The following is a 144,179-nucleotide window of genomic DNA, read 5'->3' as shown; positions in this document are numbered from 1 at the left end:
GTGAATGAGAGATCAAGAGGAAATCTACCCTTTCCCTCCAAAGAGAGATGAGAGTTTCACTACGGATTTCCCTTCAAAAAAAATTCACGCATTGCATTGGAAGAGGGGGGGAAGTTCACTAGATTTAACCTGCCAAGAAGAAGATAGAATTTTATATGAAATGATAATGATAAGTTAATCCCCTCTTCTACTTGAAATGGAAAGGAATTGATTGAATTGTGTATAAAGACTAAGTGCAAAAGTGACAAAGAATTGAATATAACTTGAGATCAAAGCATGGGATGAAGTTGTGCACCTAGATCTGGTAGTAATATGTCGAGACGAAGCCACCCTGCGAATTTGAGGAAAAGTTTCCTAGAATGTGGTAGGAATGTACATGGTCCTCCAAAAAATCCACGAAACGAAAAGCATTTTTCTACCTCTGCAAATGGAGTCCAAATTTGAAAGTACAATTGTGCACCTACAACCTACACATAGAAAAGAGAGGAAAAGGGGTTGGGATTGGGGGTTTGTCTTCAAGTCAAACCCTAGTTTTGGAATTAACCAAGTAATAAAAGAAAGTACTTGCAAATAAATTTAACTAAAAGATTGTAATGTAAATCACCTCAAGGGAGGTTGTAGATAGAATGTAGGTATATTTTCTTATGTGGAATTGAATGTTGGAATGAATCTCCTCTTCAATGGTTAAATCCTTGACTTGAATGCAACACCTAGCCTTGAAGAGAGACTTGAGAATGCTCAATGCTGGAAAAGAATGCTTGAATACTCTTGAATACTTGAATGTGTGATCTCATGTATATGTCTTATTGCTTAACCCACTTATACAAATGAGAGGGAAAATGCAACTTTTATACTTGTCAATTAGGATTAATGAAACTGATTTTCGTCACAAGCCAACATCGGGGAAGTTTTCCCGCTCATTGCACAACCTTCTATACAAACTTAGGAAGGGTCCTACCCCAAAATAGGGCAAGGATAGGGGTGCCATGTCCCTATCCAGAGAGGACAGGGGTGCCACTCTTCTTTAGGGCATAGTGCAGACAGGGTGGTGCAGAGGGCAAGGGAGAAGCAATTTTCAGGGGTTGAGCAGTCTCCGGCCTCCAATCAAGCTAGGGGATTCGATTTCACATGCGTGAGGACCCTAATGCGGTCAAAAATTGCTAGGGTCACAATTTTATGACACCACATTTAGCCCCCACTTTAGCGGGAGTATGAGCATACACCAATACTATTGGTAAAGTACACGGAAACAAGATTGAAAGACTTTTACCACATCAAGAAGACAAGATGCACCAAGCCCCCAGTGGACTTAGGATCTTATGACTTCGATTGAAAAAGTACAAGGGAGGATCGAGAAGGGGAGAACCATGACTGCAAGTAGCAAAGTTTCCCTCACTATGAGTCACGAATGCAAGGATACCAAAGATTACAAAGCAACAAAGTTCACTAAGTAATTCTAAGTATCAAGAAGGAAAATATGAGTAGAGTGTATGCCCCCATGTTAAACCAATCATGCATGCCTTATCGGGAGTGATTGCTTTAAGGTAGGATACACCTAAGAGAGAGATAAGAGAGGGAGCACGTTATCATAAGGATTTAGCCCCCAATCGAGGAATAAACCCAAGGATAATGAACACAAAACATGAGGTAGTTTCACTTTCCTCGAGGTCAGTATGTTGTATGATAACCTATGTATATCATATATGTATGTGCATATAATAATCGTCATTCCCCAAAGAAGGACACTAGCTTGGAAGAAAGGGAAGAGAGGATGTCTTTTGAGTCAACATGAAAGAGACCAAGAAAAGATCTTGATGCTTTGTATCATCCCCAAGTAGACATTAAGGGGATAATAGAAGAATAGGGATACACATAGAAGAATAGTCACAAAAGAGAAAGGAAGGAGAGAGATAGAGAGAGAGAGAGAAGATCTACAGTGCTAATATTTCTAATCTAGCATGACATCCACCTCCTGATCTTGCTAATCACTATTTCAGGAAGAAGAGCAACACGTCAAAGGAGAGACATCAACCACAGTAGATGGAGCTATCACAAGATCAAAACAAGGACTATGCTCATGTTGTAACTCACTTTGTTCGGCTCTAGGAGCTAGGATTAGGATTTATGAAAATTCAGTTGACAAATGCTTGTTCACATCAACATATTCATACTCACTATCAGAAGCATTAGGAGTTTTATTTCCATCATGAATAAAATTTTTACCCATTTCTTCATCAAAGTTTAGAGAAAGAGGAGCAAGAACACAAATATGAGTAAAACCATCACATGTTTTGTGCAACTTATGATTTGGAGATATAGGTTGAACATCTTACGTAGGAGAAAAGAGAATCATGTCAACTATTGGAGTTCTAGGAGATTGAGTATTTTGAGGGACAACTGCACAAGATCTAACATGACGTCTTTGTTGGTGCTCTATCACACAACGATTATGTCGAGTCTTAGTGGAAGTTTGAGAAGGAGGAGTAACATTTGAAAAAGTATGAATGTTTCTCTCCTTGATAGTTGAAGGTTTAGGTTGAGGTATTTTAGGTTGAACAAGAGGATAAGCAGGCCTCTTCTCTTGATAAGAGGAAGGAGGTGGAACTATGCCATACAAAGGAGGAATATTAGGTGTAGGAAGGAGACCATGTCCATCATGAGGAGGAGGTACAGGTCTAACCTTAGGAATAATATTGTTGTTCTTCTTAGGAGAAGGTATAGTCACATCCATAGGAATAGGTTGAATATCTTCTTTAAGAGGGAGATTAATTCTATCCATGAGGGGAAGAACTTTATATTCAAGTATGATAGGAATGTCAAGTGTTGGGGATCTAGGTTTACTTAAGGATAAGATCATATCTTTCTTCCATTTTTTATAAGATTAAAAAAGAGCATCACTCCTTGATGAAAGAGATCGAAATTGTTTGGGCCAAAATAAATCAATAGGAACACTAGGGCTTCTTTTGGATGGACGAAATAAGCTATGGTTCATGGTTATGATTTCTCCATTGTGATGAAATTTCAGACACTTGTGGATTGGAGAAGCAATAGCCTTTGTTGTTCTCAATTTCTGATTACTTTGTTTTCTCTATAAGATTTTTAAGCCTTGGTCACATATGGAGAGAACAATAAGAATAGAAACACAAGACAACAATTGACAAGGTTTACAAAGAAACCTCCTACACTTGAAGCTTCAACAGAGCTTAGGCAAGTATACCTTTTGTGATTACTCTCTCACAACTTTACTTGATGACTTACAGAAAACCAGTGCATATTTCTACAAACCTTATCACCTTAAATGCAACTAAACATAAATGAATAATTCATCTTCGTTATAATTGATCACCTAGAAGGTCATAAAATTTATCAAGCTATACCAGTGCCTTATTCGGGCTTTAGAGTCATTTAGAATTGAATAGAAGGTTGATAGTAGAAATTCATATACACATCATCACCTCGATTTATTAGATCTATATATGCCTGACATATATAAACTATCGACCCATGCTAAACCCAGTCATCAAATTCATGCAAAGTTACTGATTATCAACGAAAAGGAATTAAGTATATTTAATTTCCCTCCTTGAGGGGAAAACCTAAGACATTCTCGTAATTTGACTTACAAACCATTTGACTAAACAATCCTATATCATTAAATCCAAATGATAACCAATCACACAGACACGAAGACAACATAAATCCGGACTCAAAATGTTTTGATCAGTATATTAATATTATCCCATCAAAGTTCTACAAAAAACACAGAATGGTTCTCCGGAATGCAAAGTGAAAGCCTGAATACATTTTGCCAGAGCCTTTTTACAAGATTCTTGTGATCATTTTCTAAGTAGTCCTGGTATCCATTTATAGAGAGATGGTTGCAACAAGCTTCGGACTTCCCTAAAAAATATTCTTGTTCTAACCATAATTCCCCCAAAAAAAAGGTTACATTTCTTACAAATGAAAATAGGAGAAAAATTGATTAGTTAACCCGTTGGAGAAAGGCCAACTGACTTCTCAATATTCATAGGTTAAGCACCAGGTGTCTTCAATTCTTCAAAAGTCTAATTACCCAAAAATAATTTGTTATAAGAGCTAACCGCTTCTAGTTGCCTGAGGGTTGTCACATGTTGTGGCGTCGGTTTATTCTTCTTGGGCCTCTGTTTCTTTCATCACATATTTATTTTCCCATTCCTTGAACGTATCATCATTAGGCCAGGAGAAGCTGACAATTTTATTTTTCATCTTATTTAAACCTTTTCACTTCTTTAACTATTTGACTTCCTTTTCCAAAAAACCAAAGTGTGATTTTATCTTTTCAATATCCTCAATGGTTTGATTGAACAAGGAGGTATCATTTGTATTTACGATGCCATTTATTCTTTGTGACAACTTATGGCCTAACTCACCAAGCCATACATCTTTATCTTTCAATTTATCATTGTTAACAAAACCTCCAGGGAACAATTCAAACTTTTGATCTGCATATTCTTTTCTATATAGGTTTGCCTTTATTTCGATATTAACTCTTTCCTCTGCTAACCTGGACATACCTTTTACCAACTCATGAGTAGCTTTGATAGTGGCATCAACACCTGCCTCCTCCTAGGATAAGTATATGAGCTCTAAATCAGCCTCCCTAGCAATCCAATCCAAAATTGGCTCCAAAATAGCCTTATCCTCTTTCAAAGAATTCAAAATCTTCAAAATTCTTTTCATATAATATACACAATTGATGCCCCAACTATATCAACAAACTTCAAAATTGTACCCCTAATCTTCTCCTCATACTTATGTGCAAAAATTGTTTGGGCTTGCTTTAATCTCTCCATCTCATTTTGGATGTTTTCAGCTGATTGAAAACCAAGAGTCACAGGAGAAGGAGGGAATTCAATTATTGGGCTGGTAGGAGGGGGTCTGGCAGGAGAAGAGGCAATCATCAGATTGGAAGACTCACCCTTTTGATGTTGTCCTCCCAACTGATTCTTCAATTTTTCAATGGTTTTGTCCTTACGAGCTATCTCAAGCTTGGCTTTGTTGTAGGCTTTTAGGACTACCTCTAACTTTACTTGGAGATCAGCTTTCTCCTTGGCTTCTCTCTCAGCCACTGCCATACTAAACTTAGTATATTCTAGAGTTGTGTTGGCAGCTTCTACCACCCCTATATCCTTAACTCTTTTTACAATCATACCTCTTGAATAGCCAGATCTTGAGGAGTCTTTCATCTTTTTGCTTTCTTCCCTCTTTAGTGACCAAATAACAAGGGCTGCATGGTCAAACTATAATTTATCCCTTCCAAAGGCTTGGTTTCTTTTCTAATTGCATCAAAAATTAAGGCATCAACTATGTCCCATTCAAGAAGAATCAAAACTCCAGCATCTACAATCAATTTCCTCCCTTGCTCAGGGGTAATTGCCTCAAATTCTCTTAACATTTCTTGCTTTACTTATGCTTCAATAGCAAATGCATCTTTGCGGGGTTGTTCAACTTTCCCCTTTTCACACCTTTCTTTGAATTGCCCAATATGTTTTCTCCAAACAAACTGTAAAAATGCTCCCGTTTTAATAAAACTATTATCTTCCAAGAATTCATCACTAACCTACTTAATGACAGGGTCCAGTTCTCTGCCTGCAAACTCTTCAACAGTCAGGTCCACTTTGGCACCTGCTGGCTCTTCTGGCATTCCTTCTTGTAGTTCTCTGTATGTGCATGCTATCTCTCCAAGGCTTCCTAATTGCAACAATTGTTTATCTACTACATGCTCATCTCCTATGAGTAATGGAGATTGAGAAGGAGAATACAAGGACTCACTTGATTGTGTTTCTTTTCCTAACCTTTGCCTTTTTGGGGCGGCTTGTAATTTAGTATTACCCTATATTGGCCTTTTTACTTTTGAGGTGGAGGGCTCATCTTTCCTGGGCATCACTACATTATACCCTAACCTTTTATACATCACATACTCACCCGGGGGAACCACCTCGGCAAAAACAGGCTTAGCTAAAACAAGTTTAGCTTTCTCAGGGTCTACTTTTATTACAACATCCTTCTTCTCATTTAAGGCTTGCATTTCATCCTCAAAGTAGACCACCAAAAACTTAATCTTCTCTTCAAAAGGGTAAAAATTGGCCAAGGGATCATAGTTCTTGTCAAAATGTTGGACAAAATCAAGGGTCTTCTTGAATGCCAACCATTTTTCTTTTCTTACTTCTTGATCATCCAGGTTGAATTCATTCCTTATTATGTCTTTAGGAAAGTGAAATTGATGAACTCTACCTCCACACCTAACCTTCTTCCTAAACATGTTGTTAAAGAAGTCCTCTGGATCAGCAAACCTACCAACTATAGTTGATAATCTGTATGGCTGAAGAAAATTATCAAAATGTAACCAGCCACCCTTCATGACCACAAACTGATGTGCCCCAGTGATTGTTGGGAAAATTGTCCCCCTTCCTTTGTTTGTTAACTCTTCTTCTTGTAGGCCTCCAATTTGCCTCAAAATATCAGCAATGCCTATCTTCAAAGGGACCTGGTAAGGGAGTAGATATGGGATTCCCCTAAAACCATATACTCTGAAAATGGTAGAAACAGGGTAAAAGATTATGTCGCCCCAGTTGTGCACAATCTTAATATTCTCAGCAAACTCCTTGGGTCTAATGAATTCAAGGAGGGCCTTAGGAATCCTAGGGTTCTCTTGGAATAAAAGGATTTTGAGCCTAGATGCAAAGCATCTATCAAATTTCAAGTAACTTGCATCCTCTCTATCCCAGGACAAATTTGTACTCCATAACTGAATAGGCATATCTTCTCCATCCTTTTCCCTTAATAGGTCCATGTCGTTTGCAAAATATTCAGCACCTTTAAACAAGAACATGTGCATCAACAGGGAGTATCAACCAAAAGGTCTATCTACCTTAGTATTATTTATCCCAATTAGGCCTTCATGAATGGTATTTGTAAGGTAGCGTGCAAAATCATAGGTCACTACTAGAGATGGGTTCAAAATTTGTGCCATCATAAGCATATAATGGGTTGGCATGGCACTCTCTGCATCTTCCCCAAGAATTTGACATAAAGACCAGTATATACCCTTAGCCCTTGAAGTAAAGAAATTCTAAGGGAAAGGCTCCATTGTGCTAGGGCCTACCAATGTTAATCCTTCTATCTTTGCAAAGAATTCTTTCAATGGACCACTCCTAAGGTGATCCCTCTGTGCATCATAAACCTTCTTAATCATCTCAAAATCAATGGGCTCCAAATAGTTTGAGACATCACTCAGCCAGAACACTTTTTTTGAATTTGTCATCATTGATTTCAATTAAGGGCCCCCCATTTACATTTCTCACAGTCTAAGTGATAGGGTCATAATTTTTGGCAATTTGGGTTAATAGATCAACGTCCATGAATACTCCAGAGACTACAAGTTTTCCAACATCTAACTCCCATATACTATTTATAGGAGCAGGTGAATTTCGTTGACCAAATCCTACTCTGAACAAACCCAAACCTATCATACCTATCTGGGCATCTCTCAGCCAATACCCCTTTATCGTACAAACCATCACCAATCCTCAAGCAGGGAGATTTTAGCACGAGCTCTTTTATCTTGGCTGCACTATTGGTAGATTGAGCCAGTTGTTCTAAAAAGTCATCACAGATAGCTCTTTCTTGATAATCTACTTTTCCCTTGAATTCCCTTCGTGGTGCCATCTTAAAACTATCCTTACTCCAATTACTATTCAAATAACCTCTTTTGAATTTCAAGCACCAAATAACACCACACAAACAGGAATGCCACACAAACAAGAGTTGCAAAACACAGTCGCAAAAAGACTTACTTGTTGCCTGAGAAATCACAAACCTCGCACCTGTTCTTTGCAAATCTCCCTGAATGCCCTTTTGCAATTTTAAACTCCAAAAAATGGTTTATGTAGGGAATATAACGATAATTGAGCATTGATTACTATCAATAAAGTTGCACACTTTTGCAATTAATCCTCTTGAAATTTCAAATTTTGGCTCCAATGGACTAAGAAGACTTCTTCTAAGTAATTCTCTTTTAGTCATTGATCTGCAAAGATTAAAGTTCAAACAACTTTCAATCATGATCTAGCGAATATCGTCAGATCATGCAGAACTAGCTCACTCGTTAACCATATTAGCTTTCAAAGTGGGCCCATCAGCTAATCACTCATCCGCTCTTTGTCCCTGATCCACAAAGGTTAAAGTTTGAGCACCTCCTCATTCAGGTACAGCGACAGTCGTCGATCTTCCTCTGACTTGCTATCTTTTTAACACACCTGGGCTACCCACTTCCGGTCGGACCCACCATTTAGTTGCTAATCTGCAATGAATAAAAGTCAAGCATCTCTCAGCTATGGTTCAACGACAACCGTTGGATCATAAGTCAACCGCTTGATCTTTAGGGTCATGTGTTACTTAACGGCCACCACTTCAACCATCTACACTAATTGTCTACCTTAACCGCTTGCATTAACCTGCTGCTAGTTGTTTGTCATTGGGTCGCAAAGAATAAACATCATGCAACTTCCCATTGCGGTATAGCGACAGTCGTTGATCTAAAGAAACTTATCTGGTCTTTAAGAACCCAATAGATACAAAGGAAAAGACTTAGGACTTTAGGAAATGACAAAATATTTCAAATTTAATTAAAACCCACCCAAGCCTAGACTTAAAATGGCCCCTTTTCAATGATGCAGCGACCCTTCCACTTAAGTGGAAAGAGAAACAAGTAGAAATAAAAAGACTTGGAGATGATACAAGACAATGTTATATCCTTTGAATGGTTTTGAAAATGTAAAACCCTAAACCCTTAGAAACTATAAACTCGCAGACAAAGATCAAATTTTCTGAATCCTGATCGACTTTTAAGGATAAAAGGCAAGACTTCCAACACATTTAAAACATTGATAACAGCAGCTCTGACTGGGGATGGTTGGATGTGAGACCAACACAAGAACTTAGCACAACTCTGGAACGCGGACCAAAATAAAACCCTAAAATAAAGCAAACCTAATATATACAACTCCTACAACTACTGTGCATGGACTGAAACAAGTCAAGAGAAGTAATACTTCAGGAATTGTCCATGCACTAGAAATTCTTGTACTTCACCATTCATTCTTTGCAAAAAAAATGAATCCTTTCCATTAACATCAAAATTATCCACAGTGATTCAAATTTCTTGTGCTTACCCTTGTCCTGTCCTTTAGCATTCCACTGAAGAACCATATCACCAACTTGGAACTTCCTGGTTGTAGTTCTTTTATCAAAAATATATTTTGATTGCAATTGGATTTTCAGGTTTCTTCTATTTTCCATAGTTCTCATTTCCTCCAATTCTACCATCTGAACCATTATATCCTCCGTAGGTTCCTGATAATTCCAACTCTTCAGCCTGCAAGAACTTATATATAGGAAGAAAAAAATTTACTAGTACTCTAGTCTGTATTCCATATACCAATTCAAATAGAGATATATCAAAGGCTTTCTTTACAGTAATTCTATCTGCCCATAAAGCCAACTTAAGCTTTTGATCCCAGGATCTTTTGTTTTGTTCAAGAATCTTCTTGATGATGTTCAGGAGACTTTTATTACTAGATTTTGCTTGGCTATTGCCTTGTGGGTGATATGGTGAGGATTATGACATAGCAATTCCATAACTAGCACAAAATTATGTGAATTCCTCTGACCTAAAGCACATAGCATTATCCATTATCAATTTCACAGGCACACCAAATCGTGTTATTACATTATCCACTAAAAATTCAATGACAATTTTACTAGTTGCTCATTTAGTAGGTATAGCCTCAATCCACTTTGTGAAGTAATATGTAGCTACCATGATCCATTTGTGACCTCTACCTAATTTTTCTACTATTTCACCAATAAAACCAATGCCCCATTGAACAAAAGGGACTTCAATTGTAACAGGGTTAAGTGGTAAAGCTCCTTCATACTTCAATTTAGAAGAATTTTTTTGGCAAGGATCACATTTCTTAACATATTTATGGGTATCCTTGAACAAAGTGGGCTAATAATATCCTGCCCTCATTATCTTACCAGTTGTTGTCTTTGCTGAATAGTGACCTCCACACACTCCATTATGCATCTTTGTCAACATTCTTTTAGCCTGGGAATCATCTAAGCACATCAGTAATGCCCCATCTTTGTTTCACCAATATAAGTCCCCTTGAATAAGAACATATTTGTGGGACTTCAACTTCAGTGTCCTCTTCTGATTGTGAGTCATTCCTTCTGGACAAGTTGCATCTTTTAAAAATCCACTACTTCTGAATACCATGGTTGCATTTCAATACTAGTTACCATGACCTTCTCAGTTTCAACATTATTGATATCAATAGTGACAAGATTTGATTCAATCATTAATTTAGCAAGGCCTAATCCTCTTACCAATTTTGTGATCTTGATCTCAAGGTCAAACTCTTGTATCCTATTTATCCACCTGCACCTTTTACCAGTAACCTCAGACTGAGATAAAATATCCTTGACAGTTGTATGTAGAACATAAGCAGTTATTCTTGCATTTACAAGATAAGGCCTAAATGCTTTAACAACCTTGACTAAAGCATATGCCTGCTTTTCCATAATTTCGTACTTTAAGTCAGCAGCTTGTAAGGATTTACTATAGAAGGCAATTGGATGCTCATACCCTTCATCATCCTTTTGAAGTAGAACTGCTACTACTGTATGGTGAGAAGCAAAATAAAATAATGAGAAGGGCTTACTATACTCAAGAGATTTCAACACCGGTGCTTCCTGAATAGCCTTCTTAATCTTGTCAAAAGCCTGTGCAGCTTCCTCATCCCAAGAAAACTTAGCATCCTTTTTAAGTAACTTGACAATAGGCTTAACAATCTTAGCGAAGTTAGCTATAAACCTCGTAACAAAATTCACCTTACCCAAAAAAGATTGAATTCCTTTAACACTCTTTGGTTGCAGCACGTTATTAATAGCTTCAATTCTTTCAGGGTCCATTCTAACCCCTTCCTTGGAAACAATATGCACTAACAATTTTCCTTCAGTCACAGCAAAGTGGCATTTTTTTGGATTTAAAGATACACCAAACTCCAAGGCCTTGCAAAATATTTTTTCCAAATGACCACAGTGGTCATCTGCCTTCTTTGAGAAACATGTCAGATCATCTTGGTAAACAACCATTATGATGTTAATAAATTCTTTGAAGGCTACATCCATAGCCCTCTGAAAAGTTGCCCCAACATTCTTCGGACTAAATGGAATTCTTACGTAAACATAAGTTTTCCAAGGGGTAGTAAAAGTAGTCTTAAACTGCTCAGACTCTTTTATTAATACCTGATTGTAACCAGAGAATCCATCCATCATTGACAGTAAATCACAACCAATTACCCTTTGTAACATAGCTTCCATGTTTGGGGATGAGTAATTGTCTTTGAGGCAACATTCAAGTTCCCAAAATCCACACAAAGCCTAATGTCCCCATTCTTCTTTCTGATAGGGACTAAATTGGACACCCATGAAGAATACCTTATAGGCTTTATAATCCCCCCTTCTCTTAACTTAGTCAATTCTTGCTGCATTTTGGTTTCTAAGAGGGGGTTAATAGGTCTTTGCTTTTGTCTAAAAGGCTTAGCATCAGGATATAGAGGTATTTCATGCTGAAATAAGTCTTGTCTATACACCTTCAAGTCCTCATAGGACCAAGCAAAAACATGTTTATACTTTCTTAACAAATTAATGGGGTTAGTCTTGATATGGGGAGACAAGTTATTCCTAATATACACCAACTCAGGGGATGATTTTGACCCTAACTTTACCTCTTCCACTTCTTCCAATTTAGTGGATGACTTTTGGTGCAAATGACTATCACTATAATTGAATATACCCTCTAGTTCTACCAATCCTTTGGGTATCTCATTTGTTTCTAACTGAACCATGTTATTTCCAAAAACTGTTTCTCTGCTATCTACTACTTCTACCAATGCATTACAAACAATTTTATGTCCTTCATACTCACCAATGCATTGTACAAACCTAAGTATATCATCATCATATTCAAACACCTGCCAATTATACACATTATCTGGGATAGCAGGTCTAGCTTTAACCTCAACTATTGACACATCAGTCAATGTTACATCATCATTTTTTAGTGCAACATTAGCTAGGAAATCTGCCATAATGTTTTTTGATATCTCAATCCAATCAATTGAAAATGCATTAAAATGTTCAATCACATCCCAAACATCATGCTTATACCTTTTTAATCGGTCGTTATTGGATGCATATCTTGATCTTATCTGAGATACTACTAGTTTTGAATCTCCAAAAACTTTCAATAATTGAATTTTATGCTTTTTAACGACTTCTAACCCCAACAATAAGGCCTCATATTTAGTTATATTATTTGTAACCCAGTAGAAAAGAGTATTTGAAAGTAATACCTGATGGAGAAACAAAAAGTACCCCTGCCCCAAATCCTTCTTTGGAACAAGCTCCATCAAAGTACATATACCACAAGCCTTCCTATTGAGATTCTAATTCATTAACAATGGGATCTATTTTCTTTAGTTGAGGCTGGATTGGTTCTACTCTAAAATTATCAAAGTCCACATCAATCATGCAATTAAGCATGTTAGGATCTACTTTCTCAATGACCCTTGGGGCATGTGGTTCTCTATATAACTTAGCCCGATTCCCATTCACTGGGATAGTTGTATATGAAAAGTCTAATTGAACATTTCCCCCAACTGATGCAGCCTATTGTCTAGACAAAAGCATTCCATAATGAGGTTTGGTATCAGCTACTATAACATCCATCTTGTAGGTGGCTTTAGGGAATGTTGTTATTTCCACTTCTATATCTTTCATTGTACCCACAACAGGTACTTCTCTATTGTCCATAGCATAGCACTTCTCATACAAAGTATTCATTGACATTCCCAATTCCTTCATGACCCCATATGGCATCACATTTGCAGCAGCTCCAAAATCTATCACACAATTTTTTATTAGCCTATTATTGACTAATAAGGTTACATAGAAAGGATCAACTTGGGAAGGTTCTTGAGTAATTGTAGTTCCCACAAAAATTTCTTGAATTTGTTGCTCTTGATCCTTTTTATCCTTCTCAGTACTTTTAGGTAAGGATGCATCGTTGTCTAATATACTAGAAAATAAAGAAAAAGCGGCTTCTCTATGCTCTTTTATTTTTAACAATTCCATTAGTGGTACTGTAACTTTCATTTGAGTTAAAGCCTGAGTCATATCAAATGTAGAACTAAAACTTGACTCGGTATGGGCTTTAACCTTTTCTATCTTTTGTTGACTTGTCTTTTTATCAGCAGCAGTCCCTAGTGAATTGCCAGTCATGCTATTTTCTTCATTTTTCCCCAAAGCTTTGGATTGATCCCCTTTTGCATGGTCATTTTGAGCAGGAGTATTACTGCTAGCCATCTTCTTCTGAGACACTTCTTTCATAAACATAGAACCAGGCTCACCCTAATCTTCATCCTTCTTGTTACTTCTTAGATTGTAATTATGTTTTCCCTTAGCTATGGCAGCTTTGGTGAGGTTCTTGACTTCTTCCTCACTAGTCCTTATGAGATGAACTTATTCATCCTCAATTGTCACCACATTCAAAGTGGGATGCCAATCAATTGTTAATTGCTCGTGATAATTTTCACTATTTCTCAATGCATCATACCCACTTGCTTCATCTTGTGAAGATTCATCATCACTTTTAATAATGGTTTCAAACATATTAACTACAGGTTTATCCTCACCCTAATATCTCAGTTCACCTTCACTCCCCATAGATGCATTTAAAGCTTGGGCCACAACACATTGGTAAGGGGAATGTGGTCCATCACTTGTAGTACACCAGGGAGTGTTCTCCATATTATGCACATTTCCACCCTTCAAAGGATCAAGAGTCATGATTTTGTGTGTTTCTTGGCTTATCTTGCAAGGGTTTTCCATCCTTCCAAGTGGTGTTATATGGCATGTCATGTAATCTAGTAGACCTATCTTACCAATTGTAATGAGGTTTATCATTCTTACTCACCTTAGCAGTAAGGTCTTTCACAACAATCATTAATGTCTCAATCTTATCCTCTTCTTTAGAGGTTTTATTTAGTTGAGGCTTTTGCTCTTGCCACAATCTACCATCAGTCCTCCTTCCCACTTTGCCTAATGCTTTCCTATTACTTTCCACATTTATGGAAATTCTAAAAGCATCACTTAAACTATGCGGGTTTTTGTCTCTAAGGATATAAGCCATTTTTGGGTCAAAGGCATTATAATAAGTAGTTAGACATAAATTTTCATCTAACCTCATTACTTGAAAAAGTCTATGCATCTCCTTTTGAAACCTTGCATTAAAATTTGTGATGGCCTCATTATCAGACTTCCTGATGTTGTTAAATTCATTGAGCATGAAGCTCACATTTGTCTTGTCTCCATATTGTTCTTGAAAGCAATTTTTGAACTCTTCCCAAGAATTGATGCTATTTATAGGCAACCCTCTATACCAATCCCTGGCATCATCCACTAAAGACTCCACAAATAGTTTCATAATCACATCCTCACTAGCAATCTTATAGTCATTGATCATGTCACTGAAATATTTCAAGTGTTCCTTTGCACTTATGGCATTGTTTCCAGCAAATTTCTAGAGCTTGTCTCTCATTTTAATAGGGACATGGTTTGGGTAACCTGGGATTCCATCAAAGAAAAGTTGTCTATATAATTCCATATTGATGGGTCTTCTTTGGAACTGGTCACCAGCAGAATTATTACTAATGTTCATTCTCAAATTAGGACCACCAACTCGAGGGACTTGGCTATAATGATTAACAGGCTACACAAGAGGGATTTGGTTTGCTAGGACCATATTAACAAAAAAAACAGAGTTGTTTTGACTAACAGAGGGATGTTGGGTTAGAGGTGGAATAGTATTCATAGGCATGGTTGATTGAGTTCTTACCATAGGATGTGAAGCATACTGAGGTATAGGATTACTCTGATCTGTTGAAGGGAAGATTATGGGAGGAGCTTTTAGGTAGTAGATTTTTCTTCTAACTTCAACATTAGTTGCTTCTAACTCAGCCTTTTCCAACTCCCTCTGCAGATTCTCTTTCTCTTTCTGCATTCTCTCTATCTCTACTTCATCTAAAAATAGTCCATGATGTAAAGTTTCACTTCTTGATACTACCTCTGCAGTTTTGGATCCAGACCCAAACTCCACAACCTTTTGTTTCCCTTTGTTAGTAATGGTTTTGGTAGGTTGTGGGTCACTTTGAACCTCCCTACTAGTTTTCATAAAAACTTTGGGTGCAAGACTAACTTTAGCAGTCAAATTTTCTCTGATGACAGGACCCTCTTCTTTGCTTTTAGGTTCTTCTTGGGTGAATAGCTCAAGATCAGCAATCTGTCTCAATAACCTATCTCTCTCTCAATGAGTTTGGCCTTAATCTCATTCTCTTTGTTCATTTCCTTTTGTGTTCTTAAGGAGATTAGTTGATGAACTCTTTTATTAAGAACCTCAATTTATTGGGAGACTTCATCTGGATCTGGGAAAATTTCTTCTGAGTCTGATACGTGGAATTGATCAATATCAATCAAACTAACATTTCCATCTATAGTTCGTGGTACAGAATCCATCCTAATATTGGAGCTACTTATATCTTTTCCAGAAATATCAGTATGAGACACTCTTTGATGAAAAGTTTGGACATCCTCACTATTGCCAAATAGGCCCGTATGAAAACCCAAAATATCTTTCTTAGATTCAGGAGAAGAAGTATTAGAATTTGCACATATGGGTCTTTCAGAGGAATTACCTGTGTGGTTGACTTTCTGTATCCATGCAGCATTAACTGGTTAATGCGTAACTATTATTCTTTGGCCTTTCTGAGTAAGTTCGGGAAATCCTTCTTGTAATCTCTCGTGAGGATTCTTCCTCATGTAGGACCTTGTGTTTATTCCTCTCTACATTGTATGTGCTTCCTTATAATGACTTGTGGTTTGTTAAGAGCACTGGTTGTTTTTTATTATCAAAGTTGCCACCCAATTGGGAATTTAAAAAATTATTAAACTCGATAGATCAATCATAGGAGACAACAGAATGAGAATGCTATTTTCAGAGAGAGAATTGAAAAAAAAAACACAGGGATAGAGCAACCTATTACAAGGACGTAGGTAAACGCAAATTCGGACAAATTTCGGGCAATACAAGCACTAATTTGCAGCATAAACTTATACTATGACTCTCCCCAATAGAGTCACCATTTTGTTGGCAGATTTTTATGTTGGATACAAAACCACAGCAACCAGTACTCCTGCAGCCAACCCTCAAGAGAAGCCAACTCCAATTAAAAGATAAATTGGTTGGACTAGACCAACTAACATAGGATCCTATTGATCCTCCTGCACTTCAGGTTCCGCTAGACCTAGGAGGGGACACCCTTTGATGCATAAAATACAACCAGTTATAAACATATGGAAGCATCAACAATAAGCAGAGAAATCTCATTCCACAAGCTCAAAAAGTTAGAAAATACTACAGGTTGGCTAGATTTGTACAAGCAATAGATGAATAAGAGCTTGAAATGAGTAGGACACAACCCCCAAACATGAAGGGAAATAGATTTCTTTAAATTTATATGACTCTAAAAACATCCTTGAATTCTTCAAAGATTAGTGCCTTGTTCATTGGGTACGGAGTCACACACAGAACTGCACATGCAAATCTCGGCTGCAAATCTGCTTTCATTATAAAATATTCTTGCATCAATACCTTATACCAATTCATTACTCAACTCAATCACAAAATCATCAAATCTTGAATATATATTCCATTATTTATGATTGATTATAGAATTTAAACTCTTCACTAAAGAATGCCTACAAACAATCACAACAATCTCTTTGAGATGACAAATTCCAGCCTCCTTGAGGATTTAATTTATAACAAAGAAATACATATTTAGAGACAGTTTTGTGTGAAATCTACTCATGCCTTACACAAGTAAAACCTACAACTAGGAACAATCTGCAATACTGAAATGCAACTCTATACCCTGAAAAGACCCCTAAATTTTTACAAACTTGGAAGAGAAATCCAGAGCTGGAAAACACATAATTATGGAGCCTTGCTTACAAAAATTCTAGAACCCTTACAAATGAGAAGAACTGAGAATATGAAGTAGAGGGAAAAGATCAAATGTGCATCGCAAATTACGAAGTGTCCTCTATCCCCAACTGAAAAAATTATTTGCATTATGCCCATGGAAATTGCTCTCAAACTATCTAACATGTGTTAAAACTGATTGCAAAAATGAACTTCTCATTTTGAGAGCTTTCCAACGACATACAACACTTGCATATCTGGGTAAAAAACAACCCCTCAACCATTAATCTCTCTCTGCGCAACAGTCATTTAATTTTTTGAATTTTCGCACTATAGTTGGAACTATACATTTAACTTTGATTTTTCCCTTCTGTGTCCTACCACGTGTCTTTTTTTGGTTCACTCGCAGATCCATCTGGGCATCACCTGACCTGCCACCTGTCCGCCACCTCAACACCACCGGACCTTGGCTCTTCTTTGTCGCTAAGTCACAATGGGTAACTGGTGAGCAATTTCCCATCACAGATCGATGACCACCATTGGATCATCTTCAACCTGCTCGACCTTTAATCTCCATTTTGTTCCAAATTTGGGTGCCTCGAGATGCATGCACATGCGTGGGGTCCACTGGGCATTGAACCTTCTCTTCGTACCTACCAAAAGCCTTCAAGCTCTTGACACTATAGATACATTTGTTTGTTGGTGTAAATAATTATTCATCATGGATATTATTACACTTTACTTAAGTTTACTTAGGTACATGGATTTCATAGTAGTTTGGGTATGAGACACTTGGGTGTTTGTGCCACATTGGGATAGTGTGTGTAGGAGTCCACCTTTTATGGTGTTATCTTGTTGTTACACTCCACATTCAGTGGGTGATCCACCTCATGTGGAATATTATATTGTTTCTCCTACCTACCCATACCTATTTCCTACCTACCCTTGTTTCTTATTGAGCCACATGTCATGTTTGTGAGCTCACATATCCATATAGCCTTGCCTATATAAGCATGCTCATATTCATTGTATGCAACAAACGATTGATGATCCAGTTGATCAATATTTTGCATCTTGATAGAATACAGCTTATTTATATCATATATTTTGTCTCTCTTATTTTTCCTTTCCATTGCCTCTTGATCTTGGCAAAATCTCACATGGTATCAGAGCCATTAGAGTGTCATCAGTTTGCTAATTGAGAGAAATTTGATGTTATTTGGGGTTGTGTATTTTAGAGTTTTCTATTGCAGGTTATTATTGAAGCTTGATGGGTCAAATCTAAGGTTACCATTGGATTAAGGAGGTCCAATAAAGTCATTTTTGCCTTTTGTTTCATCCAAATCAGACTTCGGAGGCCAAGTCTAGAGGCATTTGAAGTTTGACGTTGCGGTAGAAATTTTCCAGAAATTATAATTTTGCAGACAATTTTCAAATAGTGATATCTCACTCATCCGAACTCCTTTTTTCGAGCAATTTTTTTTGTTTTGGGGTAGAATTTTGTGATCTGTGCAGTGGTGTAGAATTTTTTTGATTTTTAGATACAGGTTTTTTGAAAATCATGAAATCCCAATTTTTATAACTTTGGAGGCTTCGTTTGGGCTCATATGGACTCCTTTTCAGGTGGCGTTTTTTTTGAAAGTGCATATTTTTTCATCTACTTTCATAATCTACCATCTGTTTGCAATGATTTTAAGTAGAAATTGTACTTTCAGTATTTGGCCATTTTTGGCATATTTGGTACTTGTATTTTGCTTTGATCTCAGTTTAGATCACTAGCAGTATTTGTTGAAGTCTCTTAGATCTCATTTTGAGAAGTTGTAAGTTGAAATCAAAAGTCCACTTTGTCTTGTTTTGCAAGTGGCCCATTATATACGCACTAAGTATAAAGTGCCAAAATCACCATTTTGGGGGGATTCCTTGATTGAGTATTTTGGGGGGGTGTCTTGTGTGATTGTGCCTCTCTCTATCTTGTGTTTTTTCATTTTGGTGCTATGGGTTCTCCTAAATTTCCACTTTTAACTCCTCATAATTATGCATCATGGAAAATTAAGGCATGGAGTAAACTAATGGAAAAATGACTCATTCATTTTGTAAATGAAACTATTATAGCACCACCTGATCCTAAGGCTGATCCTAATGCTCAAATTGAATGGCTTACTAAGAATGCTATGGCTCTTGGAAAGTATGTATCAAATGACCTCATTTTTCACATTGATAAGTGTACAACAATTAAAGAGGCTTGGGATATTTTTAAGAAATTGTATGATCAAGTTGATAAGATTAAGGGCTACAAGCTTGATAGTGAACTCACAACTTTGGATCCCAAGGATTTTGATACAATCCAAGATTATGTCACAAAAGCAACTGAGCTAAGAGAAAAGATAAAGGATTGTGGAATTGACAAAAAGGATGCTCAATTGGTTTATAACTTGTTGGACAAGCTTCCTTCAGAGTATGCAGCCTTTGTATCTAGCTTTCACACCCATAGGTTAGCTCAAGGTTCCTCATACACTTCTCCCTCATTTGATTCATTCACGGAGATGTTGATACTTGAGCAATCTAAGTTGACCATGATGGGGATTCTCAAATCTTCAAAGTCACAAGCTTTGGTGGCTAACAAAGGGAATCAAAGTAATCAAGGAAAAGGAAAGAATCAAAAGCAACCTAAGTCTAAACCACAACAAGATGGAGCACAATCTTCCTCTCCACAACAAGGTGATTCATCATTCTCACCTAAGAGTAAATCATATAAGGACAATCTTTTTTGTGGATATTGCAAGAAATCGGGACATGATGAACATCATTGTTATAAGAAAGATATTGATGAGTTGAAGAATCTTCTTGAGAAGAATAGAATCAACCTACCTTCTAGAATGTCTACATCGACTTCTTCTTCCAAGGATAAAGGAAAGGATCACTCTTTTAGGATAGATAAAGGAAAGGGACAAGCTCTTTGTGTTGCTACAAGTCATGATTCAGGGATATGGCTTCTAGATTCAGGGGCTTCTCATCATATGACATCTTCATAGTCTATGTTTTCTACATTTGAGTCTTGCCACATGCCGCAAATTTTGATGGGCAATCATACATACATGGATGTGATTGGGAAAGGATCTATTGCCAGTGGGGATAACTCCTTCAATGATGTGTTGTGTGTACCCCACTTGACAAATAATCTTCTTTCCATCTATCAAATCACACATGTAGCAACTAGGAAAACTGTGGAGTTCACACCTGATTCAGTTATCATTAGAGACTTGGAGAGTGGAGCTATCATTGCGACTGGGGTGGTTGATCATGCATCTCGATTGTACTCTTTTTCAGATTTTGGTCCTATTAATAAGGTTGGTTCTTCCTATGTTGATGATTCAGATTTTGAGGAGAACTTTGGGCATTTGAACTTGGGGATTCTCACATGTGAACCTGTTCTTGAGCCTTACATTTCATCTCCTTCTATTGATATCACACCACCTATTGCACCTGATGATGTAGCTAGTGTGCCAGTTTTGCCTTCTTGTGATTCAGTGCAGCAGGATATTTCATGTCTTCCAGTTTTAGTTGATTGGGATGCCTACTTGACAGACATTGCAGGTTTGTTTGTGGACTCCTACATTGCATATTTCGGAGATACCATTGATGACATTCATCTTCTCTTTGATGAAGATGACCCTTCTTTGATTGTTGTGAGGGATCAGTCTGACCCTCTTGTGCATTCTCTACATGATCAATCTTTAGAGGTTGACATGATTGTGGATACTTTTGTACAACACTTGGAGGAGGTCTCTTTATCTTTTGAGGAGACATGTGAGTCTTTGGATATTGTTCTACATTCATCCCCACTAGACCTTAGAGTGCCTTTTTCAGTAGTGTGACACAGTTTACCACCTTTCAAGGAGGTACCTTTTAGCATCGACATGGGGACACTTGAGCAGTTTTCAGAGATTCCTTTCATCATGAGTATTTTTTCTCCATCTTCCTTTCATGGTTGGGGAGACTTTTTGGATCCACCTTTGGTTTTGTTTCTTCCTATGGGGAGGAATGTTGCTTGATGTTCATGGAGCAGTTTCTTCATTCATCTTTGAGCTTCTATCATTCGTGCAAATTCCACATTGAGGGGGGGCTTCCTAGTCTCTCTTGTTCTTCTCTCATATGGGGGGACTTTTTCCTCACATGGGGTTTTATTCTTCACATACTTCTATGAGAGTTCTTTGTATCTAGTTTTCATCTCTCTTTTGGGGGAGGGTTTTTTCCCATTGGGTTTTTCTCTCTTTCCCCACTTTGTGAGAGATTTCTTTGCATTGGTTTTCATGCATTTACATTTGTACATGGGTACCTAACATGGCCTCGTAGTCGGGACCCATCTTGCATTGCTTAGTTGCATTGTAGACTTAAGTGCATTCCCCTAATTTGGACTTAAGGGGGGGTGTTGGTGTAAATAATTATTCATCATGGATATTATTACACTTTACTTAAGTTTACTTAGGTACATGGATTTCATAGTAGTTTGGGTATGAGACACTTGGGTGTTTGTGCCACATTGGGATAGTGTGTGTAGGAGAATTTCCACCTTTTATGGTGTTATCTTGTTGTTACACTCCACATTCAGTGGGTGATCCACCTCATGTGGAATATTATATTGTTTCTCCTACCTACCCATACCTATTTCCTTCCTACCCTTGTTTCTTATTGAGCTACATGTCATGTTTGTGAGCTCACATATCCATATAGCCTTTCCTATATAAGCATGCTCATATTCATTGTATGCAACAAACGATTGATGATCCAATTGATCAATATTTTGCATCTTGATAGAATATAGTTTATTTCTATCATATATTTTGTCTCTCTTATTTGTGCTTTCCATTGCCTCTTGATCTTGGCAAAATCTCACAGTGTTCTTGTACTTAAATACAAAATATTTCCTCCCCACAACCAATGTGGGATAAAGGCCTTATGTCTGGCAATTGACTTTGCATGAAAATTTCTTCAGCCTTTTCAACACCACAAGCCCACACAGAGAGGGTTTGGCATTTTCACATGCCACTTGCATTAGCTTGGAAGTTTATAAAGTCTTTTCAACACCACGCGTGGAGGATGTTGGCAATACACCTGCCCATCACATTTGCCTGAAGTTTATAATGCCCTTTACCCATACCACAGCTCACTGCAGGGAGGACTAGCAAAGGTCATGGAGTTTGGTTTCACCTGCCAATTGCATTTGTTTGAAACTTTCTTAAATCCTTTTCAACACCACATATAAGAATTTGGTTTAACGCCTACCAATGCATTTGCTTAGAAGTTACTAAAGCCTTTTCAACATACCACACAGGGGATGATAAAGGTCATTGGATTTGGTGTTAAACCTAGAAATTCATTTGCTTGGAAGTTTCTATGGCGTTACCCAACTGCCACGCAGGGAGAACGTTGGCTTTAAGCCTGCCAATGCATTTGCTGAAAGTTTTCTTTTTAACTTTGTCCATACCACGCCACGGTAGATAGGACTTGATAAAAGCCATGAAACTAGTTTTACGCCTGCCATTTGCATTGGTTTGAAGTTTTATTGGCCTCTTCACCACATTCTAACTCCACGCAGCCCCACCTTTAATTCCACACAGGGAGGATTCTTTACACATGCCAATTGAATTTTGAAAACTTTTTTAATGGCCATGCCTTCAATCTGTAAAAGGCGTTCTTTGATTGAGCTTGCCAAACTGACACAATCATCCACGCATCATTGTATTTCTCTGGAGTTCTAGTTAAATGTACTCCTTTATACTTAAATCATATAAACATGATTCAAAAGACATAGTGAAGCTACAAGACATGTTGGGCCCCAAAGTGGGCCCGGCTAAAAAAAAAAATATTTTCATTCCACTGACCCTTGAAAAACTTTCAAGCATCTTGAACATGCCTTTGGAGTTGATTTGCACCATTATCCAATCATTAAACTGAGTTTTGCAACTCACTGGCAATTATGCCCAAAAAACATAAATAACCCTCAAAAAGCATTTCAAAAACTAATCAAAACACCTTTATGTACCTCACCCACTAGAAGACATACTATCTGATATACTGGCATTCATTATGCAAAGCCACTCCTTGTGACGAATCTTAGGTGAATAAATATTAATGGTCAAAGATGACCATATGTCAATTTCTGAACTTGCACACAAAGAAACTGAAGAAATTGCTTTCAAACTCGGCTTTGCAAATAGGTCAAATGGATTGACTAGGGCTCCAAAATGTAGATGGAAGTTGTCTTATATGTCCATAACACAAGGCAACAAGAATTTATCCATGACACTCAACTGGGACAAATATTTTAATGCTCGAAATTGACCATTTAACCTTTCTGAAAAGAACACAACTTGCAGATTTTCAAAATTTGCAAAAGAAATGGCTTTAGAAAACTGATCAAACGGATTGGCTATGACTTGAAACTGGAAACATAGCTTGTCTTTCATACTAGTAGTACCCTAGAATAAATATTCTAACATGACATTCATCTAAGAATCTTTTACACATATGCAAAGTGGGGATCTGACTAGCTATTAAAACAGGGGCTTATGCAAATAACACAAACTGCAAATAGATTGGGCTTAGAAAACTAAGCAAATGAATTCATAGGGACTTGAAATTTGGCATGGAGGCACACTTATATGTATACAATTCAATGCACTTTTAATTTAAACATGACAATCTACTTGTCATGAAATGCAAAGCCTCAAAGTAGGCCACTTAATAAAATCTGAATTTGTGCATAGAACAACTTTCAGTCCACCCCTTGAAATGGGTACTTGACAAACTGATCTAAACTAAAATCTGAAAGTTTTAGAACATCGTATAGGAAAAATGAAAGGTGTACAATAAGATTCCAAGGCTTTACCTCTTGATAATCAACTGGCTCTATTTTACCCTTCTTCAAACTAGGCCTTTCAAGCTGAGATTTTAAGTGCTATTTTGAAAGTGCAAGAGCAAAATTTTGAAATGGGCCTCTAAAATTCACTCAAATTTATGAGTCCCAATAGTCTTCATGGAAGATAGCCAAGGATAGTCCAACTTCACATGGAATTTCTTGGAAGAGGGTATGATAACAAAGTCAACATCAATGGATTTAGTATGAACTTCAATAGGAAGGGTGAGAGAGCCAATGGTAGGACAAGAGAATCCATCAAATAACTTCACAACCACATTAAAAGAATCATATATTTGTTTATGCAATCATAAAGTGAAAAGATACTCCTCAGTGATGATAATAACCATGCAAGAGGGATCAATAAGGGCACCACGGCAAGGTATATCCTTAACCTTCATAACTATGTATAAAGGGCCATCACGTGGTCCAATGGTCTCACTAGGGTAAAATGTAATACAAGGATCATTAGGTGTATCTTGTTTTTCTACCATATTTACCAATTTCGGAGCCATAGAGGTGAACTCCTTAGAAGAGAAAGAAGTAGGCACAATCTCAATAACGTTAGAGGTATGAGAAGGCAAGGGATCAGTGAAAATCTTAAGATTTTGATTAGGAGGAGCTACTAATTTATTCTCTCTATCATTCACACCTACTATAGATATAGTATTATTATCAATCAAATCTTGAATCTTATTTTTCAATGTGAAACATTTCTCGGTATCATGACCAGGCTGACGATGAAATTGACCAAATGAATTGTTATCAAAATAAGGGGATGCGAGTTTAGAACGATCAACTTGTTTTATAGGAGGAAGTTTGATAGCATTTCTTTGCAAAAACTGAGACATAATACTATGTAAACATTCATTCAAAGGAGTAAATTGTCTTTCTCTTTGAAAAAATTTAGAAATAGGAGGCACACCTGTTGTAGCATTCACATTGTGGTTGTTGATTGTATCATTGAACTTGATGAAGCTTTTTGTTGGTTTGAACTTCGCAAACGGTTGTTGAACACTCTCCCCCTTATCACTCAGAGCCATAGGAGTGGATTGCTCCATTTGACTCATAGCCAGTTGATAATTGTGGATTGTTGCGCACAACTGCGGAAAGGAAGTAAACTCAAACAAAAGAAGTTTTTCCTTGATATCATTTTGCAAATTAGAAATGAAAATTCTTTGAATATCATTATCTGATACAGGAAAAGAAATTTGAGCACACAAATGCTTATATCTACCAATGAAATCAGTCACTTTTTCTTTAACACCTTGTTTACAATGTATTAAATTAGTCAAAGTGATTTTAGGACCAATGTTGTTTTGAAATTGTTGGATGAAAGCATTTGCTAGTTGTTGAAAAGAAGTGATAGAATAAGAAGGCAAAGATAAATACCATTGTGAAGCCTTATCTCTTAGTGTTCTTGTAAACAATTTTGCAAGCAATCTATGATCATAAGCAAAATCAGTACGCAAGGTTTGAAATGTTTTGACATGCGTAAGAGGATCACCTTTTACATTATAGAGTTATAATTGAGGGATCTCAACATGTTTAGGTGGCACAGCTTTAACAATATCAAGAGAAAGTGGGCTCGCAACCACTAATCTTGGATTAACTCATAGAAGCAATTTGTTGTTGTAAGGAAGACACTGCTTGAGCAAGATTGTTAATTGTCGCTTCGGTAGAAGAATTGATGTTAGATATAGTTGATAGAGAAGGTGGTGTGATGTTATTGAAAGAAGGCATGGACTGAGAATAAGGTGGTGGGACATTATGATAAGTAGGCATAGGTGATGATTGTGTAGGAAAAGGGATACTTAAAGGAGAAACAAATTTGTTGAAGGAATTGCCCCCTTGTGTCACATTGATTGTTTGAGGGATAACAAGAATACTTATGGAAGACATAGGTAAAGATAGAGGATTAAATGAAGAAGAGGGATTGCCCCTATGAATAATTATTGTAGGGATGACATTTTGAGTTGAATTAGCCATGATGTTGGAGGTAAAAGTAGGAATACTAGTCATAAGAGTAGTCAAAGGAATTGAAGGATTGACTTGTGTTGAAGGTTGTGAATAACCTAGGGTTTCGGCACAACTCTTGATAGGCATGACATTAGAATCAATAATATGTGCAATGCCATGCAATATATCAATTACATTCTTATCACTTTGAATCATGTGTTGAAGACCTTCAATTAATGGAAGAGCTTCACTATTAGGGTATTATTGGGACATCCATTATTGAAAGTTATCAAATTGATTGTCCAATGTGGAAAGTTAATCTATAGAGACATTAGTTAAAGCTTCTTCTTCATCATAGGATTCATCAATGGGGTGAATAGGCACATGATTAGGATGGGAAGAATTAGCATGATCATCATTAAAGAAGCCACCCAAGGAAGGCCTTAAATATAATGCTTTGTCTAACGGGGATAGTGTAGGGAGGACTAATAGTAGTGAAACTCGCGCACTAGAGGAAAAAATCGAATTTTGAATTTTGGAAAAAAGCTTACAAAATTGATTAATGCAAAATTTAAGAAAATACTTATTAAACAATTTGAACTTTGTTGGAAGAAGAGGATGACATAATTTCCAAAAATGAAAGGAAATTGGAATTTTAAAATTAGGACCAAGGGAATACCACTTAATTTTAAAATCAGAAGCTTTAAAATCAGGGCAGATAATAATTAACCTCTTAATTTTAATAAATTTTCTTGAAATTTGAAATGTTGAATTTTGGAGGTATTTTCGATTCTAGAGGGATTAAAAATCGATAAAATCAACCAATCTTCTGGATTTAGGCTATTAAATACAGTCATAACAATCTCCTGAAATTTTTGGGGAAAAAGATGAGGACCGTGGCGAGAATGCACATGCTCCGACCAACTTTTTTTGAAATTTTTCAGGGACGAATATTACGATGATTTCAAAGCTAACCCCAACAAATTGGCGAATTTTACGATTTCTAGATGGGCGAAATTAAGGTTCAAATGTAAAAATAGGACCCTATTAGGGTTTTGAAGAAAAAGATGAATTGAATTGCAAATTTGAAAAATGTCAAACCTAATGGATAGGGACACCTTAAAAAATGTTTAGAAATTTGAATTGGAATGAAATTGATTGAAATTTGCATAAAATCCAATTAAATTTGAAAATTAGGGTTTTATGACCTAACCACTTAATTTTGGAATTTGAATTTTGGGGAAAAGGAGGGAAAATGAAAATTTGAATTGTAGGAATGAAAACAAGTTTGAGAACAATCAGAAATCTGAAAAATTAAATGGAAATCCAATTTTTGCACAAGTTCAAGATGATTTTTGAAAATTAGGGTTTTAACAAGTAACTGCTTAATTTTATAAATTAGATTTGCAAATTGAACAAGACAATGAGGAAATTGAATTTGACAAAAAAAACAATCTTCAGATCTAAGATAACCACAAGCAATTTTTACAAATCAAAAGTTCAATTTTAATTTTAAAAACTAGGGTTTTTAATGATTTAATCACTAAGTTTGCATAAATTTGAAACTTGCAAATGAAAAATATGCAATTTTGTTCAAAGGAAAGCATGCAAGACGTCAGATTCACCAAAATGAAATGGTGGGTGAAAAAAGTGTGAATGAGAGGTCAAGAGGAAAGTTACCCTTTCCCTCCAAAGAGAGATGAGAGTTTCACTACGGATTTCCCTTCAAACACTTTTCACACATTACATTGGAAGAGAGGGGAAAAATTCACTAGATTCAACCTCCCAAGAAGAAGATAGAATTCTAAATGAAATGAGAATGATAAGTTAATCCCCTCTTCTACTTGAAATAGAAAGGAATTGATTGAATTATGTATAGAGACTAAGTGCAAAAGTGAAAAAGAACTGACTATAACTTGAGATCGAAGTGCGGGATGAAGTTGTGCACCTACATCTGGCAGTAATATGTTGAGACGAAGCCGCCTTGCGAATTTGAGGAAAATTTGCCTGAAATGTGGCGGGAATGTACACGGTCCTCCAAACAATCTGTGAAACGAAAAGGGTTTTTCCGCCTCTACAAATGGAGTCCAAATCTGAAAGTACAGTTGCGCAACTACAACCTACACATAGAAAAGAGAGGAAAAGGGGTTTGGATTGGGGGTTTGCCTTCAGTTCAAACCCCTGTTTTAGAATTAACCAAGTAATGAAATAAAGTACTTGCAATTAACCAAGTTGCCATTAGTTTTATGCTCAAAGTTATTCTATATACTCTAGTCGGTTATCTCTACCGAGATATTTAGTCAGTATGCATAGTCCAGTCGGTTATTGAAGAAAGTAGTCTCAGAACGTAGTATACATTGAGCTGTCTATCGAGTATCATTTCATGTCTACCGAGCAGCAAAGATGACACACCGAGTTGATATACACTGAGTGAAATGTGTTACCAGATTCATTGAACCTGGACATACATATGAAAACGTGTTACAAGATCGAGGAACATCTAATCGTTATCACATTGGAAATTCAACTTAAAGATTGTGTATGATTTTGAGGTCATCTAACCAATGAAATATTTTGCATGGGTATTCATTCTATAAAACATGTTTGTAAGATCGAAGCAATGAATGGATCACCAACATAAGAGATCTATTTATACAACATGAGTTAAGAATTAAAAAGGTGTGTGCATGAGTGTAAAAAGATTGTTACAAAGACACAGAGGTCACTGAGAAGGATTTCAGAGAACAGTCAAAGAACAAAGTAAACAGAAGGGTTTACCGAGTTAATATATGGGTTACCAAGGTATGTTATAAGCAAGGTAATCTATCTCAGCACATAGAATCTGCTATAACATTTTAGATGTAAAGTTGCAGATATTTGTAATGATTTATTGTAATATTTTGAAATTGTAAGAGAAACCTTTAACAGGGTAAAAGACTCTAATCAAGTCTATAAATTGTAAAGCCTCTAACCAGGTGCAGCAATTAGTTTAAGTGTTGTAAAATCCTTTAGCAAGGTAGATCTAACAGATCTTGTTACTCCTAACAGGGTAAGCTATCAGAAATAGCTAAACATGTAGCTCTAACCGAGCACTCTTTATTATTGCAGTAGTGAAGTTGTGGGTGCCATCCCCACCGCAGTTTTTCTCTCTAACCAAGAGTTTCTGCGTAACCAAAATATATGTGTTATGGAGTGAATCATGTATGATTGTTATCTATTTGTTTTAACTTTATATTATGTTACTACACTATTTGGTTTATGCATAACAGTAAAGTTATTGTTGAATAAAAGTTTGGAAGTACTGATTCACCCCTCCCCTCTCAGTACATTAGCTTTCCATATTGGGCCTAACATAACATTGTGCAGATCAGGTTCCAAGCAAGATTGCAGGTTCTACAAAGATTTGATAATATCTTCCAAACTATTGAGAATTTTTTCATGATTTTTTTATTGTAGGTTAATGATCATCTCACGGCTCTACAATAAAACAATCAGCCATAGATCGTCATATTTGAGTGAGATATGTTAGTTTTAATATTTTCATAAATCTTTGATTTTAGAAGAAAATATATGAATTTCTATGAGATTTTTTTACAGAAGGTTAAGGATCCTAATACACACCTACACTAAAAAATTAGGATTTGTACAATCTATTTTGACCGAGATATAATCATTTTAATGTTTTTAACAAATTTTGAATTCTAGGCACAAATCAGAGAGTTTTTATAAAATTCTTACATTTCTAGAAAGCTCTTGAAATTTCATAAGGGGTATCTTATTTACACTTTTGATTTTGATGTCAACTAATTAATGTAAATCTAGATCTTTAAAAATCTCCGTTTTTCCATAAGTCTACTCTCCAGGGTGCAAATTTATGTCTTTTTCTAAAATTCTTACATTTTTGGAAAGCTCTCAAAAATTTATCAAGGGTATCTTCTTTGTAATTTTATTTTGGGGTTAAAAATAAATAAAATTAATGTTGTCATTTTAATTTCTGCTACTAATTGTTCATTTGCAGTGTGTGGCGAAATTATAGAGAAGGCTTGATCATCCCAGACTATTTTGAGATTACTAATAATTTTATTGCATGATCCTTTAGGGTTAACTCGATTTTGGATTTTGGGTTTAAAATTGACATGCATGATCTCACACTTCATCTTGGTGCTTAAAATAAATCTTGGGATTAAAATTGACATGCATGATCTCACACTTCATCTTCGTGCTTAAAATAAATCTTGGATTAAAATTGGCATGCATGATCTCACACTTCACTTTGGTGTTTAAAATAGGCGTGCACGTGTGTATCTCACACCCTAGTTTGGGCTTTAAAATTGACACGAATCTATCTTATGAATAGAATAAATCACGCATTGCGATATTTAAGGGAAAAATAACTTTTTTGTGTCTTGGGTGGACCTATTGTTGCATTAAGTACCTTTCCACCTGCCTTCGGGGTCTTGGGAGAGAGGGAAAGGTGATAACAACACCCACTTTTCTTTTTAGTAGTGAGGGTTATCTTTGACTGGGGCTTTCATCGCCCCACAAAGTACTTCAAATTGGGATGCATTGGGGATATCATCTCTCCTAGAATACTCTCAAGCGGGTTTTTCGAGCTGCTATATAAATATATTGGTCAGGCGGATAGAGTGTTGAGTGAATTCGACGTATGTGGGGGCCTTCCCTACACCAATAAGCTTAACTAAAGCCTTAAGTGGCTTGCTCTGAGGATATGTCGTTAGATCGAGACCCCTTGAATCTTACAATAAGAACCAACTTAGTAGCCCAAATCCCACATTCATTGATTATGGGTGTGCGGATCATGCCCCATAGATACCCTTCATGTACCTTGCATTATGAGACAAAAATCCATCGATGATAAGATCTTCGGATCTTCAAGGTAAGAGAGACTGGCATGCCCGAGAAGTGTGTGTCATGGAGTCAAGCCAGTGCTTCCAAACTCTCTAGTTGTTCATCTTGTTTCGGTATTTTATTGTAAAGGCCTCTTTGAATGTTTTCCACTATCCAACCTAAGATTGTCTTATGTGTTTTTATGTATATAATTGTGCTAGACCAGTATTGAGTCAGTATTTGGGCTATTTTAGGCCCTACCTTGCGTATCTCTGAATTCTCAGAGTTTGTCAGAACACAGTTAATCCAACTATACTTATCTTCAGACAGTGTTCTCAAAATTGAAAAACAAACTTGTCCTACAAACAAAGTTATTTGAAACAAAGTCTACCTTGAAACATTCGACAATCCAATTAAGTCCAAAAGTTTGCATACATGTGACCATAGGTGTTCTTAGAGTCCTTAGTCCTTGCATAGTCCTCATTTTCATTGTCATCATAGTACTCATTTACGTCCTTAGGATTTGCATAAGTCCTTGCATCGTCCTCATTATTGTCCTCATTTACATCCCTATTCTTTGCATAAGTCTTTACATAGTCCTCATTATCGTCCTCATTATAGTACTCATTTATGTCCTTACTTTGCATAAGTCTTTGCATAGTCCTCATTATCATCCTCATTATAGTACTCATTTACATTCTTACTTTGCATAAGTTCTTGCATCATCCTCATTATAGTCCTCATTTACGTCCTTACTTTGCATAAGTCCTCGCATAGTCCTCATTATCGTCCTCATTATAGTCCTCATTTACATCCTTACTTTTCATTAGTCCTTGCATAGTCCTCATTATCATCCTCATTATAGAGTCCTCATATACGTCCTCATAATCTTCGCATAAAGTCCTTGTACAACTGTCATAATATTTGCATATAATCCTAATACAGTCATCATAATCTTTGCATAAGTCCTTGCATAGTCATCATAATCCTAGTTTTAGTCCTTGCATAGTCTTCATCCTCATAAGACATAGGGTCAAATCATTATCTCCATTTTGCAATATCTTCAAAATTAGGTTGTTCCCTAATCCAAGTCCAAGGTTGCATTGTCATTCTTTAGAATATCATCTTGTCATTCCTTAATCTAATTTGTCAAAAAAAAATAAAAAACATAGGTTGCATTTGTCCATTTTAAAAATAGGGTTGCACTTTCATCCTTTAGTTGCATTGCATTTCATCCCTAAACTTCAAAAATATGAAAAAATGGCATATAGTGCAATGGTTAAAACAAGCTCTCAAACTTCTAGGAGACAACATTACCCTTATCAAGCTTCCAACTGTCATGGGACCATGCCATTGCAGGCATACAATCAATCATCTCAATCCAACATATACATATCCCAAAACTTGCATCCAACTTATCAGGAACAAACAAATGGCATATGTATTTCTCCACCACTTGAAGAGAAACTAGCTCAAGAAATAGAGATCTTGGAATAAAAGGTTAAAAAACGTGAAGAGACTAGATCCCAGATGTTTAAACTATTTCAAAAATTTGAGAGTCCTAATACAAACTTAGAGCTAGTTTATGTGCGAGCTCTTATTATGCAATCAGGCATACCAACTATTCTCACACAAATAAACATGAGAAACCAATATCATCAACAAACACATCCAACAATGCAAGTCCAACAACCAATAAAACAATTTACACAACTCTCAGCACCACAAATTGTGCAAACAATTCAACCACTACCAAGGTCACACACAATCACATAGTCCATTTTTCCTTTAGTCACATTACATGTCTGCAAATATCCTCCTATGTCTTCAAATACACCACCAAGGGTGTCCCAAATGAATGCAAGTATATTTACAAACATGTCACCCTTTGTACATCAATTGAACAAGGTCGATGTGTCACCTATCATGCAACAAGGTCATCTGCCCATGTCTACCAACGACTCTTCCCATCAAGACTTTGCACCTCAAGTAGCCTCCATATCTTCCACCATATTCTCATACCCTGAAGTCACACAAGATCATTCCACACCAAATTTATTCAATAATGCAACCTCCCAAGGGCTATCCATAATAAAAATCCAGTCTAATCCAAGTCATGATGCTAGTCCTTTCCATGCTTAAGAAATTCAAGATCCAACGCCATCATATATTCCATTTCCAAGAAAATCCACTTCAAATAATCTCATTCAAAATCCTTTCTCATCAGGCCAATGTGTGAAACATTTCAAAAATATCCCATGCATATCCAAACTCCTTCCCCATGTCAAGAGGATGATCCAAAATTAGAAGAAATGAATCATGAAATAAATCAAGATCAAGAACAATTCCTTCCTACCCAATTTTTGATCAAGATCCCACCAACGAAGAATCTTATGACGATCCCCTCGCTCTTTTCTATTCCATTCATAATGATACCCTTTTGTCTCAAAAACAAAGTGTCCTTTCAAATCTCATCCAACATCCACCTCCTAAGCAAGATCAGGACATCCCTTCCATCCTTCCTAATAATCCCTTTCCAAGTCAAGATCAAAGTATTCCTTCACCTTCATGTCATAAGCAAGATCCCATTATTTCTCCAAATCTTGATCAAGATCCCTCCATCCCTTCATCTTCATGTCATAATCCTCTATGTTCCTCACAAGATCCCCTCTCAAATGAACTTACCATTTCTCCTCGTCCCCCTCATGATCACAATCCCTCTACACAAGTTTTTCATGAACTCCTTATCAAAGAAATCACCAATCCTGATCATACTGCAAAGAACAATTTATCAATGATTTTTTGTGTGCTATTTTCACATGCCAATGTGGTCACAACTTCGAAACCAAAATCTATTTGCCTCATACACCCACGCTTGATATAATGGGGGCAAGAGGATCTACCACAATTGGATTGCTTTGAAAATGACAAGGCTATAGCTAAATTCATGGGTTCCAGAGATGGATTTCCCTATGATGATCCACAAAATCCAAAAACTAAGGAAATCAACATTGGATATGTCAAACATGTACACTTAGTTGAGTCCTTATATCCTATTGGAAAATACATCTTTATCCGACTCTTCAAACAAAGACCAATGAATTACCTACACAAAACTCTTTGACCCTATGAACAACATGCACCTTAAACGATACTATATCTAAGGGTTGGGTTAGTTTAGGTTTTTCTTTCCACATTGCATCTCATTTTATTCAAAGCATTGCATCACATATAGTTTATTTTTCAAATGTATCGCATTTGCAAAAAAATTGCATTGGCATATATCAACATCAATAAAACAAGCCAATTGTCCAAGTTTATCATTTGTTTTCATTCAAGAGAAACAAGGGTTGTCTCCTTTCTTAGATATTCGAACATGAAGTCTTGGAGGTCCTAAGGTCATTCATTTTCAACATTACCCTGTGACAATGCTTTACTTATGTTTGGGTAGTGATTTCACTATTTGAGACTTGTTAACCCAAAATCTATCATTTTCTATATCTCAAACACATTAATAAAATCTCTAATTCATTTGAGACACCTAGTTGATCATATGACTAGTGAAAAACCTAAAATTTTACTTCAACGCCATTGTAATTGTCACACCCATGTGGGTTTCATTACTTACAAGTCAAGGCAAGAAAATCAAGGCAAAAGAGTAATGATATATAACTGAAATATCATGCATACAAGTGCAATAAAAGCTTGACTATGGGAACATGTGAGTAACTCCATTAGGGCTATGGACGCCTGCTGGCAATGGAGCAATATTCGAGAAATTACAGTCTATAACCTCGTCGGAGCTCTAAAAGCTTGCTGGAAGCGAGGCTCTATTCGGGATGCTTTTGAAGTTAGGATAATCCACGTAGCTAGTCATATAGGATGCTAAGGATCTTTAGTGAACACAAGAGCAGGAATTAACTCATTTGCACACACATGGGAAAAAGAAGATCAAAGTTTCAAGAAAGAATGGGGAAGTTTTCCACGTCTCCATTTTTAAATCCTAGTCACTAAGTGTGTTGATTTGGATGTTCCAAGGGATCTTAAGGATTGATTGACCGCTTATCTATGAAATGTTTTGAACCTCTACTTCAATTGGTGTATTGCAAAATGCTAAAAAAAACACAGTCATCCATGTCAAAATGGGAAGTGCATCTTCATCATGCATATTGCATTAACATAGGTCATGTCAAAAATTCATTGTCTCCACATGCATTCTGCAGATCATCATGTCATATAGGTCTACATACTGGAGGCATAGCTGAAAAAATCATGAAAATCATATAAAGTCCTGAAAAAAAATCAAAAACATTGAAAAAACAAAAAAATTCAAAAACATTGAAAAGCACAAAAATCCTAAAAATCATACAAAGTCTTGAATTTTTTTTTACCAAAAATAGTGAAAAACATAAAAATCCAAAAACATTCAAATAAGATCCTGAAAAAATCAACAAAAGCATTCAAATATCAGTCCACAAAATCCAAAAACAATAAAAAATCAATAAATAAATAAAAATTACAATAAAATGTCTTGCAAGAATCAAACACCTGAGTAGATATCTAGCAAATGCTTCACACGAAGTTAATAAACGATACAACTATCTAGTCAAACCTGCAATCAATTGATCAAACTATCTTATCAATCGTATCAATATCCATATCAAGTGATAATTATCTTGTATTAAACAGAGATGGATACACTCAAAATCAGACAAATCAGTATTAAACAGGGTCCGCAACTTTCTGAGATCAGACATTATCAACTATCACATCAAACAATCAAAATGAAGAAACAGATCAGTATGGCTGCTGAATTTTGTCCTAGTTAGTCTTTATCTTTTATCATTTGGCTACAGGTCATGTTTCTATGCTACTCAAGGATGTCCACAAGTGACTAGAGGAGCTAGGATGGTCATGATCTTTTTCTTTGTTTGTTGTTTGTGGTGTGGACCAATGAATTTCTGGGGCAATAGTTCTAGTGGGTGTATGTGATTGGTACATTCATTTGGCAAATATCCTATGCAAAATTCAAGGATAGTTGTGCTTTTGACTATCGCACATACCTCAACCCCTGGCATTTTTCCCAGAATGGAGGATTCACTCCTTGTCTGCTACGTGTTTGTTTATGCAATGAGATATCTTTACATCTTGGTTCCTTATACCCTGATGTGCAAAGCTCTATTGTTACATAATAATGCTCAATGATGAATGTATATTGTGCTATGAATAAAGGCGCAAAAGTTCGTGAAAACCATCATCTTCATTTTCAATCTATCATCTCATATCAATCATCCTCAATTGCTTTTAATTCTCATATTTCATTCTATTTCATTCTAAGGTTCATTCTCTCATATTCTATCTCAATATCATCTTCACATCACCTATCTCTATCTCTAATCAACTAACTATTCTTCTATCTCACATTCTTCTTCATTTGAAAGATCATTCATACCTTTAATGCATAAACAATCTCTTGAGGTGGCATTACACCCTAAGTATCGTCGGGGCATACTGGGGCATAAATTTTTTCATTTTCTTTGAAACAACGTCGTTCCGACATTATCTCAAAAAGGTGCAAATGTAGACACCTAAAAATGTCTCATTGATCATGTACTAATTATTCGTCCAATTGATTAAGTAATTATTTAATTCTTTAATTAAGTTAATTAGTCTTATTCTTCTAATTTCATATTTCTTCTTCATCTCACTAATTATTCCAATTTGAATTCTATCATCATTTAAACATTTAAATCATTTTCTAATGTTAATTAAATATTTATTATTTAATTAATTATGATTATTAATCCTTCAATTTAAATAATCTTTATTATTTAAATAAATTCATTTTTAATTTCTATCTCTATTCAATTAATCATTCAAACTTTTTTGAAATATTAATTAAATATTATTTATTTAATTAATTATGATTTTAATCTTTTAATTTAAATAATCTTTATTATTTAATTAAATTCAATTTCTAAATAATTAAATAGTTTCTTTAAATTATTTAATTAACTAATTAATTCTTCTAATTCCAATTCCAAATTCACAAATTCTAATTTCATTTCATATTCTTGAAATTTCATTTAATTGCATATTCTTCTAATTTCATTAATCCTTCTAATTTCATTAATTCTCCAAATTCAAATTTAAATTCATTAATTCTTCTAATTTCGTCTAATTTCAAATACATGTGCATGATTTTAAACATTAAGTTGAAAATCAAAGTCAAGTTCTAAATATATTCAAATAACAAATTGAATTTAAAATAAATTCAATATTTGAATTAAATCGCATGCAAAGATTAAATTGAAAATCAAATTCAAAGTGCAAGCACATGCTAAATTAATTAATTCAATTAGTTAATTAATTAAATCATTATCTTTTCAATCTCTATTTCTATCTTCTACTTTGCTTTTTTCCAAAAATCTTTTAATCAGTTAACTATTCAATCTATTTTAATTAATCATTTCAATTAATTGATTAATTGCATCATTCTTTAATTCTCCTTCAATCATTCTTTTTCATGTTTCAATCAAATTTGTTCTCAATCAGTTAACTCAATTATCTATTCAATTTATTTTATTCCACCTACAAATCAGTAGTTCAACTATCAATCAACATGTGAGCTCACATGAGTTCCACCTCTTGATCATATTGTTCCACCTCTCAATCAATCCTCTCCAAAAATCTATAAATTCAGCATTCAATCTCCATTTTCAAAAGAATCACGAACTTCGAATCTTTGTATCATTTGCAGGTTACTAGCGTAATATATGACAACCATTATACCACGAAGAAGAGAAGAACAATGGAAGCCATATGTGATCATGGGATAGGGAGTCTTAATTGATATTTTACATCCTTATTGCTTTGAATGTGTTATTCTATTGTTGTTGTTTGAATTCTTTAGCTAGAATAGGATTTCATGATTTCCCTTTATTTCTAATTGAATAATAATGAATTTTGAGTAAGACGGGTTTCAATCTCATAATTAGATGAACTAGAAGAAGATTTTGAAGAATTTTTAGAAGCGGCGACAAAATTGTTACTAGGTTTTTAGCATCCTAAATTTGCACCCCTTTGCAATTTTGAATGCATTTGGGTCTTCACCTTAGTGTTTTCACCCCTTGTCCTATTCGAAGACCTGATTATGCTCACACCCCTCATAAATGCCACAAACCTTGATTTTCCACTCATTATGCACCTTGATCCTAACCCAAAATAGGGTAGGACCAGGGCATGGCACCTTGGTCCTCACTAGGACCATCGTGTCGTGTGCCATAGTCCTCCCTAAATTGGTCCCCCTTTAAACCCATTTTGCAATCCAAAATGAGCGGGATTCCCCTCTTTGTGTCGGCTCGTGTTGGAAAATTAATCAGTTTTCCCGATGGGAGGGTATATCGGTGCAGGAGCACCTTGTCAATAGTCATGTCATGATTAATTCATAAGGTTTTGATTCTATGATTGTCTTTAATTTAAGGTCATTTGGATGTAATTCAAGGCATGATGAGTCATTTTGTAAGGCAAAGTCACTCATTTGTAACATGTTGCTCAAGTTGAGTATTTGAGTTCTAATTGGGTCTAGGAGGTCAAATTATGCAAATATGCCCATGGAAGGGTAAAGAGGATGTAAAAGGGATGTAATTCAATTGTAACTGTCAAAAAAAAGGATTTTAAAGACTATAAATAGGCTTGTTTGGTCAAATTTGAGTATGGTGACAAGGTTGGAGGAAGGCATTGTAAGTGGAGTAACTTTATACCTCTGCCTGTCACCCAATCTACGAGTTGAAGGCGACAGTCATGGTGTTTGGCACCAATTTGAATGTAATTTCTCATGGATGGATGAAATGGTGTGCAAGGGAGGAAGTCTACACCATGAAGATCAAATATTTGTAATGGTTTTGGAAGAAGTAATGGAGATGTACTCTGTTTTGTGTAACCTTTAACTGTTATTTTGTTGACAGTCACATGGATTCCCTGTTTTAATGGATGTTTACATGTTTTATTGGATTGAATGGAGTATTAAACCTATTTTGAATGATATTATATTGAATTAACTTTTTTTTGAATGCAATCAAAGCATTGGTCATGGATTATAATGGAAGTTTGAATGGCTTTTCTCAAAATTGTCTTAAAACCCCGTTCATAGGATTGCAGGAAAGGGTTTGTTAATATGTCATAATGTAATTATTCAAAAATTGTAATATTCTGGATTTTACTAGTACTTTGACATGGTTTTGGTTTCAGATCGAATGGTTTTGTATTTTGGGAGAAATTTGATGCCCTGGGCAAACTGGGCATGCAAATTTCTTGTTTTTTTTGTAACAGTCAAAACGGTCTCAGTGCAGAGACCATAACTTTTAATTTAATTGTTGGATCTTAATTATTTTTGGATATGTTGTTTAAAACCTAGTTATCTGCATTCTTATTGAAGCGGTTGGCCAAATGATATCTGAAATGGAAATTATGAGAAACAGAGTGCAGTACTGTCAAAATTCTCATCATTATGACAATCATATGAAAAGGAACTCTTGATTTGTCTTGGATGGATTAGGTGCAAGTTGATATTGAGTAGGTTGGTTAAGATTTGGAGTTTAATCTTGTTAGATGCCTCCAACTCATTGAGTTGATTCTTGTTTTGGGTCATTGAGCACCCTAGAATTATAACTCCTTGGTTGATTTGGGGTTCTTGGTTGGTTTTCCACGATGCTCTGCATCAAATATAAAAGTGGATTTATCCTCTCATTTGAACATAACATGAAATCAAGTACACATGAGATCAAACAATCAAGTATTCAAGAGCAATTGAGTATTAATCAGTCTTCCCTCAAGTTTAGGAGCAGCAATAAAGTCAAGATTCAAGCATTAAAGAAGACTTTATTCATCTTATTTTGTTGAAGACTTCATAAACCCTAATTCCATGTGGAGACAAGCAAAACTTCACAAGGAGGTATCATCATTCAATTTTCAGTCATAATTCAACATCTCCCTCAGAAGGAGAATCTTTTATTATAGTCATTTTAATTTCATATATTTCAATTTCATGGTTAATTCTAAAACAAGGGTTTGACAACCCCCTTTCCTTTTTTCCCTTCTTTCTATGTGCAAGAAACAGGTATGGAGTTGCAATCTTCAGAATAAGCATTATTTGCAGAGATGAATCAACCCTTTTCAACATGCAAAAAATTAGGAGGACCAGGGTGCCCACTACCACGGTCCCAACATTTTTGAATCTTTTTCGAGGATCAGATCCGAATCTGCATATACTTCTCAAATCCAAGTGCATGCGAAAATCTTGCGTCTGTAGCTCACTATTTTCTCAGTTTTACCATTTTTTTAGCACTTTATCTTATTTCAGCATTTCAACTGACAAAAGAGGAAATCAAAATTAATTCAATCCATTTAGTTTTCAATCCTTATCTGGTTTATGATTGAATCTAGTGGATTCCCTTCCTCTTTTGAATGTAAAGGTCCCTAAGTGAAGAATTAAGTGGTTTTCTCCCTATAACGGTGGAAACCCTAAATTTTTCCACCTTACATTTTGGTGTACCATTTCAAACACATAATAGGTCCTAACTAAGGAACACACATGTACTTACATGAAGGATGATTCTATGCAAGAAATAACATCAAATTATGAAAGATGCAACTCAACAAAGGAAAAGGCAATATTTGGAAAAAGATAGAGAATTGAAATATTATTCTTGCCCCTCAAGCATGGCGAGAAGGGAACCAAAGAGAGATAATTTATAAAAGAAACACTCTAAAATAAGGAAAAGATCCTTGTCAGGGATACATTTTCATACAAGAGGGATGAGATACTCAACAGGGATATGCACGTCCACAATATAGAAGGGTTCATTATAAAATATACAAATCAACAAATAGAAAGGATTTTATGAATGATTATAGACTTCCAACACTAATGAAGGGGTCACAATTAAGGATATGCACTTATAAGGCAAGGATAAAGTCCTCATTAAGGATACTTGTTCTAATAAGAGGGAGGGATCCTTGTGGATGCAAAACAATGGTTATCACACACAGCTAGGTACTCAAGCTAGAGACACAAGTTTCTATTGAGCAGCTATCTAAATTCCATTCTTCTGACTCATTTATCTATCAATCCGATGATGTGTAACTTGAAATGGGACTGAAAAGTATATGCACTAAAAATATCCAAGAACAAGTCTATCCTACTTTTAGGAAATTGAAAATGATTAAAAAAATGTTTACAGAAAAGAAAATTGCTTGGGATCACAACTTTAAAGATAGTAGTAATTTCTCCTAAAAAATTCCAATTATTTAACTTGTACAAAAATAACTATTTTGCCCCGTCATGGCTGCAAGAACAGTCACGGAGTTAAAGATTGTGGTTGCAGGAACAGACAACGAGCAAGAAAATGAAACAAAATTAAGTAACTTGAAGAATAAAGTGCATAAAAAGCAACCATACAAAATCCTCACCAAGTGGGCCCCCTTGGATGAGTCTCCTTAGATGAGAACTACAACAGAAATTAACTGATTAAGCCCACAACCATATCAGAATGCTATATTGGCTTAGAAAATAGATACTTTCTTTATTCAGAAATTAACTAGACAGCATAACATTACTCAATACAATATCAAGAACTAACTAACACAGGAATGCATAAAGGATTTATAACATTCATCCCTAACAACAAATCCCATTACGTTCGCTCCACTTCCCACTATCTAGATGGAAGCTTTATTTAAAACTCATAAAATATAGGAAAGCTACAATAATTAGGACTCTTTTCCTTCTTTTAAAATTTGTATATTTTCTCTATATCCTCTCTAACATCCTTCATGACAACTAACAGTCTTTATTAACAGATCAGGATTAGTGGTGCAGGAGCACCTAGTTTTGCTTATAATCTCCATTTTTGGTATTTTTCATGCTTAAGTGTCTTGTTAGTTTTGAAATGTTGTCATAGTTTGTGGTTAGTCATTTCATAAGTGTTTTATCTAATTTTGTGCTTGAGAGATCAAGTTTTGCTTCTTAGGGCTTGAATTGTCAATTTTGTGCTTCTAGGCTAAATAATGCTAAAAAGTGGAAAATTGCCTTATAGGCCTAGAAATGCTTTGGAAAGCATTGAAACATGTTTAGAAAGTGTTTTTAGTCATTCCTAGATTATTTTCGAAGGTTGGTTGAGTTAGGTTGCTCAAATTGCTACTTGGAGCAACAATGTTGTCATTTTTGCTTGTAAAAGTTGTCATTTTGGACACTTTTTGTAAAAAGAAGACAAAAATTCCTTATGTCCGCATAGGCCTTGATAACTACCTCCAAATTATATTTATATGCCTCCCTCTTCTTGGTATAGGGTTGGCTTTTATACTTTCCATCAAAGTCAATTCAAGAGCAAGCAATTTTCTGTCTTTTCTCATGTTTTGAGCTCCATTTGTATAGCAGTCCGTACTGGGGGCTTATTATTTCCATATTGTACCTTTTGGATAGTGATTTTGGTGTATATTCAATGCACTTTATGTCATTTCTTTGCAGGTTGAGCATTTGGAAGTTGGTTTTGTAAAATTGTTTTCATTTTTCTCCTTGACTGCCCTGTCAAGGGTTTTGGACTCCAAAATGCATCAACTTGTCTAAATCTAGGTTTGGGCTCCCATGGATGGACTTAGACAAGTTTTATTTCTCATTTATAGTGTAAATAATTCATGTTTTGGCCAGGGTTGTGCAAAGGAAGTGCTTTTGAGTTCATGCTAGGCAAGTTGGAGATGGACTTGGCTAGTAAATTTGAACAAAGACTCAAACAAGTTTGTGCTCAAAGGTCAATTGAGTGAAAAAACTTAAGGCAGAGGTTTACACTAGTCACCTTGGGGTTTTGGATGTATTTGGAGCTCCAAATAGTATTTATTTTACCTTGAAATTGAGTCAAGTTGTAGATGGCAGCGAGTACCCTGTTTTGGGGAATTTAATGTCTTTTGCATCCAAAGTTGATTATGAACGTGCCCATGATTGGGGATATTGTGAAAAGTGCTAACAATGTTTCTTGGAGGTTTTTACATGCTTTGGTGAAGTCTTCCATGAAGTTATAACCTTCAAAGTGCAGAAAAACAATGAATTTGACAGTGACAGTGCATTTAACAGTCATTTTATTGTTGTATGGCAACTGTCTGATGTAAGGTCATGCAGGGAAGAGTTGGAGTATTGTTTTAAATGATGTGGTAGAGGTTCTACAATAATTTAGAAGCTTGGTTTGTGGTGTAAGAGTGAGTTCCTATGTTGCTTGAGCAAAACCCTCTCAAAACCCTCCTTTCTTGCCTAAAAATGTGGACAGTCATTAAACCACCTTATCAGGAGTCAAAATCATAAAAATCCTTGAGCTTGGACCTTTTTTACACCTTCCAAGTCAGGTTTCAAGGTTTTCATGGCCATCGTTTCCCTATGCAAGCAAAATACACCCAATTAGGCCTCCACGGGCTGGTAGCCTTTCAGCCCTGTTTTGACAAAAAGGTGAACCCGATTACTTCAAGGGAGTTAGAAACTTCCAAACTTGTGTAAAACAGTTGAAAGACACTCAAGGAGCCTAATTCAATCAAAATTAACCATTTAGATTCCATTTTGAAATATGGACCTATGGTGGAGGGTTTGAGCAACATTGAGGAAGCAAGCTAGAACAAGGGAGCATAACACATAATGGGGTGGTCGTTTGAGAAGAGGTGTGGGTGTTGTTTATTGATATTAAAACACTAATTAAACACAAAGAAATCATACCCTTTGGGTCCATTTCATTGATTAACCTAATTTAAACTTATCGAGCAACTTCTCACTCAATCTCCCTATCAATCAGTCTACAGAGTCCTTAATGAGCAAGGACAGTAATGACCAAATCTGCAATAGATTGTTGAACTCTTCTTGCCTTGATGTCCATTGTTTGTCCACATTACCCTATTGCTATAAATTATACCATGTTCCTTCATAAATATTCTTCCATGCAACTGCCACACCAAGGTTAGAGAAAGCATTCTATCCACACATCATGACCATTCATTTTGGACACATTCACTAGTCACACATAAAAATAGTAAATACTTATAATTGCATTTATAAAGTTCATGGTTTTGTCAGAATAAAGGTTTCAACTATAGGTAATAAGACTTATCAAAACAAGCATGTAAAGTCAGTTAAATTATGTTCATGAAATCCATCAGCAAATATAAAAACCCTTAAAGATGGAAAACTATCTATAAAAGAAACATAAAACTATGACTCATCACACCCCCTAACTGAATGTTTTGTTAGTCCACCAGCACATGTTCCCTCGACAGAGGTCTTTTGATTTTCTTTCCAGGTCAACAGCTTGAAGTCAACAATATAAGTCTCCCCTCGTGTCTTCACAATAGGGATCCAATAGAACCCCTGGTCCTTTCTGAGATTCTCCAATCTGTCTCATTCATGTTCCACATCATAATACTGTAATTCCTCCCAGTGAGGAATAGGCCACCATAACATAAGTGGTTGAAAGATCAAGGGAATCCATTTTTCTTATTATGTCCGCCCCAAGTGTATATAGGTGGTTGCTCGCCTGAGTGTTGCATGATAGTTTCTTAGAGAATGTGGCTCTACTCTCTTTAGGTCCTCAGGTAACCCATTCCATCTTCGAGCCAGATGTCCATCCACTGTTCCTGCAGATGTTCCTACCATTTGTTCATATTTAGTGTGAACTTCTTCTCTTAGTGATAGAATCCTTCTTTTGACCCCTAGATTGGAAGTAAGTTAGTTCCATCTATAATAGATTTCATCTAGGTCCCCTACTTCAGCCCTCTATGGTAATGGAATAATTTGTTTCATATTCATATATTCTCTATCCTGTTCACCCCTAACATTCTCATTCTGAATATAGGACATAAATGCCCTAAGATGAACATCTCTAATAGAAAGGAATGGATTCCACTAAGGAGTGTATGGAATAGCATAATTGTGAAGATAGAATTCACAAAGTAAGTTCTTTTTCTAAGGAGGATAGGTATTATAGGTATTGACAAACTCATCGGGAGTCATTAATGATGAATTTAGTCCAGACAACTCCCTACCTATCTTGTAAGAAAGATGTAATTCCTTCAAATAAAGAGAATATACTCTTGGAGGAGGCCTACATTCTGTTACCCGAGGTAGAAGAGTAGCTAAGTTATCTATCCTATCCTCCAGCTTGTTTATTTCTACATCTTTCTCCTGCAGTTTTCTTTCTAAGACCTCTTTTTCTCTTTTCCATTATTCCTCCTTATTTTCTAATAATTGGAATAATTCAAGAGAAATTGATTCCCAAGAAAAATAAGGTGGAATGTGCACACTTACCATAACCTTTGTTTTTTGTTCTTCTTGATACACTTTCTCAGCTGCCTCAACTAGATTTGCTAACACAGATTCAATAGTTCTTTCATTATCAGGCTTGTCCTGATTGGCTTGCTGAGGTCTAGAAGTATTGTCATCAATTTTTAGATTGATTTCTCCAAAATTTACCAACACTTCCTCTTCTTCTTCTGCATCTTTTTGTTCTTCTTTTGTTTCTTTTTGTTATTCCTCTGTATTAGTCTGAACCATGTTTTGAATTACATGCTCTATTTCATTCAATGTTTCTCCTCCCAAATCTTCACCTTCTCATGTATCCTTATTCACCTATTCTTTTGAGAACTCTTCTAAATGAGATATTTCATATTCCTGCTCTTGTTCTTCACTAGAAGAAGAGGATTGAGGCTGTTTCTTAGGAGAGTATTTTCGAGGAGGTTATTCCTCATCAGAATCTGAGCTTGGAATTTCAATTCTTTCCCCTATAGTTATTGTTCCTTTAAATTTATTTTTCAGCCTATGACTAGTTCTTGTAGACTTCTCTCCTACATATTGTCTCTCCATTTCTTTCCTTTTCCAGCTAGATGAACCATCTTTTGCTGTAGGGTCTTCCATTTTCTGAGTTTTTGTAGAGATTTTAGGTTCCTTTCCTTTTTTCTTTTTAGGAGATTTTTCCTTTTTCTTCTTTTGAATCCTAGTTCCCTAAACTGTTTTTTCATTCTTCTTACTCTTGGATGAGGGTTTCTGCTCTTTAGGAGTTTTCTGAGCAACTTTTGGAGTGGCGTCTTCATCCTCACTAGAAGAATTTTCACTGTGAATTTCAGTAGGTCTAGAGGATGAAGCTCATGCAACTTTTCCAAAGTTGGGAATTTGCTTAGTGTATGGGTTCCACTTATGGCCAGAAAATCCACCCACTATATCCCAGGGTTTATTTCTACTAGGGCTTGCTCAACCAACAACTAAATTAAGTAATGGTGGGACACAGAGTGAAGGTTGCCTTTTTGTACTTGAGCTGCCATATGCTTAAGTATATTATAAAGAAAATTCAGAACATTCATCTGCCTACCATGCCTTAAATGACATAACAATTTGAAATAAACAATTCAATTGATAGTCTTCCCTCACAAATAATGTACTTAATAATATAGGTTACCCTATGCACCCAAAGAGGTGGAAGAGACAACCTGTTAGTTCCTTGCTCAGTGACCTCCAAGGGAGTGTCACCATGCTTTGTAAATTGTGCTCTAGCATACCTGGTATCTTTACTTTCTGAAAATGGTTCACCGTCCCTAGGCAAACTAGAAAATTCAGCAATATGCTCCTCTATAACAAGAATCCTCAATCCCTTCACCACAACCATATCATTCTTCAAAGATTGTGCAAATTTGAGGGCTACATCATCGTCATAAGTGTGTAATTTAAGGAAATAATCTAACTACCCACATCCTTTATACAGAGGTTCACAATCTTGATCATTTAATATCAAACTGTGGTTTGTAGGCTCTCTTTTAATAGGAGAACCTCCCATTACTATAGTTGTTATCATCTTCAAGAAAATATCTTCTGTGTAACCTGAAATATGAAGCTTTCTGCTTTCAGACAACAAGAGGAAACATTGTGTACTAGACAAGCTTTCAAACAGCACAGGGTTTTGCACAGACTCGTCTTAAAAGAAAAAAGTTTAAAATTTTGCTAAATTAGGAATAAACTGGACTTTAACGATGGTGAGTAAAAACTAACCCATTCCTTTGACCTAAGTTAACATGCTTATTCAAATTTGTACATACCTAATAAAGGCAATATCTTATCTCGAAATATGTTCCCCCCCTCAACTGAAGGTAGATGCAGTGTTCACACATGCATAAGGGTAGGAAATAGGAATGCAATCATAATTAATTAAAATTGAATGAAATGACTAAAAATGTGAACAAAAATATTTAATCATGAGAGTGAAAATATACTTACGTGCATTGTAATGTGATTGTGGCGCATTGTGATGGTTTTTGGCATGTACGATGGAAGAGAAAATTGTTTTTGAAATGTTCAAACAATAATTATGGTGGCGGAAGTGAAATGAAAGACAAGAAAGCGGAATGATATGGAGATGACGTGGAATGAAATGGAGAAAGAAACTCGAGGTAGACATGGAGTTTTTATTATGATTTGTGACAATTGGCATTAAGTAGATGGTGGACTTGGAGGATCACCTTTAGTGGCTGCAAGAAGAGTCGAGAGTTGTTGAAATTGTTTAAGAAACTCATCCTCGGTGCTTGGTTTGTGATACAAGCAGAGTATATGGCCATTGACAAGCAGTTTGAACCTTGCATTGTTAATAGTTGCCAGCTTGATTGCACCATTATCAAACACTTGTTCAATTTCATAAGGACCTAGCCACCATGTTTGTAATTTCCCCAGATTATCCTTAAACCTGGAATCATACAATAAAGGCTAGTCCCCAACATGAAAAGTTTTAGATTTGATATATTTGTCATGCCACTTCATGCATTGTTGTTGGACTAAAAGTGTATTATGCAATGTTTATTTCCTCAATTCATCCAACTGGTTGAGATGCAGTATTCTTTCTTGTTGTGACTCTGACAAATGCATACCCAATTCTGTTATTGTACACAGAGTTTTATGCTCAAATTCAATGGGCATTATAACATGTTTACAATAAACCAGCTCAAAGGGTGTAAACCCTGTTGTTATTTTCCAGGATGTCTGGTAGGCCTAAACTGCTTCTGGAAGGTGATTTGCCCAATCTCTCTTATGTAGTTCAACTATTATTGTGAGGATGGCCTCAATTTATCTGTCAGTCACTTCAGCTTGACCATTGGCCTAAGGATAATGTGGTGTAGACTTTTTATGTCTGATATTATACTCCTCTATCATAGCAACGATCAGGTTAGATGTGAATTGTGCACCTTGATCTATGACAAGTTCTCTAGGTACTCCATATATGGTAAATATATCCTCATACAGGAACACTGCAACATTATTGTCTTTGGCATGTTTCATTGCTTTGACTTCAACCCATTTGGTTAGGTAGTCGGTACAGACTAGGATGTAGGATTTTCCATTAGATGGAGGATCAATTGGACCGATGAAGTCCATACCCCATTTATCAATTGGGGTAACAACTACCTATGGATGCAGAGGCATCTCATCTGACTTTGTTGGATGTCCCATCCTCTGGCATCCATCACATTTCCTAGTATAGTTAGTTGCATCCTTATGTAGGGTAGGCCAATAATACCTTGTGTTAAGTATCTTGATTGTTGTTCTTTTGGCTGTAAAATGACCGCCACAAGGTTCATCATGGCATGCATGGAGGATGTCAAATGTTTCGTCCTCTCTAATACATCTTCTCATGACATTGTTTGGTCCAGTAGAGAACAAACATCCATTTACCCATGTGTATGGAAAGCTCTTTTCAATCAAAATTATCTTATCCTTTGGGGAGAAGAAGTTGGGCACCTTAATCGTAACTAAATAATTAGCCATGTCTATATACCATGGTATGTGCACTGTGATAGAAAACAAATGCTCATCCAGAAAAGAGTCATCTATTATAGGCTCATCAGGCTGGTGTGTAAGTCTGGATAAGGAATCAACAACAACATTTGCCTTTCCTGACTTATCAATTATGGTAATATTAAACTCTTGCATCAAGAGGAACCATCTTGCTAGCCTTCCTGAAACAACCGGTTTGTTCATAAGGTATCTTATTGCTGTATGATCAGTATAAACAAAGATTTGGTATCCTGTAATGTAATGTCTAAACTTATTGAGAGCATATATGGCTACGAACATCTCCTTTTCTATTATAGTGTAATTGAGTTCAACTCCCTACAGATTTTTGTTGATGAAATAGACTGCAATTTCTATGGCTCCTTTTTTAGCAAGAAATGCTCCTACTACATGGTCAAATGCATCAGAGCATATATAGAAAGGCAAGTTCCATTTAGGTCCTTGTAGGACTGGTGCTTGTGTGAGTAATGTTTTGTCACACAATGGTATCCATTCAAAGTTGACATCTTTTAACAAAATTCCATACAAAGGGCTTGTAATAGTACTAATTTTTTTCATAAATCTCTTATAGTAACCAGCATGCCCTAAGAAACTACGTATATCTTTTTGCTTGGTAGGGACTAGAAGAGTTTGGATTACCTCAATTTGAGCAGGGTCCACTTGAATTCCTTTGGCTAAAATGTAATGTCCCAAGACTACTCCTTGCACCATAAGAAAGCATTTCTCACTATTGATGGATAGATTATGATCTTGGCATCTATATAGTACCTTAGATATATTATCAAGTGCTTCTTGAAATTCATCACCATATGTGGTGAAATCATACATATAAATCTCCATAAAATTGTGCGAGATGTCTGCAAAAATACTTAGAACTACTCTTTGAAATGTTGCTAGAGCATTACGTAACCTAAATGGGAGGATAAAGTAAGCATAGGTTCCCCAGGGACAAGTGAAATTTGTCTTGTCCTAGTCCTTCGATGCAATTTGAATCTGATTATAAGCACTAAACCCATCAAGAAATGAGAAATATTTCTTACCTGCGAGAGAGTCGAGTACCTAATCAATGAAAGGTAGTGGAAAGTGATCCTTTTTGTTAGATTTATTCAATTCTCTATAATCTACACATATTATCCATTTTCCATTCTTTTTATGAACAATTACCAATGGTGAGACCCATTTACTATCTAAAATGGGGTAGATGAATCCGGCATCCAATAGCTTTTGTAATTCTATCTTGATAATTTCTCTAAGGGTTGGATTAACTCTTCTTTGAGGTTGTCTGATTGGTTTAGTGTTCTCTTGAATGTAAATTCTATGCGTACATAGCTTAGGATCTAAGCCTACCATATCAGTGTAGTCCCAAGCAAATGCATATTTCTTTTCCTGCAACAATTCTTTCAATGACTGCTCCTGTTGTGTTGAGAGTTGATTGTTGATAATGAGTTGCCTTCCAGTTACCACTCAAATTTGTTTGGTCATTTCTCTCATTTAAGCTTCATTCACACTAGGTAGCTTGACTTCATGAGGTAACAAGGTGTGAAGAAATGTTGGAGTAAGCAAATCAGATGTTTGTAATAGCTGCTATAAAGAGCATTTAGAATTACTAGCAGAATCTTTTGTTGGAGCTCCTTGTGTACATGTATTGTTAAACACTTGTATCAAGAGTTGATCTTCATCATAGAGGTGGAGAAGAGGGCCTCTATCAAGCATCATAAGTTTTACCATAGACTTGACATCTTCTTCAGATTCATCTCCCAAATCAGGCTAGATGAATTTTTCTGATTCTTCTTGAGGTTAAGCAGGTGGGAAGAGTGTAAAATTTTTTGTACTATCTCCATTTGAAATAGTCATATTCCCAGATCTACAACCAATATAAGCATCTACAATAGCCAACTAGGGCCTTCCCAAGATAACTAGATATCCTCCTAAAGTATTCTTAGGAGATAGAATCATAAAATCAGTAGGATACTCCCAAGACTCAAGAGTTACTACAATGTCTTCTATCATACCATCTAGTTTAATTTTAGAGCTATCAGATAGTTGGAGGACTGTATGAGTAGGTCTTATATGGGCCAAATTTAGATTTTGCATAATCTCCTTGGTCATTACATTAATAGCAGCTCCTAGGTCTATGAGAGAATTTTGAATCATGACTCCATTTATCATAATTGCAACAACTGGGCTACTAAGGTTTGAGTATTTAGGCATGATCACTTTTACCAGCATAATGTCAGCTAGTTTACCCATGACATGAACTATTGTAGGGTCCTTTTTCTTTCATCCAGGTTTCTCTAAACAAGCTTCCCTAATAGATTTTCTATATATAGGTTATCCTTAATAGCCTCGAAAAGAGGATTTTTTATGGAGAGTTGCTTGAGTTTATCCAAGAAATCAAATGTTGGCTTAGGAACAGATTGTGGTTGAGCCAATCTTTGAGGGAATGGAGAGTCTAGATCTTTAGGTTCATTAGGTGACAAGGCTGGGGTAGGTTCAACTATTTCTTCCTCCTCATTGGTTAACTCTATGATTACTAGAGTAGCTAGTCATTGCAAAGTTTTTCCTGACCTTAGATGAACATCACTGATATTAACTGAGTAGGCAGGATATTGGTTAAACTCTATTGAATACATAGGTTGTTGTGGTTTATTGTTAGGATTAGGTGCAGGTTGTGTAGGAAGTTGAGTAGGTCTTGGTGGAACATTTGCAGGTGGCATAATAGCTAGTTGGGTGGTGGATTAACCTGATTAGGCCATTGTTGTCCTCTCTAAGGCTGTTGTTGGGGCTAGCTGGATTATTGAGCCTGCCAGTTTGCTTGAGGTGGCTGTCAATTTCCTTGAGGTGGATGTCATTGATCTTGAGGTCCAGACCAAGAATTAGATTGGTAGTTCCATTGCGAGTTCCCATAATTGCCAATATTAGGAGGATATTGGTTTTGCCATGGATTATTAGATGCATATGAATATGGACCATTAAAAGATAAAGGATCGGGTGGCATACCTTGTCTTGGAACCCATGGCTTTCTTTGTGCCACAAATAAAATTTATCCTTCATCATCCTCAGTTTGATGAAAGTCTGGTTGATACATTTTGTTGTCAATACTGGCCAATTTTTTACATCTACACTCTTTTTTCTTTTGTCTGCAATACGGACGAAATTCAGACAACATTGCTTCTGCAGCTTCCTGTTTCTATTTGGCTTGAAGAGTGTCAATTTGTGTGGCCATATTGTTGATGATATCTTGCTGAAAATCTTTGAGAAAATTGGTCAAATCCATTCTTGAGACCCCAGAGTTAGGTTTGCTTCCTGATGATATGTACTTGGATCCTCTAGGTTTCCTTAATGCAGCTCTCAAATAATTCTGGCAGAGTAGTTGTATGTCACTCCATGTAGCTTGAGTAATATCACCTCCAACCATGAGGTTAAGAGAATCTATACACTCTTCATTAACTCCCCTTAAGCAAACCAATTTTTGTGAATCTTTACTCAACTAATTATGTTGGGATTTCTTCAAACTAAAGAGGAATCTTCCTACATGATCTTGTAGGGACTCTTCATCTTTTTGTTGCATCCCGCAAATGTCATTTCCCCTCATATCACTTCCCCTACAATAATCCTTGTATTTCCCATGAATTTTTCTTTCATATTGTTTGAGTCAGTGACAAAGTCTTCTCCTAAAGTGATGGACCAACAAAGAGCAAAATCCTTCAAGGTGGATGGAAACAACTCGAGGGGGTGTCCATCTGTAGTGTAATCACATCTTCTTCATATGACATCAAATTCAAAAAGAAAGGTGTCTAGATCTTCTGTAACAAGGCCATAAAAGTGAGGAAGAGCAAATGGAGGGATGTTTTTCAGATTAGCATTGGCTCCTTGTGGAGGAATGAGAAACTTGAAGGTTAGATCAAGAGGTGGGGGTGGATTATTTCCACCACCGCCCCTACCAGACATATTGCCTCGGTAAATGACTAATGCAGCAGTTGGATTTTCTTTAGGTGGTGGTTCTAGTGGAGGAATGAAGTTATCTAGGCTGTTATTATATAGGTCCATAAAGAGTTGTACAAAATGGTCAAGCTCTAGCTTAGTAGTATTTTTAGGTGGATATTCATCAGAGTAATTCAAATTAGGAAGGAATCTCCCGAGGGGATCTCTTCTTCTTCTATGCATACAAATTTTGAAAGGATAACATTTGTATTGCATCAATAACATAAATAAATTATACTATACCGAGGATTCAATTCTGCTAATATACTATTTTGACAAATGAAATCCTACTGTTCCCATAAATTCTCAGTTTGTCGCCATCCTCGACAATGATGCCAAAAATGTGGATGCAAAACAATGGTTATCACACACAGCTAGTTACCCAAGATAGAGACACGAGTTTCCATTGAGCAACTATCCAAATTCCATTCTTCTGACTCATTTATCTATCAACCTGAGGACGTGTAACTTGAAATGAGACTGCAAAGTATATGCACTAAGAATATCCAGGCACAACTCTATCCTAATTTTAGGCAATTGAAAGTGATTAAACAACCGTTTAAAAAAATGGAAATTTCTTGGAATCGCAACTTTAAAGATAGTATTAATTTCTGCTAACAAAATTCCAATTCTTCAACTTGTACAAAAATAACTATTTTGCCCCATTGTGGTTGCAGGAACAGTCATAGAGTTATAGACTATGGTTGCAAGAGCAGACAACGGGCAAGCGAATGAAACAAAATTAAGTAACTTGAAGAATAAAGTGCATAAAAGACAACCATACAAAATCCTCACCAAGTGGCCCCCCTTGGATGAGTCTCCTGAGATGAGAACTACAACAAAAATTAACTGATTAAGCCCACAACCATATCAGAACGCTATATTGACTTAGAAAATAGATACTTTCTTTATTCAGAAATCCACTAGACAACATAACATTACTCAATACAAGATCAAGAACTAAGTAACACAAGAATGTGTAAAGGATTTATAACATTCATCCCTAACAACAAATCTCATAACATTCACTCCACTTCCCACTATCTAGGTGGAAGCTTTATTTAAAACTCATAAAATCTAGGAAAACTAAGATAATCAGGACTCTTGTCCTTCTTTGAACGTTTGTAGATTTTCCCTATACCCTCTCTAACATCCTTCATGACAACTAACAGTCTTTATTAATGGATCGGGATTAGTCTATAGACTCCTTAACGAGTAGGGACAGTACTGACCAAGTCCACAACAGATCTTTGAACTCTTCTTGCCTTGTTGTCCATCCTTTGTCCACGTCACCCTATTGCTATAAATGAGACCATGTTCTTTCATAAAGATTATTCCATGCAACTGCGACACAAAGGTTAGAACAAGCATTCTATCCACACATCATAACCATTCATTTTGAACACATTCACTAGTCGCGCATAAAAACAGATACTTATAATTGCATTTATAAAGTTCATGGTTCTATCAGAATAAAGGTTTCAACTATAGGTAATAAAACTTACCAAAACAAGCATATAGGGTCAGTTAAAGTATGTTCGTGAAGTCCATCAGCAAATATAAAAACCCTTAAAGATGGCAAATTCTCTATAAAAGAAACATAAAACTATGACTCATCAATCCTCAACAAGGATATACACCTCCACAACCAATGAGAGATCCTTATAGAAGATACTACTTTACAAAGGGAAAGTTTAATCTTAAGAAGGAGAGATGTTTGGAAATCATTCTTTCCCCCCAACATAGAGACAAGAGAAGAGACAAAATAAGATATTATGTCACTACCAAAGTATGATTGCACATGAAATTGTACCACCGTGAATGACAATGAGCCCCCAATAGGTAAGCTACTAATGTCACATAGTGAGGAGCAACATAATAGCCACTAATGTTATTTAAATATATGATATATTTGTTGGCAATTGGCACTCATTTGGTTGGTTTCACTATGTTGTCATTGATGGCAACATGGTATCTTGTTTCGCCTTCATGTTTTGGTTCACTTGTGTACCGGCAGGCACTTCACAGACACTACATCGGCACCGGCACCAACACGATAGAAGGATTTCTTTGGTTACTGGCAATGCAAGCCGACATGGTTTAGAATAAGGTTATTGGTATTGGAGGCCAACATCTCTTAGATCCGACATTGGCAATTGTTTTTGATATTCATGTATTTATGTTATCTAGCCGACATGTATATTGATATTGTAATTATCTTTGTAAGCCAACATAAGGCATGGTAAATTGTATAAGGTATATAGGTCAGTTGGATTAGATCATTTTTTATATATGATATGATGTGATATGATGTGAATATGTATTAGGAATGAAATAATGAAGGAGATGCGAAATATATCTAAGAGATCATGTATGTGAGGATATTTGTGTAAAGGGGTATTCTGGTAAAGGGTTTAGGGTTTCAAACCAGAACAGACAAAGCTTAACCAGAACTATATTCAGGCATAGGAGATGCTATCTTTTGCAGTCCAACACTTCTCCAGATTATAGTCTTGATTTATATGTAGTCAGTGAAGCTCCTTTTGTGATTGAGCGGTGTGCTCTAGGCTATAAACCTTCCTACAAGTACAGGCCCCTATATTTTATAATATCTCTTCATATGGCCAATGGATTGAATTGTGGATCACAAATCCCACCGTGGTTTTTCCTCTTTGAGTTTTTCCACGTAGAATTTTGTATGTTATGGTTTTCATTTATGTGATTGGCTTATTGGTTGCTTTACATCTTTCAATTCTGTATGTACCAGTATACCGGTTTGTGTATGCATGTTTTAATAAGGCTAAAATTGATAGTTCTGGTATAACACTGATTCACCCCCCCCCCCCCCCCTCTCAGTGTTATTGGATTCCAACAAGATTGGATGAAGAAGTTGAAAACATGTTAAATGTCCTACAATCAATGGAATTAAAACTATACCTAAGATGATAAGCATTGAAATGTCTTGATCAGTAAAGTAAAATAGTCTCTGGGAGAAGAATGGGCCTCCAAGTCATGTTCCTCTCACACACAAACTTCCTCATGCATAAAAGATAACTTAGAAGAGGAACGAGTATAATTCATTAGGGCCTCATTTCTATAAGGGAGGGTATTGGAATGAATAGAAGGTAAAGCATCATAAATAGGATTGTCAATCCTATTAACATCTTGGAGAGCTTCATAAAGGGGTTTGTTAATAATCACAATTTTCTTATGAGTGGGATGAGTGTTGAGAGATGTGGAGGATGATCTAATTGGGATGAAGTCATAAAGGGCTTCATTTAGCATATCACAATCATCACTACCAAATATGACATTCACATTGAGAGATGGTTTTTTATATGCTTTGGTGGGATTTGAAGGATTATATCCAAGTCAAAATGAGGTTTCACATATGTTATTTTCTAAAGGAAATCTAATCCCTTGTTCACTTGCGCTACAAACATTGCCATTATAGAAGATTTTGAAGAATTTTTAGAAGCAACCACAAAATTGTTACTGTTTTTAGCATCCTAAATTTTCACCCCTTTAAAATTGTGACCGCATTTGGGTCTTCACCTTAGTGTTTTCTCCCCTTGGCTTGTTTGAAGACCTTATTATGCTCATACCCCTCATAAATGCCACAAACCTTGATTTTCCACTCATTATGCACCTTGATCCTAACCCAAAATAGGGTAGGACTAGGGCGTGGCACCCTGGTCCTCACTAGCACCATGGTGCCATGTCATGGTCCTCCCTCAATTGGGCCCCCTTTAAACCCATTTTTACAATCCAAAAATAAGAGAGATTCATCTCTCTGTGTTGGCTCATGTTAGAAAATTAATCAGTTTTCCCAATGGGGGGGTATATAAAAGAGGATTTCCCCTCTCATTTGAACATAACATGAAATCAAGCAAACATGAGATAAAGCAATAAAGCATTCAAGAGCAATTGAGCATTAATCAGTCTTCCCTCAAGTCTAGGAGTAGCAATAAAGTCAAGATTCAAGAATTGAAGAAGACTCTATTCATCCTATTTTGTTGAAGACTTCATAAACCCCAATTCCATGTGGAGACAAGCAAAACTTCACAAGGAGGTATCATCATTCAATTTTCAGTCATAATTCAACATCTCCCTCAAAAGGAGAATCTTTTGTTATAGTCATTTTAATTACATTTATTCCAATTTCATGGTTAATTCTAAAACAAGGGTTTTACCTAAGGCAAGCCCCTATTCCCAAATTTTTTCCCCTTCTTTCTATGTGCAAGAAACAAGTACAGAGCTGCGATCTTCAGAATAAGCATTATTTGTAGAGATGAATCAACCCTTTTCGACATGCAAAAAAGTAGGAGGACTAGGGTACCCACCACCACGATACCGACATTTTTGGAGCTTTTTCAAGGATCAAATCCGAATATGCATATACTTCTCAAATCTAGGTGCATGCAAAAATCTCACGTATGTAGCTCACTATTTTCTCAAATTTACCTTCATTTTTTTAGCACTTTATATTATTTTAGCATTTCAACTCATAAAAGAGGAAATCAAAATTAATTCAATCCATTTAATTTTCAATCCTTATCTGATTTGTGATTGAATCTCATGATTTCCATTCCTCTTTTGAATGTAATGGTCCCTAAGTGAAGAATTTAGTGGTTTTCTCCCTATAACAGTGGAAACCCTAAATTTTTGTACCTTACATTTTGGTGAACCCAACTCCTTACACCCTTATTTCTTATTTATGTTCTCAAATTTGATTGTTTATGCAATTTAAAATTCAAGTTTTCTCTTTTGAAGTTTGATTTCCTTGCAAAATTTAAAAACATTAGGGGTTAATTTCACTAAAACCCTAATTTTTAATTTCAAAATTGAGCTTGTGAATTGCATAATCTGGATTAATTATTTCAGATCTGAGTGTTTTTCAATTTCAAAAATCCAAATTTTCACTTGCAAGTCAAATTTCACATTTAAATTTTAAAATTAAGTGGTTAATTGCAAAAACCCTAATTTAAAAAAAAATTAAATGTCTTGTGGACAATTTCAAATCTAAATTTTAAAATTAAGTGGTTAATTAAAAGAGCCCAAATTTTTAGATTTAAATTGATTATTCAATTCCCAAATTTCAACATCACATTTTAAATTTAAAGTTTAAAATTAAGAGGTTCTTTTTATGAGGCCCTAATTTTAAATTTAAATTTCCTTTAGATCATTTAAAATTTAAAATTTTAAAATTAAGAGATTATTTTTAGCACTAATTTTAAATTTAAATTTCTATCTCCTAGTGGGTAATTTTAAATTTAAGTTAAAAGGTTATTTTAGTAAAACCCTAATTTAAATTTCAATTTCCTAGGGGGTTTCATGGTTTTTCACAATTATTCTCTATCTTTTCAATCAATTTGCTTATTTAATTGAATAGTCATTTTTTCTAAAAGTTTTGCATTATTCAATTATTTTGCAAATTTCAAATTTTCAAATCTCAATTTCCAATTTCAAATTTCCCTCCCTTAGTGCATGAGTTTTACTACTATTCTAGTCCAACCTATAATATCCCCGTGAGAAGATTTTGTAGAGTTAAGGCTTCCCAAGGTTTAATTACCGATGAGATGGAGCCTAATTTGAATGACTTATTTCATGAGGATGTTGGTGGTTCTTCCAATCCTACAAATGTCCCCATTTATCCTCATTCTTTTCATAATTCTCATGATGTGGAGGAATCACTAACTAGGGTTTTCGTTGACCATTTGGAGAAGATTGAAAATCTTCAACAATACCCGAAAAGTGAAGCTCTTCAATTGATTGGAGGATTGAAAAGAATGGTTCAAAGTGATAAACTTGGCGTTGATGTCTTGTGTGGTATTGCTCATATTTTTTATACTAATATTATGCCTATGAAAAGTCATGTTGAAGTTCTTGGTTACACACAACCTCCTAGTCAAGTTAATCACTCAATTCCCTTGACTAACCCTATGGCTAGTGTTCCCACTTTTACCTCCAACATCATGGCCACCTCTACACAAAACATCATACCTACAAGTGTTATTCAAGGAGGAAAATCCTCTAATCATAATTCTTTTGTCCCATCTCAAGTGAGTCTTCCACTTATTACCCAATCATCTCCAATACCTACCTACAATAGTGTCTCACCTCCTTATAACAATATCCCTCCTTATTCTCAAGCTCCTACATTCAACAATGCTACTCCTCCTTCATTCAACAATGTTACTCCTTCTCAATCTAACATGTCTAATTTCAATCCTTCTACCGAAGCTACCGTCAATAGTCTAGCCCAAATAGTGTCTTCCTTGCAGCAAGAAGTCGCTTCTATGAATCAATATAAGTATAATGTGCCCACATTTGATGTAGCGAGCCCATTATCCAATGACATTGTCTGAGTTATCCCTCCTAAACATATGGAAGTCCCTCAATTGGAGCTTTATAATGGAAAAGGTGACCCTTTAACTCATGTTAAAACATTTTAAACTTTGTCTGGTGACTTTGCTCATGACCAAAGATTGTTGGCTAAATTGTCTGCTAGAACACTAAGGGATACAACTTTTCAATGGTATTGTTCTTTGCCTCCTTATTCTATTACTTATTTTCAACCACTAGCTAATGCTTTCATTCAAAAATTTCATAATAATATTGGTCCTAAAATTACTTTGACTAATTTGATGCATTGTAAGCAAGGTGTTAAAGAAAAAGTGACTGATTTTATTGGTAGAAAGCATTTGTATTCTCAAATTTCTTTTCATGTGCCTGATCAAGATATTCAAAGAATTTTCATTTCTAATTTGTAAAAATATATTAGGGATAAACTTCTCTTTTTTGAGTTTATTTCTTTTACGCAATACTTCACAATTATCAGCTTACCGTGAGTCAATTGGAACAATCCTCTTCAATGGCTTCGAATGATAAAAGTGAAAGTGGTCAACAAACTTTTGTGAAGTTTAAACCAAATAAGGGATTCATCAAACTCAATGACAACAACAACATTCAAGTGGCAACCATAACAGGTGTGCCTCCTTTGTCCAAATACTTTAGAAAAGAATTCACTCCTCTCAATGAATCTTTGTATAGTATTACATCATAATTGTTACAAAGGAACGTGTTGAAACTTCCCCCTATCAAACCAATTGATACAACTAAGCCCATGCCACCTTATTACGATGCCAAAGCCTTTTTCCAATACCGTCGTTAACCCGATCATGACACTAAAAAATGTTATTCCTTGAGGAGTAAGATTCAAGACACAACAATACCATATCGGTGGCTGGTGTGAATGATAAAGGAAATAAATCAGTAGCTCCTCCTAATCAAAATCTTCAAATCTTCATTGATCCTTTACCTTCCCATTCCTCTAATGTGATTGAGTATGACCATCTTGCCTTTTCTCCCAATAATATTGGCCTTGAGTCTAACAATGTGGTGAACCTTATAGATCAAACTGAACCTCCTAAAGACATGCATTACATTTTATCCTAGAGAGACTATTGAAACACTTGACGGACCACTTTACATCGCTGTGAAAATCAAAGGCATACCCTCTCGAGGGCTGCTCATCGATCCAACTTGTATGGTTAATGTGATAACTAAAGAATCTATTTATACTTTGTAATTGCATCATGTGACATATGATAAAACTGATGTGATAGTTTATTTTTAATGGCTTATCTTGTCCTACTATTGGTTCTATCACACTTTCTATTGATGTTGGTACTAAATTCTTAGATGTTGTCTTTGCTATAATTCCTACATCTGATCAATTTTGTGTGAAGTTGGGACACCCTTGGCTCTCTTCCATGAAAGCGATCACTTCTATTGTTCATAAGTGCTTGAAATTTCCTCATGATGATAAAATCATAACTGTTAATCATAACATATATCAACCTACGGTGAGGCATGGAGATATTTGTCTTGATTATTTTTGGTCCAAACAATTCCAACCTTTTCAACCTAGAAGTGATGCTCTCTTTAAATCATACCAAAAATGAAAAAATGAGATGATTTATCCTTGAGTAAACCTAGAAATCCCACACCGATTCTTCCTCCTGTTGATCATATGCCTCTTCTTATGGATAAGACTATCCTTCCTCCTAAGGATAGAGATATTCTTTCTCCTAAGGAGGAATCTATTACTTCTCCTAAGGATGAGTCCATTCTTCCTCCCAAGGATAGAAAGGATTTCCCCCCTAAGTGTCAATCTATTCCTCCTTCTAAGGATATACATATTATTCCTCCTAAGGATAGACATATTCCTCCTCCTCATGATGGACCTAGTCTCATTCCTACACTTCCTATTCCTCCTCTATATGGTGTGGTTTTGCCTCCTACATCTTACAAAGGGAAGTGACTGGAATCTCCTATTGTTCAACCTAAAAGACCTTCTCCTATGCATCCATCCTTCAAAGAAAAAAATAAGCTTATACCCGAAGAACCTAAACTTTCGCAACCTTTGGCTAAAACTAAATGAAACCATTGTGCAAGAGAACACCAATGGATACATCATGCTAGAGCTCGTGAACTTTCTTCCCAAACCATTTCTTCTCCAAAGACACCAACTGTTGACATAATTTCATTTGTTCAACCTTCTCCTAACCAAGATGTTAAACCTAAATCTCCAAGATGCAAAATTCTTAAGACAAATGATGGTTCAAGTTCTATTTCTATTAGAACTCCTATTTTTGTTAATCTTGATGAAGAAATAGGTGAGAATTATGTTAATGATGAAAATATGAATATGTTGATGTTGACAATGGTTTATCTAAACAATTTTCAAAAGCATTAATCCTAGCTCATAGTAACAGACAAAGTGACTCATCATTAGAGCATGGTCCTTGTTTGGAACTTGTGGTAGCTCCATCTACTGTGCTCAATGTCGCTCCTCTTGTGTGTTGTCCACCTTCCCTAAATAATGATGAGCAAGATCAGAGGTAGATGACGTGTTTGATTAGCTTCATTAGCATCATAGATTCTCTCTCTCTCTCCTCTCTTTCTTGTTTGTGACCTTCTATTTCTTTCTCCATTCTTCTATGTGTTGTCCCTAGTGTTGTCTACTTTAGGACAATACAAAGCATTGAGATCTCTTTTGGTCTCTCCCATGTTGACTCAAAAGACACATGTGCCCTTCTTCCATGGTAGTTTCCTTTCTTTGGGTGATGAGGATGATTCTATGCATATATATACACATGATATACATTGATTATCATAAAAATTATACTGACTTCAGAGCTAGGTGAAACTACCTTGTGTTTTGTGTTTTGTGATCATTATCCTTTGATCTGTCCTCTCTTGGGGGCTTATTATTGTGATAGCGTGCTTGTCTTTTTGGGTGTATCCTACCTTAAAGCAATTGCTTTTGATAAGGCATACACAATCGCTTCAACATGGGGGCATAAACTCTGCTCTATGATTCTCTCTCTTGCATATCTTTATACTTAAGTTACTTAGCAAACTTTGTCCTTTGCTTTGTAATTTTTGGTATTTTTCTTTTCATGACTCATGGTAAGAGAACCTTACTGGTTGGTAGTCATGGTTCTCTCTTTCTCTTTCTCTCATGATATCCCTTTTATCATATTATCAAAGATTAAAGTCCATTAGGGGCTTGGTGTATCTTGCCTCAATGACTCGATGAAAGTTTTTCAATGTGAACCCTTTGGACTTTACCGAGAGTATTATTGACTTCATACTCCCGCTAAAGTGGGGGCTAAATGTGGCATCCTAAAGTTGCACCCCTTTGCAATTTTGACCGCATTTGGGTCTTCACCTTAGTGTTTACGCCCCTTGGCTTGTTCAAAGACCTGATAATGCTCGTGCACCCATCATAAATGCTACAAACCTTGATTTTCCACTCATTATGCACCTTGATCCTAACCCAAAATAGGGTAGGACCAGGGTGTGGTACCCTGGTCCTCTCCTCCCTAATTTGGCCCCCCTTTAAACCCATTTTTGCAATCCAAAAATGAGTGGGATTCTCCTCTCCATGGCGGCTCATGTCGGAAAATTAATCAGTTTTCCCAACGAGCAGGTATATAAAGAGGATTTCCCCTCTCATTTGAACATAACATGAAATCAAACACACATGAGATCAAGCAATCAAGCATTCAAGAGCAATTGAGCCTTAACCAGTCTTCCCTCGAGTTTAGGAGTAGTAATAAAGTCAAGATATAAGCATTGAAGAAGACATTATTCATCCTATTTTGTTGAAGACTTCATAAACCCTAATTCCATGTGGAGACAAGCAAAAATTCACAAGGAGGTACCATCATTCAATTTTCAGTCATAATTTAGCATCTACCTCAAAAGGAGAATCTTTTATTGTAGTCATTTCAATTACATTTATTCCAATTTCATGGTTAATTCCAAAACAAGGATTCAACCTAAGGCAAGCCCCTATTCCCAATCTTTTTTCCCTTCTTTCTATGTGCATGAAATAGGTACGAAGCTGCGATCTTCAAAATAAGCATTATTTGCAGAGATGAATCAACCCTTTTTCAGTGTGCGAAAAAGTAGGACAAGGGTGCCCACCACTACGGTCCCAACATTTTTGGAGCTTTTTTGAGGATCATATATGAATCTGCATATACTTCTTAGATCAAGGTGCATGCGAAAATCCCGCGTATGTAGCTCACTATTTTCTTAGTTTTACCTTCATTTTTTTTAGCACTTTATCTTATTTCAACATTTTGACTCACAAAAGAGGAAATCAAAATTAGTTCAATCCATTTAGTATTCTTTCCTTATCTGATTTTTGATTGAATCTAGTGGATTCCCTTCCTATTTTGAATGTAATGGTCCCTAAGTGAAGAATTTAGTGGTTTTCTCCCTCTAACGGTGGAAACCCTAAATTTTTCCATCTTACAGAGTTGTTCAGACAAAGCTGATTTCTTCTTAGGTTCCACCATATCATCATCCTTTTTAGTCATAGTCTCCATTGGGGGGACATTATATTCTCTTATAAAGGTAGGTGTAAAATATAAGGTCCCCTAATAAGAGTACCTTTTCAGACGAGGAAGTATCTTCAGGAGGAGATGGTGTTTCATCTGGAGTAAGAATTAGAAGAATGTGAAGAAGATTTAGAATCAAATGAAGTTTTCAAACAAGCTTGTAAATCAGTATCAGTGTGCAAAGTATGCATCTTATTGTTATAAAGGAATTTTACTTGATGATGAAGAGTAGAAGGGATGACTTGCATACTATGGATCCAAGGTCGTCCTAATAAAATATTGTAAGTAAGACTATCGGGCATGACATGGATGGGTGTAGCTAAAATAATAGGTCCTACCCTAATAGGAAAGATTATAGTACATAAGGATGCTCTAGAAACATTGTCAAAGCCACACATAGAAAGAGATTCAGGTTGAATAAGAGAAGTGTCCACATTAATCTTGTGCAACAAATCAATGCTACAAACATTAAGGCCAAATCCATTTTCTAGAGGATCATATTGATTTTGAATCTCCTTAGGAGGTAACTCATCTCGAGAGAACACAATTTCAGCTTTAGGTGCCTTCATATAATCAATCAAAGAAGTCATATTATTAGGTGTTACTATAGGTGGAATATCTAAGTTATTTAAAACATCTTGTAACATTCCATGATAGGTGGGTGACGTTTGAATCAACTCCCAAATAGATATCTTGGCAGGAGTAGCTCAAAGTTGTTCAATAAGATCATATTCCTTTCTAAGATGTTGAGAAAGTCAAGGTCTTGAAGGAAGCATTGGTTGAGAAATAGGAAGATAATTTTAGATAATTGGAGGAGGATTAGATTGCCTATTGTTTCTTGTGTTATATGTGTGAGCAACCACATAGTAACTTTCTTGAGTGATTTGTTTGGCATATTCATAAGGACTTTTCATGGCATAATCTCCCTTCGTAGTAATGACTGGTTTATTGAAAGTGAAAAAAGTATCATGATTGTAACCACCTTTAACCACAATAACCGTTTTATTATGAGGTTGATATGTTTGAGGAGCACTACCACCCCAGACAACAATCATAGGCTTGTTGGGAGTTTCATAACCATTCACATTTATCATATTGATCAAAGATGGTTTGGGAATATTCAAGGAAGATCTAGTAGAGATCAAATCATCAAGTGCTTCATAAAGAGGATTATCAACCTTAAACACTTCTTCCTTAATAGGATTGTCTTCGGATTGAATGAAAGGGAAATCCTTATAGAGGGGGTTATTAGTGATATTGAACCCTTGTAGCCCACAAGCATTCTCTTGTTCCAAATTATCCTTACAAGGAAGGTACATTTTAGGAGAAAGATCAACATCATTCCTATGAGGGGGATTTTTGAAAGAATTATTGATAGTCTCTTCTTGCACCAAAATGTCATCATGGATAGGATCATATTTTGGGAGTGAGACAAGAACTAGTCATTAATGCTTCGTCATTTCTAGTGTAATCATCCTCTAAGGTAATCTTATGAGTAAGACAATCTTTAGGAGAGGAACAAACATCACTCATTAAGGGTTCATCTCTAAAGGGAAGGTTATTGATATTGCAAGAAGGTATAGTGTCACTAGGAAAGATAGCCACCATGTCATCCTCTAGCACCAAATGATCTGCATGGGGGAGGTACACTCTAGGAAAAGGATCAACATCACTATTCAAAGATTCATCCTTGAGAGGGAGATCTTTGAAATAAATATTAATAGTCTCTTTTTGAACTAGGATGTCCTCATAAGTATGGCCAATTTTGGGAGGAACAAATAAATTATTTATTATTATTTCTTCTTTAGAAGGGAGAGCATTAATAAAGGTGTCATTGAAATCATCCTCTTGCCACACAATTTCCTTGGTAGGATCTTTACGAGAAGGGTGAAGGGTCATAAGAAGATCTTCTGCCTTCATCGGGTACCCATAGCTACACAGAAGAGGAAAGAATGGATGTTGTGGATAAGGGTTTGCCTTACATCAAACCCCTGGTTTGGAATTAACCCTAATTGAAATAGAAATTGAACTTGAATCGAACTAGAAAAGCTTTCCTTTTGAGGGAAAGGCTAGATCTGAAATTGAAATGCTTGAATGTAGATGATAATAACTTCAATAAGTGATGCAATGTTCTTAGGATAAGTCCTCCACATGTTGATGCAATAACATGAAATTATAATCGTAACATAATATGAAGATGCCTCGATGTAGTTTGTTGTTCCTTGAATCAGTTATTCTCTTGAGCAAGAAGAATTGCTCTTTAATTGGATGATAATATTTGCATAAGATAAGATCATCTTAGATTGTTTAAATTAATTGAGAGGGATGCCTTATATAGGGATTTCATATGTAAAATCACTATTAGGCCGACTTAGATTTGATATATCTTCACATGGAGCAGGATTTTTGTTGGCCTTGTGTTGTCATTGATGTCAACCGGTATGCAAGTCGATGTTACTGGTATGCAGATTGTTGGTGTGTTGATGTTAACTGGTAAGTATGTCAACTGGTAAGTAAGCAAGCAAAATCGATAAGTGCAGTATGTCAACTGGTAAGTAAGAAAGCAAAACCGATAAGTGCAGTCCAGGATAGCATGTCTTAACCGTTAGAACATAGAAGTGCACGATATGAAGGTTAACCGGTTAGTGTATAATGGTAGCATGTTCGGTCAGTGACTAAGTTTGAATCGACACAATCAAGTGAGCTAGATGTTGACAGAGATGTCATGTGGACTCCAGATGGCGAACATGCAGTGGTAGGTGAATGGTGCATCAGGGAGGTAGTTGTTGACTAGGTCGGTATCAAATGAAGACTGTGGAAATCACAGATCGATTGCAGAGGATTGCAACTCAAAGCAGATCGAGAGGTAGAGATTTTATTCTTTGATATTATGATCAAAGTAGGACATCTGATCGTCTTGTTGATCTAGAGAAAGAAACAACCAAATCATTTATTGTGATCGACAAAATCAAGACCAATGCACAGGGTCCAGTTTGCTAAATATATTAGACATTTATAGGAAGAATAAAAAAGGACAAAGCTTTTTATTGAACTATTGCAGGTTGTTGATTCAAGAAGATGAGATCCGATTTGATATGGATCGTGGTTGGTGAAGAAAACCCTAGGCACGTAAAGTTTGAGTTTTTGTTTTGGCGGGAAAGCATGTATATAAATATGCAGATCAAAGACTTAAGTAAATAAAAGAGAGTATGTCAAATGAGTGATGAGAAAGTGTGATTTTGTTAGGTGAGAGTTGATCAGTCTGAGTGTTGATAGAAAAAATATTGAATTGACTGAGTGTTAGAAGAAGAACCGGTAAGAAGGGTTTAATTGACAAGACTTAAGGTAATCGGTAAATTGTTACAAAACATAACAGTCTATTAAACCAATAGAGACTGAACCGATAAGGTAGCAGTAGAGAGTGAAGGAGAGTAGAGTGACTTTCAGAGAAGATCCGACAAGGTAGAAACTGAGTTGTAGAGGATCCAAACAGAAATAACAGAGGAGTAGTAGAGAAGAAGCAGTGTGACATAAAAGAGTTCAATCGGTAGAGAGAATTGGTTGTAGTGGTTACAAAACTCATTTGTAACAAGGTGTTTATCATTGTATTAGTTTTATATCTCATTGTATTTCACTAAGTGGGTGCTCGGTGCATGGGTTGGCTCCTTGAGTTGGTGCTCCTTTGGGTAGGTGCCCATAAATTGCTAGGGGTTGGTGCTCCTTGGGTTGGTGCCCTAAACATTGTAAAACTATTATTTCATTGTGAGGTTGGATTGGAGCAGTAGATCTCCAACATTTCTCACCGAGGTTTTTCCCACATTGTGTTTTCCTAATATATCCAGTGTTATGTGATGTACTCGTGTGTGGTTTCTTGTTAGTGCTTTCATTATCCTACCAGTTGCACACACTATTTGAAATTTTTTATAATCACTGATTCACCCCCCTCTCAGTGATATCTTGTATTCTACAATTGATATCAGAGTGTTAGGTTCCCTATTTTTCAAATCTTTCTCTAGCTTGGGTAGATTTTGGTTTAAGAACATAATGGCAAGGAATGAATCCTCCTCCTCCAAAGATCCCATGTTTGATGGTACCAACTATGCCTTCTAGAGCAAAATAATGGAAAATTATATGTCCTCCCTTGGATTTGATGTTTGGATGTCTGTAAAGAATGGGTATACTATCCCTAATGCTCCTCCTACAGATTCAGATGCTAAGAAGGAGTATGAAAACAATGCCAAGGCCAAACATGTCATTCTCAGTGGATTGTTTGATAATAAGTTTGTTAAGGTAATGCATTGCTCATCCGCCAAGGAAACCTGGGATAAGTTGAAGAGATTGTGTTGAAGGAGATGCCAAGGTCGAGGAGGCTAAACTGCAAACACTAAGAGGTCAACTTGAAGGCTTGAAGATGAAACGGTGAACACTATTAGAGGACTTAGAGAGGATATATCTAATGAAGTTATTGTCAAAAAGGTACTTAGATCCCTCAATTCTAAGTATGACACAAAGGTCTCTGCAATAGAAGAAGCCAAGGATCTGAAAACCTTTTCAATGGATGAGTTATTTGGGTCCCTAACTGCTTATGAGATGAGAACAACCGGTGAAAGAACTTCAAAGAAAGAGGTTGCTTTCAACTCCATCAAAAAGGGTAAGGAAGAAATTACTCATGGAGAATCTAGTGAAGACTCGGATATAGTGGTAGCAAACTTCGTAAGGAAGCTTAAAAGAGGATCTAGTAAGTACAAAGGAAAATTACCTTTCAAATGTTTTAACTGTGGTAAAATAGGACACATTGCCTTGAAATTTCCCTATGGTGAGAATGCTGGAGAGGAGCAACAAAGCACCAGTTGACCTTCGGGTAAGGATAAAAAGAAGAAAGCCTATCAACAAGAAAGAAGAAGCTACTGGAAGTAGAACAACCTATATACTTTTGAAGATGATTCCACAGATGAAGAAAGTGGCTCAAAAGATGACTGTTGTGAGGATGAAAGAGAAACTAATCCCTTTAAGGCATTAGATGAACTGGTTGATGAAGCTAATGAAGACGAAGACATTGAAGATGAAGTGGACTTGGAAGGTGAACTCACAAGTGCTCTTGAGGAGCTAAAAAAAATAAGAAGGGAACTCAAGAAGGTTAAGTATGTTGTTGCAAAAGAACAAGATAGTTTAGAGAAATCTTCGGAGGAGTCCAAGAAAACTATTTCTAATCTAAAACTCCAGTTGGAAGAAGCTAAGAGGATAGGTGAAGTTACATCCTCTGATTTGATAAAGAAGGAGAAGGAGCATCAGAATGTGGAAGAAGAAATTGTAAGGCTTAGAAAGGAGATTAAGAAGAGCAAGAATGAATTGAAGATGAGAAGCAAATATGAGAGCAACATTGAAGCCTTAGACAAGATGTTGCGTAATTAGAACCACTCAAAAGATACCAAAGGTATAGGTTTTGAAGAAGGACAAAGTTACAACAGTAAAGACACATCAGGAAAGGAGATATAGTTTACTTCTTTAAGTGAAAGTAAAGAAAAACAAACCTTTACTATCAGCAAAGCTACTGAGAAAAAGACCTATGTTGAAGCCACAAGAAATCAACTTGTGAACTGGAATGCTCAAACCTTGAACCGGAAGGTTGACTCATTGTACCGGAATGCAAATCCTAAAGGCAAGCCCAAGGTTGATAATGAAGGGTTCACTAGAGTCAATGACGTGAGAGGAAGACACCCGGTGAGACAAAGGTTAGCCGGTCCAAAGAGACAAGACTGGTATGTACCCAAATTCCATGGTTATTATTACCGGTGTAATAATTTTGGTCATAGAATTGCTGATTTTAGTTTGATGCGTAAGTCCCCTACTAGTTTTGAAAGTAGAAATTTGTTTGCTGCACTCTAGGAGATGAATGCTACTTGTTATCAATGTAATGGTTTTGGTCATAGGAGTTATGATTGTAGGAGAAGTCTATCAATTTCCCACAATAAATTCTCAAGTTCATATTTCAATGTCAATGTGAAATGCTATTATTGTCAAAATGTTGACCACATTGCAAGCTTAGGACATCTAAGCAAAAGAAGGTAGTACCGGATCAGAGACCGAAAGCAAAATCAGAACAGAAAATTGCAGCAGACAAGAAGAAGGAAGCCAACCCGGTTTGGGTTGAAAAGGATAAGAATAAGGATGAGTCAAGTCTGATTGTCCAGACTGCCCTGCATGTAGAAAGAAGAAATTTATGGGTAGTTGATAGTGGTTGTTCCAATCACATGAACAAAGACAAAAAGAAATTCATCAAGCTTGAAGATTGGAATGGAGGTTCGGTGAGGTTTGGAGACAACTCTTCCATCAAGATAAAAGGAAAAGGAACCATGAACATAGATGAAAAATTGAAGGCTCATGATGTATACTATGTGGAAGGACTAAAACATAATTTGCTAAGTGTGAGTCAGATGTGTGATAAAGGATACAAATTCACATTTGACTCTACCGATTGTCAGATAAGGAAGGAAAGTATCAGACAAATTGTTGCAGAAAGTAAAAGGGCAGATGGAAATGTTTACAATTTGAAGGAATGCTTTGAGTCTCAATGCTTGACGAGACAAGTACATGAGAGTTGGCTATGGCACAAAAGATTAGGCCATATAAACTTTGATAATTTAGTTAAGGTGAACAAGAAAAGCTATGTGAGACATATACCACCAATCATCAAATTGACAAGCAACTTTTGTGATGAATGTCTAAGAGGTAAGCAGGCTAAGGTAAACCTTCAAGACCAAAGAACATAATACCTCAAGGCCCTTAGAACTTGTGCATACATATCTGTGTGGTCCAACCAGAACAAGAGCTTTAGTCAGTGAAAGATACTTTATGTTGTTCATTGATGATTTTTCAAGAATGACATGGGTCACCTTTCTACATGACAAATCACAAGCATATGAGAGGTTTAAAATATTTTGAAAGATTGTTGAGAAGGAAAGTGGATGCAAGCCGAAGTGTCTAAGATCAGACCGGGGTTGATGATTTTTTAAGAATGACATGTGTCGCCTTTCTACATGACAAACCACAAGCATACAAGAGGTTTAGAATCTTTTGAAAGATGGTTGAGAAGGAAAGTGGATGCAAGGTGAAGTGTCTGAGATCAAACCGAGGTGGTGAGTTCACATCAAATGAGTTTGTAGGCTACTATGAGAGACATGGAATAAGAAGACAATATTAAGCCCCAAGAACACCACAACAAAATGGTGTTGTAGAAAGAAAAGACCAGATTGTCAAGAAGATGGAGAGAACTATGTTGAATAAAGAAAACATACCAGATACATACTAGAAGAAAGCAGTGCATACTGCTATATATACATTGAACTGGGTTCAACTAAGAGTAAACAGCCGAATGACTCCTTATGAATTGTGGTATGATTGAAATCCATCAGTCAAATACTTCAAAGTATTTGGAAGTAAATGCTTCATCAAGATAAATGAAGATGGTTTGAGTGGTTTTTATTCTAGGAGTGATGAAGGTATTTTCTTGGGTTACTCAACTCACAACAAGGCCTACAAATGCTACAATAAAAGACTGAGAAGAGTCATTGAGAGTGTGCATGTAAGAGTTGATGAATAATTGCATAAAGGCAAACAAACACAAGTAAACCGGTATGATGATTCATGTGATGAAGATGAAGTGCAGTTAGAAAGTGAACTAGAAGAAGCACCCAACAAGACCCCTAACAGATACGTGCAAAAAAATCACCTAGAAAGGTAGATTATAGGTTATAAAACTGATGGTGTACAAACCAAAAGAAGACTTGCCCGTAACAATGAACAAGTGAATTTTGCCTCATGACTGAAATGGAACCCAAAACGTTTAATGAGGCCAACAAAAGTGAGAAATGGATGGATGCAATGGAAGAAGAGCTGCAACAAATTGAAAAGAACAAGACTTGGGAGTTAGTTCCTAGACCAATAGAAAAACGTCATTGGTACTAAATGGGTCTACCAGAACAAGATGAATGAAGAAGGTAAGATTGTTAGGCATAAAACAAGGTTAGTGTGCAAAGGGTTTTCTCAAGTAGAAGGAATTGATTTTGAAGAAACATTTGCATCAGTTGCAAGACTTGAGGCTATTAGAATGTTCTTAGCATTCTCTGCCTTCAAAGGATACAAGGTATACCAAATGTACGTTAAGTCTGCCTTCTTGATTGGTAATTTGGAAGAAGAAGTCTACATAGAACAACCATAAGGTTTTCTGCTGCATGATGATGATACTTTTGTGTGCCGATTGAAGAAAGCATTGTATGGTTTAAAGCAGGCTCTAAGAGCATGGTATTCAAGGTTAGATAAGTATCTTAAGGAGCCAGGTTTTAGAAAGGGAAGTGCATATAGTAATTTGTACATCAAAGTAGATGGAAATCACTTGATTATTATTGTTTTATATGTGGATGATATAATATTTTGAGGCAACAAGGATATCTTGTGTAAAGAGTTTGCTGATTAGATGCAATCAGAGTTTGAGATGTCAATGCTTGGAGAGCTATCATATTTTCTTGGTTTGAAGGTTTCATAGCAAGATAAAGGAATATTTATCTCTCAAATCAAGTATGTCAGAGATATGTTGAAGAAGTTTCAGATGGAAGACATCAAACCGGTAAGTACCCCATGGTGACCGGATGCAAGTTGAGCAAGGTTGATGAGTCACCGGAAGTGGATCAAACCCTATATAGATCCATGATTGGTAGTCTGTTATACCTTACTGCCTCAAGACCAGATATAGTGTAGGGAGTATGTATGGTGGCAAGATTTCAAGTTGCACATAAACAGTCACATGTGATTGTAGTTAGAAGAATCTTTAGGTACCTACAAGGAACACTCAATTATAGCTTATGGTATTCGAAGCAAGGAGATTTCACTCTACAGGCCTACACTGATGCCAATTGGGCAGGTTGCATTGATGATCGAAAAAAGCACAAGTGGTGGAGCATTCTTCTTAGGTAACCGGTTAGTTTCATGGCACATCAAGAAGCGAGATTCAATCTCTCTATCTACTGCTGAGGCAGAGTATATTGTTGTTGCCACATGTTGTTATTAGGTGTTATGGATGAAGCAGACCCTCAAGGACATTCAGGTAGAAATATCTGACCCTATTCCTATTTGATGTGATAACTCAAGTGCAATCAACATTTCAAAGAATTTGGTTATGCACTCAAGGACAAAGCACATTGCCATCAAATACCATTTTCTTAGGGAGAAGGTTGCACAAAAAGAGGTAAAGGTAGAATATGTCCCTACAAGTGAACAACTTGTTGATATCTTCACAAAACCTCTACCGGAAAACACACTTGAGTATCTAAGACACGAGTTAGGAGTAGTCCCACCAACTTTCTGCACTTAAATGTGTATGGAGGTCTATGGTTAAGGGGGAGTTCATAGCCATACATTTTTTACACTTGGACCATGTGCTGCACATAGGGGGAGATCAAGTGTTTGTGTTGCAGCTCCACCAGGTTTGAGACTTTGGGAATTTGTCTATCTACAAAAGTCACAATTGGATTGTCGGGAGAAAGAGTACAGTGGTCTGACCTACTGATGTTTGAGTTCTTTGTCATTGTTGTCAAAGGGGGAGAAAGAGCCTGGGTTATGAAGAAAAGAGCTTGTTATGTGAAGAAATTGTGTGTTGAGATCAATGCCAAAGGGAGAGATTGTTGGCATTGTGTTGTCATTGATGTCAACCGATATGGGATGTCAACCAGTATGGTATGTCAGCCCGAATTGTGAAGAAAAGAGCCCGGTATGTGAAGAAAACGTGTGTTGACATCAATGCCAAAGGGGGAGATTGTTGGAATTGTGTTGTCATTGATGTCAGCCGGTATGGTATGTCAAATGGTATGCAAGTCGATGTTACCGGTATGCATATTGTTGGCGTGTTGATGTCAATCGGTATGCAAGTAAAACCGGTAAGTGTGGTATGAGATAGCATGTCCTAACCATAAGAACAAAGAAGTGCACGATATGAAGGTTATCCGGTTAGTGTATATTGGTAGCATGTTCGGTCAATGACTGAGTTTGGAATGACACAATCAAGTGAGCTGAATGCTGACAAAGATGTCACGTGGACTCCAGGTGGCGAACATGCAATGGTAGGTGAATAGTGCATCAACGAGGTAGTTGTCGACTAGGTCGGTATTAAATGAAGATTACAAAAATCACAGATTGATTGCAGAGGATTGCGACTCAAAGAAGATCGAAAGGAAAAGGTTTTATTCTTTGACATTATGATCGAAGTAGGACATTTGATCGTCTTGTTGATCTGGAGAAAGAAACAACCAGATCATTTATTGTGATCGACAAAATCAAGACCGATGCACAGGGTCTAGTTTGCTAAATATATTAAACATTTATAGGAAGAATAAAAAAGGACAAATATTTTTGTTAAATTGTTGTAGGTCATCGATTCAAGAAGATGAGATCCGATTTGATATGGATCGTGGTCGATGAAGAAATCCCTAGGTGCGCAAAGTTTGAGTTTTTGTTTTGGCGGGAAAGCATGTATATAAATATGCATATCAAAGACTTGAGTAAAAAAAGAGAGAGTATGTCTGATAAGTGATGAGAAAGTGTGATTTTGTCAGGTGAGAGTTGACCAGTCTGAGTGTTGATAGAAAAAATATTGAATTGACTGAGTGTTAGAAGAAGAACCGATAAGAAGGGTTTAATCGACAAGGCTTAAGGTAACCGACAAACTGTTACAAAACATAACAGTCTATTAAACCGGTAGAGACTGAACTGGTAAGGTAGCAGTAGAGAGTGAAGGAGAGTAGAGTGAGTTTCAAAGAAGATCCGAGAAGGCAGAAACTGAGTTGTAGAGGACTCAGATAGAAAGAACATGGGAGCGGTAGAGAAGAAGCAGTGTGACAAAAAAGAGTTCAACCGATAGAGAGAATTGGTTGTAGCACTTACAAAACTCATTTGTAACAAGGTGTTTATCATTGTATTTCACTGAGTGGGTGCTCAGTGCAGGGGTTGGTTCTCCTTGAGTTCGTGCTCATAATGGATTAGGGGTTGGTTCTCCTTTGGGTAGGTGCCCATAAATTGCTAGGGGTTGGTGCCCTAAACATTGTAAAACTGTTATTTCATTGCAAGGCTGGATTGGAGCAATAGATCTCCAACAACATTTCTCACCGAAGTTTTTCCCACATTGGGTTTTCCTCGTATATTCAGTGTTATATGATGTACTCTTGTGTGTGGTTGCTTGTTAGTTCTTTCATTATCCTACCGGTTGCACACATTGTTTGAAATTGTTTACAATCACTGATTCACCCCCCTCTTAGTGATATATTGTGTTCTACAATTTTAATTAGATAGGACCACCAAATCATCCTCCCAAAATTCAAGGAAAAAAGTGCAAGACTAGGGTGGTACTGTTAGGGATCCCACAAATACTGAGAGGGGGGGGTGAATCAATATCTAACTGGTAATTAGAATTTCTTAACTTAAAACATGTAGAACATAATATAACAGTGTACCGGTATGCAAGAAATAATGCAATAAACAGAATCAAGAACATTCACATGAAAAGCACACCATAACACAAGATGTTAACGAGGAAACCCGGTGTGGGAAAAACCTCGGTGGGATTTGTGACCCACAATATTCACTCACTGGCCAATAAGAGAATATTACTTACAATAGGGGCCTGCACATGTAGGAAGGCCAATTGCCTAGAGCTCACTGCTCAATGGGAAGTCTCACTGACTTACAATAAGGATTATACAAATCCAATATCTTGTACTACTTTACAATAGCATCTTCAATGCTAGATTCAATATCGGTTCCTGCTATGTTCTTTATATATACCTCTTGACCTATATTTCGCACAATAGGTCTGCCTAATTTTTTCCTATCCGCTTCTACATATCCCTTCAAATGTCTACAATGATCTCTTTTATATATAAGAGTCATTTTATAATTTGCCAAGTCGGCTTACACATTTTTACAATAATAAACAAAATATAATATAACAAAATCCTGTCGGCCTCTGTGCCGGTATACTTCCTTTCTTTTGTGCCGGTGCCGGTGCCCTGAGTGCCGGTTTAGAGTGTGATCTGTTGATGCCGGTATAATGCCTTTGCCGGTGCCATAGGATTGCAAGGTTTCCATCAATGACAAAACCTTCAATCACATACAATGTCTCATTGGAGTGTGCATATGCCAACAGGTACGTCGCCTTGGTCTCGACAATGTTCTTTTGACTTTCAAGTAATGCAAGATAACAAGGTTCTAATATCGATTCCATCTCGGTGGCTCAAACCATAATGTATAGATATGTAGAATGTGTCTTGGAAGTTGAAATTAGGAGCGTATGATTAAGGATAAATCACGATAAAATGATAAAGGGCACACCTAGAATTAAGGGCCTGAATAAGAGTGTGATGATGTAATAAAGTGGAATAAGACCCACAATATCAATTTAAATCAATAAAGGTCCCATAATGCATAGAGGAAAGGGAAATGCTAAAATAGGTGCTAGGAGAGTGTGAAATTGGACACACTAATAAAGACGTACAATTTATGATGCTACGACTACAGATCTAGGTTTTATTCATTTTAGTTTTCTTTGCCTCTTATTGAGACAATAACAATTTTGATTTTGGTTTGGCTGATTCGGTGATGTCACTATGTATGAGGCAAATTTGTTTTTCATGGTAGGCCAATGAGGGTTTGATCTACTAATATTAGATGGGAAGCAATGCACTAGAGAAGAATGTAGAGGATTATTATTATGTCAAGACAATGTCCCCTATTCATGGAAGATTGCATGTTCCAACTTCCACAACTATTTCACATTTATAAATTCTTTTCTAATTATATTAACAATCTTCCATGAATGAACATTGACAAATTATTTCTGGTATTTTTTGTTTTTCCGCATTACCAATTTGGTTTTCTAGAATTTAGCTTTGTTGTTGGTTGGTAGCAATTATGAAAGTGAAAGTTTATGTAAAAATTATAATATATTTGTATTATAGATTGTATTGATCATGCTACAATTATATAGAGATTTGATTTATGTCTAGAGTTAATTTCAATATTGATAATCTAATTAGTTCTATTATACATATGCATGTGTCTATGAATGATGATACTTTTTACAGTATCAAAATTATATAGCCTACCAACAACTTAAAATTTAAGAATCCAACTTCTTCGATGATGGGCATTAAATAAAAGAGTGAAAAACATCTTTTTGTATATTTTATTAAAAATAATTATTTAATAGATAGTAGGGTATTAAATTGTTATTGATTAAAAAAAATTAAAAGATACTCTCTATCATGATCAATTGTATAAAACGATTTGATTTTACATCAACAATATAATCAATTTCATCATGCATATATTTGTAAATGATTTTTAATTGATAGTATTTTGACTTAAATCGAAATTATAACATTTGACTATGTTTGTAAACTACTTTTAATCTATATAAATTTGACTCTCATGAAAATTATAAAATGCTAACAACTTAAATTGAAAAATAAAAATTTCATTATTGTGGCCATCAAATGAAAATGTGAAAAAAGTTTTTTCTTTGTATTTTACTCAAAGATTCTATCTAAAAAATTTTAATGTACAAATTTGATGCAAACACCTTCCTCTTGCTTCCAAAACACACATTCACATAGGCAATTCACCGCTCACAAACTCAAATAGCAATGACACAAAGATTTCAACAAAACTACATAATTTTATTCGATTTCACTTCAAAACAAACTATACATCTATAACAAATTAATTACAAAGTTTGGCTTTCAATCTACCTCTCCCTCTCTCTATACATAGTATCCTTCTATATGAATTTCAACTATGAAAACTCTAATTTGAACCCATCCTCACATAAGCCTTAATTGCAAATTTCAATGCTCTATATCCTCAGTTGGCTCCTCTAATTCTCATCTCCCCACTTCCATCCCTAACGAAATCCAATCACAACTCCACCTCTTGGTTGCAACCCACACTCCCTTGGCCAATACCTCTCTCCTTTTATATCACATATTATGCAATTTCTATCAATTATTCTGCATTGATTCATTTCTACCAATCAGTAGTTCAATCGACTATTGACTAATTAGTTTTCCATTTTTCCTAATCGATGGTTGTCTTTTCAATTTTCTAACTTCTCATCTACATCGGCCTTTTGTCTTCACTCTATGTTATTCATCTTATGGGCTTCAAAACTCCCCATATTTAATTTCATAATTATTTTAAATGAAAAATGGGCATTGGTCAATTGCATTTGTCTGAAAGTTTCTTAGCAATCATTATTGTCCATATATATGGTGAGCAAGACCTGTGTTGTACCAACACAAAATTTGGCCATATTTACATCATGCCACAAGCTCAAACACTAGCACTAGGTGTGGAGACTTCTTTATGCCCAAAACACCCAATTCAACCTTGCTTACCCAATGATGTACGACAATAAGGAATATAAAATAGTTCATAAGCCTTGTCTATGTTTCCACATTTTGCATGCTTATCCACTAGGGCAATTACAATTCAAACATTTGACAAACTTTCTCATTCCTTATGCTTCAATGGATAACTGTACCTTGCTCCAAGACTCCCACACAAGTGCGAGGATGTTGTCAAAGGTTGTGGAGACTAGTTTTACACCAACCAATTGCATTTGCTTAAAAGTTTCTCATCGTCGCTCTCTATGAGACAACACATCTCTGAGACATTACTGTGAAAAATATTTCAGCCTCATCAACCATGTTGTGCATATCCTAATAATATTTTTGGGTGATGCCGATTGCTTGTCTATCTAGTCGCTCCTACATTAATTTTTCTTATTGATTATTTAGCTTACAAACATTCATTGTTTAAATAAACTATTACATAAATAATTTCAAATCAAAAAAAATCTTGCAATATATGTTTTTCTAATTATTAAATCTCCACTTCCAAACTATTTTTCTATTTTATTGTTTGCATGGGTTTTGGGTATTATTTGTTAACTTCTTTAATTTTTTTTGATTCAAAACATATTTTGTAAAATTTGGTAGTAGTAGTTGGACGCCATCTTCTAACCATTGGAATTCTAATTGACAATTAGATTGCATCCATAGTTTTTTGATTTGTTACGAAGTTTTCTTCTAATGTACAAAAAATTTAATGGCTCAAGTACATGCCATTTTTTCTAACTACATGGTGCTAATGGTGAAAAAGTGCGGGTTTTTCCTACATGCATGGCTATCTAGAAGGTCCACCACTCTTTTTTAAATGAATATCTCATGGTGTATTTTACCTATTTTAAAAAAAATATAGGTATGCTAGTACTTTAACATTCACTTGCACACTACTCATTACATAAAAACCCATTCAAAAGTAAACCCAAAACTACCAAGAAAAGTGCAGGGCAAGCAAATGTCTTCATTGGAGAATGGTAAACATTAATACGGTTTCTTCTAAAAATTGATTTCGGTGATGGATTTCCAATATAAACATGGTAAAGGAATGGTAAAAACAATATAAGCACTAATTTATGTTCCTTAGATCAAACTAACTCCAAACCTATGAATCAAACTACACATGCTAATGCAAATTAATGATGTAATACTCTATATGAATGTAGAAACATATACAAATCAAATACTAAATTCTTACACAATCTATAAATAAACTAGGTTTTATTCTTTTAAACATTGTTAAATACAACTTGCATTAACATACACTTGCACACTACTCATATAAAAATCCCTTTCAAAAGTAAATGCAAAACTAAGAAAAGTGATCAGCATTGATGCACCGTTTATTATAAAAATTGATTTGAGTAATGGATTTTTCCAATATTGGGGGGAAAGAAATGGTAAAAGCGAAAGCAAGGGCTGACCTGTGTCGCGTGACCCAGGGGTCAAACTAACCCAAGTGAGAGATTGAAGCGTCCAAGTCAGAGGGCGGGATGACCAAAGGCAGGCCTTGTCGTCATCTTATATTTCCTATCATCCTCTTCCTCTCGAATTCCTCTGCAATTCGATGTCCGGCAGGCACAATAACGATATTAATAATAATTCTCGGGATTGAATCCTTTCCACAACGTGGGTTGTCACAACTCAGCAGCAGCCTTTGCATCTGAATTATCTGGCAGCACAGCATACATTTTAACCTGTGTTGCTTTTACTTTGTTATTTCTTTCCAGTTATAAATAGAAATATATTTTTGGGGTTGGAGATCTGAAGCCGTTTTGAAGGAATTGTTTGGTGGGCTTTGATCGAGGAAAGATGAGCTTCCAGGATTTGGAATCTGGGCGGCCGCTGGGCCTTAGAAGAGAGGGCATTAATGGACGGCAGGACCCATCTCAGGCCGTCGCCGGCGGAATTTTCCAGATCAACACAGCGGTTTCAACATTTCAGCGTCTAGTAAATACTGTCGGCACGCCAAAGGATACTCCTGAGCTCAGGGAGAAATTGTAAGTTGTATGATTTATGCCTATTCACTTGCCTGCAGCATGATGGTTCTTTTTTTTTTTTTTAAAAAATTTTTCAATCTGTTTTTCTTTGGGAGAGTATGGTATCCTTTACGGGGGATCCGCTGCATTTTATTGATTACAAAAATTAAGGGATTTTGTTTTTCCTTATGGCACTATCCTACCTTTCATTGGCATGCATTGGTTTATCTGTTTTTGCTTTTGATTTGGTAAATTCCTGAGCCTGGGGAAGCCTTGGGCTTGCATGTCATGTCCAAGGAGCATCTTGAATTATTCAAATTTACCGCTCATTATGCTGGATGAGGTTTTTTATCTCAGTAGTTTCAACACATTAATATGCTTCACTTGGTTTGAATCTAGGACTCCTTTTGACATTTGAGCTCATCCCGTTCGACACGACAGTGATTATGTGATACCAATGCACATTACATTCATGATAGGTATGTTGGATTAGGGTCTTGGATTGGACAGGATTCTTATTTGTGAATGGATATTAGACTTCGTGTTGTTTGTTTTTCTCCCTCTTGGGTTATGACAACACTGCATTTTAGTTGCAACCCCCAGTGATGTGCCACTATTTGTGTTGCTGTTTGTTATATTTGGGGTTTAAAAGTGATCTGTGAATTTTCAAGGCTACATTTTGAAGTCGATTTCAGGATTCAATTCTCAGATCCATTTGCTAAGCAGACTCTTGAATTTTTGATTTGCATGTATGTTTTTCCCACCGGAATTGGCAAATTTACCATTAATGAAGGCGGTAACATTTCCATTTTAATATGAATTTAGTCCAACAATGCCATATAGCTACACAACATCAAAATTAGATGTTCACAGTAAGCATGTCATCGCCTACCCTCTTCCATAATTGGGGAGGAAGATATCTCAAATGTTACCACGGTAGAATGCTCTTAGAGTCCATATATTCTGTAACCTGTTTTAGTACCGCTTGACTAGAGGCACCAAGATAATCAAGTATGAAAAAGATCAGGCCATGTTGTCCTTTTGCACATGTATAACTATTAAACCGACAAGGTGGCAAGAATCACTATTGGGGTTACTCAATCGGATTGTGGTGGATCTCAGGTGGGCCATTTAAATTTTATTCCCACTGTTTACGGTGTTGGGTTGATGTGGACCTTTGGAAATCACTAATGAAATCATGGACAATTTGTGGCTTTTGTCCCTCATTTCTTAGTAAACATAGCAAGTGACCTGCAATGGCATGGAGTCCGGTTCCATTAAAGCCAACTTTATTGCCATAAGAGCATGACTTTGAGCATCCTCAAAATTTCAAGTCTATTATGTGTTGAATAACTGTTTTTTTTCTTTTCTTTTTCCTTCAAATGATTTTGACAAAGAGAAGTGCAGAAATTAACATGGGGTAATATACCTGAAAATTCAGCAGTTTGTTTTTGTTGAGGAAGGCAGTATGCTTCCACCCACTTTTTTTTAATGATTACCATTGTACTATAGTTGTGAATATATTATTTGATGTCATGCTTTTCAATTAAAAAAATCAAGGCTTTCATGTTGGAAATGTTAATGTTCTTTATGTTGCCGGTTTGGGTTTGGACCTTCGGTTGGCAGTTGATGGATTCCCCTGCCTTAAATAGTACAGATATGATTGATAATTGTTAATTGTTAATACAACATCACTTGTTAAATTATAGATGTTAAAGATAAATCAAAATGGTTTATATTGTAGTGGCATTAGATGGAATTGGGTATGACTGCACAAACCACAAGTATAAATGGAATCCAATTACTTGGGTTTGTCGGGGCCTCTTGGATTTGCCTAGGGGGTGGCAGGTACATCTCAGACCTACAGACACAATGGTCAGGCTCAGGGTTGGACCCTGTCTAGATGCAAGCCAGATGTAGACTAGGATCAGACCCAGTCCATACTGGTCCACATTTTGCAGAGGTTCCTTGCAAACCTATTCATGTAGGTATTTCTGTGTGCTCCACAAAAGTGGCTTTGATTATAAATGAAGAAGCATTGGGCACAATTTGATGGGCTGCATATTCTTCCTTCTCAACTTAAAATCAAAATGTTAACGTCTAAAATCTTTCCACTGCATAATGACACCAATACTTAAGTTCAAATAGTTTCATTGTCCAGATTTTTAATGTAAGACAAAACAACTCCAAATATGATTTATATATCCTATATCATTTCCTTTATTCAAGCAATAGGATCCTTGCTTCTTATATCATTGTCGAGATACAAAAATGCACCAAATCTAAAAGGTAACAAGTAGTGTACAAAATTAAATAATGTTCGCAATTATTGACATAGCAAAAGTAACAAACAGTTAAATGATTTCATTTCATAAATTTTTTATTGCCTCAAGGAAAATTGAGATATGAATGTATTGCTTCCTTTCAAAAGCATTAAATACTTACAAATTTGATTTCCAACATAAGATAGTGAGTGTATACAATACTTAAGTTATTAACCGTAGAATGAACATTGCTAACACGTATACCAAGTTTAGCATTTTTGTTGATAGTTGAGAGCTTTCTAATGTGATGTCTTAAGTTGAGATAAAGGATTGCAAAGCCCATTAAATTTTGTTTCTTGTTTCTTAGTGGTATTCAAAGTGTAACAATTTCTAAAGCAATGCTTTATGGATCAGAGGAAAATACCAACCACATCAACATGTTCGGCACAAAAGCACCAACTTTTAAAGATAATATGTTTTCTTGTTATTTTCCATTGTACAGCTAGGACACAAACCAAGGAACCTCTATTTGCATTTTGTGGAACTCTTGCCACTAAGCTGCTGGTCCTCTTTGTTGCTAAGATTTTTGGCAGGCCCCTTTTTACAATTCTAATGTGGCTCATTTTTCCTAACTTTCTTCATCCACAAATCAGTGTGTAGAGCTCCTGATACAACTCCCATACCATGTTATATTTGATGGACCAGCTAGGACAAAAACCAAAGACCCCCCATTTGCAGGCTGGGTTATGCTACCACAGAGCTTTTGACCTTCTTTGTGTCCAAGCATTTTGGTAGGCTTCTTATTATGGTTTGGATGTGGCTCATTTCTTTAACATTTCTTTTGGATTCTAGAAATTACAAAATGATGATGGTGGAATGTGGCTTTTTTCTTCTTCTAAGATTTAGTGGAGGAATGCTATGGTGCTTCTAAGCAAGCAATGCTCCATTAATTTTACAGATTTGTTAGTTCCTTAAAATTCTTGATGGCAATATGTATGGCTAAACAATAGTGGACTAAAATGTGGTAACATCTATTGGTCATGCTTATCTTTACCCTTGTTCCATAGGGAAGTGCAACAGAAAGAACAATCTTTGTAAGATTTTTAGCACATGGCAAATGCAAAAAAAATAAAATTTTAAATTTCACTAACCAATAAAGAAAACAACTTTGTAGTCCACAAACAAACTGAAACAACAACTTTATTGCACGTTACAAGTGCAAACAAATAACAATTATTGCCCTTTGCATTTGCAAACAAGAAACAACTTAATTGCCCATTGCAAGTGCAAACAAAAAATGACAATTTTGTAAAATCTAATTTCATGTTTAGAAGTGAAAACTTAACGGCAATTGTTAGTAAGCATTCATGGACAGGAAAATAATAAAATATTGTTTATTCAAATGCTATATGAGCTATTTAATTTATTCAACAAATTTTTATTGTAGTTGAACTGATGGATGATGCAATCACCAATGTGTAATTCCTTATGCTCAACAGAATACATATTTTCAAACAATTCAAACAAATCCTGGAGAGCAAGGGTGGACATACCTGAAGAATTGATGAGCTTATGATTTAGGCCTCTTTAAGGGTTGCATTAGGTTGATTCCCTTTAATTATTAGGTGTTTTTTTTAAATTTTAATTTTATTTAATTTTTCTTACTGTTTGTTATTTTTTGGTTGGAAACAATGTTGACAGCTATAGGAAATATTGTGACGTTTTATGGTACCTATCAAGGGACATCCATTTTATGGTCCTCAAGTTATAATCATGACAATTTTAAAATTTGAGTCCACCAAGTTGAAATATGTTAGTCTAAGTGGTCTCTTTAAAGTTTGTGCAAGTGCTTGGAATTGTTTGTGAAGGTCCTTTATCATCTTAATAGTTTTGAGTAAAAATTATTGGTTGTCAATTGTTCTGGTCACTGGTAATTTGGGAAAGAATGCAGTTGTTTTAAGTTGTTGAAAAATGTCTGTGTTGAGTTGCAAGGTCAAGAATGTATAGATGGGGTTTTTATTTGCTTAGGTAGTTGAAAAGTCTGCAAGTATAAAGTGGTGGAGAAAGGAGATATTTTACAGGTTGGCAGTATTTGCAAAACTGCAAACAACTTTGAAAAGCCCAATAAAACATAAAAATGTCATATGCAGTTTTGTCATTTTTGCACATGTGCAATGAATGTTGAAAAGCCCCATGTGTGTGTGTGCTGGAGTCTGGGAATACTATGCAATATGCATATTTGTCGTTTTTTTCTGCAAAAGTGCATACAAACACTATAAGCCCAACTAAGTATACTTAGGTGGAGAAAGTTCATACATATTCATTAGAAGAAGAAGCCTAGTAGGATGTGTATTTTTGTTGTCATTTTGTAATTTTTGCAAATGTGCCAATAGGCTTGAAAACCCCAACAAATACATGGTGAATGGTGGGACTTTGACTTGCACAAACAACTGGAAAGCCTGTAAGTTAGTCTCTGGTGGGAATTCAGGATAATTTTGCACGTATGCAGTTAACTGCTAAAATGCATGAGTAGGTTGGAAGCCCACCAAAACACTCAGATGTGGATGCCGAACTTTGTGGCAGTTATGCATACAGAACTGCTTATATACTCCGTAAGCTTGACAAACATCACAGGTGGAGTTTTTGTGTGTGTATGCAGCTGAAAAGTCTGCAAGCATAACTGGCAGGGATGCAGTTATAAATTGCAGCTCAACAGCAACTGCCAAACTGCATGTAACTCCAAAAGTCTGCCATGCATATAAATCATGGGGCTTCTATGTGTAAATAAAATTCAAGGTATAAAGTGGCAGGATTTCCTGACTCCATGTGCATGTAAAAGTCTCAACAATGCAAAGCTGTGGAGAATTTGACTACGTATGCAGTTAAAAAGTTTGTCATGGAAAAAATGACCTGCATATGCACATTAAGAGCCTGCTATCTCTGCAGCTGATGTTGCTTTGAGATTTGTCAGGCAGGAAAGAAGAATAAAGATGCCATGTATGCTCTGCAAAGAGTTGCAGCTGCATATGATCATAGAAGTCTTGAGGGGAGTACTAAGTTATCAGATGAAGGAACAGGGAAAGAATGGCTATCTGAACAGGGGAATTGTTCTAGTTGCAACCAGCAGTCAAGCTCCAGAAGATCTGAATCAGGATGGTTTGTGGTTTATTAAAGTTGGAATGAGATCTGTCTGTATGCCACAAACTGTGGGTGGTGGAGAAGCTCTAGAATTTTCTGTAATATGCTATAGCAGTGCATGAGACCAAATCTGTCCACCTTTACTGTTCTTAGTACGTTTGCTAAGCTAGCAATTGGGATAAATAAATCAAGTTCTGTCTCAAGTAATTAGAACAGGTTTTGAAATCGTGTCTTTGTGATATTTGCTAATGCTGTTGTAACTTGTAAGCAAAGTGTGGAGGCATAGACAAAGCATGTAAACTGTTTCAAAAAATGCCTTAAAGAAATATTATCGCATGGAACACAGTAATTGCAAGATACAGATTAATTATTGGCAAGTTTCTAACCTGATCAGTTTACCTTTGCCAGTACTCTCCTAACCTGTGCCAAGTGGGAGATTTGAAGCAGGGTATGGACAATTGTCAAAGACTCAGAGTGTAAGGAAGAGAGGAATTTTAATTCATGTTGCTGTTGCAGCAGCCCTGTTAACATGTGTACAAAACATAGAAGCATAGACAAGGCACATAAATCATTTGACAAAATGAATTTTGTGGGAGATGCACCTGAAATGGATTTGCTGGAGGGACCTTCAAAACCTTTAAGCGTATGCAGTCAGCAGAGTAAATGTTGTTATAAGCATGTATACAAGTGTGAAAGCATATTGGGGACATGCAAACTGTTTGACAATATGCCTTGAAGGAATGTAGTCTGAAAGAATGCAGCCATTGAAGAATATGCACAAAATAGCATAAGTGCCCAGCACTTTTGCATTACAACAACTCAGAGTAGGAATGGCTGAGAGATGCACTTGTAACAGCATTTATGAGAGAATGGTGCACATTTAAGCAATAGAGATATGGAATCACAGTCCTTCATTTAGCTGTCTCTAAGGGAAATGAAGAAATTATAAAGTTTCTCTTTGCTAATTCGGACATGACAGTGCAGATGTCTATAGTTGGACTCCTATGGAGCTAACAGGAAGACGAAAGATTTCTTACGTTACTACTAAATACCCAAAAGTTGTCTGTATACAATCATGTAAGAAATGTCTTTGCAGAAACTCCTTCTAATAAAGTTCTTTTAAAGGAACAGAGCGACTATAGAGCATGAGACCTAAAACATTGTCAAAATAGTGCAACAATCCCTTTTATCAGCAGCCTTAGTAATCCATTGCCTGTAAGTGATTCATTTGTTAATAAGCATGTCAAAAAAGTGGATGATGTTCACCATTCATTGTTTGGTGTATTGGCATGGGCGAGGAGCATGATTTCTGCAACCAAATATCCTAAACTCAGCTCAAGATCCAGTCATTTGCATCCTGGAATAGTTGCAGGTCCACCAAAAAAAGTAACAAGACTCTAGTCTCATTCAAGAAGTTGGAAATCAGATATATTACATGGGACATTGATTATTTTGCCACCATCACTGCAAGAGCTGTTGAAAGTAGCAGGATAAATATTTGGATACAGAGCAGCCATGATACTGATCCTGGATGGTACTGAGATCAATGATACCAATCTAATCAGAGACATAGAAGGTTCGATGAAAAAGATGTTGGAAAGAAGAATTGGAAGTGATCAAGCTGGAAATGGCAGATTTGAATCAACAATCAACTATCAAAGACAGTGAGGAGGCATAATTCTAATGGCTTAAATATAAGGAAGAATTTTCTAAATACTTTATCATCCTATAGAGTCACTATTTTAAAGGTCACTTTTATTAAAGGAGGTCATACTTTATTATGTTATCTTAAAAGTCACTTTAAATCGGAAATATTATAATGTATAAACTATAAAGTTGTTCATTTTAAAACAGACTTTATAATTTTCAAATATATTTTTTCAAGAGCCCCAACTAACAAAAAAGGTTAGTTGTTTGTATACATAAGGGACTGTTATGTGATTGGGGAGGACTTTTTTGGTCATTTTACACAATTGTGTGTAGGGAACAGGGAATGGAGACTTTGTGCTCAGTTTTGGAAAAATAAGAAGCGATATTTGCATGACATTTTGGCTTTGTTGTTCTTTCGTAGATTTTATATTATTCTGAAGTCTAGTATGAAATCATTTTTTTATGTTTTCCTTAAATTTTTATGTGAATGCAAGTTGTTCAAATCTTTATTATATGTTTATGTGAGGATTAAACTCTATTGTTCTATTTAATTCTGCATCAACTCTTTCTACCTTTTTCCTGTTTTGCCATGTATTCTAGATGGTTCTTTTCATAGTAGTAAATATCTTTTGGAGAAAAAATCAGCAAACCAAAAGTCTGTTCTGCCTAGTGTGCTGCCTTGTCTGTCTGCATACTTCCTGCTTTGCCTTTGCATGGCTCTCATGTCTGGTTTGTGGATGCCTGCTCTACATGTTGCTGCTGCTTTTGTTTTTTCCTCATTGACACTTGTTTTTTTTTTTTTTTAAATTGTTTTATTCTTCAGATGGCCCTTAAATATTTTGACAGTTAAGTTCTCACAACTTGTTTAGTGTACCCGCTCCCATGCCTTTCTTGTCTTGATGCCAAATGTTAGAAGAATGAATGCATAAATATTAAATTTTGAGAGAATTGTGTGGCACACACTCCAATGTGTGTATGCTTGTATTTATCAATGTATAGGGAAGTTACTGTAGACATAACTAATGTAGTACTATTATTATTATTACGACATTAACGCAAGCAATGAAAGACTTTGTGTATAACATATCATATTTAATATTATGGTGATAGATGATGATATTGGTTTCTTTGGTATGAGCCTTGTTAGAACATGTGACATCAATGGTCTTATAACGGTCACTTCAATCATTATGCTTTATTTAAGGGGTTCTTTATTGGGTTATAGCTATTTGTAGGACATTCGTTTCACCTAGTGCTGTCATAGCTACTTAGCCCCAAGTTAGATTTCTATGTTAAGCGCTTGTTACAAATTGTAGATGGCATTGTCCGGAACTACGATTCTCCAACAACATGTCTTGAGGATTCACCTTGGCCAGTTAGTTTTGTGCTTCCAAGTTGAAAGTTGAGTTCATTATTGTACCTTGTGCGGAGACATTATATGTTTTCCTATCCCCCTCTAGGGGTTGGAGATTGAGGATCACTTAATCATAGATGTCCTGTCATGATGATAGGTGACAATGGTTTCTTTGTATTGAACCTTGGTATAAACTTGCTTTATTGTGGGTTCTTTCTCTCGTTGGGTTATTCGTAGTGGGACATTCATTTCATCTTAGGCCTTCACAATTGCTTAGCCCTAAGTTGTCTTTCTATGTAGAACATTTATTAGAAATTCTAGATGGCATTATCATAAAACTTTACTTCTTTAACATCACTGGTTAGATGGTTTGTGGATTCACGTTGACCACCTAAGGTTGATCTCCCATTAGTTAGGAGTTAAGTTGATTATTGTACTTTGGGTGATAAATTAATATGATAATGTTTTCCTATCCTTCTCAAGGTGGTGGAAATGATGATCACTTTAGGTTGTAGATGTCATATCTACTATGAGAATGAAGGTAAAGGCCACTTTCTAAAAAAAGATTCAAATATATCTTATCTGCTTTCTTCTATTAGCATGATTGGAGATGCTTGGCCCTTTTATGTTGGGAAACTGTCTTTCTTCAATGTAGATACATACATGGGGTCCCTAGAGGGGTTATTGATTATGCCATTCTTTTAGCTCACTTCAGGGAGTGAGAGTGCCATAGAAAACAATCTATTCAAATGAAGAGGTGGGTAGATCAGTGAGATGTTCTTCTTTGAGTAATACTACTAAATTATCTAAATACCGTGTCATTAGACTAGGTGAGTGAACTTGAATCATTCTTACATTGAGGGCCTTCTTATTGATCCCAGCTTATGTTGTTGAGGCAAGTACAGATGACTAGATTTTCTCTACTAGTGGTTCCTTGACTATGGATCTTAGGATAGGATATAGGCAGAGTACTTCACTTCCTCCCAGGATCATCTAGCGTAGTTCCCCAGGTGCTAATGTGCCCCTTAAAGTATTTCTATATCTTGCATTGGCCCTTCTATGATGATAGATGATGATGTTGGTTTCTATGGCTTGAGCCTTGGTATAAACATGTGACATCACTACTCTCTCATTGTTGCCACTTTCATGATTATGCGTCATTGAGAGATAGCTCTTCACTAGTTATCAATAGTCACTTTGTATTTTATTTTGGGGGGTTTACTAGTCTACGTTTACCATCACTATATCTAACATTTCTTAAGTGTTAATGTTTACTTTTAAGATTATTTTCATCGCTGAGGGTCCTCTTATCATAGTACTTATGTATTGTAATTTGATGGACTTTTCAAATTCCATTGAATTATGTATGGTCATTTCTAGACATTAATATAATTTTTTCTTTGCTTGTTTTATCACATTTTTTATATGCGTGCTCTTTGATCTAGGTGCTCCCCTCTTACTAGAAGCCTCTTTGAGTTTTATATTGGACACAAAGGTGGAAAATTCGACCTTTACCGTTCACAGGGCCGAGGTGATTCTGCCTGCAATATGTAGTGTTGCCAGGGTTGTTAAGATTGTTGGCAAGTGACTGATGTGTATCTAGTGCATGTATCTAAGGGTGGTTGCCTAGACGAGCTTTCAAGTGTGTGCTGTGTGTTCGAGTTCTGAGCCTCACCAGCTCAAAAATTAAGAAACTATCATCTTCTTGTTCTTGCACATTTCTTGATTGATCTATAATTCTGCTTTCTTACTTCCCTCCTTCATCTTATTCTACCTTCTTTTTCTCTTTATCTTTAAATCTAGCTTGCTTTCCCTGTTGGGATTTTTAAAATGTCTCCTGTGCATAACCTCTTAACAAGTCTTCTTCTGGATTCACTTGTTTAGCTGTGATAGAGTTGGACAACTGGATTGAAACTTTGGCTTCTAAAAGACAAGTCATTCTGATTTTCTAGGGTTTTATAGCTTTGGACTAGATTGTCTATGAAAATTTATTCATATGCTTGGGAATGAATGCATCTGAAGGGGCTTCCTTCATAATTGATTTTCTGAATCCATTCAAAACCCTTTGCTTGCATGCTTTTCTTTTTTTGGTAATAGTGTATGTGTGTCTCTGTTCCAAATTTGCACAGATCTGGGTGTATGTAGCGATGTCTTCTACTTCTCTGTGATAAGGTTTTCTATTCATAAAGATTGCTGAGTGAAATGCCTGTTTTTTTTGAAAACATGCTCATTCCACAGCTCATGCAGAAGTAAAAAACTGGGGCTATGGATGTCATGTCTTGTCTTGCTTTGGAACCCAAATGTCAATGTTTCATGAACAGTTGTATATTCCTAAAATGCAAGCATGTTCTTGGGAGATCCATTTGCAATCAACATTATAGGAAAAGGTCAATGAAGTATTATCTTGGGCAGAGATGGATCTCACACTTCTAAAATTCTGTCTTGCCTAATTAAACTAAATTACCAGACAAATTCGCAGATATGTGTAAATCAGACCTCTTGTTAAGAGCTTGAATATATCCTCATTTCTTGTTTTAGTGGAAGGATAGGAGTTTCCACGATTGCTCTTGATCACTCGTTATTTGGATTCTTATTGGGATGAGTTTTCCTGCTGTTTTTAATCCCACCTCTATATGTATAGAATAATTGGGGATATAGATTTGGTAACTGCCAGTATGAGGAGATTGGTTGGCGATTTACCCCTTTTTGCTTGATATTTGAATCTTCTGAGCCTCCTCATTTGGGCCCAATCTTCCTTTAGGGTATAGTAGTAGAAATCAACTGGTACTTGAAAAATTAGTTATAAAAAATGTATTAGAAGCTGCAATTAAAATCTGATATTATATAATATAGTAATTGAAATATGATATAGTTCTTAATAATCCATTGATATCACGTGTAGGCAGCTTAGAAGGTACTAAGGTGTGCTTAGTATATAGTTGTGCACCAAGTAAATAAAGGTTCATTGAGATGCTGAACAGATTTAGTTAAGTTAGTTATTAATATACTATTTTGAAAAAAAATCATCAATGGTCACACCATTTGACATATTAATTCATCATTCTATCGCTACTATTTGCATTTATGGTTGTTTGATCTGTGCTGTTATAATTTCTGTAAATTTGTCATACTTCTCTGCATGGCTGTTAAAGAGAACATAGTGCTGAATGTATGCCATTATTGGTGAACCTGACTTATTAGAATAAGGGAAGTTTTTGTCATTATTAGCTGTTATAATTTCTGTAAATTTGTGATACTTCTCTGCATAGCTATTAAAGAGTACATGGTGCTGAATGCATGTTGTTATTGGTGAACCCAACTTATTAGTATAAGAGAAGTTTATGTCAGTGTTCATGATAGAAGTTTTGAGTGTCAAGGAAGCAATAAAACACCACTAGAAGCTAAGAACCAAGTTACATAAAAGAGAGATTTGGTTTTACTGTTTTTCTTCTGTGTTTTAAAAAAAACGATTTAGTGACTGCTTGGTTGGGGGGACTCCTAGCCTTCCCCGGGATGGTTGAGAGACACCCAAGCATCCCCTGGCCATCTTAGGGATGGCTGGGAGTGCCCACATCATGCCCTGGAAATGGGAACTTCCCTGGGATACCTCCCCTAGGTGAGGATGGGCAACATTTTGTCCCTATCTGAGTTGTAGAGATTGTCCTAGAAACACTGAGATTTTGTGGGTTGGGGGATGTCTCCATGGAACACTAGATTTTGTAAGCATTTCTGATTATTTTTTTAAGTTTTTAAATCATTTTCCAGACATATTTATATGATGAGCTTTAGAAACCTGTAGACGCAGCTTCTTTCTGGCCTTTCTCTTCAATGTAGGTCACTATTTTTGTCAAATAGACATAGATGCATGTCCTTTTGCTTTTCTGCAATAAGCTCTTTCCTTGAGTTAAATAAGATGCTCTAATATATTATTCAAACATGCTGAAGGGTTCAACTTCTGAATTACTTTTAAAATTTGCACCTGCTGTTATATTAGCTCTTAGTTAGAAAAATACAGTGGGACTATCCTTGGGGTTAAACTTTAAGATCTTACGACTTCTCATATATTTCATTTGAACATTTTATTTTCTAGTATTCTCAAATTTCAAAGTTACAACTGCCATTCCTGTATCTTCTGGCTTTGTGATTATTCTTCAATGATTGATTTGACATTTGCTTGATACAATTGCTTTTTTCCAGAATTTTGATAGAATGATTGTAATGGATGCTAATTACATTTCAAGTACCTTTTACTGTTTGTCAGGCATAAGACACATTTTATTTTCTAGTATTCTCAAATTTCGAAGTTACAACTGCCATTCCTGTATATTCTGGCTTTGTGGTTATATAATATTCTTCAATGATTGATTTGACATTTGCTTGATACAATTGCTTTTTTCCAGAATTTTGATAGAATGATTGTAATGAATGCTACTTAGATTTCGAGTACCTTTCACTGGTTGGCAGGCATAAGACTAGGCAACATATTGGACAGATGGTGAAAGATACATCCGCAAAACTTAAAGCAGCTAGTGAAGCAGATCAGCATACAGAAGTTAGTGTAAGTGTTATGTTTTTTTCCATGCAAAGTTTTCTCCCATTTTCAATTTCTGAAATTGCTGCAGTGTCTTTAAGTTTATTTGCTTCAACATTTATTGCCGTAATCTAAGTCACAGAATACGGCGATTTTCATGGATGAGGTTCAAATTTAATCGAATTTCAAACTTTTATAAAAAAATCGTTCAAATTCGGCCATAAAAAAATTCTGCTAAAAAGTGGGCAGATGGCAGAATAACTTTTACAAAAACTACAAATGTGAAATAAAGTAATCCAATACAATGACACTTTTGTATATAAAAGAAATGCCAAGTTCCTAGAATAAGAGGGTAGTTTCCTGCATGCTAAGATTCAATTCAACATGGTCCCCGGCTGTGGCTATATAAAGGCTAGACAGAAAATGATAACTTGCAAACCCACATTGAACTATCACCTAGTAAAAATTTTCTTAGAGAAATGCAGGTGTCAAGTGCACTTCCTTCTGGAGGTTCAAAAGGGATTCCGCTGTACATTGTATTAGGCATATCATATATGATCACTAGCATTACTGAAATTCCTATGGTTCTTATGGTTTATATTTTATAAATGTGCCATCTTTTTATAATGACTTCAAATCTATTTAGCAATGTTAAGCTATTTTGATAATTTATTAGAAGTATACATATATTTAAAAATAAACAAAATTATATAAGGTGAATTTTATCCGATTTTTTTTTTCGAATTTTTCCCTTGTCAAATTTCATCCGAATTTCATGGCTGTTGAATTCGAACCTTGCCACTTAGGCCGTAATCATGGAGGAACCCTGATTATATATTCCCACATGTATATAAAATTTAAAAAGAGGAAATGCTATCATTATTATATTTTGGCTCTTTGGTAAGTTTTCTGGTCTTTGTGGGTGTACTTTTCTGACTTATTTTATTTATGTTTTTGTACTCTGTATTAGTTTTACCATTCTGGGATAATATTGTCAAATGTCATATATTTTTACAGGTTGAGTGGATTATATGATATTTGGTAGGGTGGTCTTTTGTTTATATTTTGCTTGATTTAATAGTTGAAATATCTCACTCAAGACATTCTATTAAAATTACAGGCTAGTAAGAAGGTTGCAGATGCAAAACTTGCAAAAGACTTCCAAGCAGTCTTAAAGGAGTTTCAGAAGGGCCAACGGCTTGCAGCTGAACGTGAGGCAGCTTACACACCTTTTGTTCCGCAGGCAGTTCTGCCATCAAGGTGTGATTATAATGAACATTTCAAACGTTTTTGCATGTAAATTAATGTATGTTTCAGGGTTTTTAAGTCTTGTTAAGGTTAGCTTGTGCTGGAACATCCTACATTTCTGCACAAACTTCTACATCATAAGGATATTTTTTTTCCTAGTGAGTGGTTTGTTCCTTTACCACACATTTGTGCTTAAGATTGATTCTGAAATTTTATTCTGTCATCACTATTTATAGTTATGTTGCGAGCGAGCTGAATTTAAGCCCAGACAAATCTCAGGAACAACAAGCTCTTCTAATAGAATCAAGGAGGTAATTCTTTTCCAGAGTTTACACATTTGTATTATTGCTTTACATAGCAATGCTATTGTGTTTTTTTTTTAAAATTTCACTATGAGGTGATTTTTTATCTTCATGTTTTGGTAAAAAAACCATCTAATTAGGCTTATGAAACAAACTGAAAACAACTGAAGTCATATATTTTTTGACTGGTTGAGTGGGATGGATATATTTTGGCACCGCTGTGAAAGAATTTCTCCACAAGTGTGCATTTAGGTGGAATAGGGATACTTGCCTCTTGTCTTGCTGATTCCAAGTTTTGTTTGAATTGGTGCTATGCAAAAGAAGTTTTCTGGTGGGGCTTGGATAGTTTCAAATGGTCAATGAAGTGATGGTTGTCATTTATGTTTCCATCTTGCAGATGTCAATAGGGTGGTAAAGGGATGGCCGTCCCTTCTCTTGTTGGTCAACTTTTTTCTAAGTAAAATAATCAAATCCTCTTAAGGGTGGAGAAATGATGGCATGGAAAAAAATTATAATAGATTTAGCAGGGCAGCAAAGGGCTGACCATCCCTCTACTTACTATGCTTCCATATGGAAAGAGAGCTTGTTGGTCAACTTTTTTCTAAGTAAAATAATCAAATCCTCTTAAGGGTGGAGAAATGATGGCATGGAAAAAAATTCTAATAGATTTAGCAGGGCAGCAAAGGGCTGACCATCCCTCTACTTACTATGCTTCCATATGGAAAGAGAGCTTGAGAGCAGTGGCGACTGCACTTTTTCTTGCCTAAGTCTTAAGTACTTCAACAAATGGTAAAGGGATGGCCGTCCCTTCTCTTGTTGGTCAACTTTTTTCTAAGTAAAATAATCAAATCCTCTTAAGGGTGGAGAAACGATGGCATGGAAAAAAATTATAATAGATTTAGCAGGGCAGCAAAGGGCTGACCATCCCTCTACTTACTATGCTTCCATATGGAAAGAGATCTTGAGAGCAATGGCGACTGCACTTTTTCTTGCCTAAGTCTTAAGTACTTCAACAAATAAGGGACAGTTTTTGCTTTGCTTGCCTGATGCAAAGTTTTTGTTTGATAGTGAATGGACTCTAGCTGTCATGTACCCGAACATATACATTTACAAATGGGATTATAGGGTACCTGACTTTTGCCGTGCACAATGTTTGTAGTTATATTTGGTCAAATAGATAATATCTGGAATAAATTTGGTAATTAGTTGGTTTAATGTGTAATGAGTGGGTTAAGTGTATATCATCCCCATGGTATTGCTGAAATAATTTTTTCTCATAATCATTAAATTTATCACCACATTTGTAGATAGAAGCCATTAATAAATGTGTACATGAATACATGGGTCAACACCCTCAACTCTAATTGTCTCTAGCAGATGTGTTGTTATAAAACTTCCATCTCGGTACACCTAGAGGCCCTACAAACATCATCTAACCTAGAAATTGAGTATTAGTTTTTTCAAAAAAACCTGGATGTGAAAATTAAATCAAGTTTCATCTAGAAAGTTGCTAACTAAATTTTTCTTGTAAATTAAAGTAAAGCTTCACCTAATTCAAGCCTATCAAGTATCTAAGCTTTTTAATTTAGATAAGTACTCAAGTTTTAATCTAAGTTAAACCTTTTAAAATGCTTTCCTCCACTTTAAAGGCCTTGCTTGCAATATAAAAGGCCCATGCCTGAAAAAGACCTCAGTATATTGTGGATTTTGTCATTTATGATGACTCTTTTTGTATCAATCATACAAAAAAATTAGTAGATTTTCAAGGTGTTGACTTGTTCTTACACTCAGCTAGCTATGAAATAGCTTCCTAGCTATTGCTCTCTTCTGAGATCTATCTATCTGCAAAACATATAAAGTAATTTGCAGCACATGCACAAAAGCTACAGCAACGAGCTTTGAAAATTTCTTCACTCCTATAGATCTAAGTTCAAATTTGATGGCCATAAAGTGCTTGCTCCTTTTTCTTTGAATTTGCATTCCAAGCACTCCTAAATGCTATGAAGTGGCTCATTTCCACCATCAATATAATTTAAGGTTTGGTAGTGCTAAATAATCGATGCTCTTATTAAATAAGCAAGGACTAAAGGTTATGCCAAATGGTATGCATGGTAGTAACTGCAGTTAATCTAGCTGTAAATCAATGGATTGAATTTGTTTGTGTTGCTAAACCAAACATATTACTAACACAACCCCAAAAAGTCACAAAAGTTTCATCCAACCATTGATCTAACTTGAGATTGACTATTTAAGATCTGTTAAGGTTTTTTTGAGAATAGAGAAAGAACTCTTATTAGATTCATAGATAAAGAACTCTGCTTTTTTTGCATCCAAGTTTTAAACTGTTATTTATGAATATATGATGATAACTTGAAACACCTCTACAGCCCCATTTCATGGCAGAGCGCTCTTGAAGCAAGGCAAGGGGATTGTTATTGTGAGATAAACTCGACCAAATCGACCTTAAATTAAAAACCTCATTATTACCACCACTGACAGTGTCACTTCTCTCAATGCGCTCCCTTATTGACTACCACACCTTCCAAATACTAACAAATACTGTAATGGCCCCTATTGGGATATTTCTATATTTTGCCCTAGACACCAATAGAGGTATGAATTATACTAAGGAAGTGCAACTTGCCTCTTTATGTCTCTATTTAGACCTTGCAACCAGGTTAGTTATCATTCTAATATCCATGAAAGATTGTCAAACATGTAATCAACAATATTATAAAGAGAGACTTGTTGATGTGTGTTTTATGCACATGCAAGCATCAAAATAAAATACCAAAGTAGTTGACAAGTGGGTAACTCAATGGTCGATGTGAATTGCTGTTTTCACTTGGGGACTTACACAATTGTTCATAATAACTTTGCTTATCATGAATATGGAATAAGTGTGCTGATAACTTAGGATTTAGCAATGAAGCTCTTGACTCAATTCTAACAAGACTTTCTAAAAAAAGAGCAAAAGGAATTGGGTTTAGGAATTCTATTTTAAAGCCTAGAATGCAAGAAGTGATGAACAAATTCAGTCAAATCTAACTGGGCAAGGTCTCACCATCAAGTCGAACAGCTTGACACAAGCTTAGTGCAATCATCTAAGGTGTATTTCATAGATTTTCAAATTACTACCATAAAAAATTGATACCATTCAAGTTAATGCATAACAATGGATGTATAATAATTGAAGTGAAGCTTGCATAAATTTCCAGTTGACCACGCACGGCACACTTACAATCAGCAAGAGGCTAGTGGTATGGATAAATGGATTCCACACAAATACATTCAACAAATTCTTTCATTCAATCTAACAAACTTGAAAGCAAATTCTAATCTAAAATTCTCATCAACTTGGAGGAATTGAGAACCTTGAATGCAAGACAACACTTAAACAAAAATCACCATCAATTCGAACAATGATTTATATTCAAATCTGCAACATCTACCAACAATTCTCAAAAATCTCTCTTACAAATTAGAGGCAATGTGGTTTATATAGTCTCAAACAAAATGAATGACCAAGATTCAATCAAAATCAAGGGCCAAGATCATGCCAACAAAACCCTAGAGTTGCCCTAATTAGGGTTTACATAAAATGGAGCCACCCACATATGGCCCAATAGAAAGACACCTAGTCATCAAATAGGGAATCTTTTAGAAGATTCCATCTTGCATCTCTTTCTCTCACAACATATTCCAAGAATCTAGCTAATACAGAATCTAATTCTTCCATGAAAATGTTGGGTAAGGTATCCTGTTGCAAATTAATCACGTCCAACGCATCCGAGCAAGCATCCAAGGTGTTCTCCCATTTTGGCATAAGCTTCTGCAAATTGTGGACACGAATCAACAAAGAAACTAAGTCATCCATCTGACGCTTCTTCAAAGAGTCCAATTGATTGAAGTACATGAACTTCATCTTGTCTTTCAATTCTATTAAGTGTAAACCACTGGCCTCGTTGACATCCACCCCCAATAATTCCTCAATTGAGGCAAGGATCTTTGCTTGGATCTCATGAATCGATCCTTCCATCTCTACACAATTCTTTTGTGCGCTCTCATAAGTTGATTTCTTCATAGCCAATGAACACTACTAGCCATGGAAATCGTATCTGTCTCCATCATGCACAATATTCTCCCTGATCAATGTGGACATAGGAATTCTCTTTAAGGCTCTGAGGCGTGGAATAGTCCTCTCTTGAATAGGTTGGAATGCCTCCCAAACTCCCTCTAGATATTGTATCCTGAATATGAGCGCTGTTGTCTTGTCAAAAGCTTGGACAAAGTGAATAAGGAAATCATCCGCCTGTCTCTTTGCATCTTCAATCCATTTCTCCAATTCCGAGAGTGTACCTCTTGCTACCTCATAGTTTGTATGTAGTCCACGATCAACTGCAATAGGAGAAATAAGGGTGGGATTCTCACGCCTTATCCTTGCAATGTACTCTCTAAGTCTGATATTTTCTTCCTTATATTTCTCTTTCTTTTCTATCTCCTTGTCCAACCTTGCATTGATTGCCTTGAGAGTATCACTGACTTCCTGGAATTCCTACTCTTTTGGAGTATGACCAAGGGCAACTGAAGTAATCTGGAAATCCATGGGAGTAGCAGCATCTTTCGTCACATCTCTAAAAGGAACAACCACCTGCGCAATCCGCATTCCTGTTTCATCTATAGCTATATGTGACAAAATCTCAACCTTCTTTGGTTTATTGTCTTTGTTTCTGGATTTCAACTGCGTAATTTTTTTTACATCAATCAACGTTTCAGATCATACTCAATGATCCATCATCAGGATTTTACGCAGTTGAAATCTAGAAACAAAGACAACAATCTTGATGGACTGTGGAAATCTAATCTCATTGATTCTTTGTTTTTTATCCCCTTGTTGCTCCTGGCTAAGTAGTCATCAATGTCGTCAATTGGTTGTGGCTCTACCATCTTCTTACTTTTCTCCATACTCCTCATCAGCCAATCAGGAATAGCAGCCATTTCCATACCATCATCGAGACACATCTCTCGATCAAGCTCTCTCAATGCCGAGATAACATCATCATCATCAGGATTATCTCTAGTCAAATCATATACATTCTTCTCCAAACTAACCTCCAAAAGGATTGTAGGAGATCTCGGATGATCATCATCTTCATTAGGTGGAGCAGATGTAGCAATGGCATATAAGTCTTGAACATTCTCTGGTAATATCACCGTGTTGGAACATTGTTCAATCTCCTTGTTCTGTTTCGGCACTTCAATCTCCTTGATTGATGAGACACTGAGGGGAGGTGAAGGAATGATAGGCAAAGGAATGATAAACTTTTGCTTCTTCTTCTTAACCTCCTCAATCTTCTTCCCTCTAGCCTTGACTTCTCCTGGTGTGTTCTTCCTTTGCTTGGGAGCTTGACTTTCCTCATCCGCATAAATCCTTATATCGTTGATAGTTCTTTGATCATCTTCAGAAGAGGATTCCTCCTGTTTCATCTTTTCATATGTGAAGATAACACCCATGTCAACTAACTTTTTCATTTGATTGTCTACCCATCTTCGGGAGAAACTCAAGACTTCTCTCATCAATGCACTCAAATTTGTTACTTCTTGTTCTGACCAATTAGGCAATAGAATCGCCTTCTTCATTTTATTCTCATATTGTGGATGCGTGTGATCCTTGTCATCCAATATCTGATCAGGAATGAGGAAAAGTTCACGCTTCCTAATGAAATCCACATACATTTTGGACTACATTTTTCTTTTCACTGCTTGCTCGTCCATTAGGTTGGCTCAATAATCTTCTATGTCCACTTTGTGTACGAACTTATCTCCCTTGATCCTTCCAACTTTCTTATGCGTATCAAATCTTTCCCTTCTCTTGTATGTCGCAAGGCAATAAAATGCAAGTTCTTCAATCACTGTGTTAGCTGCAGTGGTAGAATGGCAAACCTCCACTGTCTTCCCTACTGAAATAGTAAATGTCATCCCCATTCCATGTTTGTCTTTCTGGATAGAATCAAACTCCAGAAGCTGTCTCACCACCTCCAACAAGATCATTCTGTCTGTAGGATACCTAGGAAGACTGTAAGGTTCGGATTGAAATCCATGAATCCTTACGTATGTGAAAGTGGGAAACTGTATGTACCATGATCCATACTACTCAATCAACTCTGTTACCTCCTTGGACAACCTCTTGTGAATTCCACCTTGCAACATTCGTCTGATGTACATGGTGATTGCATCATTCACTCTCTTATAATTTTCAATTTGATACATGTTCAGCTGTGGATAGCATTCATAGCTCCTGTACTGTCCTTGTCCATTCCCGACTTAACCTCTGCATATCAATCCTTTGTAAGTGACGAATCGTGCAAGTATATACATGAGGTAAGAAGTCATGGTGAATGATTTAGTTCTCTCCACATTCCTCAACTGAAAATCCAGATTGTCACTTTGATTTTTGACCAATTGATTAATGTTCCCCTCAGATAATCCTGGATAAAATAGAACATCCATCCATGATATAATGCACCTTCTGACATTCCCATCACTCGGTTCGGTAGGAATACCAAGTCGCTATATTCTTCTTTCAAATCTGTGCACATGAGCATCTTGGGAGCCTTGGAATGATGAGCCCTAGGTTCGATCATCCATTCTTTGTTCACTATAGTTTTGCATGCATCCATCCTCTTCTTGTATTTTTCTTCATATTCATCCTTTGTCCTATCTTTCATATCTGCACCACGTGGAATTCCGAACACCTCAACAATCGCATCCTCAACCAGGAAAGCAACAGTGACACCCTTAGGAGTCTTGATCATTCAAGAGTGGGGATCATAACATCTTGCACATTCTAGGATTAGCTCGCTGCATTGTATAGACTGCAGAAATCCAGCGACTTGATAGATACCACTTTTCATGATGTTTGCATATGTAGGAGAAGAAATCTGGTTTCCAATTCCGAACATCCGCTGCTAATCTAGTCCATGTTGAGGAAATGCATGTTTGTGTCTGTAATCTCCTTCCATCCGGATGACATCTTGGATTTTGGATAGAATCCACTCTCAACTAACTTCTGTTGTTCCTTACGAATGCTAATTCTCGACATCGACATTGCATCAGATTGGGAAATGATTTAGGAAAAGTGTGAAAAGTAGAATTTTCACTAAAAAATTGTCTGAGACACAAACCAGTAAGTCTGAAGACAACCTGCAACTCTACAAATTAGTCACTTAAATCATGTTGCAATCGCATGAAATGCCAATGTGGAATAAAAACAATTTTCCCAAGGCAAAAATGGGTAAATCTGAGCACAAATGTAGGGCTGGAAATGAATTTTCAGTCTGAAGACAAGTCTGAAAATGAAGGTTTCATACTTACCAGCACCTCAAACAATTGTGGCAAACTCAGAAAATGGCCACAAAATGATACAAAAAATGGTTTTCAAGTGAAATAGCCCAAGTTGACAAGTGGCTGGGAGTGAAATTACAGTTCCTTGGCAATGGTGTCTCAGACCCGCAACAGCAGCTAGAAGGTCTGAAAGTGCTCTAAAAACTCCTCAAAATCATCTCCAAGCAAAATCACCTAAGTTGGAACAAGCTGGGTGATGGAAAATAATTCTGAAAATCTTGCTCCCAGTCAACAATGGAGGTTGAACAAGAGTCAATAATGGCGAACCATGCAGATCTGAAAATTATTCCAGCAAGAAACAACAATGGCAGCCAACAAGAATGAGGAAAATCCACCAAAAATGGAGGCAAATAATTTTCTAAACAAAATCACCCCACTTGGAGAAGGAGCGCCACCTCCCCAAGTTCGTCAGTTTGAAAATCTGCACACAAACTTGCTCCAATGGACTCCAAAATAAATTGCCCAAGGCTGGAAATGAAGAAAATAAACAATGAAATCAACTTTCGGCCTCAAAGGTGTCAAGTTGACACCACCAAATTCGCCCAGCTGGAGAAATTCGCCCAAATCAGCAACTTAGCAATCACACTTGACAAATATAATGATATTTTAATGCTGGTCACCCCATTGAAACATGTTTTTGCCTTGAGCTTTCACCACACAAGCAATGTGGGATAAAAATTGGATACTTATACTTGCCTAGGGAAAACTGATTTGCTTCTAGAAGGTAAAAGTCATTTAATGTTTATTGCAAATCATTAAATAATTGTTTTTATTTTTTAAATAATCGTCAACACTTGTAAAAACAATTAAATTTGGGTCAATTTATTTAAAAGATTTTAAAATTTGGATCAAAATTGACATCTAGGGGAAAATCGCCCCATATTGGGATTAAAATCTCAATGAAAAATTCATTGAAGTCATTAAAATGCCATTTGGGGGAAAATCGACCCCTATTGGGATAAAAATCCCAACAAAATTTTCATCACATTTGCACAAAAAGCCTCCAGGGGAAAATTGACCCCTGTCTGGATAAGTTTCAAGATCCAAAATCATCAAAGTCATTACTCGTGGAAATTCGCCTTATGTCAGGATTCATTGTCCGCATTAAAATCCTTAAAATCTCATCATGAAAAGCTCTGGTGTAAAATCGATTGGCATCAGGAATCATCATTTTAGTCATCATCAAAGTCATCCACACTCCCAGGGGAAATTCGTGGGTCGTTAGGAGGATTCCCCAACACTTAGTCAAATTTTACCTCCCTGGTGGAAAATTGCCCCATGTTTGGATTCTGAGTGGGGGAAAAAAGTGGTCCATCAGGAATCCAGTGGAAATTCACCTCCCATCAGGATTTTGAGTGGGGGAAAATCATGGGTCATTGGAAATGTGGGGTAAAAGCACCTCCCATAAGGAATTTTGACATTTTGATCCTTAGAAAATGGATTTTCAAGGAATTTAACAATTTAACCACTCAAAATCATTTGGACACTTAGAATTATCAATAAAACACATCGAGACTTGGGCAAATTTACCAAAATTTCAGCGAAACAAAAGGAAACCTAACGGGATAAAGTGCAAAATCAACTTGAATAACTTCCTAGGAGCGAGAAAAGAACTCCTAAAGGTCCTAAAACACCTTAGCACTTAAAAATCACCGATGAGGATGTTCAAAAACATGTTAACGCTCAAAAGGTCTACACTTAAAATTAGGATCATTTAAACTCTTAACTTTTACGCACTTGATCCTATAACTTGAAAACCCTAAACGGCAATTAGGCATGATCAAACATCTAAGACTCATGCATGAGAACTCAAAATTGCCCACTATGGTGCCAAAACCCTAAATTAACAAACACATAAAGCAGGAAAGAGGGGGTCCCCATTTGCAATGGGGCGATGTGTGAAAAGGTCACAACAAGTCCTAATTATCATTACATAATATGCATGTGGGCTTCAATAAAACTTACCCTGCAACCTATACTCATTATGGAGTCCCTTGGAACATTATATAAGGAGCTTTGAGCTTATTCGTTTCCATCGAGCCCAAGAGCATGGAATTGCACATGACATTTGGCCTTCTGGCCACACTCGGGGCTGCTTTACTTGAATGGAACCATGTGCTACTTGTATCCCTTATATTTATTCTTTTCTACCTTCAATGATGAGATGGCTGGTCGGATGAAGTGCTAAGGGATCTACTATATAATTTATTATGCCCAATATCATAATAGCATGATAGAAATATATATTAACAATAATATGTTAATTACATCCATTCCTACATGGAAGACAAAATAGCAAATCAGTAAGATCATGGTCTATGCATTATGCATCATACCCAATACTTGTAAATATATGAATCTGCCGATTATTACTATTAAATATGAAGCTACTTGCTTCCTCTTGATTGATTGCTCTTCTTCTTTTTCTGTTCAATTAACTTATCTTGATCAGATGAATAAATGCGATTCCATCTGTGGTAAGGTCATGTCCATTAGTTTTGGACAGACATGCTACTCTTCATTGTCCCGCTTGGGATGACGAATTAATTAACTATAATCTTAAATTTGTACCCTAGGTCGGCCCTTCCTATTTTGCCTTGGTTGGCCCTTAAATAATCACAAGCAATTTCTTCATTATATATTTTTATTATCTATTCGAGTCAGCCTTCCACTTTCTCAGTCACTCAGGTTTATTATTTAATGTTGCGATTTAGCTTAGAAATTAATTTGAGTTCAGCCTCCTGGGTCAGCCAAACAAATAGACCCAGTCGGCCTTTATAGTGGAATATTATTCAATGCCCAGGGTTAATATTAATAAGGATTTTAATCTGGTTAATAAGGGTGCGATTCTTCTTAACATGGCGGGGACGCGACAAATACAGGAGATCCTAAATGCTTAACACAAAATTTACCAAAAAGGATATCACGTTGGTGCAAATTTCTCCATTATCTGGCAGATGCCTCTTGTATATTCCTTATAATCAAAACTTCCCATGGTTCATTATCAGTTAAGGTTTTTAGAATCTATTTATTAGCCAAAGGTATTCCATGCAATTTCAAAAATCCACCTCTGTCCTTAATCAAATATCACCAATCCCACTTGACTACATGCTTTTTGTTATTACCTTTGTCATCAGACCAATGAAAGTCCCTGATCAACTTCTGAACATTGTTGATTTGGTAACTTGCAAAAACCCAAATTGAAGCATAACCGATAATAGTGTGAAGACATGGTTTTTTTGGCAGACTTGAACCCTACCAGCAAGAGACATGTTGTTATTATTCCAGCTTTTCAACTTTTTTTCAATCTTAGAAAATATCGAGTTCCACATGTCTTTCAATGAAGGCTTGACAGAAAAGGGAACCCCAAGGTATATCACCAGTTTATTTGGACCTCCCTAGAGAACTAGACTGGGGGCTCCTCCAACCGACTAAACATTATAGATTTGGATTTAGAAATTTTTTAACCAGAAGCTTGACAAAAAATCCCCAATCCATCCATTAGACATTCATATTCATCTCATCCAACACAGGAAAGCGTGCAGTATCATCAGCAAATTCCATGTTTAACAAGGAACCATTAATGGGCAGGATAATACCTTGAACTTTTGGAACACGCAGCTCAGTTTTTAAAACATAGTACAAAGTTTCAGAGGCAATAACAAAAAGGGCTGGGGCCAAAGGGTAGCACTGCCTAATGGAACTTTCAAGCAAAAAGGGTTCAGAAAGAGACCCATTAACCTCAAATTGAGTAGTGACATCTTGAAATATTTTTTTAACCATTTTATAGAAGTTCTCAGGAAATCCGAAAGCTTCAAGAATAGAGTCAACAAAGCACCATCCCATCCTGTCATGGGCTTTCTCAAAATCCAACAACAGCATCATCACATCATCATATTCTGGTTGCACTTATTAGACCAATCCAAGGCTTCTCATTTGCTAATTAAATTTTCTAAGATGTTTCTGCCTCTGATAAATCCAGTTTCAATATCATTAATGATCACAGGGAGAATTTCAGGAAGTTTAGGGTAAGCAATTTAGCAAAGATCTTATAAGACATGTTCAGTAAAATAATAGGTCTCCAATTCTTAATAGGTCTACAATTAGGGTTCTTCAACAAATCAATGTTGAGTTTAAACTTAAAACAAATGATTTCTTCTGATATAAAAAATTTGTCCAACATTTTTGACAGTAATCTTAGCCTCAATTGGGTGGTGATCAGACAAGGTACTAGGTTTCACACAAATACAATTAGTGTCTTTTTTACTGTCAAAACCAATATTATTCTCTTGTTCATAAAATCTGTGAAGCCTATAGTAAATTCTTTAATTTTCAAGCTGATTATTGCATCAAGTATACCATATACTTTTACTTTCCTTTTTCTTGCCTTCAAGGGGATTATAAAGCTAAAGAAGTTTTTTCGTCTTTATACCAATAAAATTGTTCATTGCCTTTCTAGGCCCGTGGAGAACCTTTAGCCTTGTCCTCTATATGTTCTACAACATTAAAGTATCCCCCAATAATTCAGGGGATTTTAGGCAAATCAGATGCAAGCCATTTCCAGACTTCCCTTTAGAATGATTGTTGTGAAAGACAATAGAACTTATCCAAACAAATCTCAAAGTGTTTACAAATTGAAAGCCCAGTGCTTTCTGTAAGAGTTGGCTATGAAGGCAGGCACCCAAGATCTAGAGGTCTAATGGAAAGCACAATAAGAAAAGAATAAACTGTATTCCTATCAATGATGCAATACAATATGATCAACTGGATTACTATTATATGGGAGACCCCTTAGTTATATAACCAAGGTGAGAACATTGGAGTGCATAAGATTATGTCTAAGTGTCAAGTGTCATAATCTTATGACATGAGACAAAAAGATGAAAAGCTATCATCCAGCCTAAAGTGGAAAAGTGATAATAACACTAAAGGTGGATCATCATCCAGCCTAAAGTGGAAAAGTGATAATAATACTAAAGGTGGATCACACACCAAAGGTGGACAAGTGCAACCATGAAAGGTGAATATGATAATGTGATAAAGACACTAAAGGTGGGAACACCACATAAAGTGGAAATGATAACATGATAATGCCACTTAAAGTGGAGATGCTCCAACAAACTCCTATGTGGTCCCTAAATATGCTTAAATGATGTGTAATTAGGACCTAGGTGAGAAATAACAAAGGTAAAATACCATAATTACACCAACACTTTCAACTCTTGGATCAAAAGGCAATCCAAATCTTTCTTATTATTAAATAGAGCCCCTTAGAACAATTTTTCTATTGGGGGACTCAAGTCCCTTTATGTTCCAACTTAAGCAATTAAGAATCATTAAAGATTGGGGGTTACTAGGTTTCTGATTCTTATAATGTCTATCAAAACATTTGGGTATATTTTCACCATTTCCTTTTTCCCCAAGTTTTTGATAACTGTCAGTTTTGCCAACCTGCTTCCTTTTCGTTATATCATCTTCTTTGTTATTTGTAACTTCCTTATTGATCTGATCAACAACTTCCTCTTGGAACAGAGGATAAAGCAGTTCATCTTTTAGTTTTCAACTAAATTACTGATTTGGGTTTGGGTTCGGGTTCGGTGATTTGGTTTATGAGTTTGGTCAAAATGTTTTTTGGGGTTGGGTTTGTTTTGGGTTTGTCCATACAAAAACATATACAAATCAGAAATATATACATATTTTCAGCAGTAATTAAGTTCATAGTACACCATATTAATAGTCAAATAACATAGTAGCTGCAAAATACACCACCATATTAATAGTCAACTGTCAAATATTAGTCATACTCAAATGTCATATATATATTAAAGATAAAATATAATGACGTGAGTGTTAAGCCATCATTGATCAAATATCATATGGGTCATCAAAAATATTATCATAATTATCATCCATATTAGATGATGTATGCAGTGGTAAATTAGAAAAACCAAAAATAGTGCAACTGGCAGTGGCAGTGGCAGTGGCACTAGCACTAGCACTAGTGCTCTAATGCTCAGTGGTCATCATTAACATCAAGTGCAGCAAAGTGGGCAGTAGATGTATCCAAATCAAAGTTCCCAGACTCGGACTCGGCAAGGCCGACTCGACTTGTGACTCGGCTATGACTTGGCAACGACTTAGCAATGACTCGGCAAAATAAAAAACCCTTGAAATTTAGAGATTTTTAACGATTTAAAACTTGTTTCATGCATCCATTATTGAATAAAGCTTAAAGACACTATACCATCATCAAATAGAAGCTAATTTGATCACATACATAAACATACATCCATCACAGGCGTAGAAATGTAAATTGTAGCTGAAGGAAATAGAAAACATAGATATATAGAGTTATAAATGTTGTCAAATCTATATAAAATCCATGACATCAAATGTTCCCAAACATATATGTAACTGTAAACAAAAACAAGTCTATGGCTCAGGTTCTAGCTCACCCTCAGCCTCAGAGTAGTCTGTCTGCCTCCTACAAATGCGTCTAAGGTAGGTCCTGGATGACTGAGTAGTCATAGTCTCTGCCTGTGAGGTGCCTGTGCCGGATTGTGCTCTATCCTCCTCCTCTGCCATAGCCACATTCTCAGCGTCTCTGTCTGCCTGGTCAACCCACTCATGGTCCTCCTCAGTGAAGACGGTATCGATAGACTCAGTGATCCACTCAGACTCTCGATCGATCTCCACTAAAGTGATCAGAGAGGAATCAATGTCCAAAATCTGTCTGGTCCTAAGACGGAGGTTGTAATGAACAAAAACAAGATCATTCAACCTCTCCATAGACAATCTATTACGCCTCTTCGAGTGGATGTGCTCAAACATGGACCAATTGCACTCACATCCAGAAGCGCTGCATGGCTGACTCAAAATACAGATGCCAATTTTTTGAAGGTTTGGGGTTGAGGGCCCAAACATTTGCCACCAAATATCTGAAATAACGAAAAGAAAAAAAAATCAAACTCATTTCCAACTTTAAGGCTAGATTATAAAATCAAAAATTAAAATGCATCAGCCATAAACTTAAGAATCTTAAGTTTACATATATTTCTACTTGGCTGCAATTGTGTCCGAGCCTCTATGCACATGCTTCTTGCGAAGATTGCCTCTTCTTGATTATTATATTTATCCAGCTGGAGTGTTGTACTTGAGGCTGTGGCATCAGTACACAACTTCTGTACCATTGTATACAGGCCACTAAGAACCTCCTCATCCGCCTTGAAGTCATCATGGAATTGAAATCCGGATTGAGGTAATAGGCTGCTGCATGGATGGGCCTGTGAAGCTGGTTCTGCCATCTCCTATCAATAATCTCCCAAATGGGACCATACTTATCCTCATCTCTTGCATATATGGACCTAATGACCTTCTTGGCCCTATCCATACCCTCATATATATAGCCCATAGAGGGCTTCTCTCCATCAACAACTCGTAGGAGAATTACGAGGGGCTCAGTGACCTACACATAATGTTAAACAAAAACATTTAAGTCACAAATTAAATAAAAAAAAAGAAAAATTGCAAAGTTAAATTGTTAATAAATTAAAATTAAATTACTAAATAGTAGATACTAGATACTAAATGTTAAATTGTAATAAATTTACCTGCATGATTTCTCCATAGGAGGTCCAAAAACCTGGCTCATCAAAAATGCAATTTACCACATCTATCCCTGCAATGGTCGTAACATAGGATGCGGAAGTCCACTCCTCACCAACAAACATACGCCTCAAAGCCGCCTTTGATTTCATCAAAGATTTCAGTGTGAGGAAGTTTGAGGCAAACCTCGTGATACCAGGACGAGCCAACTCCTCTTGCCCTGTGTATTGCCTCATAATGCTAAGGACCAATGCATGATTGTAGATAAACTTGCTGATATTTTTGGCCCTTTCAACTATTGATTTCACCCATTCAAGCTTACCAATATCCTCCAACATGAGGTCAAGGCAATGGGCCGCACATAGAGATCAAAAATTTTTTAGGTGCCTTTCCATCAAAAGTTTACCTGCAGCAATTTTAAATTAATTAGAAATTTTGATGTGTTAAGAAAATTTTAAATAATCATTAGATGCCTCTCCATCAAGACTTGAAAAGTTCAAAGTTTACCTGCAACAACATAACTTGCTACGTTATCTGTCACCACCTGCACCACATTTTCTTCCCCCATCTCTTGTATGACTTCCTCAATAGCCCCACATAAGTATGTGGCATTTTTCACATGTGAGGAAGCATCAAGAGACTTCAAGAACATGGTGGATCCTAAAAATAGAGTTTCAACAAATCAAAATTTAATTTATTCAATGCATTTAGGGAAGTACAAATTAGAATGAATCATGATCAATCACCTCCGCAGGAAACAAAAAAAATTAGGAGCTTTCTATTCCTCCTATCCGTCCAACCATCTGTCATGATGGTGCAACCCTTTTGGCTCCAAGACTGTCGGTGGTCCTCTAGCTCAACTTTCATATCCTCAACCATTTCTAACAAGAGGGGGCCACTTAACTCAGCATTAGTAGGGGCTTTAAACCCCACACCACAAATGATTATGGCATCTACCATGCCTTGCCAATAAGGAGACCTGGCACAAATAGATTATGATTAGACAAAGTAGAGTTCAAAACTTCAACTTCAAACTATAAATTTACTTTTAAACTTAAAGCAATCAAATAAAAAAGTGTAAGAACCTCAAAAGGGCCCTCAACTGAGACAACTAACGTTTTGCTGAACCTATTGTGTTTCAAGTGTGTTCTTTGCAAATAATGACAGCAAATAGAATTTTGACAATCTTAAGCACAAAAAGCAACCAATGGTATTTGCTGGAAATCAATTTATATGCAACAACATTGATCAAACCCTCATTACATCCGTTCATCATTTATTTAATGCTCAAATAAAAATAACAAGAAGCTAGAGAAGAACTGATAAATACCAATATATTCTGTTAAAACCCTTATTTTCCTATTGCTGGTCATGCACAGATTTTATGACAGCAAGCTGCAATTTATTTTAAACTGACCCGAAATACTCGCATGTTAGCCCGATGGAAAGACATTGGCAAGGCATCCCTTCTGGCATTTGTTTCTGAATTTTTGGACTCCTCAGCAAAAATCGTACCCTTTCAAGGAAGAAAGGTACGGCAGATCAGCAAGCTGTACATGCACAAAACCCCCATCTGTCACACACTTATTCCTGCCTCTGTTCTGACTCTGCGGTTGCAATCAATCTTTTGCATAAAAATTAATAAACCCCTTTCCAATCTGTCCAATCTTGGTTTCTGGATAAAACCAACTGAAAGAGCAAGATCAGCTGATATTTCACAACCTTTGATGCTGTTGCACAAGAATCCCACGTTTTCCTGTACCGATACCTCTGATCACTGCAGAAGAATCTTCTGTTGAAACCCTAGGCCAAAACTCCTCTCAGAGCTCCAAACAAAAATATCAAAACTTAGCATAATGAAAAAGAAGACCTAAAATCTTCTTTAATCTTCTCCATTTAGGGTTGGCGCGATTCCCAAGAAAGGTGCGACTTGGCCTTTAATGATGTTTTAACTTTTATTATTTATTTTTCACTATTGAAGTGTCGAAAATAAATCATCTTCCATTTAATATAAAAACTGGCCCCATCTGATGAGAAATAGACCTTCACTTAAGTTATAACTTAAAGTGACTTTTTAAAACATTAAAACATTAAAGTTCTCCATTTAATATTTAATTAAAAATAATTAAATATTAATATCTCTCTAAGTATTCATTAGAAATGCCTGCCGTCTGAATTGGAGACTGCCAAACCATAATCTGTCCTTGCCCAACCTACTGGCTATAAATAGCAGGACTGCTAAAAATAGAAAGTATCTCAAACGGAGTCCTGGAGACCTCAAATGAAGACCAGACCGGGAGTGCTTGCTCTGAAGGTGGTGAATCAAACTCTGGAGGACCCTCTACCCAACCTCATCAGCCTACGAGGGTCAGTGATAGGCTAATCTACTCAGCTGACAGATGTCAACTAGAAGGGGACATCACAAAAAGAATTACCTGATTGCAATAAATGGAATGTTGCAAAAGTACCAAAACTTGCAAATTTATTTTCTTGCAGCATCATGAACCTCCTTGTTCCAACCCATGCTCTCAAGCGAGGTTTGTGCCCCAGGAGTACTGCGCGGCACAAAATAACTATCCAACTTGGATTTCCGAACTCTAGGGCCAAAGGTAATAGTGCCACTAGGAGGAGTAGAAGTAGAAGCACTAGGACGAAAAGGAGGCATGGAAGAACCCTCTTCAACATAGCCTGTGGATGTGGATGCAGACGCAGATGCGGATGCAGATGCATGGGAGCCAATAGCATTTAACTCTTCCAATTGCCTTTCTTAGCTAACTTTTCTTGTTCATGTGTTTCTAATTGGACATAACAGAAACGTTTTGCTTCAACAGTTTGTTTTTTACATACCTCAATATCATGGCCAAGTATGCCGGCAATATGGTATTTAAATCTATTGATGCCACCAAAATTAATTTCTTTACAAAATAAACATTTTGTTTGATTTTTTTGTCTGCCAATAAAGTCTTAAGTATATTTCCAAGCCTCATCCTTTTTAGGCATTGTGAAAAATGAATTTTTTTTTAATGTGAAGGCTGCTGCAATAAGAAAATTTTATAAAGTTATAAACTAATAGAAAAAATCAGCAAACCCTACTTTTTTTAAAGAAAAAATTGTAAATACATGTTTACAAATTTTTTCTAAAAAAATGTAGGGTTTGCACTTTGCTATTATTCTACTTCTCTCATTGAAGTTAAGCTAAAAAAATAAAAACATTCAAGATTTGGAAAGTTAACTGTTAAACAAAAAAAATTTAACAAACAAATGAAAAAAATCCATTAACATACCTAAAAAAACCAACAAAATCTGCAAAGTTTAACACTTACCTCTTTCAAATGAGTTGAGAAGTCTTGCTATGGACTCCTTGATGCTCTCAATGCAAGCCTATGGCCTCCCCAATGTGATTTGTGGTCTCCTTGATGCTCTTCTTCCTTGCTGGTTGCAAACCTATGGCCTCTTGTTTTCCTTCCTCTCTCTCACTTTTCCTCTCTTCTTCTCACAACTAGCAATTAGAAGACCTTTTAGGGTTAGATGAAAGAGAAATTTGAAAAAACAAGTGAAAAAGATTTTGTTTTTTATGTTTTTTAAAAACAAAATTTGGCATGCCGCTTGCTGAGTCCTGGAGCTTTGACTCGGCAAGTTTTGGCATAACTCATCTGACTCGCGAGTCAGGCGAGTTATGCCCAAAACCCGCCGAGTCCGAGCCTCGAGTCAGCAAAACTCGCCGAGCTTGGCTCGACTTGGCGAACTTGCCTGACTCGCGGCGAGTTTGGGAACTCTGATCCAAATCAATATGCGTTGGCTTGATATCCCACTTCCTTGTGTCCTCTTCTTTGTAGCTACTTTGCTTGTGTGTATGGAACTGCAAGTTCAAATGCACAATAACCAAGTCCTCTGCCTTTTTTGAGTGTAGTCTGTTGCGCTTTATTGATTGGATGGAGTATGTTCTCCAATTCCTCTAAGATGCAGATGAACAACCTACCTATTAAAACAAAATTAGAGAGTTAAGAGTTACCAAATTTAAAAATATAAATATAAATTTATAAAACTTAATTTTTTTTTTAATTGAAATTTGCGATAAATTTTTGATCGCAAGGTGTTGTAGGTGTGTGTATGTTTCACCATGCTATATTATTGAACCAATGGGTCAAGTTCTAAATTCTAGGCCATTGAAGAGTTGGCCCTGGCACTGAAGGGCCAAAATAATTTCACTATTCTCATTTTCTCATAAATAATATTAGGGATGATAGCATCAGTCATGTCACTTATGATCACAAAAATATCTTATGAGTAGAACAAGAACAAATAACATCATATGAATAGAATGAGGAGAAAGGAGATACATGGAAGACAACAGAGTTTGGTATATTTTTGAACCTACGGATCAAGTTCCAAATTCTAGACCATTAAAGAGGTGTTTCTAGCACCCGAGGGCCAAAAATTAAAATAATAAAACTATTCTCATAAATGGGGATCAGGAATGGCAGCAGCAGCTATGACATCTAATGATCGCATAAATATCTTATGGCTAGAACAAGAACATATAACATCATATCAATATACAGAGTAGAAAGGACCCAAGGCAGACAAGAAACTGGTGTTCATCAATTTGCCTTGACTACTATCAAAATGCATGGCACGTGTAGTACTAATTGTTGTCTACCGATGACAAGGTATAGTTGTATTCTTCAAATCAGAGCTGAAAAATATTTTTGAGTGAATGTATCAATAATCAAAATACCTCATAATGGGAAAATGGTTTCAGCTATTAATTGCTGTAATTTGACTATATCAAATTTGCTGATATATTAGAATACATTTGTTGCACATAGGATCAGATTTTTTTATGAGGAGGAATGTATACTTGCTGATCCTTGAATAATAACATGCTATATATACAGCGCAATTCTCACTTTTACCTCTCAATCATTGGCATTTAGGAAAATGAAAAACACAAGGAGTAGCAAGAGTACCAATAAGGTTCTAGTATTCCAAATGACAAAAATAGAGGAAGGGATTCTGCAGCCCAGAAAACATTAAGACAACAGAGACATTTACTATGTTGCAGACCTTCAACAGACTTAAGCCAATTCCATGGAGTCTTTGAGCGTGTACTTCTCTTCCAGTCATCCCAAATGCTCTTATCTTTACACACAAAGCAGGCTATCAACAAGAATGATCCCAAATGCTCTTATCTTTACACACAAAGCAGGCTATCAACAAGAATGATGTTTTTTCATTCTTCCCATTCTTAAGTTTGTGCATCTCCAGAAAGAACGATAGATCTCCTAAGCATTACCCTTTTTACCGTCTTCCTATCTTAACTTAGGGTATTACAAGAATGGCCGATAGCTTCATCTGTTTATCAAGCGTGTGTTTTATCTTTTTGTACTCTTTTCAGTTCTTTAAGAAAGGAGATCTACATTCAATCATGCATACATGAGAGCATGGACTGCCAGCTCCTGCCCATATCAGTACATTTCATTTCTTAAAATAATGGTTACCTCACATAAGCAAATGGGAAAATACAAGGAGGAGCAAGAGTACCAATATTGTTCTCAAATGAAAAAATAGAGGAACGTGATTTTGCAACCACAAAACATCAAGACAAAAACAACATTTACTTTTTGATTAAGATCAGATAAAGTTAAAAGCTAGCTTGAGACCATCACTAGACTCTGGTAAGTTGAGGTACTCCTTAAGCCCTTATTTCTCCTTCTAGTCATGTCCCTAGTGCTCTATCGTTACTCGCAAAGCAGTTTGTTAACAACATTGACATTTTGCATTCTTCACATTTTTAACTTTGCTCTCCTCAGAATAGACAATATATTTTCTAAACATCTCCAATATTTATTCTCCACTTTTAACTGTTGCTATCATAAGAATGGATTATAGCTCCACTATAATCTTTTTCTACTCCTTTCTGTTCTCCAAGAAAGGAGTGCTATGTCTTCTCATGCTTAAATGGGAGTTGGACTGCCATACTCATCCCCATAATTGTACTTGCTATATCTCTGATAGTATATATGAATACTTGAACATTATATTTCACAGCTTTCTTTTACTTACATGCCATAATCTAAATTTTTTGTTGGACACCATGCCATCATCTTACAGCTTTACCAATCCCTTGTGTTACTTCTTTTCCTCCAAGAAAAGAGTATGAAATTTTGTAGATATACATAAATGTACATGCTTTTAGACATAAGATAAGATATCTGCATCTGCTATACGTGGAGGTCTATTATATCTTACTTTGATGTCATACATATGTCCTAGACTGGGACCCACACCCTTCATCAAAATGGTTGTCATTTATTTGAATTTCCTAGCTGGTCACGTGGGGACCAAAGGCATAGCTGGACACAAATGTTGGAAGTATTTGTAACAAAACAATCATTAAATGGTTTAGGAAGCTAGAAGAGGGATTTTGGAGGCATTTGCGGGTATTGTCGGCAGCCCTTTCTAAGCTAGAATGTAGGTTTTTGATAGTGTTTGATATTTTGAATGTGTTCGAGGCTTTATTCTACTTACCTCACATGCTGCATGCTGCTCATGCTGGGATTTGCCACCAGTGCTTGAATACTGCTCTCACTGTGGGAAAAGTGGTAAGTGGTACTAAACAAAACAAGGAGAGCAAGGCAACACCTTAAGAGGGAAAACAAAACCAGTAGTTAGCATGTGGGCCCTAAGGAACAAATAAATAGAAAACAGGTAAGGCCCACCTTGTCTTTACCCTGTATTGCTATTATTTCTAAATCACATTGCAGAACAAATTGGAATTCTGTCAAAACACATCAAGTAAAGTTTGGGTTTCTATGAAAGGTCAAAATGAAAATACCAGGGGTTAGGTAGACTTGTTGACATGAGCACAGTTTCTGAAGAAAATGACATCTCAAATATAAATGAACAGATAGAGATAATGGTGCCAATTGAAGTACAGTCAGCAATAATGAAACAATAGAAAGTTTCCAGATGGGGAAACAACAACAGAGGTCAATTATAAGAATATTAGTATTACCTTAGAGGGGTTTTATATTTCCTTTAAATTGTATTTCACAATAACCATTGGGGTCCTCAACTAATTATTTGTACCCCAATTTCAATGTTCATGCAGGGGCAACAATTGGTCTGTGGGGGACATACATGCCAGAGTACCCTCAGGCTAACCTTTCAGACTAAGTGGAAAAGTTAGTAGATATGAATGCAAACAGTGCAAGGGGATCCAAGGTGTAGGAAAGTTTGGAAACTCCTGCAAACAAAGAATGAAAAATTCACGGTTATTTTGTCAAAAACAATGCATAGCATCTCAGTAGGAATTTCTTAATTACAACAAATGCAAGGAGAGAAAACAATACAAAAACAAGATAAAGGAAAAAAGGAAAATGTGAGTTGAGTGCCTCAAGTTGAAGCAGAGACAAGAAAAAATGAGGTTGAAACTTGTAATGTCCCCATCCTAGTCACAGGCAGTGGTTTGAGGAGTTAGCCTATTTTTGGACCCTTGTAGGCTAACAGGGTATGGATAAGGGGGTCAGTGATGTGGTATCTTGAGGAGTGGTCAGTCTATTTGTTCTAGTTCAGTGTTGAGTTCAGTTCTGGTCTTCGTTTCATTAGTTTTTGACATCATATGAGGATTTCCTATTTTTTAGGGAAAAACTGCTAAAAATAGACATGGTCCTATTTTCATTGGCATGGCGAAGTGTGCCTCCAGCTTCTGACGGATTCAGTTTCTGAGCGATAATGAGGGAGATATGAATTTTTAAGTGGTTCTTGTAGGCTATTAATGTTTTAATGAAATATTAAAATAAAATCATAAAGTGCATCACTTAAATTTATTTAAGTGAAAATTTTATATCTCCTAAGTTGGGCGTCCCTTTTAGGGTTAAGTTGGGAACTTTAATAGTAAGTTATGATTTTTAAAACCCTAGATGCTAAAAATCACACCTTTTGGGTATTTAGGCAACCAAGATGAAATTAGACCTCATTAATTGGATATTGAGCATTTGACATTTCTTCTGAGCACTTGGCTATGGCGGGTAGGGTTTGGACCTGTTTTGGAGAGCGTGCATTTTTCAAAATTCAGTAGCTTTGAGATTGTGAAAGATCAATCGAATTGTTGCAGCTTGGTTGGCTTCATTCAGAAGTCAAATTGAATCAAATTGGGGGCAGATTTGACTTCTTACAAGGTGGATTTGTTGTAGGTCTTCTATTTGCTGTTATTGCTGATAATTTTCTGTGGTTTGGAAGTCTCTTTCCCAAACACACAGCTTGCTCATTTATTGGCACCATCTTCTTACTGTTTGGGCGTATTATTATTAAAAAAGAGCAGCTCTGAATTGTTTTCAGAATAAAAATCAGAACTTTGTAAGTAGCTGGTTTGAATCTTTTAATTTCAATAAATTGGCTAAGGACCTACGGGTATGCTTCTAAATTCTCCAATTTCTTGTTTCAGCTGATTAATTTCATGTATTCTTTCAATATGTATTGAAAATTAAAGAAACCCCTTCTGCAACTTCTGTCTATTTCTGAAAGACCATCCCTAATAATAAAAAACACAAAAAAAATTTCAATTACAGCAGATTGAAGAATTGAACCAGCAAGGGTTCATCACAAAACACAACAGTCAACTAACAAACAAAGGAGAAAGGGCTAAAGATTACCAAGAACATAAGGATCTATATAGCCCCACAAGCATAGATTGCAAATCCACTTGCCATTCTTAGGCTCCTAAGTTTTTTTTGGGTAAACTCACAGAGACTTGGGTGTTGGGTTTTCTTCCAGTCTGCTAGTTTTTTGTTGAGTACTTAGCAAGATCGAGGGTTTGACTCGTCCATTGTCAAACACACCAAACGTTGTCAAAAATGCATTTCCATGGCTTTTTAAGCCCTATCTAACTTTAACTAGAAGATGCAAACTCTCTACCACTCTCTACCCATTATTCACTTAGTGGAAAGCATTCTTACATCTTCTCACCTAGTATATTTTTAGTTGGAGGATACTTTCTCACTGATTGTTTTTCAATGGAGGATGTTTCGGTACAAGTTAGCCTCTACTTGAATCTTCGACTCCCTACTCAACTCTCTTGCTGGAGGACTCTTCATTCATATAATACTTTCTACCTGACTCTCTTACTGGAAGATGTTCTCTTTCACACTTAACCTCAAAATTTATTTCCCTTTACCCACCTCTCACTTGAGAACGAATTTCTCCTTTTTATCTTCTGCTTCACAGAGTTCTAACCAACTCTGGTACAATTTGAAGTAGACAAGGATGGGGAGCCAAGTGAATGGCAACCTTTGAATTGTAACAACACTTGCCACACTCTATTACTAGCTTCACACATAATTTTTAATGTTCCTCAACCTGCAAGAAAGGACTTCATACTCAGAACAAATGTTAGGAAACAATTTTACCAAAAACTATTCACTAAATGCATTTTGAAATAATTTGAATCATCATGCCATCATAAATACCTTTCAAATACATGCCGCTGTATTATACAAGACATAACACACTCTCCAACCTCTTAAATTGCCAAATCAACACACCCTCAAAATATAATACATCTACTCCCAGAAGAATTACATTTTCATTGACAAATATGTTGGAAACATGTTTTTTTATTGATCTTTCTGCTTGCAAAGTTACATGAATGCCCTTGGAAGGAAACTTTTGAAAAGCATAATCACATGGGAAACTGATAAAAAAATGTTTTACAGCAGACTCCAACTTCACAAAACTAAATAACACAATGAAAGCTCCAAGACATTACAAAATAATGTGCCAGAGATTGCTAAAAATAGCAATTTTCATCCCCATAAGCCTTGCAAACTGCAAAAATTCTTCTTGTAACACTTTCAACTTGCAAATTATTATGGTAGATCTTCATTACAACTTTCTCTAATTTTCTTTTTTATAAGAGACCCGAAATTTGGCACCACCTATCAGAATGAAAGAAAATAGAACACAAAAACAAAGAATTAAACATCAGATTTGTAACTGACATGCATCCTTCCGCTTAAGCAAGCTTATCAGCTCAATAATTGAATTTACCAAAAAATCCACACCATATGTATGGTAAAGTCAACATCCACATTTAAAAGGCTCTTCCTCCAAAAATTAGAAACTCGGAGATGCAAAAGTGAAGTGAAGTGAACTAGGTGCATGGATTGAGGAAAGTGAACTAAACTAAGGATTAAATCATGCAAATGGTGATTCATCTAAAGTAAGCTCAACCATTTCCATAATTTATGCAATTATGGCACCACAATTGACCAACTTTGGTTTTGGAAGCAAAAGGGAACTTCCACATCTGGAGGTCACTCAAATTAGGAGGGAAAAACATTTTAATTTAAGATCTTTGAAATTGAACCTGACGGATTCTTCAAACATCTGAAAGTCACACAAATAAGATTTTTTTCTGGTCAATATTAATCGCAAATATGCTGCTGATGCTCTTGCACCAGTAGGTGAAAGACAAGCTGCTTCAGCTTTGGTGTATCTTTCCCATACCATGTCCACCCTCTAGTAGAGTTTTCTTAGCAAGAGTGACCCTATTTGTCTTAGCTTATTATTTTCTATATGTAGGACCCCAAGGATATAAATTGAATCCAATGCTTGTGAGGTTTGCTTGCATCCTAAGTATTGTACATCTTGTGAAGGGCTTTCATAGACCCCTTTGTCTCATCATCTTTAAAAGGAGAAACTTAATTAGGTCTAGATGCATACTACTTGGGTTATGAGCATAGATAACCATATGAAGGTTTGTTTGCACCCTAAGTATTGTACATCTTTTGAAGGGCTTTCATAGACCCCTTTGTCTCATCATCTTTAAAAGGAGAAACTTAATTAGGTCTAGATGCATACTACTTGGGTTATGAGCATAGATAACCATATGAAGTGGGGTTTTAATTATGTTCCACCTTTTTTTGACAATAGAATTGATGTGTTTGCTATAGAAATGTAATTTAAGCTTCCCGCTACAAACCAATGATAACTTTAAGAGACCCCCCTTGGAAAAAGATATAAAATCCTAGCAAATGTTTTAATTTTTTTGGAGACAAATATTAATTTCTATTGGCAAATCTTTCTTTATTTTTGAAAAAAAATTATTAATTTTATTGGCGATTGTTTTTAAATCTCTAGAAATTGGTAGGAAATCTTAGCAAATCTCGATGAAAAATAGGCAAATGGATTAATTACCATTGAGAATCTATCCTTTTTAAAAAAAATAATTCTTTTGGAAAAGTAAGGGTGTGAGGGTGCCAATGATTGACTAGTTTAGGCTTTAAGGTGTTGTGCTTGTGTCTATAATTCCTAAATTCCTTAATATTTTAAATTAAAACATTGAATATTTTAAATCAGTCCTTAATTCCTTTTCACCACTGTTGATTTTATTTATAATCTAATGCTTTTGTTTCTATTTTTGGCCCATAGAATTTAACCTGAGTTGTTAGATTATAAATCTTCAATGACCCAAATAAAAATTTGACTTGATGGGCATCAGAGCTCCAGGGTTACATTTTAATCGTGGAATACAACCCTAGACATTAGATCATAAATAAAATCAATGGCAGTGATTAAAAATTGGCGATATGGCCCCCGAGTAACCAATAATTATATAATATTGTTGGTGAATCAATTTTATTTTCTATAAAATTTGGGGGAATCTGATCTAAGTAGGTATTGAATATTGTGCCAAAATTTTGAGTTTAAAAGTTTAATAAAATAAATTTTTTGGCGATTTAACCAGGAATAAAATAAAATTTTGTAAAAATGTGGCAATTCAGGTTGCCTTACAGCTTGTAGTATTAGTCAAATTTTGGATTTCCAATTTGAACTATTAGCCAGTTGGTGAATATTTGCCACAAAAAAATTACTGCTACAAATTACTTCACTTGATCAAGCATCTTGTTAAATGTTTCGTAAATTTCTCCAAGGCTAGTAGAGCCTATATTGACTACAAGTCTGCAAATCTTCTTCTTTTGACTTTCTTCCTCTTCTTTTCTGTTTTTATTTCCGCTTCTAAGCTGCAAAAATAAAAATTGGTAGCATGATATGTTTTAGCCTTTAGGGCAATGGTTATGTGTTTTGGGTTGGAATGTGGTCTCAGTTCCCCAACCCTTTTAAGTTTTCTTCCATCGGGGATGTTTGGCCATTCCTGGGACAATCAAAGGATTGCTTATGTCCCCTGCCCTCCTGCTGTCCTGAGGACCCCTTGGGGGACGGGCAGGGATGTGTCCCTATGTAGTCCTGGTAAAACCAATAAAGTACATTTTGTCTGTGTGGGTTCTGGTTTCTATATTGTGTGTACTCTGATTTAGCTCTGTGGTTGGCAATTTTTTATTTGAATTTTGAACATGCGATAACTTTTGAGTCTCTGTGATTTGTCACAGTTCTCGTTTCTGTCCACTTAACAAAGCAGCTTTCAATCAAACGATGAAAAACTGCCTTTCCTAACAACATTAATGTGACTTGAACATAACTGAAATAATGCAACGAATTGACCAAGCTTACATTTCTTGGAAACTTTATTAAGCCCTCACTTCCTTTGACTGAGACATGGAAGACTAATTTCTGGGCACAATACTCTTATCAGTTGATTATATTGAGGGAGAAGACTTCATAGAATTGGCATGATAAGAAGTAATAGATTGCGTAACAATTGGCTTTCTAGTCTGAGGTTTCTCAAGTGCTATTTTCAGTGTCATCAATTTTTATGTGGAATTTAATGGATCCCTATGTACATTAGTTTTTACTTTCACTTGCACTTGTGCAATTTCAATTTCTTACATTTTTCACCTGTTTATTTGTTCAACACTTTATGCGATTTGATTTGACTGCATTGTTATTTTGAGTTCCATTTTTATATGTATTATTTGCATTGTTTTCCATATGACCTGGAAATGATACAGGCAGGAAGTTCTTCAGTTAGAGAATGATGTTGTGTTTAATGAGGCCATTATTGAAGAACGGGAGCAAGGGATAAAGGAGATTCAGCAGCAAATTGGAGAAGTCAATGAAATTTTCAAGGATCTTGCGGTTCTAGTTCATGAGCAAGGAGTGATGATAGGTGAAGAGTGCATTTCTTGAATTAATTGATTTTGTTTTCTCATAGTCAAAGTCCATTAAAAAAAAGTCTGATGATTTATTTGCCGATCCAGATGATATTGACTCTAACATTGAGAGCTCTTACTCTGCAACCGTTCAAGCTAAAAGTCAACTGGCTAAGGCATCTAAAACCCAAAAATCTAATTCATCTCTGGTAAGTATCTTGTTTCCATTTCATATGCGCTTCCTATTATTTCAGGACAATGTATCAGCACAATATCATAACACTGACATACCTTGCACCATGCAGGCATGCTTGTTGCTGGTAATTTTTGGTGTCGTATTGCTCATTATCATCATAGTCCTTGCTGCATAATTCGCAATGTGTTCCCTGCAACAATTTGAATCTTTCTTTTTAGAAGCTACGGCAGTCTCTTCAGTTGGTAGGAACAAAATTGGATCCGTTCTTACCATTTCTTAGGTACAGTTTTTTGATGTATCTGAAAGCTGGGTTCATTTGTACCCCAATGCAGTGTAGTTATCATTTTTTGAGAATGGACAAACATTATAGGTTTTTCGTTTACACATATGGTATATGTTATGAATCATTTTGTGGTCCAGAGGAGATGGAAAAGTTAAAAATATGTAACATAGCTTATTGCTGTTTGATTATAGTGTGTAATTAGTATGCAAAAAGGTTGCTGTCTATATTGTTAAGTAACGGTTACATTTATAATTTGTGCAATTGTAGTTATTCTGCTATCATGAGCCACCATTGACAAAATCCAGGTACTGTGGTCTCATATGGAATAATAATTGTTTCCTTTTGTGATTTTTTAATGAATGAATAATATGGTTTTCTGCATGCTACCGTGTAAATAAGAAAGGTTGTGCTCGTCTGGTTATTTTACATATGAAATTTTGCTTCAATTAGTTTTGGCATGGCCTTTGTCCATTTTATCTCCATTTAATTTTACAATCCTCTCAATGAGGGACTGCATATTAACAACATGAAAACATACAATGATTCCATATGCATGTGCTGGCTTGTTTTAAACTTTGCAAATGTGTTGTAGTTCCTCCGTAGTTCATAGTGTCTTGCACATCCCTATAGTTGCATTTGGTGAGCATTGTTTTAGACCATTTGTAGTACACAAAATTATTGCTGTTGAAGTCATTTTAGTTCTGCATTGTATAGACAAGCAGATCTGAATTATATCAGATTGACTACCATGGGATTTTTTTGGTTTTGTTAGATCAATTAATAAATGGTCAGCGTTCTGTCTGTTGACAGGTTTTAAATGCCACCATTTATCTGTATTATAAGGAACTAATTGAGATGTTCACAGAGATGAATATAAGTTGAGAGTATTTTTGATAGTTTTGCAGGTCTATTTTGAAGTTTTTTAGTAAACAATACCAAAATTTTACATTTAATTTTATCCTTAAGCCAAGGACAATACGATGGATCATCATTAACAATATTTGTTTGTGCTTTGCATTCTAGATTGGTAGGTCATTTCCAAGTTGTGTGTGCTTGTGCTTATGTCAGCGTGCACGCTGATGTCTCATTCCATACAGCAAGTAGTAGATTTAGTGGCATAAGCAACCCATTCATGAAGAAAGTAGTAGATGTGTGGCATAACCAACCTATTCATGAAGACTTGTGGCATATGAGTGCATCCTAAATTTGTTATCCATTCATTGGGCTTGTATGGTCAATTGAGCATGTGAAAATTACAAATTGGTTAAAAAAGACATTACTGTTTTAGTTGGAATATGAGTTCATTCATTATCGCTACTCTAGCTGCTGCTCCACAAATTTCTTTTTTTTTTGGAAATACGTTTGCATCTATATTTTGTTTTGTCTTAGTAGAGACTATTAGCATACACAGGCTCAGTTTGGGGATCTTGCTTCAAGCTCTCATACCGATAATTTTGGAGCTACGTCTTCTTTTGGAAGATCGAGGAATAAAAAACAATAGCTAATGCGATCACTATTCCTTAGGCAACCAAAAATAATACACTTGGAACACAATAGAATTAGGTTTCACAAAATTATTTGATTCTTCTTTGAGTGTATTGTAAAAATTTCTTAAGGACAACCTAGTTTCCCTTCAAGAGACTAGATTGCTCCCTAACAATAAACCTTATGCTAGTTAGTATGACTCATATAAGTTCTTTCAGTATCATCGTGTGCTAGGACATGATAATGAACACTATGCGCATTTGTGACATATCATCTAGGATAACATAGACAATAAGACTATTTGGGTCCGTGTTAGGAGGAAAAATTCTAACATTTATGGCTAAGGCTAATAGCGAACTACAGATCGACAAAGATCCATTTCCTCCCAATTCTTCCAATTTCATTACTATGTGCTCTTCTCCTCCATTGAGTGATTGTGCATATGTAAATATGGTCACTATCACTCTGATATCTCCTCTGAGCCAAAAGGTCAGAGTACTTGATATATCATTCACACCTAATGAATTGTCACTTCATGGAGAACCTTCTCCTCTTTACATTCTTGCTTGGATTAATGAATATGTCATTACAAGTGTTATGGTTGATCCTTTTTGAAGAGTTAATGTGATAGTGTAACCCTTTTTATTAATGGATTGGATAGGACAAGATATGACAAGTTGAAAACTATCATTTGTATGCACGATGGTCTTTCTATTCCACCTCCGGGATCCATTTATTTTTTGGTCCTTGTAAGAACTAAAGTTGTTTCAACAATTTTTTAGTGATTCTAGAGGTTGACCCATTCAGAGTGAAGCTAGGAATTCCTTGGATATTTCCATGGATGTTGTCCCCTCTATTGTCTACAAATTCTTGAAGTTTCCTCATGCGGGCATAGTGAAAAATATCTAGTACACTGGGTATAAGTCACTTGTGTCGTGTGGGGGTTTCTCTTTGTATCATTTTTGGCCCACTCTAGTTGGACCATCGCTACCATGTAGTGATATTTTGTATAAGGAATATTATAAATATAAGATCAAGGAGTTAGTATCAACATCAATTCAACCTAGTTCTTCTCTAGCTCCTCCATCTTTTGTCACTTCTTCTCAGTCTACTTCTGCACAACAATGTGCTTCGTTCTTTGGTCCTTCTTCATCAAGAGTTAAGGACAAGCATGTTCTCCTAATTCGACCCCCTCATCATCTTATGACCTCACAAACTCATGTGGTTCCTCCTATTACTTCAACTTTGCCTTGCACATGTAAAGAAAGGAACCTACATTGCCGAAATTGAAGCCCTAATTCTTTGAGTTTCTTATTCTTCTAGACATCCCTCTCCCCATTGTTTATGTAAAGGGTGATAATTCTCCACATGCTTATTGTTCACCTACTACACCTACATATTATCCTCCAAGGGCTCCTCCTATTCCTTAGATTGCTTCGAAAGAAAAAAAGAGGAAAGGTGTTCGACTGAGACTAAGGTTCCTACGTCTGTAACACCTCCTGCTTCATCAATGGAGCCTTCTCTTCCATTAACAATGGTGAAGATGACTTTGAATGTGATATAGGATGCTAGAGAGTCTTTGTAAGCTTTTGTTCCCAGTGCACATCTACGTAAGAACTAGCTTGTGCATGAGCATAAGCATTGTCTATGGGAAATGGCTCAAGAATGTGAATCTGCAACTAAGACCAAGGGTGAGTCTTCTGTTTTAGTTTTTGCATATTCTTCCATTCTTGTTATAATTCATGTTGCTTAGTCTATCTTTGCTCCTTCTTCTACTCCTATTTTGTTTCTCAATTTCCTTAGGAGTCGTTAATGAACCTCATCGTAAGAGGGTGAAAGTGTTTATTGCTCTCACTGGAGCTTCGTCTTATCACCTATCTCCCTGATATTACTCTATTTTCATAGCCCATAAACATGCTTCACATGCATGTTGTGTCTAGTGTAGCTTCGTCTACTCTCCTTGCTTCTTCTCTGCATCTCCATTCTAGCTTTTCTAGAGTCCTTTGACCTACCATGATTGACACACAAAGATCTTATTTCATCCACCTGAGCATAATTTTGAGCAAGGCCTCATTCCTAAGTTTTGTCGCAAGAAGTTGACTCCTTTGGCTTCTCCTTCTTCTATTCTGATAGTCAAGGAGGACCCACCTTATTTGATGTTTGTTACTACCCCTCTTCTAGAGGTCGATGATGCAACTCCGATTTCATAGCCTTTAGTTGTGTCACCTCCTTCCTCTTCAAAGAAGTGCATGTTTGACTCTGTAGAAGATATTTTGATGTCATCGATTATCTTTATGAGATCGTTGACTATTGGCTTGTAGGAGTGGTGCAGGAGCACCTGAGCACCTGAATGCTCAAATCCTAGCAGGTATAACATTTTATTGCAAATTAAGCATGTGTGTTTATTTTATGCTTCTAGTAGGTTTAATAGGTTTGTTTTGTGGTGTAATAAGGTTTGGAACTCATTTGTGTTTAAGAGTTTCCAAGATTTTTTTTTTTCTCAGTGGGCCAAAAACTGTCAATTTTGGGTCCAAATGAGCATTTTTGAATTTTTGATGTTGTAAAGCCTTGAGAGGCATTGGAGCATGTTTATTTAGTGTTTCTAATGATTTTGAGTCATTGGTCTGAGTGCCAAGTCACCGGGAGTCAAAATGCAACTTTTTGAGCAACAAAAGTTGTCAAAAAGTGCAAAAAAGTGACTTTTGGTGGTTTTGGTTAGTTCCAGCCTGTACCTGTCCGTACAAAGGCTTCAATAAGTTGGCACATGTATAAAAACCATGTTCCCATCATTGTATGTATGGTTCATGTTGGAAAAGTAAGAGAAATACTTGTTTTTGCTCTTGTTTTGTGTGTTTTTAACTAGTTTCCTGCACTTTTGAGAGTACAGTCCGTACCATGGCTCCATGAGTCCGTACTACTCCTGTTTTTGATTGGTGTGATCTCATTTGATGTTTGAGTAGTGATTTGGAACAAGTTTTGTTTGGAGTTGGGAAAGGCATTGTTTTGTGGTTCCAATGGAAGATCATTCATGGTCCAACTAATTTCTTCAAAGTCTCTTCATCCATGGCTTTGAGGAAATTTGTTGGATCCTCTGTACATACTGTATCATATATCTATTTTCCTTTTCTAGCAATGCACAAGTGTTTGTAAACCCATGGCAAGTATGTGAAGTAATCAACTTGGCTTGGGTATCCTCAATGTTGTGTGAATGGTACTTTGCTGTTCATAGCACTGTACTTTGAAATGTTGAAGAAGAACTAAGTTGGCAAGAGTTATCATTGCCTTTTACCATCTTTGTCTCTCTCATGACTTGGTTGGATGCAAGAAGCAAAGGTGCAATCAGATTGTAAAACAGTGTGTCACTGTTTCATTGTTGAAATCTCAGTGCCAACCTCCCTCAAGGACAGTATGGAATGATGGATTCCTTTTTTTCTATGTATCATGGAGTGTATTTAACAGTGTTTTCAATGTTAAGAAGACAAGATACACAATTGGATTGTAAAGGACCTAAATAAGGATCCTAGAAAGGTGTATTCTCTGTCATAGTCTTATAATGCTGTCATACTTTGTGGCATTTTTTTAAATGTTCAAACGTACAAGATCTTGAAGGGGCTATGTACATTGTTTTGCCTTGCCATTAACACCTTTTTGCAGGCCAGGGACAGAGTGAGGAAGTAAATCAAACAAAGAAAGAAAGTTGTAATTGTTTTGATACTGTCAAAGTGCAGTAAGGCGGATAAATGACCAATAGTCATGAAAAAAATCCTTTCCTACTTGTTTGCAGGTTGCTCCAACTACTGTTAAGACATTGTTGCATCCATATGTGATATACTTTCATTGTGTTTGTTTTATTAATGTTGACAAAGTATGCAAAACCTTGAAAACATCGCTGTCCCAGTCCTCTAGACTATTATTTCTGTGTAAGGGCAGCAGTATGGCATTTATTTGACATAATGACAATATTCTAAGTTGGCTTTTGAATCCTTGGGAGTGTTTGGTATATGTCATAGCAAGGTTTGAACATTTAACTTGGGTCTAGCATCATGGAGGAGACCTTTAATTTGCAAACCCTCACTTAAACTCTTAAAAACCCTTGAAAAGTGCCTATTTTGTGGGACAGTCCTCAAACAGTCCGTACAGTACTTGCCATAGCAAAAATCCTTGAGTCTTCATCATCAATAGACCACATCTCCAAGGGTTTGTCATGAAGTTTAACAGATTGAGCAGGGTGAACAATTTTCACTAAAAACTAGGGCTAATTCTAGTAGCCTTTTTGGAGCCAGTTTGACAATTTCAAGAAATTGGTAAGGAAGGAGGAGTAAGTGATGGTTTCAAATCATCAAAACTGATAAGTTAAGACCTGAGACACCCTACTACAAGCTCCTCAGCATTGCATTAAGTCATTTGATCAAAATGACCATTTGAACCTAGAAGTTGCCTTGAGTAGAACAACGCTCTTTGCACCCAACTTGGAAATTTTCATTCTTGAAAGGTGAAGGACAATCATCACACTTTGCAGACCTATCTAGATGCTCAGTCAACACATTAATATGATTGAAATCCTTAAAGGTGCAAACAAGGCTAGGTAAACCATGGTTCTCCAACAGTTGCCCATTCTTGGAAGAGAGGAGATTCAGCGAGTTGGACAACCAAACTTGTTCATTTTTGGTGACACTCAAGAGGACCTCATTTCAGACTTGAATGCCTTAACATGGAAGGTAAGGAGGAGTGATGTCCAATACAATAGGGTGCAAGCAGTGTTAAATAGAGAGGAGGAGATAGGAGAAAGGTTTAGAAGAATCCCATTTGTGCCTAGGGATTGATTTGGGAAGCACATTGAGAATAAAATCCCACCAACCTCAAAGAAGACCAACTTCTATTATACCTCCTCATCAAGGAGTTTTTGGATGAAATGCTGAGGCAACCTCATCCTTAACTCTTGTTTTAGGTGAGACTCCTGACACTACCCTATCCATTGCCACTTTGTGAGCTTGGACTCCTTCTCCCCATGATCAATATTGAAGGATGCTGATAATTTTCTAGAGCTGATCAATTAGAGTAGCGCATCTTCATGTCTTTAGATTAGAGTGTCTTTGTTTGTTCGTGCTCCCATGTACTTGTCAAGAGAGGACTGAAGATATCCTTGTAGGTACTTGGATATAGGGGATAAAAATTTGTTGTACACTTCTTCTACTTGCTTAATCATTCTTTTTTGTTTTGTTTGTATATTGATTGTTTGGGGATGATGCAAAGCGTTGGGGGCATTTAGGCCTTCTTCCATGTTGACCCAATTTAATTAAATCTCCTTTTATTTTCATGTGATTTTTCTTCATGATTTGAGATATTTGGGTCATGATGATGATTCATATGAATTTATATATATTGATGCTATTGATATGAATCCCAATGATCTTGAATAACCAAATCCCCGTCTCTTTGTATTTTTTGATGTTGTGGGTTCTTTGTGCTATCTATTGCAAGGTAGCATTCTATGAATATATCTGAATCTGTTTTCATGAAACAACATATCTTCTCCTTAAAATGATTTGTGTTCCTCTTTGCGTAGCACATATCATTCTAAGGGGGGCTATTATATTCATATTTATATTACAGATCTCTTATTGCATGATTCTTTTTGAAATATGTCTACATCCAACTGTCTTATCTGTCACCTAGCATAAGGGAAATCCACTTTACTTTGTATTTGTGAGTGTCCATGTCTCCTTTCTATGGCTGTCTTGCAACAAAGTTTGCAGTAGTCACAAGTCAATTGGATTATTGTATTGTCCCTAGCATAACACAACCTGCTACCCATACATGTCAGTGTCATCTAATGTCTATATAATTTTTGATGTCTACATTTTTTCTTTTCACCTAATATGTTTATCTAGACCTAACATATTTATGGTGGTATAACTTAGTAATCTTCAAGCAATATGGACTCAAATATCTTCCCTAGGGGCAAATCCACATAAATAGAAGACTCTACTTACCCTTCATATTTTGGGTAAAATAATATCGACTCTCTTTCTTTCTAATTTAGTTCACATTTTCTTATGAACATCCATGCTTGCTAAACTGGGGAAAAATGTAATGTCATAAATTTCACCCCTTTCTACCTTTAACATTACACGAGCCTTCTCTTTAGTTGTAATTGAAGACAATTATGAATCCTAAACCTTAATTCCTGATTCGACAAAAACCCTTGCCACCCTTCATGCGTGAATGCTTGACCATTAGGTTCTAATGGCACTCGAATGTGTGTGTGCTAGGGAGATGTCCACACACATCATTAGTGTCCCAAAAATATCTGTAATTGAGTTGGTTGTTAAGATGCTACACTTGTTGAATTTGGTAGTGTAACACCTCTACGCACTCGCACCAACATCAAGATGACTAGCTAGTTAATATAACTTACCTTTTTGCTTTATTTTTTGTCTTCAACTATCTTGGCTATTCTTGAATCTCTAAACTTCTTGAACATTTTCACAACACACTAATTCTCCATTGTCATATTCTTCCACTCACAACAACTTTACCACCTTGTCATCCCTTAATTATTAAGACATCTAACAAAGCGTTACCTCCTCCTCAAGATACCCATTTGGACATCATTGGTCCCTAGTTGAATGTCCCAATGATTGAGGTGTCTATCGATATGGTTGATATAGATCTTGATGTTAATCCTTTATCTTTTGCTCCTAATGTATCTATGAATCCAAGCACTCATGATATCAATGTCTCTGAAAATCCCTTTGGGTACCACATTCTTCCTAGCTCTGCTACTTGTACTTCCACAATCAATGCCTGTGTAGGCATTGCAACTATGGGGAATTTTTATGCTAGCATGGTAAATCCACCTCCACCTCCCTTGCTAGGCAATGCCATCTTAAATACCCTATTTCAAAATATGGGTCAAAGGCATTCACAACTTGCAAATCCAACCAACGCTGCTATTGAGTCTTCACTTACTCCATATTACCATCGCAACCCACTTTCCATGTATATATTGAATGCTCCCCTACCTCAAGGGGTCGAGATTCTTAAATTGACAATTTTAATGGTGAGGATGATCCACAGTTTCATGTAAATTATTTCATTACGCTTTGTAGTGATTTTCATCGTCAAGATCACTTACTGGTAAAAGTACTCTCATGGTCTCTTAAAGGGACCAAATTGGAATGGTATTTCTTATTGGCTGATAATTCAATCTTCTCATTCAATCAACTCATGAATGGTTCCTCCAGAGGTTCCAAGAAAACATTGGTTGCAAGGTCACTATTGTTGACCTTGTTTACTGCAAGAAACAACCAAACGAGAAACTCATAAACTTCATCTCTCGCTATCAATCCACCTCTTCTAAGATTCCCTATGCCCTCCCTAAAAATGATCCGTAGAGGATGTTCATTGGCATTTTGTAGCCAACATTAAGGGAGTGAGTATCTTTGGTCAAGTATCTTACATTATCAAATATGTGTACTACACTTTGAGACTATTAATATACATTGGCTCAGTTTGGGGATCTTGCTTTAAGCTCTCATACCAATAATTTTGGAGCTACGTCTTCTTTTGGAAGATCAAGGAATAAAAAAACAATAGCTAATGTGATCACTATTCCTTAGGCAACCAAAAATACACTTGGAACACAATAGAATTAGGTTTCACAAAATTATTTGATTCTTCTTTGAGTGTATTGTAAAAACTTCTTAAGGACAACCTAGTTACCCTTGTAGAGACTAGATTGCTCCCTAACAATAAACCTTATGCTAGCTAGTATGACTCATATAAGTTCTTTCAGTATCATCGTGTGCTAGGACATGATAATGAACACTATGCGCATTTGTGACATATCATCTAGGACCACATAGACAATAAGACTATTTGGGTCCATGTTAAGAGGAAAAATTCTAACGTTTATGGCTAAGGCTAATAGCGAACTATAGATCTACAAAGATCCATTTCCTCCCAGTTCTTCCAATTTCATTCCTATGTGTTCTTCTCCTCCATTGAGTGGTTGTGCATATGTAAATATGGTCACTATCACTCTGATCTCTCCTCTGAGCCAAAAGGTCAGAGTACCTGATATATCATTCACACCTAATGAATCGTCACTTCATGGAGAGCCTTCTCCTCTTTACATTCTTGCTTGGACTAATGAATATGTCATTACAAGTGTTATGGTTATCCTTCTTGAAGAGTCAATGTGATAGTGTAACCCTTTTTTATTAATAGATTGGATAGGAAAAGATATGACAAGTTGAAAACTATCATTTGTATGCACGATGGTCTTTCTATTCCACCTCTGGGATCCATTTATTTTTTGGTCCTTGTAAGAACTAAAGTTGTTTCAACAATTTTTTTAGTGATTCTAGAGTTTGACCCGTTTAGAGTGAAGCTAGGAATTCCTTGGATATTTCCATGGATGTTGTCCCCTCTATTGTCTACAAATTCTTGAAGTTTCCTCATGTGGGCATAGTGAAAAATATCTAGTACACTGGGTATAAGTCACTTGTGTCATGTGGGGGTTTCTCTTTGTATCATTTTTGGCCCACTCTAGTTGGACCATTGCTACCATGTAGTGATATTTTGTATAAGGAATATTATAAATATAAGATCAAGGAGTTAGTATCAACATCAATTCAACCTAGTTCTTCTCTAGCTCCTCCATCTTTTGTCACTTCTTCTCAGTCTACTTCTGCACAACAACCTGCTTCGTTCTTTGGTCCTTCTTCATCAAGAGTTAAGGACAAGTCCGTTCTCCTAATTTGACCCCCTCATCGTCTTATGACCTCACAAACTCACGTGGTTCCTCCTATTCCTTCAACTTTGCCTAGCACATGTAAAGAAAAGGAACCTACATTGCCGAAATTGAAGCCCTAATTCTTTGAGTTTCTTATTCTTGTAGACATGCCTCTCCTCATTGTTTATGGAAAGGGTGATAATTATCCACATGCTTATTGTTCACCTACTACTCCTACATCTTATCCTCCAAGGGCTCCTCCTATTCCTTAGACTGCTTTGAAAGAAAAATAGAGGAAAGGTGTTCGATTGAGACTAAGGTTCCTACGTCTGTAACACCTCCTGCTTCATCAATTGAGCCTTCTCTTCCATTAACAATGGTGAAGATGACTTTGACTGTGACATAGGATGCTAGAGAGTCTTTGCAAGCTTTTGTCCCCAGTGCACATCTACTTCAGAACTAGCTTGTGCATGATCATAAGCATTGTCTATGGGAAATGGCTCAAGAATGTGAATCTGCAACTAAGACCAAGGGTGAGTCTTCTGTTTTAGTTTTTGCATATTCTTCCATTCTTGTTATAATTCATGTTGCTTAGTCTATCTTTGCTCCTGCTTCTACTCCTATTTTGTTTCTCAATTTCCTTAGGAGTCATTAATGAACCTTATCCTAAGAGGGTGAAAGTGTTTATTGCTCTCACTGGAGCTTCCTCTTATCACCCGTCTTCCTGATATTACTCTATTTTCATATCCCATAAACATGCTTCACATGCATGTTGTGTCTAGTGTAGCTTCGTCTACTCTCCTTGCTTCTTCTCTGCATCTCCATTCTAGCTTTTCTAGAGTCCTTTGACCTACCATGATTGACACACAAAGATATTATTTCATCGATCTGAGCATAGTTTTGAGCAAGGCCTCATTCCTAAGTTTTGTCGCAAGAAGTTGACTCCTTTGGCTTCTCCTTCTATTCTGATAGTCAAGGAGGACCCACCTTATTTGATGTTTATTACTACCCTTCTTTTAGAGGTCGACGATGCAACTCCGATTTCATAGCCTTTAGTTGAGTCACCTCCTTCCTCTTCAAAGAAGTGCATGTTTGACTCTGTAGAAGATATTTTGATGTCGTCGATTATCTTTGTGAGATCATTGACTATTGGCTTGTAGGAGTTTTTGGATGAAATGTTGAGGCAACCTCATCCTTAACTCTTGTTTTAGGTGAGACTCCTGACACTACCCTATCCATTGCCACTTTGTGAGCTTGGACTCCTTCTCCCTATGATCAATATTGAAGGATGTTGATAATTTTCTAGAGGTGATCAATTAGAGTAGTGCCTCTTCATCTGTTTAGATTAGAGTGTCTTTATTTGTTAGTGCTCCCATGTACTTGTCAGGAGAGGACTGAAGATATCCTTGTAGGTACTTGGATATAGGGGATAAAAATTTGTTGTAGACTTCTTCTACTTGTTTAATCATTCTTTTTTTTTTGTATATTGATTTTTGGGGGATGCTGCAAAGCGTTGGGGGCATTTAGGCCTTCTTCCATGTTGACCCAATTTAATTAATTCTCCTTTTATTTTCATATGCTTTTTCTTCATGATTTGGGATATTGTGTCATGATGATGATTCATATGACTTTATATATATAGATGCTATTGATATGATTCCCAATGATCTCGAATAACCAAATCCTCGTCTCTGTGTATTTTTTGATGTTGTGGGTTCTTTGTGCTATCTATTGCAAGGTAGCATTCTGTGAATATATCTGATTATGTTTTCATGAAACAACATATCTTCTCCTTAAAATGATTTATGTTCCTCTTTGTGTAACACATATCATTCTAAGGGGGGCTATTATATTCATATTTATATTACAGATCTCTTATTGCATGATTCTTTTTGAAATATGTCTACATCCAATTGTCTTATTTGTCACCTAGCATAAGGGAAATCCACTTTACTTTGTATTTGTGAGTGTCCATGTCTCCTTTCTATGGCTGTCTTGCAACAAAGTTTGCAGTAGTCACAAGTCAATTGGATTATCGTATTGTCCCTAGCATAACACAATCTGCTACCCATACATGTTAGTGTCATCTAATGTCTATATAATTTTTTGATGTCTACATTTTTTCTTTTCACCTAACATGTTTATCTAGACCTAACATATTTATGGTGGTATAACTTAGTAATCTTCAAGCAAGATGGACTCAAATATTTTCCCGAGGGCCAAATCCACATAAATAGAAGACTCTACTTACCCTTCACATTTTGGGTAAAATAATATCGACTCTCTTTCTCTCTAATTTAGTTCACATTTTCTTATGAACATCCATGCTTGCTAAACTGGGGGAAAATATAATGTCATAAATTTCACCCCTTTCTACCTTTAACATTACACGAGCCTTCTCTTTAGTTGTAGTTGAAGACAATTATGAATCCTAAACCTTAATTCCTGATTCGACAAAAACCCTTGCGACCCTTCATGCGTGAATCCTTGACCATTAGGTTCTAATGGCACTCGAATGTGTGTGTGCTAGGGAGATGTACACACACATCATTAGTGTCCCAAAAATATCTATAATTGAGTTGTTTGTTAAGATGCTACACTTGTTGAATTTGGTAGTGTAACACCTCTACGTACTCGCACCAACATCAAGATGACTAGCTAGTTAATATAACTTACCTATTTGCTTTATTCTCTGTCTTCAACTATCTTGGCTATTCTTGAATCTCTCTTGCAATCTCTAAACTTCTTGAACATTTTCACAATACACTAATTTTCCATTGTCATATTCTTCCACTCACAACAACTTTACCACCTTGTCATCCCTTCATTATTAAGACATCTAACAAAGCTTCACAATTTCGAGGTTGTTTCTATTCTTCATTCCAACAAGCTCCATTACTTCTAGTTTTGACAGGGGGAATTCTTTAGGTTTTTCCTTTCATCTATTATCTTGAATATCAACATATCATTCATACTTTGTTTATGTCTTCTTGACTACATTTTTTAAAAAATGCTTTGCATGGAGGTAGGACCACTAAAATGGGGGTTTGACTAAGGGAAACCTCTTAACACAACCACCCCAAATTTTTTAACTTTGGTCTTATGTGTGCAAGTTCAAGTGGAAAAGATTGTCACCCTTGTTGAAGGTTCATTTGTGGTTTTTAGTGATATCCCTCTATCTTTTTCCTTGTCATTTTATTACTTTAGTTGTAATAAGTACTTACTAAATTCAAAGTTTCCATGGTGTTTAGTCATCAAAATGTGATACAGTTCATTTTGTATCTTGCTATGGTAGCCACTATGTTTTGTCCATATAGGATTTTTGCACACCACGTTGTTGTCCTAGACCTGCACGTTTGTCTTGGACATAGAGCTCATCAAGCTATCTGCAAGGCCTTTGTGACCTATATTTTTTTGTTTTATGAAGTCTAAATAGTCTAGTTGGCTAGTATTATTGATTAAACACTCATTCTCTTAACCATTGAACAAGCTTAGAGGTCATGATTACTCGAGGATTTTTTTTGAGTGGAGATTTGAGACTTAAATCCTCAAGGGGTTTGATTACCCTTTGTGGTGATTCATTTTTACACTATATACGAAGTTACCAAGGTTTCAACTAACAACCTAGGTTTAAATATTTTTTTTTTGTGTGTGGATGTTATGCAAAATATTGCCAATTATTGTACCCATTTTCTTCTAAATCATTTACTAGGAATTACAAAAAATTATCATTGCTATTAGAATTAATGCTCTCTAAAAATACACATAAACCTGGTACATTGAATAAAATCACCATATTCAACACCTTGTTCATCTACCAGGAATGCAATTTATCATTTTAAAAAGTATCAATTGTTATAAAAATTAGGTTCTTATCTCTCCATGTTTGCAACACTCCAATAAAATATCCATGGACAATTCATCCCAAGGTATATTTGACACTAGAAATGGTTTATACAAATTTGTTTTATGTGACACACCCTTTAATACTTGGCATATTTTACATCTCTTAACAAAATTTAGAGACATATTTGTATGGCTGATGATACTTCTCTTTTGACATAGCCTACAAATTATCACTTCCAAATTTTTCTCTCAACTCAATGCTATACAACTAGATATAATAAGGTTTCCCTTCAAAAACACACATGATACATAACTATTATCTTTGAAATAAGTAACCTTCATTTGTGAAGTAGTTTGTAAATTAGCCTTTGTCTCTAGGTTATGGTTGAATGATGTTTTTCATGAACCTATGAGATACATGTTTGTTACATATGCATCTTTGATTCCTTTAATGCCTATTAATTGAATTGTTTTCATGGACAAAAAAAATTTCCTTCTACACAAGGATTTTGCAACTTGAATTGACTTGCTAGAACTCTATTTCAAAACAAAGGAATAACCTTTCAAGTACTCTACACATCCCATGCAAATTCCTTGGGTAAAAAGTGATTCCTCCATGTCCCCAAAGATTGAACAACATTTTAGAATTCTTCCTAATACACCAAGTACTTAGCATTATTTATTTTTTAAATTGAATAATGCTATTGGTATTCCCTAACGAAAAAGAACTACATTGATTATGGTTTATTGGCATCACAATCAACTTGGATTTATTTAAAAAAAATATCAAGAAGTGCTAACACAAGCTCCTATGTCCCTTTAAGTGTTCAAAACTCTTGGTAACAATAATAACCCTGTCAAATCCATGTTTTGTCATGCAATGAATGAGTGATGCACAAATACCATCAAAGTATCTGATGAAATAACTACACAAAGCTTGCAATCCCATAGAAAATTCTATACTTTATCTCACATTATTTAGATCTATTATCCATCTATCTTAAGATATTTGTTGGCACCAATTTATGGGTTTTTAATTAGCATCAATATTAATTGTTTTTGTAATTGGATGTTTTAATAACATATAAAACTATATAAGGATAATATTTATAGAAAGTTGATAATTTGAAGAAAATATATGGATTGCATAAGATACAATTTCTAGCTAGCTTTAAGAAGTAATGAAAACCTACGAGCTTAATTCATGGATTTTAAGTAATACTTGTATGAGAACTAAAAATAGAAATCCAAGTATAGTTGAGATGATGTTGTAGATTTTTTTTAAAAAAATCTATTGGAAACAATTTATAATTTTTTTTGATTGAATAATTAATATAGCAAAGTTGTATTGAATTGCAATATGATTTTTCTCATCTTTATTATGCTTGTGATTATTATTCTATGTAGGTTTATCTTACAATGCAAAATTTTGTTATGATTTTTCTCATCTTTATTATGCTTGTGATTATTATTCTATCTAGGTTTGTCTTACAATGCAAAATTTTGTTTGAGTGATATATTTATAGTGTGCCTTAAGAGAGAGCCTATGAATTGCTATGCTGATGCAAAGGGATTTAAGTGGCAGTCATTAGGTCAACCACATGTATGGGTATTTTTGATAACAATTTAGTTCCATTGCAAGGACCCTTCATGAATTATATGTTATGTGTTTGGTATTCCTTCACAAGTTATGCATGTTGAGATTAATCAATAGTTTGGTAGGAAGATATAGTAGTTTATGTGCAAAGAGGCCCTTATTAGACATTGTTTCAATGTTGCAATGATATTGTGTTGTATGATACATTATATAGAGGGTTATTTACAAGGTTGTTAGATCACTTATTTAATTGGATTTTATCTTGGATCAAGATGCCCACTATGGATAGATTTTTTGAGGGAGTGTCTGGGAAGCATATTTTGGAGTTTTTTGTGCCAACCTATGCATTAGTAGAAAAAGGTGCGAATATTTCTCATTCCTTATCAATCTAAATCCATTAAGTATTTTTTTGTGTGGGTGAAGATGTTGTTCATTGAAAAGTGCATTGACACACTTTGTATGAAATATAATCTTACATGCATGCAAATGCATGGTGGATAGACTAGAATATTCAATAAAATATCAATAGTGAATAAAATATATACCATTAGTTCCAAAATTGAATGTGTGAAAGATGAAATAGATAAATTAGGCTACAGCTAATAGTAACATGACACACCAAGAAAGAGATGTTGTGGAGGCCGTGTTGATGGACACCATCATATGGCAATGAAAGTTAAGAAAGGTCAAATTTTTATCATAAAGTAACAACATTAGTTTCTCTAAGCTTAGAAGATATTTATATAGAATGCACACTGTAATGAAGATGAAAACAACTATATATTGACACCATTAATCTTTGTAGATTCTCTTGATAAAAAAAATCATTAAGTGATAGTGAGGGAGAGGTATAGTTTCTTTCACATACATTGATACAACAAACTACAGAGGAAAAGTTTAACAAGGAGGTAGAAGATACTTTTGATATGATAGTATGTGAAATTTAGGATTATTTTACTCCCATGAGTAGGAATATAGTGCAATATTAAACCAAGTAGCTGCAATGCCTCGACAAGGAACCCTCAAGGAAACAAGCCAAGAAAACCTAGAATTTTTTTTTGAAACATTAACTACAATGCCAAAGATATGATAGAACATGCTACACATGCATGATAATATGCACATAAGTGTCACAAGGGACACCATGACACATAGGTATGACTACACAAGACCTCACCATTGCACAAACAAGGTGATAATAGTAGAAGAATAAAAAAAACGTATAACCACTCACCATGGTGAAATAAAAAAGGAGAGAGGAAGAATAAATCCTCAACAATGATCGACAAACACCATAATCACATCCTCTCACAAAATGACATCAGGATGAGATGAGAGAATCATGAAACTCCAATCAACATCAAACATGCTGATCAACTCAAGCCCAAACACGTACACCACAATATGAAGCTCACTAGGTCAAACGAATCACATACAACATCCTATCGCAACTCGACTACACACAAGTGAAACAATTAGGCCCCTAAATGTTATCCAATCATAGAGGATGTCTGGAGATGCCTTAGGGATGATAAAAAAGGGGTTTTGACCCTTACAAAACTTTACAAGACCTATAAATCTTCACCAGATGATGTATACCATATCCTCGATCTTAGGTGTGACAATCAACCTCTTATGAAAAAGGGCATAGAAAATAATACAATCAAAACCACAACTAAACATTAGATACACAATTGTACCCCCTCAGAAGTTCCTCAAATGGACCCAACAAGCAACTACGATGAACAAGTTTCACCCATTTGAGGCCCTAAAAGCCTCGTTGACAAATGGTCACTATCACCCTAGGTGGACTAGGGCACCCACTTAGGACACTAGTGCACTAGAGGGACATTGGAACGATGTGGTAACATCCTATAGGTATGGTCTTATCCCATGGGTGTGCTAGTGCCCTTGATAGAATGAAACCCATGTTGTCATCCTTTGGATGAGCATCTTGTTGGATTATTGGAGAGATTGTTGGATTTGGTTGTTCATTACTGCTGCTACCATATGTTATTGTCATTGATGTCAACATATTCCTATGAGTTATTCCAAAGAGTTTGGGATGAGTTTTTGATCTGGTTTTATAGTTTGGTTTTGTTGATCACTGTTTTGGAGAATCCCGTATTTCCTCTGATAGATTCCGGTGTGATCAGATCTTGTGCTGAGGCTTTGGATTATTGTTTGGGATGATCTTGTGTATCTTCATTTCGGATGGTTCATGATTTGGTGCTCCGCAAGTTATCTTTCCTCGTGATAGTTGTTGATTGGTTGTGTTCTTGAGGTTTGAGATGTTGACCAATGAAGTTTTGAAAAGAGGTGTTGGTGCAACTATTTCAGATGATTCTAATGTGCTTGTTGGTGTTTCCTAGTCATTTCCTATTTGTTTTAGTGATTTGCATTGATCGCTGTGCGAGTTTTTGGTCCGATGATGATTTTCATGTTATGTGGTATTTTTGGTGGTGTAGCGTGTTGCGGTTGATCTTGGCGGAATTTCTGGTAGATGTAATCATTTGGGAATTTGAATTAGGTCTATGCTATGTAATGTAAATAATAATATTGGTTTGATGGTCGATCTTTGTCTCGTGCAATGTAATTTTTGTAATTGTGAGTTGAGGGTTGAGGGTTTATCCGACCTTGTTATTAAGGTTGATGATTTGTATATATAGGTGAGATGCTTATGTAATTTAGGTTTTGATATTAAGTCTGCATTATCAGAGAGAGGTGATTGTGCGAATAAGAGAGTTATCATTTGGTGAAGTGTTGAGCTGAGATTGGTGTTGCAGAGCAGACAATTATGCTTAACTGTAACTGTCATCAGGCATTTGTAGATGCTATCATTGTAGTTCATTCCTTTTGGATTGTAGTTCGAATCATATTGTAAGTCAGTGAGACTTCCCTGAGGGTTGTAGCCTTTTGGGCATATATCTTTTGAGCCTTGAGCTCTAGGGAGTGTGCCTGAATGCATGTGCATTCCCCATTGTAATATTTTCACATACTACTGTAGAGTATCATCTTATTGTGGGTAGGTTCCCACCATGGTTTTTCCCTTAACTAGGTTTTCCACGTCAAAAATATTGGTGTTGTGTGTTGTGCTGTAAATTTGCTTATTTGTTATTGCTGCAGTCTATCAATTTATGTTTTGAAGTTTAATTTGCTGTGATTCGGTGAAGACTGATTCACCCCCTCCCTCCCAGTCTTCCTTCTTGATTGCTGCTAACACATCTATCATGACTAGTGAGTGAGCCAAAGGCAGGGATTTATCCCTCATATTTCATGAATGCATTGAACTATACCAAAGGTGTCATAGACATTACAAGAACACAAAACCATTAGAAAGACTAAAGAAGAAGAGAGAAAAATGACTCTTTTGGACACTAAATGCCATCAACACACAAAAGGAGAAGATGGGGAGGTGTATAATAACCTTGCTAACATACTAAAATCCTTCCTTAAGTTCCAGCATGCAAGGACACATAAAAGTCACTTACATTTGTAATTCTTACAAGACACTTTGGAGGGCCTCCAATGACCCAAAAACATCCCAAGACATAGTCCACCCCTAGAAGATAGGATGATGACATGAGAGATGTGCAACACCCTCCAAGACATCTCTAACACACACTAGATTCATTTTAAGCCCAAAGAGAGATTCCTACACACATTTAACTTAACTAACATAAGCATTATAATCAAATTACAAACTAAACATGCTCAAATCTAATGATGAGACACAAAAATCAATCCATCTACACTTAACATCATTAAATAATAGTTACAATCATATCTATCTTTATAGAGAGGTCAAATATACATGATTACAATTATATAGCATATGACTCAAATGGTTTTGAGATATACACTTGCATAAATTGAAATGACAAGAAACATGATGGAAAGGAATGATAAGAATCCAATGAGCATGCTCGGTCCACTATCCTCTAGACCCCAATGGTCATATATGCACTAATTGACCACATGTAACCATAGAGTCCACTCCCTTTGTGCCAGAGATAGTCACAAAGGCCACAAACACTCACACACACAAGATAATGAGGATATATACAACACTCATCCAAATATGTAGGATATAAAGGATAAAACATAAAGGTACACGACATCCAAGCATGAGGTAAATCAGAAGATCCAAATGACAATCACATATGAAAATCATATAAACATCCATAACTCAACACCAAAAGGGAAGGCACAAACATCTTCTAGGTGGTACTTGTTAGCGATTTTTCTTGCTACCTTCATTCTTAAGGAGACACACAATACCAAATTATGGGATTGGTAGCCTAAAACATGAAATCAACACTCTCAACATACTAAAGACAAGAAAATGTAACTGAACAAGGCTATACAAGTCTTCTTCTCTTTGAGATCCACTAAAATCAAGAGGGTAATATTATTGTAGTTCTGAAAATGATGAACCCTTGACAAACTTATCAATAGACCTATTTTAAAGTGGATGGTTCTTAGGTGTATAATGATGGGTGTTTCATATTTGAATTAACTACTACATAATCTCATTTACCTTGCAGATTACTGAGAACAAAAATGATGCAAAGGGATTAGGCAAATGAGTAGTTTGTCTTGGTTTCTTCTCAAGGGTTTACAAATGGCACCATCCAATGGTCCAATCTCCAAGACCTTCCAAAGGCCTTTCAAGATTGTCTTTGATCCTTCCCAAGGATCCCCACAACACTGACAAATTGAATCAAATGAGGAGTTTCCCAATCACAACTCCGACTACCCTTCTTTACCAAGCCTACTCACTACACCAAACCCTCTACCAAGTGGATCTTTGAAAAAAAAGGCGATTGTAGACATATCTATGGTTTTTTACATGTTTGGGGTGACAAATGCAAGGTTTATAAACATTAAAACCAACCCTTTCAACCCTTGATTACAAAATGCCCTTAGCAACCTAGTGGACAAGGCTACAAGGAATTAGGCCTAGTTTTGCTGTTTTTTTGACTTCATTTGCATTTTCCTTGAACAAGCCCCCCCCAAAATTGGATATTCTAATACCCTTTTGGAATAATCACAGGATTCCAAGGAATTGCATCTGGGTCTAGTTGGGAGGTATCTTAACCCCAATATGGCCTATTTGCCCTTCCCTAGGTGGTATGGTGTATTTGTTATGAAAAACTTCACCAGTCAAAATGGATTGCAATAAAAACTTTTGGAAAAGGTCTGCACATGTTTATGGGTCACTTTAATGCCAATTTGAGTCACCGTTTGGTCCACCTTCATTGGTTTACACACCCTTTTACCCCTGCACAGACTTGCCACATGGAGAATGCCAAGTCTAGGGCATCATCTGAAAAATAGAAAATCACACTCCCTACTCTCAAAACCAAGTGAAACAATTATAATACATGTTATTTAATCATTCCCCAAGGTTTCATATTTTTCCCATG

The 144,179-nt window shown here is 36.1% G+C and overlaps 1 protein-coding gene across 1 annotated transcript; it reads left to right on the top strand.

The window, feature by feature from the left end:
- Positions 1-79,503: 79,503 nt before the first annotated feature.
- LOC131072228 (syntaxin-22) lies at positions 79,504-123,463 on the top strand. The gene is made up of 7 exons (XM_058008341.2): positions 79,504-80,076; positions 92,926-93,019; positions 94,113-94,252; positions 94,477-94,551; positions 122,463-122,620; positions 122,712-122,812; positions 122,909-123,463. The coding sequence occupies exons 1-7, from the start codon at positions 79,889-79,891 to the stop codon at positions 122,972-122,974; spliced, it is 822 nt and encodes a 273-aa protein (XP_057864324.2). The 5' UTR covers positions 79,504-79,888; the 3' UTR covers positions 122,975-123,463.
- The last annotated feature ends 20,716 nt before the right edge of the window (positions 123,464-144,179 follow it).

The sequence above is a fragment of the Cryptomeria japonica genome, chromosome 6, assembly GCF_030272615.1.
Source record: "Cryptomeria japonica chromosome 6, Sugi_1.0, whole genome shotgun sequence".
NCBI classification, from domain to species: Eukaryota; Viridiplantae; Streptophyta; class Pinopsida; order Cupressales; family Cupressaceae; genus Cryptomeria; species Cryptomeria japonica.
Note: the sequence above shows the minus strand (reverse complement) of the source record. Positions and strands in the feature narration are given on the sequence as shown.

Coding starts and splice junctions, on each gene's coding strand:
- LOC131072228 (XM_058008341.2), top strand. CDS start 79,889: ATGAGCTTCCAGGATTTGGAATCTGGGCGGCCGCTGGGCCTTAGAAGA. Junction 94,552..122,462: donor CTTCTAATAGAATCAAGGAG/GTAATTCTTTTC, acceptor GAAATGATACAG/GCAGGAAGTTCTTCAGTTAG. Junction 122,621..122,711: donor TGAGCAAGGAGTGATGATAG/GTGAAGAGTGCA, acceptor TTGCCGATCCAG/ATGATATTGACTCTAACATT.